Source organism: Tachyglossus aculeatus, chromosome 25, assembly GCF_015852505.1.
Source record: "Tachyglossus aculeatus isolate mTacAcu1 chromosome 25, mTacAcu1.pri, whole genome shotgun sequence".
Taxonomy (NCBI): Eukaryota; Metazoa; Chordata; class Mammalia; order Monotremata; family Tachyglossidae; genus Tachyglossus; species Tachyglossus aculeatus.
In genome coordinates, this window is record NC_052090.1 from 27,141,716 (window position 1) to 27,285,894 (window position 144,179).

Genomic DNA, 144,179 nt, shown 5'->3' on the forward strand with positions numbered 1-144,179 from the left:
GCCCAGAGGAGGTAAGCAGCCAGTCCAAGGTCACGCAGCAGACAAGTGGCGGAGCTGGGATTAGAACCCATGACCTCTGACTCCCAAGTCCGGGCCCTTTCCACTAAGCCACACCGCTACTCATGTTCGACCCCACCACCGACCTCTCCCACCCACTTCCACCTCTTCCCTGTTCATTCATTCCATCGTATTTATTGAGCGCTTACTGTGCCCAGAGCACTGTACTAAGCATTTGGAAAGTACAATATAGCAATAAAGAGAGACAATCCCTGCCCACAACGGGCTCACAGGCTAGAGCGGGGAGGGGGAGGCAGACATCAAAACAATAATAATAATAATAATAATGGTGGTGGTATTTGTTAAGCGCTTACTATGTGTCAAGCACTGTTCTAAGCGTTGGGGTAGGTACAAGGTAATCAGGTTGTCCCACATGGAGCTCACAGTCTTAATCCTCATTTTACAGATGAGGGAACTGAGGACCAGAGAAGTTAAATGACTTGCCCAAGGTCACACAGCTGACAAATGGCAGAGCCAGAATTAGAACCCATGACCTCTGACTCCCAAGCCCGGGCTCTTGCCACTGAGCCACGCTGCTTCTCTTAAACAGGCATCACTATAATAAGTGCTGTGGGGCAGGGAGGGGGGGAAGAGCAAAGGGAGCGAGTTGTGGTAACGAGAGCTGAGGAAAAGTGGGGTTTAGTCTGGGAAGGCCTCTTGGAGGAGGTGCGCCTTCGGTAGGGCCTTGAAGGGGAAAAGAGGGATTGTCTGGCCGATTTGAGGAGGGAGGGAGTTCCAGGCCAGAGACGTTCCCACCCCCACCTCTTTTTCCCACCTCTCCCTCTTCAAACCTCATCTTCCCTTCTTCCCTTCCCTTCCTTCAACCTCGTCAACCTCGTGGCCTAGTGAAATCAGTCAATCGATCTCAATTGGTGGTATTTATTGAGAGCTCACGGTGTGTGGGGCACTGTACTAAACGGTTGGGAGAGTACTACAGAGTCGATAGACGCGTTCCCTGTTCGCAAGGAGCTTAAGGTCTAGAGGTGCAGACAGACGTTAAAATAAATGGTGGATTATGTACCCAAGTACTGAGGGGCTGAGGGTGGGTTAACCAACAAGTGCCTAAAGAGGACAGAGTCAAGTGCATAGGTGCATAGGTGACAGAGAAGGTAGAGGGAGTAGGGAGATGAGGGCTTAGTCAGGGAAGGCCTCTTGGAGGAGGTGCGATTTTAATATGGCTTTGAATCAATCACATTTAGTGAGAACTTAGAGCTGCCCCTCTAGACTGTAAGCTCTTTGTGGGCAGGGAAATTGTCTGTTTATTGTTATAGTGTACTCTCCCAAGTGCTTAGTACAGTGCTTTGCACACAGTAAGTGCTCAATAAATAGGACTGACTGAATGAATGAATCAACTCTGTTGTTTTCTCCCAAGTGCTTAGTGCAGTGCACTCCACAGAGTAATCACTCAGTAAACAAACACCATGGATTGATGGGGAGGGGCTGGGGGACATGGACCAGCCATTGAGGTCCATGGGTTCCTTGAGGAAGTTGGACCCTTCGGTCCCTACACGCCCCTCCTCCCCCCAAGCTCTTGTTCACAAGCTGGGGGGGCTGGGGCAGCGCACTGTTGGAGGAGGTCCAGACGCCAGGCCAATCTCATCTATCTCCAAGCAATCAGTGGTACTTTTTGAGCACTCAGTGTGGGCCGAACACCATACTAAGCGCCTAGGAGAGTACAATACAATGGAGTTGATAACTCAGCTTCATCTGCTTAACTCTGCCCTCTTCTCTTCTTGGCAATAATACTTCTCCATTCCTATTGACTCCTGTGACTTTGGCCTGCACCAGTTGTTTCAGACTTTTTATCTCCCTTCTCCAATTCCCTGTCCCCCAACCCTACCAATCTCATGACCTTGCCAAGTACGTCATTGATAAAATTGAAAGCATTAGGCGTGACCTCCCTAAAATCTCCCCTGCTCTTCTCCGGCCCCTCCTTCTTCCTGCCCCCTCTTCGACTCTCCCTTCCTTCCCAGTTCTCAAGGGGAGATCTCCCGCCTCCTCTCCATATCTTCCCCCTTCCCCTGCACCCTTCCCATGGCACCGTATCAAAACACTTACCCCCTTCCTTCTTCCCTCCCTGACCCCCATCTTCAACTGTTCACTCTCCAGTGACTTCTTCCTCACTGCTTTCAAGAATGCTTATGTATCCTGCTATCCGATAAAACCCCTCCCTTGACCCCATGGCTCCCTTCAGTTATCACCCCATCTCCCTGCCACCATTTCTCTCTAATCCTTGTGTGAGTTGTCTACAGCCACTGCTTCCACTTCCTCTCCTCTAATTCTCTCCTTGACCCCCTCCAATCTGGTTTCTGCTCCCTCTCTCCGTGAAAACTGACCTTCTTCTTGCCAAATCCAACAATGGCCTCTACTCCATCCTACTCCTCCATGACCCCTCAGCTGCCTTCAACAATGTAAACTGCCCCCTTCTCTTGAAGGAAACATGATCAAACCTTGGCTTCACCGACATTGTCCTCTCCTGGTTCTCTGCCTATCTCCCTGCCACTCCCTCTCAGTGTCCTTTGAGGACGCCTACTCTGCCACCCACCCTCTAACTGTGGAAGTCCCTCAAGGCTCAGTTCTGGGTCCCCTTCTGTTCTCCATCTGCAATCATGCTCTTGGAGAACTCATTCACTCCCGTGGCTTCAGTTTCCAGCTCTAGGAGGAGGATTCCCAATCGACTTCTCCAGCCCTGACTACTCTCCTTCTCAGAAATCTCGGGTTTCCTCCTGCCTTCAGGACATCTCTACCTGGATGTCCCGCTGGTACCTTAAACTTAACATATCCAAAACAGAGCACCTTATCTTCCCACCCAAACCCTGTCCTCCCACTGTCTTTCCCATTACCACAGACAAAACCACTATCCTCCCTGCCTCACTAGCCTATGACCTCAGCGTCATCTGTGACTCTTCGCTCTCATTCAGCCCACATATTCAATCTGTCAATCAGACCCTTTTGGTTGTTCCTTCACATCTCTAAAATCCATCCTTTCGTCCTCATCCAAACTGCTGTTGCGCTGATCCAAGCACTTATCACATCGCGCCTTGACTACTGCATCGTCTCCTCACTGACCTCCTTGCCTTCTGTCTCTCCCCACTCTAATCCATATGTCACTGGGCTGCCTGGATCATCTTTTTTAAAAAAGTTCAGTCCACACCTCCCCACTCTTCAAGAATCTCCAGTGGTTGCCTATCTACCTCTGCATCAACCTACGCATCAGGCAAAAACTCCTCACTCTCAGCTTCAAGGCTGTCCATCACCTCGCCCCCTCCTACCTCACCGCCCTTCTCTCCTTCTCCAGCCCAGCCCGCACCCTCCGCTCCTCTGCCACTAATCTCCTCACCGTGCCTTGTTCTCGCCCGTCCCGCCGTCGACCCCCGGGCCCACGTCCACCCCCTGGCCTGGAATGCCCTCCCTCCTCACATCCGCCAAGCTCGCTCTCTTCCTCCCTTCAAAGCCCTACTGGGAGCTCACCTCCTCCAGGAGGCCTTACCAGACTGAGCCCCCTCCTTCCTCTCCCCCTCCTCCCCTTCCCCATCCCCCCGCCTTACCTCCTTCCCCTCCCCACAGCACCTGTATATATGTATATATGTTCGTACATATTTATTACTCCATTTTACTTGTACATATTTATTCTATTTATTTTATTTTGTTAATATGTTTTGTTTTGTTGTCTGTCTCCCCCTTCTAGACTGTGAGCCCGCTGTTGGGTAGGGACCGCCTCTATATGTTGCCAACTTGTATTTCCCAAGCACTTAGTACAGTGCTCTGCACACAGTAAGCGCTCAATAAATCCGATTGAATGAGTGAATGAGTGAAATGAATGCATCAGACAGGAACTCCTTACCATCGGCTTTAAAACACTCCTATCTTACCTCGTTGGCTTTCTACTTCAACCCGGCTCTGACGCTTCGCTCCTCTAACACCAACCTACTCACTGTACCTCGACCTCGTCTCTCTCGCCGCCAACAGTTTACCCTTGTCCTCACTCTGGCCTGGACCCTCCCTCCTCCTACCTATCCAACAGAAGATCACTCTCCCTACCTTCAAAGCTTATTAAAATCACATATCCAAGAGGCCTTCCCTGACTAAGCCCTGATTTCCCCTGCTCCTTCTCCTTTCTGCATCGCCCTTGCTCTTGGATTGTACCATTTAAGCACTTGGTATTCACCCCACCCTCAGCCCCTCCGCACCTAGATGTATGCCAGTAATTAATTTTATTGTCTGTCTTCCCCTCTAGACTGAAAGTTCCTGGTTGGCAGAGATTGTGTCCACCAACTCTGTTGTATTATACTCTTCCAAGTGCTTAGTACAGTGTTTTGCACACAGTAAGTGTTCAGTAAATGCCATTGATTGATTACAATAGAGTTTATAAAACAAGGAACTTACAATAATAATAATGATGGTATTTATTAAGTGCTTACTATGTGCCAAGCACTGTTCTAAGCACTAGGGTAGATATAAGGTAATCAGGTTGTCCCTTGTGGGGGTCACAGTCTTAATCTTCATTTTACAGATGAGGTAACTGCAGATAAATTAGGTGGCTTGATCAGGGTCACACAGCAAACAAGTGGCAGAGCTGGGATTAGAACCCATGTCCTCTGACACCCAAGTAGCCACGCTACTTCTCTAATCTCTTCTGCTAATTGAGAAACAACGTGGCTCAGTGGAAAGAGCCCGGGCTTTGGAGTCAGAGGTCAGGGGTTCAAATCCCGGCTCTGCCAGTTGTCAGCTGTGTGACTTTGGGCAAGTCACTTAACTTCTCTGTGCCTCAGTTACCTCATCTGTAAAATGGGGATTAAGACTGTGAGCCCCCTGTGGGACAACCTGATCACCTCGTGACCTCCCCAGCACTTAGAACAGTGCTTTGCACACAGTAAGCACTTAATAAATGCCATTATTATTATTATTATTAATCTAGTCAGTTAATTCACCAACACCCTAAGCCAACTCCAGTATTTATAAATATATTTATACCCAACTCCAGTACTAATGTATACTCAAATATTGATTTGGACTACTCTGGTTGTAAATAATTTTATGTTTGTCTCTCCTGTTACAGTATATGAACAGAATAAAGAAGCATCCTATTCAGAGCCCAGTACAGGGTGCTCCCACAAGCACTCTAGGAGGACCATTGAAGACTCTTCTTCCATGACTGCTCTAGGTGGAGCATTGGAGATCCGTCCTGTTAGCCACTGACTGTTTCAGCACAGTAAGCCTGGGCAGAAGCGTGATTACTTCCCCCTACCCCTCATCCCACCCTCCTAGGTTCTGCACACAGGGCTCAGTTCCCTCCCACCCTCCCACCCCACCCCCACCCCCAACCTGCTGTACCCCAGCTTTCTCATTCTCGATCAATCAATCAATCAATTGTATTTATTGAGCGCTTACTGTGTGCAGAGCACTGTACTAAGCACTTGGGAAGTACAAGTTGGCAACATAGGTCATCTTGGAACCAGTTGGCAAGCTCACCCTGCTATTGTTCCTATTGCTTTGTAAATTACAGAACTGGGGACGAAGACACTATAATTTCCTCCCACTGGCTGCCTTTTTCCTGGTCGTCCGGCTAGCTCACTGGCTCTGGACTAGGGCTAGCCCGGGGCTGGGACTGGGGCCTGGGCCGGGGCCGGGGCCGGGTCTGGGCCTGGGCAAGGTGTTGGGGTTTGTGCCCGCTAGACTGGCCCTATTTGGTGGCTTTTTTCTGGAATTTGGTGGGTCTTTATTGGATGAACAAAGGTCTGGGCTGCTGGGCTGCTGGGCTGCTGGCCCTGTCAGCACCAGTAGGATGGCGTAATGGATAGAGTCTGAGTCTGGCAGTCAGAAGGTCATGGGTTCTAATCTCGTCTCCTCCACTTGTCTGCTGTGTGACAAGTGGAGTCATTTCACTTCTCTGTGCCTCAGTTACCTCATCTGTAAATTGGGGACTACTACTACTAATAATAATAATTATGGTATTCGTTAAGCGCTTACTATGTGCCAGGCACTGTACTAAGCTCTGAGGTGGATGCAAGCAAAAATCGGGTACTAAGACTGTGAGCCCTATGCAGGACAGGGACCATGTCCAACCCGATTTACTTGTATCCACCCCAGAGTTTAGTAAAGTGCCTGGCATATAGCAAGCGCTTAACAAATACCATTATTGTTATTGTTATTATTATTTCCCTCTCCTGTTCTCTCAACCCTCCCGGCAAACCTTGGTCACCCCCTCTGCAGTCTGCAGCTTCTTGGTGCCCCTCTGAGGCTCTGGCTTGGCCTTTTGCGTGGGAAAAATTTCCTTTGCTTGCTTTCCTCCTCCCCACTGTCCGTGTGCCTACAGCGGGACTTATTATTATTATTGCTACTTTTATTATTGTTAATAATACTAATGGTATTTAAGTGCTTCCTCTGTGTCAAGCACTGTTCTAAGTGCTGGTGTGGATACAAACTAATCAGATTGGACGCAGTCCCTGTCCCACATAGGGCCCATAGTCTTAATCCCCGTTTTACAGATGAGGGAACTGAGGCCCAGAGAAGTGAAGTGGCTGGCCCAAGGTCACACTAGCAGACAAGTGGCAGAGCCGGGTTTAGAGCCCACATCCTTCCAACTCCCGGGCCCGGGCTCTGTCCACTAGGCCGCGCTGCTTCTCTAATGATGACTAACGACTTAATAATTTCATATGCACCCTTTTGCTTCCTAAATCTGTCCGTCCATTGATCTCTCCCCTTTCAATCAATCAATCGTATTTATTGAGCGCCTACTGTTTGCAGAGCACACAAAGCCCTTCTGAAATTCCACCTCCTCCGGTAAGCTTTCCCCAATTCCATACTTCCAACTACCATCTCCGCAGGTTTGTACTCATAGCTTCCCACTCCCGGATTGTTAGTGTCGATGAGCACACTTTACTAGTTAAGCCCCTCCTCCTCTTACCTGTAAATTGGTATATGGCTATCTCTCCTGCTAGACTGTAATCTTCTTGAGGGAAAAGATCCCCTCTAATAATTCTGTTGCATTCTCCTTAAGTGCACATTACCACACTCGGCACCCAGTAGACTGTAAGCTCCTTAAGGGACGGGCTCATGTCAACTGACGGTACTGTATTTTCCCAAGTGGTTAGTACGGGGCTTTGTAGACACGAGATGTAAGTTCCTTGAGGGTAGGGATTATGTCTACTGATGCTACTGACCTCTCCCAAGCACACATTTCAGTATGCTGCATGTAGTAGATTGTAAGCTCCCTGAGGGAAATAACAATAATAGTAATTGTGGTATTTGCTAAGCGTTTAGTATGTTCCAGGCACTGCTCTAAGTTCTCAGGTTGATACAACTCCTGGAGTTAGTTAGCTACACTAGCTACCTCGAATTCCTCTCCTCCAACTCTCTCCTGGACCCCCTCCAATCTGGCTTCCGCTCCCTCCACTCCACTGAAACCGCACTCTCAGTGGTCACCAATGACCTCCTTCTCGCCAAATCCAACAGCACCTACTCCACCGTAATCCTTCTCGACCTGTAAGCTGCCTTTGACACTGTGGGCTGTTCCCTTCTCCTCAACACATTATCTAACCTTGGCTTCACTGACTCTGTCTTCTCCTGGTTCTCCTCTTATCACTCTGGCCATTCATTCTCAGTCGTCTTGGTGGGCTCCTCCTCCCCCTCCCATCCCCTAACTGTGGGGGTCCCTTAAGGTTCAGTTCTTGGGCCCCTTCTATTCTCCATCTACACTCACTCCCTTGGAGAACTCATTCGCTTTCACAGCTTCAACTATCATCTCTATGCAAATGACACCAAAATCTATATCTCCTCCTCTTTTCTCTCTCCCTCCCTCCCTCCAGGCTCATATCTCTTCCTGCCTTCAGGACATCTCCCCCTGGATGTCCGCCCGCCACCCAAAACTCAACGTGTCCAAGACTGAGCTCTTTATCTTCTCTCCCAAACCCTGTCCTCTCCCTCACTTTCCCGTAACTGTGGACAGCACTACCATCCTTCCCGTCTCACAAGCCCACAACCTTGGTGTCATCCTTGACTCTGCTCTCTCATTCACCCCACACATCCAGTCCATCACCAAAACCTGCCGATCTCACCTTTACAACATCGCCAAGATCTGTCCTTTCCTCTCCATCCAAACCACTATGTTTCTGGTACAATCTCTCATCCTGTCCCGACTGGATTACTGCATCAACCTCCTTTCTGATCTCCCATCCTCCTGTCTCTTTCTGCTTCAGTCTGTACTTCACTTTGCTGCCCAGATTGTCTTTCTACAGAAACGTTCTGGGCATGTCACTCCCCTTCTCAAAAATCTCCAGTGGTTGCCTATCAACCTTCTCATGAAGCGAAAACTCCTCACTATTGGCTTCAAAGCTCTCCATCACCTTGCCCCCTCCTACCTCACCTCTATTCTCTCTTTTTACAGCCCAGTCACACACTCCACTCCTCAGGTGCTGCTAACCTCCTCATTGTGCCTCGTTCTCGCCTGTCCCACCTTCGACCCCTGGCCTGGAATGCCCTCCCTCCTCACATCTGCCAAACTGGTTCTCTTCCCCTCTTCAAAGCCCTACTGAGAGCTCACCTCCTCCAGGAGGCCTCCCCAGACTGAGCCCCCCTTTCCCTCTGCTCCTCCTCCCCTCCCCATCGCCCCTACTCCCTCCCTCTGCTCTACTCCCTTCCCCCACCACAGCACTTGTGTATATTTGTACATATTTATTACTCCACTTTATTAATGATGTGTATAGATCTATAATTCTATTTTTCTATATTGATGCTATTGATGCCTGTCTAGTTGTTTAGTTGTCCGTCTCCCCTTTCCGGACTGTGAGCCCATTGTTGGGTAGGGATTTTCTCTATCTGTGGCCAAATTATACTTTCCAAGCACTTAATACAGTGCTCTGCACATAGTAAACGCTCAATAAGTGCGATTGTATGAATGAATGAGTTGGACACAGTGACTTGTCCTACGTGGGGCTCACAGTCTCCATCCCCGTTTTGCAGATGAGGGAACTGAAGCACAGAGAAGTTAAGTGACTTGCCCAAGGTCACACAGCAGACAAGTGACAGTGCCCGGATTAGAACCCAGGTCCTTCTGACTCCTAGGACCATCATTTCCAGAAGACTATTCTGCAGGGCAGGGAGTCCCACCCTCCAGATGCCGGCCTGAGGGGAAGCCTGGAATCATTAATCTCTGGGAAAGACCAGTGCCCTGCCTGATTCCTCCAGACTCACCTGAAACTCACCAGAATCCAGCCCACAGGAGGAAGGAGTGAGACTCCCAAGGGCGAATATCCCAGGTGGAATGCTGAGCCTGGGTGTGTGACCAAGGGAGAGTGTGGGTAAAAGTCAGGAGGTTCTCCTCTTGCTCCCCCATTTCCCTAACCACTAGGGCAGCAGCTGGCAAATGCACCTCCCTGAAACCCATCTTTCAGTGCCATTCTGGGGACTGAACGGCACCGGTCGTGTTTTTCTCTCCCTCGTCAACCCCCATCATGCTTAGACCAGACTTTGTACAAAACTGGCTTTATTTCGGTTTACAAAACGGAGACAGATGCCATTTGGAAACAGGGTCTCCACTTACAACAGCCCGGCCATTTCCGCGTAACTACGTAGCTGTCCCAGAGACAAGCAGGAGGTGAGGAGGGGGAACACTAGAACTGGGAAGATGGGAAGACTGCAGCCATTCACAAAGTTTCACAATTGCAACGTTTTCATTAGAAACACAAGTGGAGACGGCTCCCGGTTCAGCTCACAAGGGGCGGTCCTTTATGGGCCACCGTCTGAAGGACTTACGATGGAATGATGGGAAAATAGTTAACAAGTTAAAAATCAACTGCATGAGCAACATCAGTAACGCTGCCGCTTGTAGAATTTAAGATGCCGTCACTAGTAACTACTTTGTTAAAAAATCGGATTTACATAGCACCTTTCTCCCACAGAGATCGAAACAAGTTCACCCCCTGTTACCTTGTGGTCTTCCCCTTGACTCTCTGGAGCAGGGAAGAGGAAGGTATCAATAACCCCGCTTCACAGAAGGGAAAGTTGAGGCACAGATGACCTCAGTGACCTCCCCAAAGTTACACCGCCAATAGGTGGGCCTCAATCCTCAGCTTCTGCTATGCAGCCTCTGCTGAGCAACCAATATAGGATTTTGCCGGGCGCTTGAAAGGAAGAAGAGTCTAATTTCTTCCATCGACACGGGTCAGCCGGAGCGGGTATCGACACAAACGTGGCTTACAGGTTCAGTTGCTACATCGGCTCTCTCCATGGCTGCCACAGAAAAGAATGCTCTTCCCGCTCTGTTAAAGGAGGGCAGGGCAAGGGGAACGGTCCTGTCTGTCTGCCTGTCCATCTGGAAGGCCCTTCCAGAGGGCGGGGCTCGTCCTCCACCAGCTATCTCCTTGGGGCTGTGACATCATTCAAGATTCCCTCCCCGGAGTGGCTGACCCCACCTCTATCTGTCCCAGGCTGGTACCTGGGCCTGATGCTGCCTCGCTGTCCAAGACACCAAGAGCCTTGGGGACTTGGATTTTAACCTTTCACACCATCCTGGGAGCAATCCCAGGAACAGTCCCGGAAGCCTCCCCATCCCCTTACAAGCCTGGATTCTCCTGGAGGAGGCAGGCACACAAACAAGCCGCACAATTAGACCCACACTCCCAAGCACATTTTCACGGTGGACTTGTCTTCATGTCGGAGGGCGACCTATAGAAATGTGCAGCATGGAGAACCAAAAGCCTGGAAACAGAAGGGAATCTCCAACATCTTCTTTCTGCTGCTCTGAAATGGCAAGGACATGGCTTGAGAAATCTCTGGGATAGGGCAATCACCGGCTTTTTGAACCCAGCCTGGAATGCCGTGGGATAGCTGGTTGTGGGCTCCGGTGCCCTGGAGACCAGGTGTGGCCGTGGCTATGGACCTGAGTGTGGATTTGGAGGGGCCCAGCTCCTTGGAAAAGCTCGTCCAAGCCCAGTGTGGCCAGGAGCCCCCAGCAGCATCCTGGTTCAAACACCAGAGGAAGCCAATGCTCACGACCCCCAGGCCTGCCAGGACCTGGGTCCCTGTAGGGGACATGGACTGTATCCAAACTGATTAGCTTGTATCTACCCCGGCGTTCAGTACAGCGCACATAGTAAGCACTTAACCAGTACCATGAACAACAACCTCAATAGCCTCTCATGAGACTGTGGTCAGCCGGTGCATGTCCCTGCAGTCGACTGGCTCCTTTCAGGGTGCTGGGTGGAGGACTCTCCCCAGCTCATCCCCCAGACTGAGATTCAAGCTTCAGTAGAATGTCTCAAAGAACAGATGCTGAGCCTTGAGCTAGGCCCAGGCCCAAGACTGAGGCTCGTCGACAGAGCCACATGGCCTAAGGAAGTCCCACTGGCCTGGGCTGGTCTTGGATACCATCATTCTAACTGCCCCCCTGCAGAGGCCTCGTCACCCCCACCTTCCACCACGTTCTCCTTTTTCCATTGTACTGAGCCGCTTCCAGCCCAGGGTCCCCTTGCGCCTGCCTCGGGGCTTTCAGATTGGCACCCCCGATACACTTCGGGGCAGGGTCAGAGGGGTCTGAGCCGGGGCCTGAGAGGTCACGGCCCAGCCCGAGGCATGGCAAGGGCCTGGGAAACTACCCAGTCTTTCTTTGCAGGGATCAGCCTCTTGATCCTTCCTGAATGGGAGAAATTCACATAAAGGAAAATGAGGATTCGATTGGATTGGTTCAAACTTGGAAACGCTCAGTCAGTCAGTAAATCATATTTATTGAGCGCTTACTATGTGCAGAGACTGTACTAAGTGCTTGGAAGAGTACAATAGAACAACAGAACAGTGCTTGGCACATAGTAAGTGCTTAACAAATACCATCATTATCATTATTATCATTATTAATAATAATAACAATAAACAGACACATTTCCTGCCACAACGAGCTTGCAATCTACAATCTCAGCTGAAGTCCTGACTGGTAGATCCTTCAGGGTCTGCTTGCTGCCCAGGTCACATTCCCAAGCCCCACCTCCCACCTCAGCCCTCCTGCTCCAACTAGATGCTTCTCACTCCTATCCCTCCCAGAATGCTCGGTTATGTTCCGACTTAGCCTTCCATTTAAGCACTTATTTATTTACCTACCCATTTTTCCTTCTCCTCATTTTAGTGTCTGTCTCCCCCACTAAATTGTAAGCTCCTTTAATGCAGGGATCAGGTCCGTAAGTATTTTGAGCTCCCCATAAGGCTTAGTACAATGCTCTGCACAAAGTTAGCGCTCAATAAATATGACTGAATGAACTCTCTTGTGCTTTCCCAAATGCTCAGAACAGTGCTCTGCACATGGGCTGTAAGCTCCTTGAGGGCAAGGATTGTGTCTAACTATTGGTACTCTCTCCAAGTGCTTTGCATACATTAAATAGTATGCTGCTTGAAGGCCGGGATTGTGCCTAGTAACTCTACCGTACTTTCCCATACACTTAGTACAGTGTTCTGCACAAAGAAGCTGATCACTCATTACTATCACTGGACTGATAATACTTGAAAAAATTTTACTTTGCCATAGATCAGAGGGATGTTTAGTAATCGTGGAATTTGTTAAGTACCTACTATGTGCCAAGAACTGTACTAATTGCTTGGGAAGATGCACTTTATGTCCCTGTCCCACATGGGGCACAGAGTCTAAGTAACATTTATCGAGTGCCAGAAGTATGCTGGGTGAGGGCAGCGGACTGCGTGTGGGGGGTGGGTTGGGGTGGATGGCAGGCAGGATGTGGTCAGTGGTCTTCATGTAGGCAACAGGCATGTGTGGGCATGGGCTGGGTGTGGACTGTGATCTGCATGTTGGTCTGTGGCCTGAGGGTGGGTGTCGAGCAGGGTGTGGGTGGCCAGTGGTCTGGATGTGGGTAGGGAACAGCAACGTCAGTGATCTGACGTGGGGCGGGGTGTGGGGACTGGCCCGACAGTGGGCATTGAACAGAGAGTGGGTGGGCTGGGTGTGGGCAATGAGGTGGGCCTGGGCAGTGTGGACAGTGGGCTTGGTGGGGGCAGTGAGCGGGGTGTGGTCAGTGAACTGGATGTGGGAGTGGGTGCTGGACTATTTATTTCTTTACCAAACCTGGACTGAGTAAAGCAAAATCCACTGACTACCAGGATCTTAGCTCAGAGCCCAGGGGCCTTCGTTGATAACGTCTTCTTAACGACCTGACGGTACAGATTTCCCCACTGGAACTCCTGGGGCCCTGGGTCCTCAAGTGGCCACACATTCTCCTGCAGAGGGACCACCAGAATTCCCGATCCTCCCACTGGGTGAAAAGGCCACCGGCTCGGAGAAGACACTTGGAAAGGGTGAGGTTGGAAGCAGCTCTCCTTAGCTGCGATGAACCGTTCTAGGGCCTAAATTGTGCTGTTGGGTTCTTGCAGGGGATGAGATCGGCAGATTTCCATTGCTGTTCGCACAAAACAAGGCTGAAAACTCCTTTTGAGACACCAAAGGTGGCGGCTGACCAAGAATGAAGGTAACTTCACCCTAGGTGTCATGATAAGTCAGGAAGCCACGCAATGGGCCTTAGGAAGGAAGGGATTCAAGCACGAGGCAGACCATTTTTTCCAGGCCAGAAGACAATGCTGTTCCTTGGTGCCGCCTTCCTTTCACGTAAGCCATCTGCGTCTCGGTAAGGCAGCGGCGGTCGTTTCTGCTTGGTGGCCAGGCCCGAGCCTCACCCCCAGCCTGCCCGAGAGTGGCTCTCTGTCCGTGTCTCGGCCGGAATACTATCGGAGAGTCAGGGGGTCCTCGTCAGGCAGGCAGAGCTGTTGGACGGGGTTGTGGTGTCGGGAGAGACGGTTGTGTGCACGTGCTAGAGTGCTACAAATGCTACAACGCTACAGTGCTATGGCGCAAGCTCCCCCTATGCAGGTCTGCCCTGGGGCCCCGGGGGACCTGATTTCAACTTTTCAATTGTATAAAGCACAGAGGGACAAACCTCTGGGGGACACCAGTTTTAAAGTCAGTAGAGTCCAGGAGGAACAGATGGCAGCCCAGAACAGTGCCCTGCCCTCCACCCTTTCTACGGATGGGGCTGTATGTTTCCACAGACTCATTTGGGCAACAAGAGATTGTCTCGCATGATTGTTTCTGAGGGGGCCACCCAACAGATGGAAGCAGCATGGCTTAATGGAAAGATCACGGGCTTGGGAGTCCGAAGTCGTGGGTTCTAATCCCTACTCCTCCACTTGTCAGCTGTGTGACTTTGGGCAAGTCACAACTTCTCTGTGCCTCAGTTATGTCATCTGTAAAATGAGGATTAATACTGTGAGCCCCACATGGGACAACCTAATTAACTTGTATCTACCCCAGGGCTTAGAACAGTGCTTGGCACATAGTAAGCGCTTAACAAATACCATCATTTTTAAATTTTTTTTAATAAACCTCCTCTTGATTAAAATGTCCCACCAGCCCCACTTGTCAGAGTCCACCATCCCGGCATAATCCAGGAGGTGCATATCTGGGTACCTAAGACTTGTGCCCCCTTATCCTACAAAGCCTCCTATCCAAGTTTACCAAGCCCCCTACTCATTCACTCATTAAATCATATTTATTGAGCACTTACTGTGTGCAAAGCACTGTTCTAAATGCTTGGGAGAGTACAATATAACAACAAACAGACCCATTCCCTGCCCATAATGAGCTCATAGTCTAGAGGGGGAGACAACTCAGTTTCTAGTTTATCAGAGAGCCCGGAGGGATGGGCAAGTTGCTCCTTTGTTTTGATGACGGTTTGCAGGAACCCTGGAAAAGAAATTCTACCTTTTGATGATGCCGAGTCAGTTTCTGGGGTGCCCCTCCTACCCACCTTCCTCTCCCAGGAATGAGTAGTTTCATTAGGGATGATTAAAGAATCTGCCCAGGACTGTTGCAGGCGCCCGGGGCCTATCACGCTGCTGTTACTGTCCTAGACCAATGCAGGTGCCCTGGCCTAGCTCACCACTGCTACTGTCCTGGATGGATGCAGGAGCCTGGGACCTATCTTGTCACTATTACTGCCCTAGATGAACACAGGCACCCGGGGCCTATCTCATCACTGTTACTGTCCTGGACCGACAGGGGTGCCGGGGCCCATCTCGCTGCTGCTACTGTCCTGGATGGATGCAGATTCCTGGGCTAACTCGTAGTTATTATTAATTCTCCTCTTGGCCTGCCAGGTGCTAACACTACCACTGGTTCTTTCCAGGTTCACCTTGCCCAACCCATTTTGTCCTCTGGCTAAATGATCTCACCGTTAAAAGCCCACCTGCATGAGGCTCCTCCTGGGGGCAGGCTTGGGGTTGAGGGGCATTCCTCCCCACCCCTGTCCTTGTTCATTGGGTCAGCTGCACACCCCATGGCTGCCCCTGCCACCCTCGCCTCTGGGCAGAGGAAGGGAATCCAAATTGCACTGTCGGCCCTAACCATCCCTCAGAACTGAGGCTCTCCTTCCTCCCTTCTTCATGGATGGGGGCCTCCCAAAGACTCCCTCCTTCTGCAGGGAAGTTCGGCTCATCGCTAGTCAGGAGTCCCTTCCCGTTCCTGTTTCCAGCAGCATGGCTCAGTGCTTTGGAGTGGGAGGTCATGGGTTCAAATCCCAACTCTGCCAACTGTCGGCTGTGTGACTTTGGGCAAGTCACTTAACTTCTCTGTGCCTCAGTTACCTCATCTGTAAAATGGGGATTAAGACTGGGAGCCCCCCCGGGACAACCTGATCACCTTGTAACCTCTCCAGCACTTAGAACAGTGCTTTGCACATAGTAAGCGCTTAATACATGCCATCATTATTATTATTATTTGCTCTTTCTGAATGGCCAGTGCTTATCATCTGCAATCCCACTCAGCCCCAGGGGCCGCAAGACAGGAGCTCGTCTACCCCGACTCAGGCAAAGTCCCAGGTGGTGTTTGCCCTCCTCAGTCTCTTTCCCCTGCAGATTCTTCTCCCACACCTCTCTACCCACCACCCAGTGTAAATGGAGCCCAGAAATGGCACAGTTTCCATGACCCCCTTGGCCTATAACCCAACGTAGACAGAACCCAGGACCAGCGAAGGTTCCACTGCCTCCCACCGCCTCGTGTAGGTGGAGTACAAAGAGTTACTATGACCCACCCTGCAACCTGTCTCCCAGTGTAGACAGAGCCCAGAAATGGTAGTTTCCTCAGACCTCCTCCCACCCGCCATCTGAAGTAAGTAGAGCCCAGAAAAGATGCAGTTTCCATGACCACCCCTCACTTCCTGCCCAGTGTAGACTGGGCCCAGAAAGAGCAGTTTCCACCCCCTCCTCCCAACGCCAGTGTAGCCAGCCCAGAAATGGCACATGCTCCATGGTCCCTCCCCGACCCACCGCCAAGGGTAGACTTTATTGGGGGGTGCCATTCTTGTCACCCCCTTTAGTCCAATCAGTTTGTTTTTCACTCAGAAAAGGCCATAGGCTCCAAGTGGCCCTTTCTGGGTGGATGTGAGGGCTCCCCAGCCCAGACTTGTGCTTTCTTGGGCTCGGAGGAAAATTAATCCCAGCCGGCAATTAATGCAGAATCATCATCTCCGCTTGTGTGTTTCTGAGGAGTTCGGCAGTCTCAGTTGAAGGCGCTCACGATACTGGTGAATACATGGGTCCGCAAGAGCAACCCCCCACTTCCTGTCCCTCTCCCTCCCTCCCAATCCCCCATCACCCGCCCCCACCCCCACCCCCTGCCCCACTGTGCCGATTTTCCCTGAATGATTCTCAACTATCTCCCTAGATGTTTGTGAGAGACCCGGTGCTTTCTGTACCTCTGGGACCACTTGGTCCCTGATCAATCACTAAGGCGTGCCCACCGGCACATAGTTGGTTAGAAAAGGGAGCCAAGCTAGCCCAGGCGAGTCAGCCTGTGGGCCCCTCAGGCTTGTAAAGTTCTTAAAAATGAGGTTTAAGATGATTGTACATATAATGAAGACAGTTCCTATACATTCCTTCGGATATCGGGACTTATTGGAAATGAGGCAGAAAACCTGAAATGCCTTCTTGATTTCTCTCATCAAAAACAAACATCTGCGCTGTGGCCCAGCTAGATTCTGCAGACGAGTGGATGGAGCAGAGCGTTCTGGGCGCCCTCCCAGCTGGGCGCTCTCGTGGCTGGGCAGCAGGGCTGGCAGCGGCTGAGCCCTGAGCCCCACTGCCGGGTAGCTTCAGGCTCTTTGTGTGAAACAGGCCCCTCCCAGACAGTCATAAAGAATTCTTTGTCTACATAGGCATGTATACCAGTACCACGAGGTTCTTAAAATACTGAAAAATCCCGAAGAACTTCGATTAGAAAAATAAATCAAAGAATCGAGAAGAGAATTCAAGTGCTTTGGACACCAGTACCAGAAGGCACTGGGGGTGGCCTGGCTTGGTGGAAGAAGCGGCTGCCCGAGTCCTGGGGAGGCCACCAGTACTGACAGCCCGCAGGGTCCCCCCAGCCACAGCCGGCACTCGGGGCCCCTCCACCATGGGTGGCCCACGGGCTCTCCAGGGGCCCAAGAGTCTGGTTCGAGGCAAGAGGTGATGGTTTCAGGGGAGAAATCTCCTAGAGTGATCGGTGAAAGTTGTTCGCTCCAGGCAGAGGGCAGGGGGTATGGGGCAGGACTAGACTACTTTGCAAGAGGCTGGTGGATTTCTGGCAGGTGAATAGTTCGCTTTGCTAGAGAGTGGTCATCGTACCTGGCTGTGACCCCACTAACTGTCTTCCCTGCGCTGCCATAGATATGATCAATCTCCCAGGCCAGAGCTGTGCCTGCATGTGTGTGTGTGCATGTGTGCCCACACATGTGGGCCTGTGTGAGCATGTGTATGGATGCCTGTATGTATGAGCACAACTTTCCTCTTGCAAGGCCTGGAAAATGGTCACTGACCCCCACCCCCACCATGTTCTCCAGCCTCCAAGCATCCCCTGACAGACCCTTTCCTCCGCCTCCCCCACACCCAGCTCCTTCCAGCGGCGGACTGGCGGTTGCGGGCCAGGATCACGGCCGCTAGAGTCGGGTGAAATCCTTGCCGTGGTGCAGATCCCCGATGCTCTCGTAGTCACTCTCGGGCTGGGCGGGGAGGGGACGTCCGCGCTCTGGGCCCGGCCCAGCCCGGCCCTCGTCCCGGCCCAGGGACTGGATCGCAGCATAGTCCGGCTCTGGCTCGTCGTCCCGCCGGGGCGGGGGCAGCCCCTGTCCGTCGGTGAGGTTTTCAAAGTCTGTCACTGTGGCGTACAGGTCGTTGGAGGACGATGGGGATCTCGGGGGCCCCACTTCCTGGACGGCCACGGAGGGGGCGGGGGCCAGGCGGTTGGCCAGGCCTGGCTTGCTCACTGAAGAGTACATGGCCGAAATCTAGAAGGAGCAAGCGAAGGGTGAGTCTTTAAGGTCAGAAGAAGTTTCCTCCCCTCACCCTAAGTCTTCCTGCAGTTACGGGCAGGAAAGAAGGGCGGGGGCAGGGACATTTGGGAAGTGGGGGTGGAATGACTGAGGAAAGGAGGCTGTCATGGGTGGTGGGCGGAAGGGATGAGCAGGAGAAGTAACATGGCCTAGTGGAAAGAGATCCAGCCTGAGAGTCAGAGGACCTGGCTTCTGATCTTGGGTCCGCCAAATGTCTGCTGGGTGATCTTGGGCAGCTCACGTTAACTTCTTTGTGCCTCAGTTTTCTCATCTGTAAAATGGGGATTAAAACTGTAAAGCCCCATGGGGGACGTGGACTGTGTCCAATCAGTTTATCCTGTTATCTACCTCAGCACTTAGTAATAATGATGTCATTTGTTAAGCGCTTACTATATGCCAAGCTCTGTCCTAAGCGCTGGGGTAGATACAAGGTTATCAGGTTGTCCCACGTGGGGCTCACAGTCTTAATCCCCATTTTACAGAGGAGGTAACTGAGGCACAGAGAAGTTAAGTGTCTTGCCTAAAGTCACATAGCTGACAAGTGGCAAAGTTGAGATTAGAACCTACGACCTCTGACTCCCAAGTCTGGCCTCTTTCCACTAAGCCAGGCTGCTTCTTTGTGCTTGGCACGCAGTAAGTGCTAAATAAATACTATTATAAAAAAAATGGTCCACCCAGCTAGTTCTCCCTTTGAGAGACCTGTGGGAGTCCCTGACTTTCAAGATTCCTGCCCCCCTGCTTCATGGAAGCCTGACCCATCGATCAATTTTTGTATCCCTTGATCCCAGTGAGTGACGGTCACGTGTCAGAAGAGTTGGTCGTTTGGTTCCTTGGCAACAAAGCTTGCACTGCTGGGCTCCAACTGAGGCTGCCACCCTCAGTCCCCAGCCATACCACAGAGCCAGGATAGTCAACCAGCCACCAGTGGAACTTGCTGAGCGTTCACTCTGTGTAGAGCACTGTGCTCAGTGCTTGGAGACACGGAGGGCGAGCAGAACCTCGCAGATCATTTTTCTTAAATAACACTGCATTTTACGGCCATGAGAACCAAGCGAACCCAGTTGGTTCTCACCAGCACACGTCTCAGGCCGTGCTGTGGCCGTATCGTTGCCGGGGGGTGCAGGACATGGTTCTGACAGCACGGGTCTGTCGCCTACCTTTCCCGACCAAATGCTGCCAGCCAAGCATTCTGCTGCTCTGAGTCCACCAGTGTCCAGGGAGAACTGGCCGTTTCTGACCTCAGCCCCGCCCCGTCATCTCAGGAAAATGCTCAAGGAGGACAAGACCCCAGCCTGACTCTGCTCCAGCTCAACGGTCTCTCCTCTCCTGGTGGTTTTGGAGTGTCGAGTGTGCATTCCGTGGAGCTGACCTAAGAAATGCTAGCCCTCCTGGGCCTGGCTGAAAATTCCAGATGAGAAACCTACCTCCTCCTCTGTAAGGGCTGGATCATCTTCCCGGGACTTGTAAGACAGCGAGCTGAGCCTCTACGAAGGAAAAACAGCCACGTCAAGGCCTGGAAACATCCCGCGGTGCATCATGGACCCTTTGCTCACACAACCGATCCCTACCACGGCAGCTCGACACATCCTGCTTCTCCACCGAAGCCAGAGATGTTGCCCTCGGACAGTGCTAGATCCCAAAAGTGAAACGCTGACCGGCAGTCAAATCAACATCCGAACGAGGTCTGATGACCCAATCAAATTGGGATTTTTTTGTTTTGTTTTTTTAATGGGAACTTGTTAAGCATTTCTGAGGTGTCAAACAGTCCTCTAAGAACTGGGGTAGGTACAAATTAATTAGGTCAGACACAGTCCCTGTCCTGGATGGGGCTCGAAGTCTTAGTAGGAGGGAGGACAGGTATTGAATCCCCATTTTACAGTTGAGGAAACTGAGGCACAGAGAAGTTAGGTGACTTGCCCAAGCAATCAGCAGAGCAATTGGCAGAGCCAGGATGAGAACTCAGGTCCTCTGACCCCCAGGCTTGTGCTCTTTCCACTTGACCGTGCTGCTTCTCCTAGGCAGAGCAATTGGTAGAGCTGGGATTAGAAACCAGTCCTGGGCTCTTTCCAGTAGGCCACACTGTTTCTTGCTGCTTGGGTTGCTTCATCCAATTAGTTATCAGGACCCCACGCTCAGAGCAGACTTGGAGAGACCTGGCCTGGCCTAAGTCAGAGACCAAGGGAAAGTGTGTTTAGTCAAAGTCAAAGTCAATTTGGCAAACACTCTCTCTGGTCCCCTGGGGGAGGGATCTTTCATCTTTCTTCTTAGAAGCAGTGTGGCCTAGTGGAAAGAGCACATGTCTGGGAGTCAGGAGACCTGGGTTCTAATCCCAGCTTCTCCATTGCCTGCTGTGTGACTGTGGGCAGGTCATTCAACTTCTCTTGGCTGTTTCCTCTTCTGTAAAATGGGAATTCAACACCTTTACTCCCTCCCACTTGGACCGTGAATCCCAGGTGGAATTGTATTCGACCCGATTATCTTGCATGCACCCCAGTGCTCAGAACAGTGCTTGATACATAATAAGTGCTTTATAAATGCCACAGTGATTATCCCCTGATAATTATTAGAAGCCATGTCATCTTCAGTTAATCGCAGGCCCCGGAAGGCTATGAGCATATCTTGGTCTGGAGGACTGCCCTTCAGGAATACACTTCTTGGTTCCAGGGGAGACACACTCATAACTTTTTTACCATTGGCTAGAACAAAGAGGTTCATCTCTCTTAGGGAATGAAGGTTGTCTCTCAAAGGGTTACTGTCCTGATTGGTTAAGAAAGGAGAATGACAGGAGTGTTTTCTTCCTCTAGTGAACTGAGCAAAACTGCATCTAAAAGCAGTAAAGAGGCATTTGGAGAGAAAATGACTTCAAGCACAAAAGCTGGGTAAATGACAAAGCGCAACTTGCATATGTTTGCGGAGGTTTCTCTGCTGAGCTCCTGAAGGGAGACGTTTCTCACTACCTAGATAGTGACTCTAAAATGCTGCATATAATTTGGCCTTGGGACCATTTCTAGTCTCTGCTTGGGGGTGAAAGTTTACTCTCAGATAAGAAGCGATGGGCGTCTGACCGAGGGCAAACTCCTGAAGGGTCCGGAACCAGGGCTGCCAGGGCTCTGAACAGATCCTGGGCACGTGCAAGCAACTTCACTGGTTAGACAGACCACCGGGATACTTAAAACCTTAGCACAGAACATGGGCCTGGGAATCAGTTCTTATCCCGGCTCCGCCACTTGTTTGCTCTGTGACCTTGAGCAAGTCACTTCACTTCTCTGTGCTTCAGTTACCTCATCTGTAAAATGGGGATTAAGACTGTGAGCCTGTTCATTCATTTAATTGTATTTATTGAGCACTTACTGTGTGTAAAGCACTGTACTAAGCGCGTGGGAGAGTAAAATGGTACAGTATAACATTCCCTGGCCACAAAGAGCTCACAGCTCACAGTGTGGGGCAGAGACTGTGTCCAACCAGATTTGCTTGTATTCCCCCTCCACCCTGCCCCCACGAGTGCTTAGTACAGTGCCTGGCACACAGTAAGCACTTAAATACCACAATTATTATTACTATTATTATTACCTTGCTGGTGTCAATGGGACTCTTTGAGGCCTCTCCCTCCTCCTCCTTCCCAGCCACCGATCTCTCATCTTCCTTCTCCCAGACATTTTCGTTCTCGTCGAGGAGTTTGACAGGAACCGGGGGCGGGGCCTCTTCCTCCAGATCTGCCAGCACCCCAAGGACGCTCTCTGTACTCAGACTCTGTCGGCCCTTCTTATTCCGGTCCACTGAGGCGTACTCGGCCGACCCCGTCTGGCTTTCTGAGAGAGAGCCCAGGAGGCCCCGGCCAGCGGGCGCTGACCCTTCCTGGCGGCCGACGCCGTGGCTTGGGTCTGCGTCGGCCGAGGCTCCCGCCTCCTTGATTTCCTTCACGGTCTCATACAAGCAGTCTTCCACCATGTTTTCCTGGGAGCAGCTGACTTTCAGGACCTCGTATGGCCCTTCCGTTCCAAGGCCCCGCTCCCTGGCCTCCGTCCTGGGCGGGAGAATGGGCTCCAGCGTGCCGTTAGGAGGTATTCTGGGTAATTCTCGGCTCTGATGGCACTTGATGGATTTTCCCACGCTTTCCTGCGAGTCCAACAGGTCAGAAACGGAAGTTTGGACTTCTTCGTAAGGCAGCGTGTAGGCCTTGGTGCTGTCTTCTGAGAGGACTACAGCCAGGGTAGGGAAGAGAAAATTCAAGAGATTCTTTCCCTGCCAAGAGGGAGATTACTTGACCAGACAGTGATGCTATTTCTCTCGCTTCCTCGAAGCAGCGAGCTGCAGAGCGGCAAATGAAGACTTAAAGACTCTTATTTTACTTTCAATTTAGAATAGATGGAACTGCTACGTCTTTCAAATGCAATCTGCAGCACCTTACTTTTCCTGCTTGGTGTCCAAGACTTAATATGAAATCAAACCCCTAAACTGCTTTGCCCCAGGGTCTTGAGTTGAGAGGTAATGAACAATCCACCAGAGGAAGTTGATCCTACACCCTCTGTTCCTCCTGGAGAAGTGGGTGCCTGGAACCCTGAAAAGGGATGGACTAGAAGCCACCGACCAAAAAGGGTGACTAACAATGGGTCCGTTGTGGCCGACACTGGGAAGCGATCGGAAGTGGCCGGGAGTGATTGGAAGTGACAGGGATCCTTGGAGCAACCTGCCGCTGCTACTGGAGGCCAAGCCTCAGGCTGCTGGGCCCTGTGGGCCAACCCAGAAATGACACCGCTCACAGAGAATCAGCGTGGCCTAGTGGAAAGAGCCCAAGTCTGGGAGTCAGAAGGGATCTCGGTTCTAATCCCGGCTCTGCCACTTGTCTGCTGTGTGATCTAGGGCAAGTCACTTAACTTCTCTGTGCTTCAGTTACCTTATCTGTAAAATGGGGATGAAGACAGTGAACCCCATGTGGGACAGGGACTGCGTCCAACCCAGTTTGCTTGTATCCACCCCAGCACTTAGTACGGTGCCTGGCACAGAGTAAGTGCTTACCAGATATCACAGTTATTATAGGTTCCATCCGCCTGCCTCCCAATTGTCTAAAAATCCAAGCAGTATGCCCTGAAAGGAGAAGCCGGGGGAGGGAAGTTGCCCCAGTCCCCCAGGGCACTGCTGAGGGACACCCTAGTGCTCCCAGGACACCAGCCAGCTGTCCAAAGTGGGTACAACCCTTGGGGAAGGTCAGGTGGATGACACAGGGGGCCCTTTGAAGGATGCTGTGTGGCCCAATGGAAAGAGCAAGGGCTTGGGACTCATGGGTCTGGGAAACTTGCTTCTAATTCTGGTTCCACAGTTTGCCTGATGGGTGACCTTGGACAAGACACTTGACTTCCCTGTGCCTCAGTTTCCTCTTCTGTAAAATGGGGATTAAATCCCTGCTCTCCCTCCCTCTAAAAATGCGAGCCCCTTATAGGACAGGGACTGTGTCCAATCTGATAATCTTGTACTCACTCCAGTACTTAGCCAAGTGCTTTGCATATAGTAAGTGCTTAACAAAGACCACTGTGATGATTGCCATTAGACTCGGTTTCTCCTCAATCACTGCGCTGATAAATTCTGCCAGAATGGGAGGGAGATGGGTCTATTTTTTCCAGCGTGCATGTCTATACCTTCTCATATCCTCATTACCTGCCCAGCGCTCTGGTCTTCCTTTTTGTTTTGAGGTGTTCAGCTTGGGGAGAGACCTATTTTCATCATCTGGCTAACCTCTCTTGTCAATTTCCACATCTGCTTATCCTCCCCTTCTGACAGGCAGTCTGACTTGCCAGTCTTATTGACCTCAACTGTCCCACCGGCCTCCCCTTGGCTGCACCCCCTCCCCCGTCCCGCCGAGCTCATCCCAGCTCCTCTTGTCCCTGGATTTTTGGAAGTTGACTTGGGGAATGGGAAGGCAAGGCGAGTGCCTGCAGCTCAGCACCGGGATCCCGGGGTTGGCCTGGGGTCAAGCCGAGGCCTGGGGCGGAATTGGGAATCAGGGCCTGAACTGAGGTGTTCTGTTGGAGATGGTAAATGGTCTTGGTGCAGGTGAGGCCCGATAAGGCCCCATTCAAAGCCTCAGCCTCTGCCCCCTCCCACCATCCATCATGCCTGGAGGATGGGGATCTGGGCAGTAAAGGGACCCAGCCCTGCCCTGGGGCAACAGCCTGGAGTCCTGCTCGTTCAGTGAGAAGCAGAATGGCTCAATGGAAAGAGCATGGGCTTGGGAGTCAGAGGTCATGGGTTCAAATCCCGGGTTCAAAGATTGCCCAAGTGACCTAGGGCAAGTCACTTAACTTCTCTGTGCCTCAGTTACCTCATCTGTAAAATGGGGATTAAGACTGTGAGCCCCATGTGGGGCAACCTGATCACCTTGTATCCCCCTCCAGCGCTTAGAACGGTACTTTGCACATAGTAAGTGCTTAACAAATGCCATTATTATTATTATTATTATTATTATTATTATTGTTATTATTCAGTGCTCTTTCAGAGGGAAGGGGGTGGAGGGACAGGCAGGGAAAGAGACTGGAAGTTCCCTCTTCCCTCTCTCCCCGAGACCTTCCCCAACTAACTCCCCTACTGGGCCTTGTCCCAGATAGCCCCACCATCCCATGCCACCCCCCGATACCACCCCCAAGGCATTCCCAGCTCTAGGCATCCCCAACCCCAACACCCAAGGGCTCTCAGAGTTGGCAATGGAGCATCTCCTGATGTCGCTGGCTATGGGCGACTTAAGTCCGAAAAGACACTGGGTGGGACTGCTCTCAATCTCAGGCCTCGGCAGCGCACACTCACCGTCGCCATTACTGAGGCCCCCATTGGGCTCACTGCTGGCTGCTGCGTCCGTCGCCAGGCTGGTCACTGAGTGGCTCAACAGACCCTTGTCAGAAGGCTGAAAGAAATGAACACAGCCCGGATGAGGGCCGCTGCAGCCTGGCCGAGGACAGATGTAGCCCAGCCGAGGGCTGCCATGGCTCACTCTACCTTGGTCTCATCTATCTCTCAGAACGAGACTCTGGCATGCTAACTAGTTATGTGACCTCCCGAGCAGCTAGCTCTCTTCCTCCCTTCAAGGCCCTACTGAGAGCTCACCTCCTCCAGGAGGCCTTCCCAGACTGAGCCCCTTCCTTCCTCTCCCCCTTGTCCCCCTCTCCATCCCCCTCATCTTACCTCCTTCCCTTCCCCACAGCACATGTATATATGTTTGTACATATTTATTACTCTATTTATTTATTTATTTATTTTACTTGTACATATCTATTCTATTTATTTTATCTTGTTAGTATGTTTGGTTTTGTTCTCTGTCTCCCCCTTTTAGACTGTGAGCCCACTGTTGGGTAGGGACTGTCTCTATATGTTGCCAACTTGTATTTCCCAAGCACTTAGTACAGTGCTCTGCACACAGTAAACGCTCAATAAATACAATTGATTGATTGATTGATTGATTGATCTGGCTGCCTATTCCTGGCCCCGTCCTGCCTCTGGCCTGGAACGCCCTCCCTCCTCAAATCTGACAGATAGTGACTCTCTCCCCTTTCAAAGATATTTTGAAGGCCCATTTCCTCCAAGAGGCCTTCCCTAACTGAGCCCTCCTTTCCTCTTCTCCCACTCCCTCTTTGTCATCCTTACTTGATCCCTTTATTCATCCCCCCTCCCAGCCCCAAAGCACTTATTTCCATACCTGTAATTTATTTATTTATATTAACATCTGTCTCCCTGTCTACCTTGTGTCCCACCTGATTACCTTGTATCTACCCTAGCACTTAGAACAGTGCTTGTCACATAGTAAGGGCTTAACAAATACCAGAGGTCGGGGGTTCTAATTCCGGCTCTGCCACTGATCAGCTGTGTGACTCTGGGCAAGTCACTTGACTTCTCTGTGCCTCAGTTATCTCATCTGTAAAATGGGGATTAAGACTGTGAGCCCTAGGTGGGACAACCTTATTACCTTGTATCTTCCCCAGCGCTTAGAAGAGTGCTCGGCACATAGTAAGCGCTTAACAAATGCCGTCATTAAATACTACAATTATTATTCTTACTGTAAGCTGTTTTTGGGAAGGGAATGTGTCTGTTTATTGTTATATTGTACTCTCCCAAGCACTTAGTTCAGTACTTTACCTGAACTAAGTGCTCAGTAAATACAATTGAATGAATGAATGAATCAATGAAAGTTGTAGCACGGCTAAGTACCAAGAGAGCACCCAGCCGCAGTCTACTGCAGCAGCGGCGGAGGGAACCTGCCTGTCCTTTTTTCAGATGGAAGATCTGAGACTGAATATAGAACAGAGACAATCTAGGGTCACGGGACTGACGGGACTTGAGGTGGTCTTTTAATGCAAACCATTGTGTGTGAGGCAGGGCCAACACAAACACCGGGGCTGATGGAGATGCAGATGGATTTTTCCTTTGTTTTGTGTATTAATGGTATTTGTACAGTGCTTTCCATTGGCAAAGTACTGTAATTAGTGTTGGGAAAGATACGATACAATCGAATGAAATGTAGTCCCTGTCTCACTTGGACCTCACCATCGAAGTAGGAGGGAGAACAGGTATTTAATCCCCATTTGATAGATAAGGAATCTAATACCCAGAGAAATAATGTGATTTTCCTGAAGTCACATAGCTAAGAAGTGGTGGGCCAAGGATTAGAGTGCAGGTCCGTGGATTCCCTGGCTTTACTGTCTACTTTACCAGTCAGCACAGCTAAGGTTTTGCTTAAGGTTCAGAAACCTCTGTGCTCTAGCGCCAGGTAGGCAGGCTGCTGAGAGGGAGGTGTGTTTCACTGCAACTGGGAGCTAGCTGGCCACAAAACAGGCTTGAAATCTGTGAAATGACTACTTTCTCTCTCTCTCTCTCCCTCTCTCTCTCTTGCCCCCTAAACACTTCCCCAAAGCAAACTCAACCGATTTTCAAGTCCCAACCAGCTTCCACCCCAAGGCTCAGTTGGTCTTTTGGCATTCACGGCGCCTACCATCGGCTCTTCGTTACAAAGACTACCAACTGACAAAACCAGGACAGAGGCCACTGAAGACAGAGTAGTGGCAGGAGAAGTAAGAGGTGTGTTTTCTGAGCACCAATGGGGTGGGGGGAAATGCACCATACTAAGTGCTTGCCAGTACCAAACCACCAAATGACACATTCTCCACCCACAGGGAGCTTCCAATCAAATTGGGGAGACAGACTTGAAAATATCAACAGAGCAATTAATGCAAATAATTGGGAATAGTGGGCTGAGGGTAAGTAAACATATGAAGGGACAGAAAAGGGGGATGGGATTATAGGGCATGGGGAAGCAGATTGGAGGGGGATCTGCACTTGGATCCATGACCTTTTGGCACTTGATATTCACCTCCCCCCAACCCACAGCATTTAGGTACATATTTTTAAATTAGCTATTATAAATTATTTATATATATTAACGTCTGTCTCCCCCTCTGGATTGTAAGCTCTCTGTGGGCAGAGAATGTGCCTACCCACTGTGTTGTACTCTCCCAAAGGCTTAGTACAGTGCTCTGCATGTAGTAAACACACAATAAATACCATTGATTGATTGATTGACTCAGGTGGGATTTGACTGCTGGGAGGGCTGTGATCTGCCGGATTTGGGCAGGGGGCGTTTACCAGTTGTTTCCAGGGTTAACTGTATGTGATTTCTACCTCTCCTCTCCACTTCCTGCAGGGTCCGGGAAACCCTGGTCTGACCCAGCACCAAATCTCTTCCCAAATGGTCTCTTGCTGGCTTGGAAAACGCATGGATGGTTCCTCAAGGGGGCACCCCTATTGGACTGGAAGCTTCTTAACGGTAGGGATCATGTCTTCTAACTCTGTTGTACTCTCCTAGTAGTTAGTACCATGCTCTGCCCACAGCAGGCACTCAGTCAATATTATCGATTATGAGGACAAAGATCATGTCTACTAATTCTATTAAAACTCTCCCAAAAGCTCAGTTCAGTGCTCTGCCCACAGTAAATTGTAAGTCTCTTGAGCCCATCTTGAAATGAGAGACCACGGATCATCACCCTTCCCATCTTCAAAGTCCAACTAAAATTATGTCTCCTCCAAGAGGCCTTCCATGACTAAGCTCTCATTTCTCCTACTCCCACTCCCTCTGCATCACCAGTGTACTTGGGTCTGTACCCCTTAAGCAGTGAGATACTCACCCCCCACCTCTAGCTCCACAGCACTTTGGTCCTTATATTCTGCTCTTTCTCCTATTCTGTATTTAATTACAAAAGCAGCATAGCCTAGTGGATAGAGTACAGCCCTGGGAGTCAGAAGGACCTGGGTTCTATTCCTGGCTCTGCCACTTGTCTGCTGTGTGACCTTGGGCAAGTCACTTAACTTCTCTGTGCCGCAGTTACCTCATCTGTAAAATGGGGATTAAGTCTGTGAGCCCCACAGGGTGCACGGACTATGATCAATCCGATTAGCTTGTATCTACTCCAGCGATTAGTACAGTGCCTGGAAAACAGTAAACACTTAACAAATACCATTAAAAAAATAGATCAGGCTTCATTAGACTGTAAGCTCTTTCGGGGCAGAGATCATGTCTGCCAACTCTATTGTATTGTACTCTTTCAAATGCTTACTACAGTTCTCTGCACACGCTCAATACATGCTATTGTTTGACTGAGTGCTTAGGCTGGGAGCCTCATGTTGGTCAGGAACTGTGTCTGATCTAACTGTATTATATCTAACCCAGACATAGTAAGTGCTTAACAAATACCAAAGTTGACTGAGGTTACGGTTTATGTCTACTGCCTCTATTTTTCTCTCCTGAATGCTCAATACAGTGCTCTACACACCGTAGGCATTCAATACTATTGACTGATAGACTCCAGGCTCTTTGAGAGCAGGAATCATGTCTCCTAACTCTGTTTGCACTCTTTCCAGAGTTCAGAACAGTGCTCTCCACATAGTAGACTGAGAGCTCCTTGAGGGCAGGGATCATGCCTCCTAACTATCTTGTCCTCTTCCCAGCACCCAGCACAGTGTTCTGCATAGTGCAGACTGTGAGTTTGGCTTCTGTAAGTACTGCACATGCTTCACCGGTCGACATCATAACAGCCTTACCACATTCATCAGATTTTCATGATCTCCGCTCTGTTTGGGCTTCTTCTCTCTGGGATTTAAAGATAGGAATGTTGTTATCACCCACTGTTCTGGAAAGGCCCCGGATAGTAAAGTCCAAGCAGGAGGCAGCCTGGTCATTGGAGCGGCCCCCGGCACTGACCCGGCTTTGGTTCGAAACGAATATCTGTGGGTCTGCTTTCACTTCCCTTTGAACAAATCTTTGGCCTCAGGGAGAAGCCACTGGCTGAAACCAGCCCCGATGGCTGCTCTGACCTGCCTTTCTTGGGGAGAGGCTGCCCACCAATGCTGGCCTTGCTAGCCACTCCGATCCACCAGTCTGGGGAGAGGCTGCCCACCGACACTGGCCCTGCTGGCAGCTCTGACCCACCGGAGTGGAGGTCAGGCTGCTCGCGGACACCGGCCCTGCCAGTTGCTCTGAACCACTGGCCTGGGTGAGAGGCTGCCCACTGACCCCGGGCCCAATGGCTGCTATGATCTGCTGGCCTGGGAGAGAAGCTGCCCACTGACACTGGCCCGGCTGGCGCTCTGACCCGCCAGCCTTGGGGAAGAGGCTGTCCACTGACATCAGCCCAACTGGCCACTTTGACCCACCAGCCTGGAAGTAAGGCTGACCCTCAGACACTCTGACCCTTCATTTGAGGAACCAAGTCTCCTCTCAGTTGCTGTCCCAAGGCCTCAAGCCCTCCGACAGCCAGATTCTCCTTGGGGGGAAGCATATGGGGACCTGATTATCCAGGTACTTCATCTGAATAATTCGGGAATGCATGACTCTGGTCTGGAATGTCTGGGTAATTCTGGGTACATCATGGAGATGGTATTGGGGGTCTTATTTGCCCTGAGAATTGTCTTGATCATCAGTAAGATTGATGGATTGGTGGCTGACCCGGTCCATGCCCCACATGGGGCTCCCAGTCTTAATCCCCATATTACAAATGAGGTAACCGAGGCACAGAGAAGTTAAGCAACTTGCCCAAGGGTCACTTAATTTTGCTGGAGAATTACTGGGAATTCTAGACTAAGCACAACTTTAGACTGTAAGCTCATTGTGGTTAGGGAACATGTATATCAGTCAATCTATTGATTTATTGTACTTATTGAGTGCTTACTGGGTGCAGAGCACTGTACTAAGCACTTGGGAAAGTATAAAAGAAGAGAGTTGGCAGACACGTTCCCTGCCCTTAATGAGCTTAAAATCCAGAGGAGAGACAGGCATTAATATAAATAAATTAAATTACAGATACGTACTTAAACGCTAAGGGGCCGAGGGAGGAGGGAAATAAAGGGTGCAGATCCTAGTCTCCCAAGCACTCAGTACAGTGCTCTGCCCACTGTTCTGCATACAGTTAATGCTCAATAAAGACCATTGATTAAAGGTAGTAGCTAAGGAAACTTATAGCTTTCTCCCATGGGAAGGTTGAGTTAGCCTGGCCTGTGTTATCTCTGGCACCGGACAGGTACAGGGCGTATCTGTTCAGCGCCAGCCAGCCAGTCTTCAAGAGACACCTCCAGAGGACTGGGAGGATCTGGGCCTTCCCCCTAGCCCAAGCTGCCCATGGAAACGGGCTGGCTCCAGACTCCCCTTAGCATGCAATCACTGCCATCATGGGTCCTCCTTTGCTTTCCTTCCACCACCACCGGGGACCACGTCGTCCTCCGCCCTCCCTACCTGGTGACTGCGCAGGTGGAGAAGGGGGAGCAGGGTAGAGTTGGAGTCCCCCAGCATTCAGGACTCTGCTCCCCAAATCCAGCTTTCTGGGGCTTCGGATTGATGAAGAAATTCACACTCCAAGAATGAAGGAGGGTTACCGGGGACCAGCTTAGCTATGGTTCTACAATTGCCCGGGACCACCCTGGCTCACCTTGGACCCCAGCTCACCCTGGGACCATCTCGGCTCACCCTGTGACCACCCTGGTTCACCCTGGATCACCCCAGCTCTTCCTGGGATCACCTCATCTCACCCGGGATGACCCTGACTAAGCCGGGACACTCCCGGGTCATGCTGGGACCACCCTGGCTCACTTTGGGACCACGACGGCTCACCCCAGGACCACCCTGGCTCACCCAAGAAGGTTGTTCACCCTGCACACTACCCTCAGGTCTCAAACAAGTCCACTGGCCGAGACCAGGGACCAGATGGAAAAACAGTAAGCAGTTTTGGCTCACAGTCATCCCCAGCTTCTTCCCAGCATAGTGGCTTGGTGGGAGTCAAGGCTGCCACAGGGCTTTGGGTGGCTGCTTCCAAGAGACACAGGAGGAGTAGCAACAGCGGCTGTGCCTTCTTCTCCAGATGCTTTTGACCAGGCCCATGAGCCGGGATCCTGTGGAATTTCCCCTGGCACCTTGAGCTGTGCAATGTCCTCAGCACAATAAATGCCCATTCCCTGGCTCCCACAGAGGCCCAGACAAGTCACCACCTTTCCTTGGAGGAATGTGAAAATGCATTTCCTGAAGCCTCTCTCACCTGTCACAGCTGGAGCAGAGGAAGAGCAGGAAGGTGAGGAGGAGGAGGAAAGTGCCCACAGTGGCCAAGCTCCCCCAGAGCACAACGGGCACTTGTCCATTGCTCAGCAAGCTGCCGGCAGGCCCCATGGCACCGTCTGGGCGAGTGGGTCACCTCTTCACAGGAGCGGACATCGGGCAGAATCACCACAGCCACCTGCAGAGGAAACAACACTCTCTGAAAGTCCCGCTGGAAACTTTCTCCCCTCCCCGCATGGGACAGGACAGTCTGCCAGCAAAAATTCAGGGCTCCGGAAAGAGCCTGCTAATTGTCAGCTTCTCTACAAAAACGGACAAAGTCAATGAGCTAACTTAGCTTCCAAACAAAGCACACCTCAACTTTCGGCATTCTCAGTTTGGTCCATTTTTACCAGGCCCAACTCCTCCCCCCGGAAACGGCTAAGTAGGAGACGGAAGGAGCCGAGGACTCTTCCAAAAACATGACTGGTGTGTGGAGTGACTCTCGGCCAGCCTGCATCCAGGTCCCCCACTGACCTTCTCCTTCCCTGACTCAGAAGTTTACACCTCAGTATTTTTAACAGCTATTAAAACGAATGTTAAAGAGCAAAGTTTCTGTTCAGGCTCTCATTTACAAATACTTGAACATTAAAGAGCTGTTAACTTTCCAGGAAATCACAACTCCGAAAAATGCAGGCTTATGGGTATTGTGATATGTGACACATTGTAACCACAGAAGATGATTCTCCGATTAACGCCTGCTAAACAGCGGGTACTGCTTTGGCCAATCACACAGAACCAGCTTCTTCAAAGGAATGATGTGTTTTGAACCAAATGAAGTTATGGTTTAATCAACAAGACCACCACAAGGGACTTAGTTGGGTTATATTTTTATGGGAGGATAACCACCAAAATCAGTCAGCCTCCGAGAGCCATTATTAATGGTATGGGGGTGATTGCTAAGTTAACAAGAAAATAGGCCAGTTGGCTCTTTAAATAAGAGAAAATAAAGCACTTTCCTGCCAAGGGATTTTAATTGGAAACAATTTCTCTAGGGGAATGCTGTCGATTTTATTTGAGCACTAGAACCGGAGAATAAAACTGAATGGAGGATGACTTTCAACCTTCAAAGAGTGAGAGAGAAAAGTCACCATCAGAGAAAGTGGTGAAGGCTCTTAGCTCCTAGAATCAATACAATCATCCTTTTTTTTTTAAAAAAAAAAAGGCATTTGTAAAGTACTTATATTTCTGTCACTGTTCTAAGCACTAGGGTAAATAGGAGATAATCAGGTTGGACACCATCCCTGTCCCACAAACAGCTCATGTCTTAACCCCCATTTTACAGATTAGGTAATTTAGGTCCAGAGAAGTGAAGTGACATTCTCAAGATCACACAGCAGACAGGTGGAGAAACTGGGATGAGAACCCAAGTCCTCTGACTCCCAGGCTTGTGATCTTTCCAGTAGGCCATAGTTTTTCTTCTCCCTTTCACCTAATTCATTCATTCATTCAATTGTATTTATTGAGCACTTACTGTTCATTCATTCATTCAATTGTATTTATTGAGCGCTTACTGTGTGCAGAGCACTGTACTAAGCGCTTGGCAAGTACAAGTTGGCAACATATAGAGACGGTCCCTACCCAAAAGCGGGTTCACAGTCTAGAAGGGGGAGACAGACAACAAAAAAAACCATGTAGACAGGTGTCAAAGTCATCAGAACAAATGGTCTCTGGATGCTGAAGTGGGACAGCTTCCTAGGTCAGAGGGGATTCTGCTTTCCTAATGTTGGGGACACCAAACAGGGCTTCCAACTTCAAAGGGGCCTATGAAAAGGAATCCATGGCAACCTTGTCCAATCCTTAAGCATTGCAAATACCATTATGTCTGGCTCCTTCGTTAGAGCAGAAGCTTCTGGTGGGCAGGGGATGCGTCACTTGCTCATTTTGTATTTCCCAAGGGCTTAGTAGAGTGCACTACTCCCATTGAATGAATGAATGAATGAGGCCCTAAAGACTAGGCCTAGAACTACCTGTATATATGTTTGTACATATTTATGACTCTATTTTACTTGTACTCTATGTTTATATATTGTATTCTATTTATTCTATTCTATAGAATTCCTGTATTCTATTTATTTTGTTAATATGTTTTGTTTTGTTGTCTGTCTCCCCCTTCCAGACTGTGAGCCCGCTGTTGGGTAGGGACCGTCTCTATATGTTGCCAACTTGGACTTCCCAAGTGCTTAGTACAGTGCTCTGCGCACAGTAAGCGCTCAATAAGTTCGATTGAATGAATGAATGAGGCCCTAAAGACTAGGCCTAGGACTACCTATATATATATGTATTTAGGTACATATATATTACTCTATTTTACTTGTACATATTTATTCCATTTATTTGATTATGTTAGTATGTTATGTTTTGTTGTCTGTCTCCCCCTTCTAGACTGTGAACCTGCTGCTGGGTAGGGACCATCTCTATATGTTGCCAACTTGTACTTCCCAAGCGCTTAGTACAGTGCTCTGCACACAGTAAGAGCTCAATAAATATGATTAAATGAATGAATGAATGAATTGGATCCTCAGTAGATGCTACTATTACCACCGAGGTGTTTTTCCCAGGGAAATATATTTCCTTTCTACTTTACGTGAATACTTGAAGACTGACCCTGTGTCTTTTAACTCTCGTGTACTCTCCTGAGCGCTAGGTCCAGTGCGCTGCACCCAGTACGTGCTCAATAAGGACTAGTTGCTTAGTACAGTGCTCTGCACACAGTAAGCGCTCAATAAATACGATTGATTGATTGACTACGGGCTGATTGATGATTCTGTTTTCGGGTTCACGGATGCCGCTCCACAAATGGCAGAAAATTGGTGGGCCTCAAAAAATGCCTGTGCTGGCCACATGGGGGCAGCATAATCCACAATTTCCCCCACGCGGGGAAACCAGCCCAATTTCATTGCATTCAATTCCCCGGAGAAATAGCCCACAGCAAGGAGGAGGAGAAAACAGAAAGGAGAAGCAATCATTTGCTTTGTAAGAAAGTGTAGCAGCCGATCACTGTCATCTACTCAACAGTGGGCTCGGAACGGATCATCTCCCATCACTGCCATAACCTACTCGGCGCTGGGCCTCCTTTCATCTCTCTCAAGTGCATCTTATTTATTGAGCATTTGCTGTGTGCAGAGCAACGTACTAAGTGCTCGGAAGAATACAGTTTAACAGAGTTAGTAGACACATTCCCTGCCCACATGGAGTGTACAGTCTCGGGGGAAGACATTAATATAAATTATGGATAAATGCTGTGGGGCTGAGGGTAAGGTGACTAAGGGGTACAAATGTAAGTGCAAGGGCAATGCGGAAGGGAGAGGGAGTAGGGGAAAGGAGGGCTTAGTCAGGGAAGGCCTCTTGGAAGAGAAGTATATTTTAATTAATGCTTTGAAGGTGGGGGGAGTGATCGTCTGTCAGATTCACTAATTCAGTTATATTTATTGAGTGCTTACTATGTACAGAGCATCGTACTGAGTACTTGGGAAAGTACAATACAACAATAAACTGACACATTCCCTGCCCACAACAAGCTTAGTCTAGAGATACGAAGGGGGAGGAAGTTCCAGGCCAAAGGCAGGATGTGGACAAGAGGTCAGTGGTGAGATAGACAGGATCAAGGTACAGTGAGTAGGTTGACATCAGAGGAACTAAGTGAACATGCTGAGTTGTTGTAGAAAATTACCGAGGTAAGATAGGAGGGGGCAAGGTAATTGAATGCTTTAAATCCTACTCAAGGAGTTTCTGTTTGCAGCAAAAGTGGATGGGCAACCACTGGAGGTTCTTGAGGAGTGGGAAAACCTGGACTGAATGGTTTTGCAGAAAAATGATCAGGCAGCAGAGCGAAGTAAGGACTGTAGAGGTGAGGGATAGGAGGCAAGGAGGTCAGTGAAGAGGCTGATAGTCAACACAGGATATGGTAAGTGCTTGCATCAGCAGGGTAGCAGTTTGGATAGAAAGAAAAGGGTGGATTTTTGTGATGTTGTGAGGGTAGAACTGACAGATTTTGGTAACAGATTAAATATGTGGGTTGAAGAGAAGCATTTTGGCCTAGTGGATAGACTGTGGGCCTGGACTTCAAAGAATCTGGGTTCTACTCCTAGCTCTGCCACTTGTCTGCTGTATGAACTTGGGCAAGTCACTTCACTTCTATGTGCCTCAGTTACCTCATCCAACCTCATTAGCTTGTATCTGTATAAGCTTGTATCTGTGCTTAGTACAATGCTCTGCACATAGTAAGCACTCAATAAATATACTTGAATGACTGGATGAATCTGACAGACGATCACTCTCCCCACCTTCAAAGCTTTATTAAAAACACTTATCCTCCAAGAGGCCTTACTATGTGCTAAGCACTGTTCTAAGCCTTGGGGAAGATAAGAGGTAGACAGGTTGGACATTATTATTATTATTATTATTAAGGTGAGCGTAGCTCTGATGCTTGGAGACTAGCTAATAATAATAACAACAATTATGGTATTTGTTAAGCGCATACTATGTGCCAAGCACTGTTCTAAGCTCTGGGGTAGATATGAGGTAATCAGATTGTCCCACATGGGGCTCGCAGCCTTATCCCAAATTTTACAGATGAGGTAACTGAGGCACAGAAAAGTTAAGTGCCTTGCCCAAGGTGACACAGCAGACAAGTGGCAGAGCCGGGATTGGAACCCACATCCTCTGACTCCCAAGCCTGTGCTCTTTCCACTAAGCCACGCTGCTTCTCTGTGTTGTAGAACTTCACTGTTGGCAGGAGTGATAGTATAAAATAGTAGTAGTATAAAGTAGCTGGCCATTTTGTTTTGCCATTTGCTGTTGAGTCTGGGCTGAAATGACATGGACGGGACAGCTCGAGGAGCCAGACTTGGCCCCTCTCATCTCCATAGACAGGGTTGGACAACAACACAGCTCTGTAGGCCTTGAGTTGGCTTTACAGCCTGACTCCAAGTTGCTGTCACACTCGGGTTGAAAAATGATCCGGGCGGCGAGTGAAGTATGGACTGGAGTGGAGAGAGACAGGAGGCAGGGAGATCAGCGTGGGAGGCTGATGCAATAGTCACGGTTCTTTCATGGTTGAATTGAACCTGAGCAGCATTTCGGCATTTCCCCAGAGTCCGGCTGAACCTGGGCACCGATTCAGTGATTCTGGAGGGCAGAGGGTGAGACCAGCAATCCATCGCCCCGACTCTGGAACCATCAGTGGTTCCCCGGCAGGATTGCAACGGGCCATTGGCCACAACTGGGTTTCGGTGGCTGTTCCGGGCCGCCATTACCACATGGCTGGGAGGTTGCAGCTGGAAATCCGGATCTGCGGCAGCTGCTCTGAGAAAATGCAGGACTGGAGGTGACATCTATGGGCCTGCCCAAAGCACGAACTTTCTCTCCTCCCTAAACTGGGGGCCCAGATTCATTCATTCACTCATTCAATTGTATTTATTAAGAGCTTACTGTGTGCAGAGCATTGCACTAAGCGCTTGGAAGAGTACACTGTAACAATAAGCAGACACATTCTCTGCCCACATTGAGCTTATGGTCCAGAAGGGGAGACTGACATTAACATAATTAAATGAATTACGGATATGTTCATAAGTGCTGTGGGGCTGGGAGGAGGATGAATAAAAGGGAGCAAGTCAGGGGGACGCAGAAGAGAGTGGGAGAAGAGGAAAGGAGGGCTTAATCAGGGAAGGCCTCTTGGAGGAGATGTGCTTTCAATAAGGCTTTGAATGGGGGAGAGTAATTACCTGTCAGATTTGAGGAAGGAGGGTGTTTCAGGTCAGAGGCAGGACACAGGCGAGGGGTCGGTGGCAAGATAGATGAGATCGAGGTACGGCGAGAAGGTTGGCATTAGAGGAGTGAAGTGTGCGAGCTGGGTTCTAATAGGAAATCAGCAAGGTGAGGTAAGAAGGGGCAAGGTGATTGAGTGCACTAAAGCCAGTGGTGAGAAGTTTGATGCAGAGGTGGATGGGTGACGATTGGCGTTTCTTGAGGAGCGGGGAGACCTGTCCTTAATGTTTTCTAGAAAAATGATCCGGGCAGCAGAGCCAAGTATGGACTGGAGTGGGGACAGTCAGGAGGCTGGGAGGTCAGCAAGGTTTGGAAGCCACCCTCCTAGACCAGTAGAGAGAGATGGAACATCTCCTCTGGAAACCCCTAATTGTCCAGGGTCACAGGGGGCTGCAGGGCTCTGTATCCCCTGGCCTGGAGGAGCACTTATCCTGCTTGGCCCCTGGGGCTGGAGGAAAGCACAGGGTCTGATACGTTCTAGACAGGCTTTTGGCTTTTCAGTCTTCCTCGTTCTGCTTTATCTAACTTCCTTCCCAGCTTCATCTCCGGCCTGCCAGACCACTCCAGGCAGCCACTCTAAACCCAAATGCCAACTTTGTTGTACTCTTCCATGCACTTGGTACAGTGTTGTGCACACAGTAAGTGCTCAATAAATATGGCTGATTATTATTATTATTAATAATAATAATAGTAATTGTGGAATTTTTAAGCACTTACTATATGTCAAGCACTTTACTAAGCAGTGGAGTAGATATAAGCAAATCAGGTTGGACACAGCCTCTGTCCCATGTGGGGCTCACAGTTTTGATCCCCATTTTACAGATGAGGTAACTGAGGCACAGAGAAGTGAAATGACTTGCCCAAAGTCACACAACGGACAAATGGTGGACCCAAGATTAGGACCCATGATCTTCTGCCACCCAGCCCCGTGCTCTATCCACTACATCAGGCTGCTTCTTGACTGATTGATTGTCAGCCAACAAAGACTGAGTGTTGAGCCCCAACCACCTATAACAAGAGTAAGCTTTCCAACTCATGTCTTCAGGACTGGGCATCATCTTGGTCACCCACCCATGCCCAGTGTAGCTAAGTCTACTGACATTAAAATCGCCGCTGGGCCCAATCACCAGCGTTCAGTGCCGGCCCCGGTGCAAAATGGCATTTGGGAGGGGGACCTTCTGGGAGTGGGCCAGGAACAGTGACAATGCACAGTGGAAACTGCACCCAATATCGTCACCAAATTTAATCTCCTCTCACTCTCTTCGACTTCTCTTACACAAAATTTCTCTTTATTTGATCTTGGGGGTCTACCTGCTAAGCCTTCTTTTCACCCTTCTTATTTTTCTCGGGCACAATAAGCGGCCACTAGGTTACCCTGCTCCCCAGAGGGCGGTTCCACAGATGGAACAGTTCTCTTTGCCCACGCTCCGAGCTGACAGCGGAATTGTTGGTCCAATAGCATTCTGGGAATTTGTTTCCTTCCCGGGGCCTCGGTCTGAACCCAGCCTTGCTTTTTACAGCTGGGGAAAGGGAAATCAAATTCCCTATTTCATCCCGGTGGAGAGGGAGAGGAAAAGGGCCTGCGGCCCTAGGGACTGATTTGCCAGCCCCATTTCTTCCTTATGATACCACCCAGAAAATGTGATTATAACAGCTAATGAACTGAAACTAATGCAACGTTGGTACCCTTGGCAGCTAATGAAAATCAGGCCTTCTCCCTCAAGACGGAGTCTGGATTGCCTGTTCCTCAAGAAAACGACGGAGGTTGTGGAAAAAGGTAATTTTACAAAGAGTCTAATAGTCTGCTAAATGCCATTTCATCCCAGGAGTCTCCCAAACCTGAGGCCTGAATCTGGCACCCACTCTGCATGGGGAAGACGTTACAACCTGCAAAAACGAGACGCCCACCGAGACTCCACCTACGGAATTCCAAGCAGGGGTAGGACCTGGGACCCTCTCTGGGAAACCAGGAATTTCCATGGCAAGTTCTTGGTGGGAAGGGGGAGGGCCAGCTAATGTGAAGACAATTTCCGACAGAAAATGAAAAGGACCCCACTTTCAGTCAAGTTGTGCTGCCTCCTGATTGGCCTGGGAGCCTGCATGATTGACAGAGTCTGTTGTCAATAAAGAGCCCGGACCTGGGAATCAGAAAATCTGGATTCTAACCCTTGCCACTTACCTGCTGTGTGACCAAGGTCAAGTCACCTAACTTTTCTAGGCCCCAGTTTCCTCCTCTATCAAATGGGGATTCAATTCCTGTTATCCCTCCTTTTTAGGCTATGAGCCTCATGTGGGATAGGGACTGTGTTCGACTTGGTTATTTTAAACCTACCCCAGAGCTTAATGCAGTGCCTGGCACATAGTAACTGCTTAACATATACCACAGTTGTTATCATTATAATTACTTTTCAGTGGTATTTCATAAGAGCTTACTATATGCCAGACACTGTACTAAGTGCTGGGGTAGATTCAAGCTAATCAGGTTGGACACAGTCCACACCCGACTTGGGGCTCATAGAATTAGTCCATAGATGAGGTAACTGAGGCCCAGAGCAGTGAAGTGACTGTCCCAAGATCACACAGCAGACAGGGTTAGAACCCCGGTCCTTCTACCTCCCAGGTCTGTGTGCTATCCACTAGGCCTTGCTGCTTCTCATTATTATTATTATTACTATTATCATTATTTTTATTAATATTGTTGTTGTTATGCTGCCTCACTTACCCTCTCATTTTGGAGATTGTCCCAAGGCCCCCTGCCCGGAAACAGGGAGAGGGCTGGACAGGTCTGAAACGGTCTGGGTCCATCAGCGGGCCACGGGCACCAGGATTACTGGGTATTCATTCATTCATTCAATCATATTTATTGAGCACTTACTGTGTGCAAAGCTCTGTACTAAGCGCTTGGGAAGTACAAGTTGGCAACATATAGAGACGGTCCCTACCCAACAACGGGCTCACAGTCTAGAAGGGGGGTTATTGTCCTCTCCCAAGTGCTTAGTACAGTGCTCTGCACACAGTAAGCTCTCAATAAATACCACTGATTGATCGATTGAGCTGGGCCGCTGGGCCGGAGCCAGGGTGCGAGGCTGGAACAGGGGTGCGAGGCTCCAGGCAGGCCCCCCGGGGGCACGACTCACCCACCACTATGCCAGCCACCTTTTGGCGATGGGCTTGCCCTGTGCCAACTTGGCAGAAAAATGGTATTTTTCACGAAAAACCATCTCCCGGTGCCTGGGTGACCCAGGCCTCCGGGCTGGCATCTGAGTCCACACGGATGCTCAGGTTCCCTAATCCCTGCCTCTGCCTCCAACCCTGCCCCTGCCCCGCAACTGGGAAATGCCTTCCCAGCCCCTTCTGAAAAGGAGCTCAGTCGGTTTTGTGGCTGCCATGTGGGGAAAGGAAATGACATTCTATAACATTACTCATTCAGTCAGATTTGGATATTTAATCGTCGGCAAATGAATCCATTTCTTTAATAAAACATAATAGGAAAATCTTCCTGCAGATGGCTTGCTAGTTAAAATGCTGCATTTGAAAGCATTTGCTCAACTGATTAAAATGAAAAGAGATAAATGTAACAGTTTCTCTGAATTGGAACAGCTGCAATGCTTTAAGAAAAGTCAGGTTGCGTGAAATTTTCGATAAATTTTCACTCCAGAATTGGGTGAAGCCTCCAAAAATGTAAACATTACCGTACTCACATAAACTTATTTAGGAAAAGGAAATTTAAATGATTCAGTCACACCCTCAAAATGTTAATTTTCCATCAAAATATATGGCTTGTTTATTTAAGACGCTCATCGCTAACAGCACAGAACACAGGCGTTGACTACCTAGACTTACTACCTCTCTAGATAAGGTGGGGCACGACACCAACACTACATTCCAGGGGAAGTTCACTATGGGCAGGGAACTTGCTCTGTATTTTTGTTTTGTTTTTCAAGCACTCAGTACAGTGCTCAGCCCCCAGGGGCACCACTCAGTAAATGCCCTCAGTCTCACAGGCGGTTTAAGCCCAATTCTTGATTTAATGGAGTTAGAGTGACATGGCTATAGATTATGAGCAGGAATGAATCTTCATTCATTCACTCAATTCTATTTATTAAGTGCTTAATGTATGGAGAGCACTGTATTAAGCGCTTAGGAGAGTACACTATAACAATAAACAGACACATTCCCTGCCCACAATGAGCTTACAGCCTGGAGGATGAGTTTACCGTCTAGAGGACTGTAATCTGCAAACTCTCCTCTCCTGGTGACTGAGCTGGGCAAGTTGGCTGCAATTCTATGCCCCCTGCCTACCCACGGTGGGGGGTGAGGGGGGGGCTTTTCTGACTCTGTACTGAACCCAATCTGAGACCCAGCTACCCCTTGCTTTTTGATGCAGGAAAGAGAAGCTCCTCATCAAAAAAAAAAAAATACTCCTTACCATCGGCTTTAATGCATTCAATCACCTTGCCTCCTCCTCCCTCACCTCACTGATCCGCTACAGTCCTGTCTGCAAGCTTCACTCCTCTAATGCCAAACTACTCTTTGTACCTCTATCTCATCTATCCCACCATGGACCCCTTGCTCATGTCTTCCCTCTGGCCTGGAAGGCCCTCCCCCGTCATATCTGACAGTCCATCACTCTCTCCACCTTCAAAACCCTCTTAAGATCATATCTCCTCCAAGAGGCTTACCTGACTAAGCCTCATTTCCTCTATCCACCCTCCTATCTGTGTCGCCTATGCACTTTGCAGTCTACCCCTTACAAGCACTTATACTCACCTCAGCCCCTCAGCACTTAGGTAAATATCCTTATACCCTCCTATTTCCCCCTTATTTTAATGTCTTTCTCCCCTGTAGACTGTAAATTCCTTATCAAGCAATCATATTTACTGAGCTCTTATTGTGTGCAGCACACTGTATTAAGCGCTTGGGAGAGTAATAATAATAATAATAATTATGGTATTTGTTAAGTGCTTACTACATGCAAAGCACTGTTCTAAGCGCTGGGGGGATACAAGGTGATCAGGTTGTCTCACGTGGGGCTCACAATCTTAATCCCCATTTTACAGATGAGGTAACTGAGGCACAGAGAAGTTAAGTGACTTGCCCAAAGTCACACGGCCGATAAGTGGCGGAGCCGGGATTAGACCCCTCGACCCCTGACTCCCAAGCCTGGGCTCTTTCCACTGAGCCACGCTGCTTCTCTAGAGTACAATACAACAGAGTTGGTGAACCCGTTCCCTGCTGACAGGGAGCTTACAGTCTAGAGGGAAAGACAGACATTAATGTATAGGAATAAATTACTATGGAGATAAATGCTGTGGGAATGAGGGAGGGATGAATAAAGGGCACAAATCCAAATAAAAGGGCAACACAGGAGTGAGTAGGAGAAGATGAAATGAGGACTTGGTGAAGGCCTCTTGGAGGAGATGTGCTAGAGCCCGGGCCTGGGCGTCAGAAGGTCATGGGTTCTAATTCTGGCTCTGCCATTTGTCTGCTGTGTGGCCTTGGGCAAGTCACTTCACTTCTCTGTGCCTCAGTTATCTCACGTGTAAAATGGGGATTAAGACTGTTAGCATCATGCAGGTCAGGGACTGCGTCCAACCCAATTTCCTTGTATCCACTCCTGTGCTTAGTATAGTGACTGGCACATAGTAAGCACTTAACAAATATCAGAATTATTATTATTATTGTTATTAAAGCTCCTGGTGGACAGGGATCATGTCAGCCAACTGTATTATATTATACTTTCCCAAGCCCTTAGGACAGTGCTCGGCATATGATAAGCGCTCAGTAAGTGCCTTTAATTGACTGATTAAAACTGATCATTTTTACTTCAATTTTGGAAGACCAAAAGAAGAGTGAGAGTTGAAAAGGTTGAATTTTCAAATCTGAAATAATCAAGACCATTAAGTAAATCAAAATTCTTCCCCACAGGCAACAATGATTGAAGCGCAAGATGACTTTCCCCCACATTACAATAACATTTCCTACCACTTTCAAAGAGTAAAATCCATATTTTATTCTCCTAACAAAGATGAAAATTCAGTTCCATTAAAGGGACTAGACAATAATTTGCCTAAAACGCTATTAAGACGCTGTCTAGACATCCATTAAGCATCCATAATGAATGATCTGGGAAATGGAAAAGTGGAACTGGATTTTGCAAAGGATCACTATTTAAATATTTCCAATACAACAAACCTGAGGCCTTGAGCATAAACTGACAATAGGTTTCCTTATAACTACCCGAGAGGGACGATTTTCCCAAATCCTAGAAATCGAGGAAGATCCTGCAAATGGTCCTGACAACAGTAAAGCCAATTCTCTAATTTAATTGCCACCAGGAAGGGGAAGACTGTAGCCCTCATTGTCTCAGCTCACTGGTTTAAATAATAAACACCCTTGAGCTTCTTTCCAATTCTTTGTTAGCAATTATATGCAGAGGTTTCATGCTGGTTTTCTCTAATCCATCTAATTATCTGACAATAAATTCTCAAGCATAGAAAAAAATGGGAATGATGAGCTCTTCTGCCACTATTTTTAAAGTTTTTCTTCCGAATTGCAGGGTTTTTTTCTCATGGTATTTGTTAAGCACTTACTATTTGCCAGGCACTGTACTAAGCACTGGGATAGATACAAGCTAATCAGGTGGGACACAATTCACGTCTCACATGGGGTCACAGCCTTAATCCCCATTTTACAGATGAGGTAACTGAGGCACAGAGAAGTTGTGACCTACCCGGGGTCACTCAGCAGAGAAGTGGCAGAGCTGGCATTAGAACCCAGGTCCTTCTGATTCCCAGGCCTGTGCTCTATCCATTAGGCCATGTTCATCTACAAGCATCAGGACTGATTTTGGGATTTTATTGGTCACAATTGGCTGAGAAAAGGACTCCAATCTGGCCGGTAACTGTTCCCAAGGTCTTGGCTTTGGGCCGGGAGAGCTTGGCTGATCTCGGCGTAGCATCCTGGGGAGACATGGTTTCTGGAGGCTGTACATGTGGTCAGACAGCTCCCTTGACAGTGGAGATTGTGTCCACTAATTCTATGGGATTCTCCCAAATGCTCAGTACAATGCTCTGCACCCAGTAGACTGTGAGTTCCTTGAGGGCAGGGATTGGTCTACTAACTCTACCAGACTCTTGCAAGTGTTTAGTGCAGTGCTCTGCACTCAGTAGACTGTAGGCTCCTTGAGGGAAGGGATTGTATCTAGCAACTCTACCGGACTGTTCCAAATGTTGAGTATAATGCACTGCACCCAGGGGAGCAAGGTAGAGCACAGTAGAGTGTGTAGAAAGAGGACCGGCTCAAGGTCAGGGGACCTGGATTCTAATCCTGACTCTGCCACCTACCAGCTGTGTGACCTTAGTCAAGTCACTTAGGTTCTCTGGGCCTCTCTCCCAAGTGCCCAGAACACAGTAGGTGTTTGGTAAAGATTATTGATTGATTAAGGCTGGGGAGGCGGACAACTGAATTGGAACTCAGAGTCCGGGCTTTTGATCCTGACTCCACTGCCCAGGAGCCGTGAAGGAAGCTGTGGCCACCAACTGTCTGAGGTCTGATCTCCGGCCACCTCTGAAGTCCACACTAAGTGGAATTCCAGACTGTTTCTAGAAATGGGGTTCTTTTAAGGGACAGAAGCTGTGCTTTCTACCAAGTCAATTAATCAATCAATCAATCATATTTATGGGCGTTTACTATGTGCAGAGCACTGTACTGAGCACTTGGGAGAATATAACAATATAACAGACACCTTCCCTTCCCACAACAAGTTTACAGTCTAGAGGGGGAGACAGACATTAATATAAATTATGGATATGGACATAAGTGCTATGGGGCTTGGAGGGGGTGAATAAAGGGAGCAAGAACAGAGCGGGAAAAAGGAAATGAGGACTTAGGGAAGGCCTCTTGGAGGAGATGTGCCTTCAATAAGAGGCATTTTAAGGTGGGGAGAGTAATTGTTGGTCAGATACAAAGAGGGAGGGTGTTCCAGGCCAGAGGCAGGATGTGGGTGAGAATTCAGAGGTGAGATAGGCGAGATTGAGGTACAGTGAGTAGGTTGGCATTAGAAGAGCGAAGTGTGCTGCCTGGGTTGTAGTAGGAGAGTAGTGAGTGAGAATAGAGTATGTCAAAACTCACAAAACTCACCCAAAATAATTCAAAGGCCTTTCCAGCAATGGAGGTGGGTAGTGGTGGGGGAGAGGGGAGGAGTACCTCACCCCAAGAGCTGCAGCCTTTTATTAGCTGCCAGCCAGAATGGGCACCCTTACAATAGTCTGTCTCAATTTTCTTCAGTAGGATCGATTTTCCTGAGTGGAACTCAAAATTTCCTATGTGTCTTTTTGTAAGTCAGGCTGTTCGAAATGTTGAACTCAAAAGCTGACACCTTCCACCCAGCCACCTGGACTAATTGGAATGGTGCCACTTACCCTCTCAAACTTCACTTCCTCATGAAACCAGCAAAGCTTAAAGCCCTGGGGTCTGGATGCCAGGGGCACCCTATCTGAAAACCCACAGAGAGGTGCTGAAATGCCAATGACTGCTGTTACAATATCGATTTTTTTTCCTAGACTCTTTCAGCTAAGTGGTACTCAAGGCAACGCCAAGTGGACAGACTGATATTGTTTTTTTCAGGTGTCCTGTCACCGAGAAAGGGTCTGTTCCCAATCTGATTATTTGTGTCTACCCTAGCGCTCAGCACGAAGTAAGTCCTTAAGCGCTTAGTACGCAGTAAGCCTGGGCATGGGATGGAGCACAAGATTGGGGGTGGGGTGGAATTGTCCATCAAGCACCCCCCTTTCTCAGGCCCCGGTCAGGATCAGCAGTCACAGCATGGATTGAGAGGAAGGAGGTTCTGGGAAATGTCAGAAGTGGGATTTCTACCCTTCAGGACTCTGCAATCTGGGCCAAAGGTCACTTTCATTCATTCATTCAGTGGTATTTAGTGACCATTTACTCTGTGCAGAGCACTGTACGAAGCACTTGGGAGAGGGCAATTCAAGAATAAACACACGTTCCCTGCCCACTGCAAGCTCACAGTCTAGAGGGGGAGACAGACATTAATATATGTATAAATGAATTACAGATATGGACAGATAAGTCCTGTGGGGCTGGGATGAGGGATGAATGAAGAGGGCAAGTCAGGGTGATGCAGAAGGGGGTGGGGGAAGAGGAAAGGAGGGCTTAGTCAGGGAAGACCTCTTGGAGGAGATGGAACAAGAACACTTGGGAACAAGAATCTCACATTGCACACGAAGAACACACACACTCACTCACTTACTCACAGGGATAATGTTTAACCCCTAAGGCAAGGTTACCTCCTCCGTGGTCCCCGCCCCCTCCCCTATTTAATCTTCCCCTGTAGTCCCTATCCTTAAAGTCAGGAACAACAGCCTGTGGAGCCTCCAGGAGGGTGGGAAGACTCCAGCTGGTAAGAGAGGATTAGCCACATGGAAACCTTGTCTGGGTTCTCCATTTGTGGTGATGAAAGCAGGACAAATCACATTCCTGACTGACCCTGGCACTTGTCCAACCCTAGTGCTCATCTTTCCAACCTTGGCTTTGTCTGTCCGACCCTCGCATCCATCTCACATCAATATGGGAAGCAGCATGGCCCAGTGGATAGAGCACAAGCCTGAGAGTCAGAGGACGTGAGTTCTAATCCCTGCTCGGCCACTTGTCTGCTGTGTGACCTTGGGTAAGTCACTTCACTTCTCTGTGCCTCAGTTACCTCACCTGTAACATGGGGATTGAGACTGTGAACCCCTTGCGGGACAGGAACCGTATCCAACTCAATTTGCTTATATCCACCCCAGTGCTTAGTACAGTGCCTGGCACATAGTAAGTGCTTAACAAATGCCATTATTATTATTATTATTAGATCGTGGGCAAGGGTTTGGCGGTGAGATAGATGAGATTGAGGTCCAGTGACAAGGTTAGCATTAGAGGAATGAAGTGTGCAGCCTGGGTTGGAGTAGGAAAGTAGCGAGGTGAGATAGGAGGGGTGAGGTAGGAGGGGTCAAGGTGCCCATCCATCTGTCCAAATCTCACGTCTGTCCATCTATCTGACCCTGGTGCCCTCACCAAGCCGATCTCCGCCTTCAAAGTCCCGGTTTCCCCACTGCCTCCCCAGACCCGGGCCATTCGGGTGGTCTGCAGACCCTTGGAATCACTGCTTCTGTTGGGGATGATGGAGTCCCTGAGATCCCTCCGGCAAGTTCTTCTGCTCCAGGCAGCAGGCCAGTTGGGGCCCACGCCCCAGATCTGGAATCGATAGTTTTTGGATGAAATCAGGAGGAGATTGCTTTCCGATTCCAAAGGCCCTGACGGCTGAGGCCTGTGACTGCAGCCCAAGTTGCACCATTACCCAAGCAGCAAAATGGCCACCAAACCCCTGAAACCACAGGTGACAGAATCCCCACCCCACTGCTCCCCTGGTGCAGCCATTCCTACCCCCAAAGCCTCCACCAGGGAACCCTAGTTCTGGGCACCCAAACCCCCGGGAAGAGCTTGTCCGTGATCAGACACGGGCGGGAGCAGGCTCTTTTCACGACCCAACATGTGTAATCTGTGTTTCCCTGAAGAAGGTGTTTTTCCTCTCTGGAGCCTGGGGGCGGGCAAAGCAGGATTGAATGTTTTTTAACATTCTCAGATCTGCGGGGGAGCAGAATCTTCTGAAATGAAGTGTGAATTTTCTGCTTCTCACCCACGTCCCACCCTGGTGCGAGAGCCCGGCCCTAGAGCGGCGTAGATGGCGGACATTGTTTACGTGCGGGGTTGGTTTCTTTGAGGGACGAGGGTGGGGGAGGGGCTTTCTGGCCAGCTCTGGTGGCCTGGAAGATGTCTTCCCTCACTCTTGACGGCTTTTCCCCTTGTGATTTCACAGACGTTGGCACTGCCCCCTCTAACTGCATGTGTGTGTGTGTGTGTGTGTGTGTGTGTGTTTGCTGGGGTCGGGGTTGGGGGGCAGCCATACAGAGACTGTTTCTCCGGGCTCTTCCACAAAGGGCTTCTTCTCCAGGGCACAGCTGATATTCGATTTCATTTAGAAAGCCGGCTTACAGAAGCCCCCCCGTTTCTGCTCTGCCTCCAATCCAAGCCAAGCAATGACGCCATCTGGGCAGCAAATCATCTTTTAGAACGGACAGTGATGAACTGAGAGAAATGGCTGAATGAGCTTGCTGTCAGTTTGATGCCACAGGCACCACGCACCGTTGCCTTTTCTTCCGGGCCCTTTAAATACTGTTGACTGTTTCACTGCTGAAACAGAAGCCCCATCCCTCCGGACAGCCCAGGGCATTACCTGACATTAGAAGTGCATCAACAGGGAATATTTGGTTTCCACAGCTGCACCATCTCAAAAACGATAAGGCTGTGAAAGAAGCTAAGGTATCCCTGAGCTGCTGGTACTTTTAAATAGCATCCATCTAGTCAGATTCATATGAATTGCATCACGTTAGAAAATTGGATGAAAAAAAACTAATGTCTTTCTCCAGCGGGGGGAAGCTGACTTGTTTGACAGCAAAATGGTTCTGTCTGCCTGGGAATTCTTCGTGCCGAAGGGCCGGCAGGACCTCGAACAGGGAGGGTCTTCTGTGGGATGGTAAAATGGGTGCCCATCTGGGATCCTCCATCAGCATCGATCCTTGTTTCTTTGGACTTGGCTCTCCTGCCCGTGCCCACCCAGGGCTCTGCCTCTGAAGTCACCAAGCCTGAGCTACCAAGGCACAGAGCAGCGGCCCTGGGCTGGACTTGGCTCCTGCAATGGTGTCTTAGGCATGCTCAAATAGCACTCACGTATCCACTGGGATAACCACCATGGATCGATCACTCCAGCAGCCCACAGTGATGCCGTTCTGAGATCCCTAGAAGGCACTAGCTCTCCTCCCTTCGATAAGGTTTCTAAGGGCTCGGTTTATTGGTCACTGTAATAACTGAGGGTCCTGGAAGCCACAAGAAGTCGGGAAATTGGATTCTGATAGACAGCCGAGGACCAAGGTTACCGGTAGCCCTGGGCTGCCCCCGATCCCTCCCCCGAGGGGTCAAGGCTGGAAACTCTCTGGCTGCCCTGGGACGGCAGGGGAGCAGGGGCTGGGCCCAGGACAGCAGCAGCAGCAACAGAGTTATTCTCAGGCCAGAGAGGCCAGGGGGCCTGGCATGTTGGCACCACTCCTGGGGACTGGTCTGAGTGTATTTAGTAGCTATGCAAGTGTTTCTGGGATAGCAGGCCGGGGCACAGCGCGGCTGGCAAGGATGCTCACACTACCCACCCCTGCTCTCATGGCTGCAGGCCCAGCCGGCTCTGCTTACAGAATGGTCTGGTCCCAGTTCTGCCGCTCATCAAGCCATCAATGCCAGGAGGGCAGAAGAGGCTTCCGGGCCCTCTGCCCAATGGAACGGGCTCTGAGGAAGGCCAAGCGAGGAGGAAGTTGACAATGAGGTCAAGATATGTACTGAGTCCTTAAAGCCAAATCCAAGAAAGCTGTGAATTGCTTTTTAAACAAAAAGAAATTGAACGAGATTTTTTCCACATGACTCGGTTTGGGTCTTCTCACAAGGTGCCATCGCAGCCTAGAAATATTTGTTGATAACGTAATTCATGTGAGCAGACCATTTAAAACAGCACTCACCCACATAAAAGGATGCTTGTATTGTCTGCAACATAGAAATGATAAAAGCTTTAAAGAAGCAATACTTGAAGCAAAGCTACTTTGCTATGTGACCTGATGTGGTATTGTGAGTTTCCTAATATGGGGACTGTATTTAGTTTGCCCATTTGTCATGGTACCGATTAGGTACTTTCTATGTGCAAAGCACAAGAAGCAGCATTGCTGAGTGGATAGAGCATGAGCCTCAGAGTCAGAAAGACTTGGGTTCTAGTTCCTCCACCACCACTTGTCTGCTGTGTGATCTTGGGCAAGTCAGTTCACTTCATTCAGTCATATTTATTGAGTGCTTACTGTGTGCAGAGCACTGTACCAAGGGCTTGGGAGAGTATGATATAACAATAAACAGACACATTCCCTGCCCACAGTGAGCTTACAGTATAGAGGGGTGGCACTACTCTGTGCCTCAGTTACCTCATTTGAACAATGGGGATTAAGACTGTGAGTGCCATGTGGGATGTGTACTTTGTCCCAACCTGATTACCTTGTGTCTACCCCAGCACTTAGAACAGGGTCTGGCATGTATCTACCTCAGCACTTAGAACAGGGCCTGGCACCTAGTAAGAGCTCAGTAAATACCATTGAAATAAAAAAGCACTTTACTAAGCACTGGGATGGATACAAAATAATCAGGTTGGGCTCAAATTTCAGTCCTTTCTGGTGCTTTGATTTCCAAAGTCTTCAGTCTGGATAATTACATTCCTGTTTGTTCATGGATAGATGTAACTGCCCATTTTGGGAAGGAAACTTCATTCATGCTACTAGGCAGATCATCAAAGGGAGAAGGGGGGAAGTTTTTATGCATTTTTTTCTAACTGGCATGTGTTAAGTGCTTAGAGAAGCAGCTTGGCTCATTGGAAAGAGCGTGGGCTTGGGAGTCAGAGGTCATGGGCTCTAATCCCAGCTTCGCCACTTATCAGCTGTGTGACTTTGGGCAAGTCACTTAACTTCTCTGTGCCTGTTACCTCATCTGGAAAATGGGGATTAAGACTGTAAGCCCCGTGTGGGACAACCTGATTATCTTGTATCTTCCCTCAGTGCTTAGAACAGTGCTTGGCACATAGTAAGTGCTTAACAAATACCAAAATTATTACTACTAATTATTATTATTATTACTATTTGCCGGACATTGTACTAAGCACTGGAGTAGACACAAGATAGTCAGGTTGGACACAGTCCATGTCCCACATGGGACTCAAGCCTTAATCGCCATTTTACAGATCAGGGAAGTGAGGCACAGAGATGTGAAGTGACTTGCCCAAGGTTACACAGTAGACAAGTGAAGGAACTGGAATTAGAACCCAGGTCCTTCTGACTCCCAGGCCTGTGCTGTTTCCACTAGGCCACGCTGCATTTCAAATAAAAATAAATTGCTAATTTTAATGGACTCAATGTTACAAATATTGGGGTTGCAGTATTCCCAGTGGGAGTCCCCTATCTGGTTACCACAGTTTCTTTAGCTGTTGCACAACTGCTTTAGGAACACATCGCTCCCGATACGTTTAATTTGGCCTGAGGGAAATATTACCTAAGTGCAAACAGATTCTCACTCTAATAAGGACGGTCATCTTCAAAAAACAAAAAGTTGTTTCAAATGCATTTTAGGAACGCGGACTTGCAATTTTGAGATTTTTCTTCCTTCTGCCAATTCCCAGCTCTGCATGCAGAGCACAGATGGCTGCCTTATTTGGGGGCCCGGCCTGTTAACCGGGCACGAACAATGTCTTCTCTGTCAAAGCAGAGAATGAATAGCATCATGGAGCCCTCTTCCAACGTCCGACCCTGCCCTGGTCCCTGGGAATAACCCAATCAGGATGGGAGCCAACGGTGGGAAAACAGAACACTTCAGTTTCCTCTCAAATCAGTGGACTAATCATGGGTATCCAATTCTAAATATAAATTGAAAGGAGCTAATTATCCCCAAAACACAAATATTTTCTTCCCCAAGTTGGTTCATGTATTTTTCTGATGTGTGTGTGTGTGTGTCTGTGTCTGTGTGGTGGTAGTGTACAGTGTCTGTGTGTGAGCACAAACATCCGCCTGAGAGAGTTGTCTCAGCTAGAGTATCACACTAACCCCCGAGGAGCCATCGTGGAGTCGACACAACGACTGTGCACTGCACCACCACTGGCTGCTAGCTCAGGCGCCGGATGGCATGCCAGTCTCCTGTTTTTGCTCCATCTCAATTCCTACAAAGTACGTGATTCATGCGGAAAGCGCCTGAAGTCACCCATCTGGAGCCTCAGAGAACGCAATATCTCGGGGGGAGGCCCGCTGCTTGCCGGAGGACAGAGTACTTTCCGGAAAAGCCTATATCAAAGCCGATGACCTTCCACCACAAGTATTTCACGGGGGGTTTTGGGGAAACAAAGGGGGCTTTCTTAGCAGATGTTGGCTCGGAGAAGGGTCTGGCATTATTTCGCTTCAATACCTCCCTGACTTGGGAATCTTGCTTTTTCCTGAGCAAGCCTGTCAAAGGCCCTGCCCAGTGACTCTTGGTCACCTGCAGACAATTCGTTGATGGCTTTTCTTTATTTTGGACACCATATAGTACTCTTCCTTATTTGAATCACCTGTCTTCCTAAGAAAGCATAAATGGCAAGAGTCTGCCTGGGCCACCTAAAATAGGTTTCTTTTAAAGTGTTGCAAGATTCCCTTTTACCCAGCTTTGAGAATTCCCTAGCCAGTTACCATTATTTCTTTTACTACAGCATTACTGTTTCATAAACACATCGTACCCAATGGGTCTTATCCAGCATAAGTGAAATATTGCCAGAGTATAAACAGGTTCTCAGTCAAATGACAGTCATTAATACCATCTTCCTCCTCCTCCTTCTTCTCATTATTGTTATCGATCGATTGATCGATTGACTCTGGTTCCAAGGATGATATTGTGGGCAGTGAGACTTTCACCGGTGGGTATGGGAATGATGAAAGGGGAGACCAGCGATCCCTCCAAATACTCCTGCAGTCCACCTTGCCCGGTCCTGATGATGTGCTCACTTTTCTCTCTTGGTGCGGGATTTTTCGGAATCTTCTGTTCTTGGAGACTCACCCTGTCACGTTGGCTCCCACAACTGTCACCTGGGATGCCACAATCATGTGAGGTTTGGCTTCCCTGTGCCTTCCAAGGAATCCTTCCATCCTTCCTTGCATTTCTACATCTGGATCCTTTCAAAGTTACTGCAAATTAACATGTCTCTGATGCAGGACACCCGGCAACCTCTGTGTCAACCCCAAGCTGCTCCTCCCTGTTATCTGACTTCTCATGTGTGACCAGAATTGAGCTTATTGCCTGGGGTGTGGATGGGGGGCTCTGCAGGCCGGCCCTCACTTTATCTCCCCTCCCCCTTTCCATGAGTGACCACCAGAGGATGGAGTCATGGCGGTCATTTCCCTTTCCACCCAAGCTGTCTACTGCGCAGATTTAGTGTGCACTTAAACATCATGTATGCTATGCACGATCATTCAAATGACTCTCTAGTGACAAAATGTTTGGTCACCATGGTGCAGCCACAGGTCAGCTTTTAGGTGGTTTGTTTTGGCCTCATGTTGAGGCGGGGTTCCTTGACAATATCTCTCTTAGCACTTTGGACACAATCTGCTTTTCTGGCCTTATTTTAGGGAACCGTAAGCTTCCCCACCAGGGGCCCTTTGACATTAACACTTTTGTGGTGGTGGAGGGGGGGTTAGAGGGAGAGGAGGGGCTGTGTGTGTGTGTGTGTGTGTGTGTGTGTGTTTTACAGTATTTGTTAAGCACTTTCTATGTGCCAGGCACTGCACTAAACACTGAGGTAGACACAGGATAATCAGGTTAGACATAGTCCATGTCTCACATGGGGCTCACAGTCTTAAGCCCCATTTTACAGAAGAGGGAACTGAAGCCCAGAAAAATGAAGTGGCTTGCCCAAGGTCTCATAGCAATGAGGGGCGGGGCCAGGATTAGAGAGGTCCTTCAGACACCCAGGCACGAGCTCTATCCATTAGGCCACCGGCTTCTTGCCACGCATTTGTATGTAAGTAATGAATTTCACTCACCATCAGAGAGGCTGTTGAAACGAAATGATTTTCTGGGTTACCATAGCAGGTCAATAACAGAACCAAGTTTACAACTAGGGATGGTCCAGTCTTGGGCTTGGAACGCTTTGTCCCATTGGTTCTGGGACGAGAGGAAGAGAAGCCTGTTATTGTAAATGAATTCCCATTTACCCAATGAGTGGGAAGAGAAAAGCTTAAGGAAATATTAGCTGTCCTTCTCAGGGTTGAGTTCCTGAATGTCACACGAGCTCGCTAATTTGAGCGTAATGGATAAGGAGATACCTTTTAAGGGGAAGTAATCCAGTTCTCAGAGTGCGTGCTAGGAAATATCAGATCGTGGCCAAGGGAAGCCTGTTCTAATCGTCAGCCACCTGCAAGCAGTGCCAGACTCATGTTTCTTAGCTTGAAGAGAAGACAGAAAACACCCAGCAGCCCATCCAGCCTCTTCTCACTCCTATCCCGGTCTGGTCAAACCTGCTCTCCAACGGCTGCCTTTGTGACTGGGAGAGGCTCCAGCCCCAGACTGTGTCTCCAAGGCTCTTACAGACCACTCGATCGCAGTCCTGGTGGCCGGGGAGGAGGGGGAGCAGTGGAGTGGTCCCACGGAGATATAGGATATATGTCTGACAGAGGGAGCAGCTAAAGGAAAATTACCTTTGGTTCCTTTGGGAAAGAAGCACTGATGCCCTTAATGGTAGGAGGGAGAAGCTGGCAGGCTCATTTGTTACCGTGCACATACCAAGTCCTGTGAATAGCCAGCACGGTGAGCCCGCCAGGCGGGTGTGGGGGAGAGCACATTCCATTTACAGAATGAGACGGAACACTGCATTTCCAATCCACAGCCGTGAAAAAGGCTGGGGGGTGAAAAAGGGGGTGAGCTGGTCCCCAGTTCCAGCCGGATAGTGGGCTCTACAGCGCGTTCCCCCATGCTGGCCTGCACTGGGTAGTTCGGGGTCGGTTCTGGTTTCGGTTCATGTCTGGATGCACAGTGACAGAATGTGTCATGCGTTTCCTGTCCATGTGCCACTCAGCTCCCAGACAGGCTGGAGGCAGCAGGGAGGGTGAGGGCAGGAGAGGGAAGTGGGCCAGAAAGTTGTCTTCTCTTTTTTTTTAAATGATATTTGTTTAGCCCTTACTATGTGCCAGGCATTTTACTAAGCACTGAGGTAGATACAAGTTACTCAGGCTGGACACAGTCCATGTCCCACATGGGGCTTGCAGTCTTCATCCCCGTTTTACAGACGAGGTAATTGAGGCACAGATAAGTGAAGTGACTTGTCCAAGTTTACACAGTGGGCTTGTGTCAGAGTCAGGATTAGAACCCAGGTCCTTCTGTCAGCTCAACATGCCAGCTCAACATGTCGAAGACTGAGCTCCTTGTCTTCCCTCCCAAACCTTGTCCTCTCCCTGACTTTCCCATCTCTGTTGACGGCACTACCATCCTTCCCGTCTCACAAGCCCGCAACCTTGGTGTCATCCTCGACTCCGCTCTCTCATTCACCCCTCACATCCAAGCCGTCACCAAAACCTGCCGGTCTCAGCTCCGCAACATTGCCAAGATCCGCCCTTTCCTCTCCATCCCAACCGCTACCCTGCTCATTCAAGCTCTCATCCTATCCCGTCTGGACTACTGCACCAGTCTTCTCTCTGATCTCCCATCCTCGTGTCTCTCTCCACTTCAATCCATACTTCATGCTGCTGCCCGGATTATCTTTGTCCAGAAATGCTCTGGGCATATTACTCCCCTCCTCAAAAATCTCCAGTGGCTACCAATCAATCTGCGCATCAGGCAGAAACTCCTCACCCTGGGCTTCAAGGCTGTCCATCACCTCGCCCCCTCCTACCTCACCTCCCTTCTCTCCTTCTACTGCCCAGCCCGCACCCTCCGCTCCTCCACCGCTAATCTCCTCACTGTACCTCGTTCTTGCCTGTCCCGCCGTCGACCCCCGGCCCACGTCATCCCCCGGGCCTGGAATGCCCTCCCTCTGCCCCTCCGCCAAGCTAGCTCTCTTCCTCCCTTCAAGGCCCTGCTGAGAGCTCACCTCCTCCAGGAGGCCTTCCCAGACTGAGCCCCTTCCCTCCTCTCCCCCTCGTCCCCCTCTCCACCCCCCCATCTTACCTCCTTCCCTTCCCCACAGCACCTGTATATATGTATATATGGTTGTACATATTTATTACTCTATTTATTTATTTATTTATTTATTTTACTTGTACATTTCTATCCTATTGATTTTATTTTGTTGGTATGTTTGGTTCTGTTCTCTGTCTCCCCCTTTTAGACTGTGAGCCCACTGTTGGGTAGGGACTGTCTCTATTTGTTGCTAATTTGTACTTCCCAAGCGCTTAGTACAGTGCTCTGCACATAGTAAGCGCTCAATAAATACGATTGATTGATTGATTGATTCTGTCTTACAGGTCCATGCTCTTTGCACTAGACATTGCTGCTTCTTCCCAGGTAGAAGCTTTCGGTGGCTTCTAGAGCTACACTCATTTAGTCCTGGAGAATGCATTTCTTTCTGCTTTGTCAGTAAGTCTTCTAATCACCAAGTGAATTAGTGATTGGGTTGTAATTTAGCAAATCAGACCCTATTCCTGCCCTGGAGAGTTTCCTATAGAAAGGGAAGAGACTGATGGATAAACCTTTATATTTTGGTATTTATTCAGTGCTTACTATATGTTAGGCACTGTGCTAAGCACTATGTCCCCAAGACTCTTACAGACCACTCAATCCCAGCCCTGGTAGCTGGGGAGGAGGGGAAAGGGCGGTGGGGGAGTGGGGGGAAGGGGAATAGGTCCCACAGGGATACAGGCTATACGTCTGACAGAGGAAGCAGCTAAAGGAAAATTACCCATGATGCCTTTGGGAAAGAAGCACTGATGCCCTGAATGGTGGGAGGGAGAAGCTGAGGCTCCCAGTCTACGAGGGAGAAAGAACAGATATCTTCTCCCCATTTTATAGATGAGGAAACTGAGGCCCAGAGAAGTAAAGTTACTTGCCCAAGGTTGGCCAGCTGGCCAGTGGCAGAATTGGGACTGGAATCCAGGTCCATTGACACCAGGGCCACTTGCACCCAGGTCTGGGCTCTTTCCAATAGGCCACATCTAACTTTATTACTATTGTTATGATTGATACTACAACTACTATTCATATTAATGTCTGTCTTCCCCTCTAGACTGTAAACTCACTGTGGGCAGGGAATGTGTCTGTTAATTCTGTTGTATTGTGCTCTCCCAAGTACGTAATACAATGCTCTGCTGGTAGTAAGCATTCAATTAGTATGATTGATTCCGCTAATCTCCTCACTGTACCTCGTTCTCGCCTCTCCCGCCGTCGACCCCCGGCCCACGTCATCCCCCGGGCCTGGAATGCCCTCCCTCTGCCCCTCCGCCAAGCTAGCTCTCTTCCTCCCTTCAAGGCCCTGCTGAGAGCTCACCTCCTCCAGGAGGCCTTCCCAGACTGAGCCCCTTCCTTCCTCTCCCCCTCGTCCCCCTCTCCATCCCCCCATCTTACCTCCTTCCCTTCCCCACAGCACCTGTATATATGTATATATGGTTGTACATATTTATTACTCTATTTATTTATTTATTTATTTATCTTACTTGTACATTTCTATCCTATTTATTTTATTTTGTTGGTATGTTTGGTTCTGTTCTCTGTCTCCCCCTTTTAGACTGTGAGCCCACTGTTGGGTAGGGACTGTCTCTATGTGTTGCCAATTTGTACTTTCCAAGCGCTTAGTACAGTGCTCTGCACATAGTAAGCGCTCAATAAATACGATTGATTGATTGATTGATTGATTGACTCCAGTCAGAGTTGTGGGGACCTCCAGCCCACTGCCATTCATGCCTGGGAGCAGACACAGGCCAATCAGTGTCTGGCAGTTTTCCTTTCCATCTTGCATGAAGCCTGTGTTTGCTCTGCAGCTGCAGCAGCTATTTACAAAGCTGTGCTGTTTCAAAGTTCTCCTCTTCCTCCTCTTTCTCCTCCTCCCCCTCTTTCTCCTTGTCCTTCATCACCGTGGATCAATTCCCTGTTCTCGGGTGACCCAGCCACATATTTCCAGCATTTTCACAAGCAGGTTGGTGTGCTAGTCCAGGGGTCAAAGATTAGTTTGTGTTTGTCTGGCAACGTTAGAAATGGATCCTGATTCTCTCAGATTTCTACCCTGGCCAACAGTGAGATTTTCTAAATCAAGGGATCAGAGGTCCCTAGAGGTCTCCTTTTTGCCAAATCCAACAGCCTCTACTCCAACCTAATCCTCCTCCACCTCTCAGTGGTGGAGCCAGGGTGTTAGTAGAGGCGGTGAGGTAGCAGTAGCAGTATGGTGTTAGTGACGGAGAGGTAGCATTGGTGCTGTGGTGGTTACAGAGTGGTAGTGGAGGTGGTGAGGTAGCAATGGCAGTGCGGGAACCGGGACAGTGAGGTAGCAGTGGCAGTGTGGTGGTGGCCACAGTGTGGCAGCCACAGGATTGGTTTGGGCACGGATTCCCATCTGATCTCTGGCCAGGATATTGCTGCAGAAGGTTTCCCGGCGGTCAGGAAGCAATGACCCTGCCATCCCTGTCTCTTTCCCTCAGCAGCATGGGTGGCTCTCCATATCTGCTCTCTGAAGCATGTTTGTTAAGGGAGACTGTAAGCTCCTGGAGGGTAGGGATCATGTTTACCTACTCGAATGTACCTTCCCAACAACTCAGTACAATGCTCTACACACAGTACATTGTAAACTCTTGGAGAGATCATGTCTACTAACTATTGTATCTTTACAACCACTCAGTTCAGGGCTCGGGACACAGTAGACTGTAAGCTCCTGGAGAACAGGGATTATGTCTACTAACTGTACTGTACTCTTACAGGTGCTCAGTACAGTGCTCTGCACACAGGAGGCTGGAAGTTCCTCGAGAGCAGGGATCATGTCTACTAATTCTATTGTATTCTATGATGCGCTCGGTACAGTATTCTGCACACAGTACATTGTAAGTTCCTGGAGGGAAGGGATCATGTTTACTAACTCTCCTCTACCATCCGAAGTGCTCAATACAGTGGTAGACTGACAGTTTCTGGAGGCGGGGATTGTGTCTACTAACACTCTGTACTCTCCAAGTGCTTAGTACAGTGCTTGGCACAAGTAGACTATAATCTCCTCGACAGCAGGGATCATGTCTACTAACTATCGTACTCACCCAAAGGCTCAGTACAGTGCCCTGCATAGAGGTGGAACTCAATAAATTCTACACGTTGATCAGTCGATAGTCGCTCCTTACAGTTACATAGTTACCACCACAGTAGAGATGTAACTCTTCAAGTCTGGGCTCCCATCAGTCAGTGGTATTTACTGAACACATACTATGTGCAGAGTGCTGGACTAAGTGCTTGGCAAAAAGTACGATACAACAGAGTTGGCAGATGTGATCCCGGCCCAGAGGGAGCTTTCAGTCTACGGGGGGAGACAGATACTAAAAGAGATATGGACAGGGGAAACAGTAATGTATAAGAATATTTACTTAAGTGCTGTGGGGCTGGGGTGAGTTTAAAAGTGGGTAAGGGGTACCCAGCCAAGTGGATAGTCAACACAGAGGGGAGGGTTGATACTGAAAATAAAGGACTTAGGCGGGAAAGACCTCTTGGAGGAGGTGTGATTTTTAGGAGGTTTTTGGGCAGAGAGAGCGGTAGACTTTCGGGTAAGTAGGGGGAGGGAGTTCCAGGCCCAAGGGAGAATGTGGGCAAGGGATCAGTAGCAGGATAGAAAAGACTGTGGTACAGAGAGTAGGTTGGTGTTAGAGGAGTAAAATATGCAGGTTAGGTTGCAGGAGGAAATGAGCAAGGTAGGGTAGGAGGGGGCAAGCTGATTGAGAGCTTAAGAGCCGATGGTAAGAAGTTTCTGTCTGATGTAGAGGTGGAAGGGCAACCATCGGAGGTTTTTGAGGAGTGGGAAAATGTGGACATAACGGTTTTTCAGAAAAATGGTCTGGGCAGCAGAGCGAAGTAAGGACTGGAGATGAAGAGACAGGAGGCAGGGAGGCCAGTGAGGAAGCGGCTGATGCAGTAGTCAGTATGGGAAATGATATGTGCTTGGATCAGAGTGGTAGCAGTTTGGATGGAGAGGAAAGAATGTATTCTAGAGATGTTGCAAGGGTAGAACTGAGAGGATTTGGTGACAGATTGAATGTGTGGGTTGAGAATGGCTATGGGCTGAGGGTATCATTTCCCTACTTGGTCCACAATTTATCACAAGCTGACAGGATACAACAGTTTGCTCCCAAATGACTGAAGTTTTTGTTTTTCTAGAAGGGCAACATATAAAAGCTAACAAAAGCAACAGACTGCTGGGTTCAAAAGAACCGAATAAGGTTGCAAAAGTCAATACACATTTTTGCTTATAACAGCATCTGTGCGTGACTCAAAGAAGCAAAATTCAGTTTACTCTCCAGAACTTTTAACAGCTTTTAACCCTGTGAAAAATGGTTTCTTTTATTATCTTTTATTATCGAGTGGCTGGGGAGGTTTTAGGGAGCTAGAGATACAACAGCCAACATGACTTCTGTATGGTTTGGCTGTTTCATTTCTCAGTGACACACTATAAACATATACCAGACGTGTTTTTAAAGTCCCAGTCTCCTTGCTATCGAAATGTGATTACTGGGATTAGGCTGTGAAGTTCCAATAAATTACAAGGCTGCGAAGCCTGGAGCTAAATTTACCTAACCAAGTCAAAAGCAGGGATAGCTCTCCAATTGTAAGAGGAATTGGTGTATGGAGATGCAGTTTGAAAACAAGCTCTCCGTCTTTCTGTCTCTCACACCCAAGGCCTTACCCACACACAGAAAAATAAAACCTAGCTGAGAGGAAGGAAAGGAGAGAGCAGAGCACCAGTGAATATTCAGTTCAGGTTGTGGTTACCAACTGCTCGTTTTGGGGGCTGGGGGGTTCCCAAAGAGGGGCAGTACAAGTTTAGGGTCCCCACCCAGCAGCTTTACAGACTTAATTTAACTGGGGAGAGGGTGAACCATGCAGGGCCATGCAGACTGAGCTTCCTGCTCACAGACCACAAGGAGTCATTTCAGCAGAAGCCTGTCATTATATTTATCGCTCACCTGGGCAGGATTCTCTCGGGACTAACCCCTAATCTAATTTCGGAAGCAGTTTGTATCAGAGATGTCCTAGTCCAAGCCTTGAGATTCTCCTTTCCCGATCTTGTATAACTCAGTTGCCCATGTCGACTGAGCCGTTGAAAGCCCTTCTTCTCTGAGATGTGAGCATTGTGTCATCACAAGGAGGGTTTCTGGGAATTAAAGTCACCCTCTAATGTCCTCTTTTCACCACGCTTTTCTCAACAGAAAAGAACAATATATTAATGTGTAAAAATGAAAATTAAAACATTCCTAAGGCTTTTAGGGACCATCGATCAATCAATCAACCAATGGTATTTATTGAGCACTTACTGTGTGCGGAGCACTATGATAAGTGCCTGGGAGAGTACAATGCAACAGAATGGGAGACAGACATTAAAATACATTACAGATAAGCACATAAGGGCTGTAGGGCTGAGGCTGGGGTGAATATCAAGTGCTTAAAGGGGACAGATCCATGTGATAGGTGACACAGAAGGGAGAGACAGTAGGGGAAATGAGGGCTTAGTTTGGGAAGGCATTTGGGAGGTGGGATTTTAATAGGCTTTGAAGGTGGGGAAAATGAATATGAATGGGGAGGGAGTTCCAGGCCAGAGGAAGGACATGCATTAAGGGGTTGGATGCAAGATACAAGAGATCTAGGTGCAGTGAGTGGGTTGGGATGTAGTAAGAAATAAGTGAGGTAAGGTAGGAGGGGGTGAGACGACTGAGTGCTTTAAAGCCCGTGGTAAGGAGTTTCTGTCTGATGCAGGGATGGATGAGTATTCCACTAGAAATTCTCGAGGAGCGGGGAGATGTGGACTGAGATGTTACTTATAAAAATGAACCGGGCAGCAGAACGAAGTAAGGACTGTAGTGGGGAGAGACAAAAGGCAGGGAGGTCAGAGAGGAGGCTGATGCAGTAGTAAAGACGGGAATGGTAAGTGCTTGGATCATTGTAGTAGCAATTTGGATGGATAAGAAAGGGCAGGCTTTAGTTAGGTTGTGAATGAAGAATCAATAGAATTTGGTGACAGACTGAATATGTGGGTTGAGTGAGAGAGACAAGTCAAGGATAATGTCAAAGTTACGGGCTTTGCGATAGGGAGGATAGTGGTGTTGCCTACAGTGAAGGGAAAGACTAATCCCTATTAACTAAGAATTTGGATATGCAGGATTCACAGGTTTCAAAAACATTAGCTTCCACAGGTAATAAGACCAGTCTAATGGAGTAAAGTTAGTTGTCTGGTGTTGGTGGTGGTAGTGATGGTGGTGGGTCATCCCCTTTTGAGCACCAAGGGGGAGCCCCGAGCTTCAGGCATCAAGCCCCGTTGGCTATGAAAGCAAAACAAAGAACTAACCAGAGTTACCTGAAAGATGGAAGGCTACAAATCTTTGTCTGAGCCTAGCACTGTAGCCTAATGGAAAGTGCCCGGAGCTGGGAGTCAGAGGACCTGGGTTCTTATCTCGGCTCTGCCATTTGCCTGCTGGGTGACCTTGGATAAGTTACTTAATTTCTCTCTGCCTCAATTTCCTCATCTGTAAAATGGAAATTCAAGACCTGTTTTTGCTCCTACTTAGATTATGAGCCTGGTAGGGGACAGGAACAGGGTCCAACCTGATTCTTTTCTAGCTATCCCAGTGTATAGAACAATGTCTGCCATATAGTAAGCATTTAATAGGTATTACTATTATTTTGGTATGATCATGCTTTAGAAATTAAACAAATACGCCCAAACTCCAAAGACTAAAGTTAAAGCTACTCAAATCAACCCTGTGAGGTGCTTTCCTTCCCCCAAGTCCAATTTATCTCTCTCTCTCTCCCCCCCGCCACTACATATAGCTATAACTACACATATTGCTATCTTCTAATACCATGCTCAGCATGCACGATCATGCTATTGACAATGATATATACAATGTACAATATTGATACTTTTCATTCAATATTTTACAAACTCATACATTTACTCAGTGCCAGGCTTAGTCTGGTGGGACTGCAAAGGATAAACGGTGAATGTGTCCCATAGGTTCTGAACACCGCCCTCCCCCCCCACCCAATATGTCCAGTTTGGTGCCACCAACAGAACTGTCTGCTGACCTACCCCAGCCTCCGGTGTTATAGCCAATCACTGCAGCAAACTCCTTTGTACCCCCACGCCTTGCTGCTCACCCCTATCTGGAGCATCTTTCTGGCTCACTGCACCCTAAATCCAGCCCTGCCCTCCTCTCTCTTTGCCCAATCTCAGCCTGTCTGCTTCCTGGTACCTTTCCCTGGTGTTACATGTAGCGGGTTGAGCACGTTACCCCATGACAGGCACTGAATTTAGGACTGACCCTCTCTCCTTGTGATAATGCCCTGCCCAGGCTTGCACTCCAGCAGCCCCTTAAAGCCCTGGAGCCAGCAGTGGGCATGGGGGTAGAGATCCACCAGGGTAAATTGGGGTCACAGCTGTAACTGTGGGAGTGGCTGCCTGTGCCATCATCCTGCTCCTCTCCTTCCCTCCCCTCCCTTCCCTTCCCCTCACCCTAGCTCCTCCTGGCTGGGGCTGCCAAGTGCAAAGGGGTGGGGAGGAACGGGTGGGAAGGGGAGGGTTAGGGAGGGACAGAGTCTAGACTGTAAGCTCACTGTGGGCAGAACACATCTACCAACTCTATTATAGTGTACTCTCCCAAACCTTAGTACAGTGCTCTGTGCACAGTAAGTGCTCAATAAAAACCTTTGATTGACTGGGTGAGGTGACTTCCCAGCAATAAAAGCTTTTGTTATAATAATAATAATAATAATTGTGATATTTGTTAAATACTTACTATATACCAAGCTCTGAGGTGGAGACAAAGCAATCAGGTCAGACACAATCTCTGCCCATATGGGGCTCACAGTCTACGTAAGATGGAGAACAGGTATTTAATCCTCACTTTACAGACGAGGAAACTGAATCATGGTTTGCTTGCTATGTGATGCTGGCCAAGTCACCTAACTTCTCTGGGCTTCACTGTGACTTAAGTATTATTGTATTCGTTAGGTGCTTACTAATGTGTCAAGCACTATTCTAAGCACTGGGAAACATACACAAGTTAATCAGGTCAGAAACAGTTCCTGATTGGGCTCAGAGTCTAATTTGGATAGAGAACAGGCACTGAATCCCCATTTTACAGATGAGGAAACAGAGGCACAGAGAAATGAAGTGACTTGCCCAAAGTCATGTGGTAAACCCAGATCCCCTGACTCCTGTACTCTTTCTACTACTACTACTAATAATAATTATGGTACTTGTTAAATGCTTACTATATGTCAAGTACTGTTCTAAGCACTGGGGTAGATACAAGTTAATCAGTTTAGCCAGAGTCTCTGCCCCACATGAGGCTCACACTCTTAATCCCCATTTTACAGATGAGGTAACTGAGGCCAAGAGAAGGTTGGTGACTTGCCTAAGGTCACACAGCGGACATATGGTGGAGCCAGGATTAGAACCCAGGTCGTTCTGATTCCTAGGCCCGTGCTCTAATTACTAAGCCATGCTACTAGGCCATGCTGCTTCTCTTTGCTGTGAACAAAGTCCCCCCAAAATCTGAGGGGGTGAGGAGAAAACAGAGGGGCAAAATTTGGGGCACAGGGGTCAGGGGAAGGTGGGGAGGAAAGCACCTTGGAGCAGAGGAGGGGAGTGAATGAGGGGATAGGAGTCTGGAGAGGGATATTAGGTAGAATTTCTACTTACCTATAGGGCCTGGTTAACAAGTTGGAGCTGGTTCTGGAACAGATCCAAACTAACTGCATATAAGTCTATGGGATAACGAGCCCATGATACCACTACTCATGATTAGTACAGTGCCAAGCACTTAGTACAGTGCTCTGCACAAAGTAAGCGCTCAATAAATACGATTGAATGAATGAATGATGCACCCACATTTTCAAGGAAAACAGCATGGTTATATCACTGGGGATCCCTGTACCCCCTTCACGGGTTTCATGTTAGCATAGTCGTATAATCTGATAACTACTGCCTAGAAATACCACACTGCACAAATGTTTCAACTTACACCTAACTAAAAATGTAATGTAAAAATTCAGAAATATTTTGACATTGAAATTTTAATGGGAAAAATTGACAATGATAAAAAAGATTCATAGAGACAAGATTGCTGCTAGGGATTCACTTTGGGATGCTGTTACTTCTGGCAATCAACCAATCAATGGCATTTACCGAGTACTTACTCTGTGCAGAGCACTGTAGTAAACCCTTGGGAGAGTATAATACAGTTGGTAGACCTGATCCCCGCTCTCGAGGATCTTATGGGGAAGAGAGACATTAAAATAAATTGCAGATAGGGGAAGCAACAGAGTAGAAGAATATAGACTTAAGTACTGTGGAGCTGGAGTGCGTATTAAAGTGCTTAGTGGGTACAGACCTAAGTGAATAGGTGATCCAGAAGGGAGGGACAATATGGTGGGAAGATGAAAGATTAATAAGGGAATCCTTTCTGGAGGAGCTATGATTTTTAAGAAGGGCTTTGAAGATGGGGAGATGGATAGTCTGGCTATCTTCCCCTCTATCTTCCTCCCCACCTCCATGGGGGCTGAGCCTCCATTTGTGTAATTATTGAGGTTGCGGCCTCTGCCCCAGCCCCAGTCCTGAGACGTGGAGGCCCCGGACTGATGATGACTCGAGGACCGGTCTGATGACTGATGGCTGACAGAAGGTGCTGGAAACCCTTCCCTCCAGCTCAAGGCCTCAGCCAGACCACACATGGCTGGGGTTGCCAGCCCCGCACTGAGAAGGAGCAGAAGGCCCACGGAGATGTTTGCTAGGCCACACCTGGACTGGAGACACCAGCGCCACATTGGGAAGGGGCAGAAGGCCCATGGAGAACAAGTCTATAGATGATGTAGCAGGGAGAGTAAGCCGAGGAAAAGAGGCTTAATCAGGGAAGGCCTTTTGGAGGAGATGTGACCTTAAAAATGCTTTGAAGATGAAGAGAGTGGTGATCTGGAGTATATGGAAGGGAAAGGAGTTCCAGACTAGGGTGAGGACATGGGAAAGGGGTCGGCAGAGAGCTAGAGATACATGAGATCGGTACAGTGAGTAAGCTTACGCTAGAGGATTGGAGTGTGTGGGCTGGGCTGTAGTAGGAGATCACTGAGGTGAAGTAGGATGGGGCAAACTGATTGAGAGCTCTAAAGCCAATGGTAAGGAGTTTCTGTTTGATGAGCAGCCACTGGAGGTTCTTGAGGAGTGGGGAGACGTGGACTGAATGTTTTTGTTGAAAAACGACCTGTGCCACAGAATGAAGTATGGACTGGAGTGAGGAAAGACAGGTGGCAGGGAGGCCAGTGAGGAGGCAGATGCAGTAGTAGAAGTGGGATAGGATAAATGCTGGGATTAACATGGTAGCAGTTTGGATGGAGGGGAAAGGGTGGATTTTAGCAATGTTGTGAAGGGAGAATCAACAGGATTTGGTGACAGCTTGAATCTGTGGGTGGAATGAGAAAGATAAGTTGAAGGTAATGCCAAATTCAGGAGATCCTTGAATTTGTTTGAATTTTAGTTAAGGGGAAACTCCCCACCCCCAGATTTTATATTAGACCTGGGTTCATCCGAGCCCCTCATGGGAAATCTCTTCATTACTACATGGATACTGAGCACCTTCTGCACCTTACTACTTTGTGCAGAGCACTGTACTAAGTACTTGAGAGAGCATGAAAGAGTGAGTAGGCATGGTCCCAGACTATAAGCTCACTGTGGGCAGGGAACGTGTCTATCGACTCTTGTATTGTACTCTCCCAGGCACTTAATACAGTGTTCTGCATACAGTAAATACTTAAATACCACTGATTGATTGTTTACAGCCCACTGTGTGCAGAGCACTGTACTGAGAGCTTGGGAGAATACAATAGAGTTAGGAGACATGATACCGATCCTCAGGAGCGTATGGTCTACTGTATGGAGAGCACTGTACTGAGTTCTTGGGAAAGTAGAATAGACACCACCCCTGTTTTCTAAGAGCTTTCAGTTTAATAAGGAAGAACAGACACAAAAATCAGTTACGGGTAGGGGGAAGGAAGAGAGTGCAAAGATATGTGCACAAGTGGAACAGGTTGGGGGAAAGCTGCATGTGCATGTGTGTGGACCAGTTGTAGTAGTAGTAATAATAGTAGTAATTGTACTTAAGTACTTACTGTGTGCAGAGCACTGTACTAAACACTGGGAAAGAGAATGCAAGTGGAAATTAGACACAGACCCCATCCCTTGAGGGAGGTCACAGTCTTGTGATGATCCTAGATCCCCAGGCTGAGTGGGTCTGCAGCCTGGCAGGACGGGGTAAACTGGGCCAAGTTTCTGGCCACAGTGGGGCTGAAGATAAGTCCAGGGCAAATCTGGCCCTGAAAGAAGCAGCGTGGCCTGGTGAATAGAGAACAGACCTGGAAGTCAGAAGGACCTGGGTTCTAATCCCGGCTCTGCCACTTGTCTGCCATGTGACCTGGGCAAGTCAATTCACTTTTCTGGGCCTCAATTACCTCATCTGTGAAATGAGGATTAAGACTGTGAGCCCTGTGTGGGACAGGGACTGTGTCCAACCTGATTAATTTGTAACTACCTCAGTACCTGGCACACAGTAAGCACTTAACAAAAACCACTGGAAAAAAAAGGGGGGGCAAGTGGAAAAAAGGGCTTTAATTGTTGAAGCAGTTTGGCCTAATGGATAGACTATGGGCCTGGGAGTCAGAGGTCCTGGGTTCTAATCCGGTCTCTGCCACTTGCCCCTTTTGTGACCTTGGGCAAGTCACTTCACTTCTCTGAGCCTCAGTTTCCTCATCTGTAAATTGGGGATTCAATGCATGTTCTCCCCCAACTTAGACTGTAAGCCCCATGTAGTACAGGGGACTGTATCCGACCTGATTAACTGGTATCTACCCCAGTGCTTAGAACAGTGCTTGGCACAAAGTAAGTGCTCAATAAACACCATAATTCAGTTTTAAAAACAGAATTGTTTTTAAAGGGATTCAGAAGGGATTCTGTTGGGAACAGAATTGAGTAAAACTGTCCCTCTGACCTTTCTGCCTTATCCCTCGAAGGGTCACCGGGCAGATGCTCGTGGAGCCTCTGCCTTCTCCTGTGCTTCCTTCGGCTGCCCCTGTGGGGTCCACACAGTGCCAGCGGCAATGGCAGTGGCAGCCGCAGAGGCCACAGCAGCAGGGCAGGATGTTCTCCTGGTGCCTGAGCCGGGATCTTGGGGAAGCAGCTCTGGTTGCCGAGAGCAGCCCAGCCCAGAGGTCCGATCGACAGCCCCTTTGCTCCACCCCAGTGACTCACAGCCGGACTTTCCTGAGGTTGGAATTCCCCTCCACCCAGCCTCCCACCCCCCTCCACTCCGGTCCCCCTAGTAGGGGCTGAGTGAGATTTAAGCAGCTCCAAAGGTCAGGAATCCCATAACTGCCATCTCCCCAGATCCAGAACCCCTTCTGTCCCTTCTTCCCTTCCACTCTGGATTGTGTGGCCACCCAACCCCGGGGGCTTCCTCAGGCCGTTAAAACCGGAAAGCCTCCAGCACAGCACGGACACAGGGCTCTGGGCTCCGGAAAGAAGGCAGCAGCAAGTATGCCCTGGGCAACTTGGACTGGTGACTAGTTGGCTAGTTGGGCCCCTGACACTCGCCCTTCCTTCCACCCATTATGGGAGAGAGGGTGGGCACATTTCCACTTTAGATACAGATTGAAAATCTCCTTCTCATTTTGCTCTGCAGAGCCACTTTCCCAGGATCACTGTTAGCTATCTTGTCTCAACTACTGCATCAGCCTTGTTGATCTTCCTGCCTCCAGCTTCTCTCCTCTCCAGGCCATACCTCACTCTACTGCCCAGATCATTTTCCCCCAAAATGACTTTTTGTGATTGCTCGTCCCACTCCTCAGAAACCTCCAATGGTTGCCTAGCAAAATGAGCATCCAACAGAAACTCTTCTCCTCGGCTTTAAACCTCTCGACCAGCTCTCTCTCCTATAGTTATTTTAACTCCTCTTCCACTACGCCCTAATTCACATTTATTCCTCTCAAGGCAACCTACTCAATGTGCTGTGTTCTCATATCTCGAGCCACTGGCCTCTTGCTCACCCTTTATCCCTTCACACACGACAGACCACCACTCTCCCCATCTTCAAACCCTACTAAAATTACATCTCCTCCAGGAAGCCTTCTCTGACTAGCCTCTCATCTCCCCACCCTATTTTCCCTCCTTCCTTTTTGTATCACCTATGCATTTGGGTCCATACCCCCAAACACTTTAATAGACTCACCCCTGCCCTACCTCTTATACAGCACTTATGTACGTAATCTTATCCTCTGTTGTTTCCTCTACTGTTAATTTATTGTAAGGTCTGTCGCCTCCGCTAGATTGTAAACTCTTTGAGAGCAGGGGTCAGATCTATCAACAGTATTGTACTCTCCTAAGTGCTTAGTACAGTATTCCGTGCACAGTAATAATAATAATAATAATTGTGGTATTTGTTAAGCATTTACTATGTGCCAAGCACTGAACTAAGCACTGGGGTGGATGCAAGAAAATTGGGTTGGACACAGTTCCCGTCCCATGTGAGGCTCATAGCCTCAATCCCGATTTTACATATGAGATAACTGAGGCCCAGAGAAGTAAAATGACTTGTCCAAGGTCATGCGGCAGACAATTGGCAGAGCTGGGATTAGAACCCATGACCTTCTGACTCCCATGCCCGTGCTCTATCCACTATGCCATGCTCCTTAGATTGTAAACTCCCTGAGAGCAGGGATGTTCTCTATTGTACTCTCCCAACCACCAACTACAGTGCTCTGTACACAGTTAGCACTCAATAAATACTATTAATCGATTGACTGAATTTTGGATTATTAATGATAGATTAATGCAGTTTAGTAAGAAACAAAACCTGAAATCAGGCACACTTGCTGTAGAAAACAACTGTATCCTCACAAACTGAATTCTAATTTTTAATGAAAGATTTGGACCTACAGAACAGCATATATAATCCTCTCAATTCTTGGAGGACTTTAATCCTTTCAATCCATCCATTAATCAATCAATGGTATTTACTGAATGCCTACTACATGTGGAGCTCTGAGCCCCCTGAAGGCTGTGTATTCTTTTCCAGCATTCAGTACAGTATTCTGCACACTGTAAGTACTTACTGAGTACTATAAGCACGTGGGAGAGTACAAAAGGATAGAGTTGGTAGACACACCTTTAGCAACTCTACTATTTAAGCTGTAACATAAAAATAACTCCTTTTCCTTCTCCCTACATGTAACTTATTGTAGTGTCTGTCTCCCCCACTAAATTGCAAACTCCTTGAGGGCTGGGATTGTGTCTGCTAACTCTATTGTACTCTCCCAAGCATTTAGCACAGTGTTCTTTTCACAATCACTCTGCACAGAAAATGCCATAGATCAATTGACTAAAAACATCATTAACCAGTGACGACAGATAGATCAGTGGTAATTATGGCATGCTTACGGTATGCAGAGCACTGTACAAAGTGCTTGGGAGAGTTGGGAGACATGTTCCCTGCCCACAATACCCTTACAGTCTAGAGGGGGAGACAAACATTAATATAAATATACAATTTATAGAGATGTACATGAGTGCTGTGGGGCTGAGGGTGAGGTGCATACCAAATGCCATAGGTCACAGAACCAAGTGCATAGATGATGCAGAGGGAGGAGGAGTTGGGGAAAAGAAGGCTTATTTGGGAAAGGCCTTTTGGAGGTGATTCATTCATTCATTCATCATATTTATTGAGCACTTACTGTGTGCAGAGACTGTACCGAGTGCTTGGGAGAGTGCAATATAACAATAAGCAGAAACATTGCCTGCCCATAATGAGCTTACAATCTAGAGGGGAGAGAGATATTAATATATATATAAGTAAATTACAGATGTGTACACAAGTTCTGTGGGGCTGGGAGGGGGGATGAATAAAGGGACAAAGTCACGGCAATGCAGAAGGGAATGGGAGAAGAGGAAAGGAGGGCTTAGTCAGGGAAGGCCTCTTGGAGAAGATGTGCCTTCAATGAAACTTTGAAGGAGGGGAGAGTCATTTTCTGTTGGATATGAAGAGGGAGGGCTTTCCAGGCCAGGGGTAGGATGTGGGCAAGAGATTGGTGGCGAGAGAGAAAACATAGAAGTACAGTGAGAAGGTTAGCATTAGAGGGGTGAAGTATGTGGGCTGAATTGTAATAGGAGAGTAGTGAGGTGAGGTAGGAGGGGACAGGGTGATTGAGAGCTTCGAAGCCCATAGTGAGGAGTTTCTGTTTCATGTGGAGGTGGACGGGCAACCACTGGAGTTTCTTGAGGAGTAGGGAAACATGGCCTGAAATTTTCTGTAGGAAAATGACCTGGGCAGTACAGTGAAGTGTGGACTGGAATGGGGAGAGATGGGATACATGGAGGTCAACAAGGAGGCTGATGCAGTAATCAAGGTGGGATAAGATAAGTGCTTGGATTAATGTGGTACCAATTTGGATGGAGAGGAAAGGGTGGATTTTAACAATGTTGTGAAGGTATAACTGACAGGATTTTACTGATGGGTTGAATGAGAGAGAGAAGACAAGGATAACGCCAAGGTTTTGGGCTTGTGAGGCAGGAAGGGTGGAGGTGCCATTTACAGTGATGGGGAAGTGCAGGGGGTGTTTAGGGTTTGGGTGGGAAGATAAGAAGTTCTGTTTTAGAAATTCTGTTTTTGAAGTTCCGTTAAGCTTGAGGTGTTGGGAGGACATCGAAGTAGAGATGTCTTGAAGGCAAGAGGAAATGCTTCAATGTTAATAAGGCTTTGAAGGTGGGGTGAGTTGTGGTCTGGCATATGTGGAGTGGGAGGGAGTTCTAGGGTAGAGGCAGGACATGGGAAAGGAGCTGGTGGTGAGATAGATAAGATGGGTTCAGTGAGCAAGCTGGTGCTACAGGAGTGAAGTAGGAGATCAGTGAGGTAAAGTAGGAGGGGAAGAGCTGATTGAGGGCTTTAAGCCGGTGGGAAGGAGTTCCTTGAATGTGGAAGTGGATGGGCAACCCCTGGAGGTTCTTGAGGAGTGGGGAGACATGGACTGAACTTTTATAGAAAAATGATCTGGGCAGCAGAGTGAAGTACGGACCGGAGTGAGGAGAGACAGGAGGAAGGGTGGTCAGCAAGGAGACAGATGCAGTAATCAAGGTGGGTAGGATGAGTGATTGGATCAGCATGGTAGCAGTTTGGATGGACAGGATTATAGCGATGTTGCGAAGGTAGAACCAACAGGATTTGGTGACAGATTGAATGGGCTGAATGAAAGTGCGTATCCCATCCCACTTCTGGACCAGCTTGCAATCAAGTTCACATACTGGATAGTCACCTTCACTCTCCCCTCTCTTTTGCTCCCCACAATATATCTCCCAACAGAGGACATTCCTGGGCTGACTGGTATTTGCCCACTTAGTTTTGAAGTTCAGAACAGTATTCATTTGAAGTTTTATTTTCAAGTCTTGGGTGGGAATAACTACAGAAGAAGGTAAGAATAAACCTTATCTTGGAAATAGAACTGTATAGGTAGAATTAAGCCTTTACCCTAGCATCTTAGTGTCTTATCTTTCTTTTTTTTAACGATACATGGGATTTCACTCCATTGCCTGAAATGACTAAATAGAACCTTCCTTCTCCTCAAAGGTCATTCATTATTCATCTTTTCAAATCAGGAGCAGAAGTTACACTCACATCCTTTAAGTTAATTCATTACCCTTTACATCCCATAAAACGACTTATGTCTGTTTGTACCAGATACTCTCAAGGCCAGTGTTGGCCTCCTTATCACCGTGATTCTGGGAATGGATAATTGGGTCTGGAGATGCATTAGCAGAGCAGGAGCAACAGATGAACGGAACTGGTTTGAACCAGACGAGCCCAGGAGCTACGCAGCTCCATTACTGTCAAGGAAAAAAAACGATCGTGCAAGAGTCCCCCAACCTCTAAGGGTTTTAGAGACAGATGAAAGCCGTAAATTCAGGATGGAGAAGTTTACCCCATTTCGGTCGCTTAGCAACATCCTTCACATCAGCAGACTTTGGTGGACACAGTTCATTAACTGGTTCGACGGATGGCTGCCCCCTGGCCGGCGGAGAGGAAAGATCTGGACTGACCCCTCAGGAGAGGTAGGGAAGGGACACTCAGCTGACTGGAAAGCTGTGCCCAAGACGACTCAGCCCTGGGTTCTCAGGCGGTCAGCTTTTCGCCATCAGTGATGTCACCATGGAACCCGAAGGGCTGCTCTGGATCACATTCCCAGTTCTGGGAGTCCAGGAAAAAGGACCCAGAAGCTTTTTCAGTCAGTGCTGCTGACTGAAGCAGGCCCCTCTGAGAGCCACCAGCCACGACATCATTTGTTCTTATGGAAGTGGGGTAAAGCTACTGCTTGGGATGGAGCAATGACTCCTGGCTTCTTCACAAAGTTCTTGTGAGCGCAGGACCCTCAGCCAACCCTCTTATCCCGAACTGTGGGGCCCTGTCATGAGGGAGACAGTTCCCTCTTCCCCTGCCCCCCCCCAACCCCATCTCTCTCTCTCACACACACACATACCCCACGGGTCCCACTGGCTCCTCTTTCTCTAGTGGGTTGAGGAGCTGTGGCCTTCTCAGGTTCCAGTCTTCCAGAGGGTGAAAGACTGGGTTGGGGCAGCTGCCACGACTGTGATGGTTGAACTCTGAGCCATGAGGAGCTTGAAACTCTGTTCCCCCACTCCAGTGACCCAGCCCTCCCCTTGTCGAGATCGCTGCGCTTGTCTTTCATCTGTTGCTCTCTTTTTATTGTTTCATCCTTCCTCATAAGTCTGTCTCCCATCCCCTCTCCCCTCCCTTATAGTCTCAGGTCAGGATACCCCTGAGGGCCAGGGACCATGTCCAATTTTCACCTGTGTATTTGTTTAAAGTGTTTAGTACTGTGCTTGGTCCACAGAAATCTCTTCATAAATACCATTACCCCTACTCTTCTCGAAATATCAGACAAAACCACAGGTTTGCACTGGTAGCTCCTTTTAGATATCAGCTTGGCTTAATGAATAAATAACATGACCCTCTGGGGAACCATTGATCTGAAAGCAAAAATCAATACAATCCAGCATGTGTAAGACTCTGGTTGAATGATTACTCAACTCCAAAATGAAATGTGGTCTTAAGGGCAAAACAGAATTCTCTGCTTCCCAAAGAAAGCTAGGTGGAATTATTTGAAAGAGGCTTCCCGGAATGAAGATTTGGAACTTGTTAGCCTCTCTTTACATAGAAGCCACTCCATCCCTTGATCATCTGGGTTGCCCTTCTGTGCACCAGTTCCATGCATTCTTCTGGGAATAGTAATAATAATAATCCTTGTATTTGTTAAGCACTTAGTATGTTACAAGCGTTGTACTAAGTACTGTGGTGGATACAAGATAATCAGGTCAGATAGAATCCTTGTCCCCAAAACTCAAGCTCAAAACAGGAGCCTCAAAACACCCCTGAAATAGCGTGCTGAGCCCCAAGAGGAAAGAGTCCAGTGTCTCAAAGGAAAGGTTACATCTGGGAAGATTTCCTAGGGCCTTAAGATCCTTTCAGTGAAAAGAATGTGAACGATTGTTCACTACTTGACTATGAGCCCCGTGTGGGACAGGGACTGTGTTCTACCTGATTAACTTGTATCTACCCCAGTGGTTAAAACAGTGCTTGATACATAAAAAGCACTTACCAAATATCATATTTTCCTATCTTTCCTCTCAAATAAGGGGAGCACTTTCATAGTTACTTTTAGTGGAAAAAGACCACCTAGGTCTTGATCATTGAGGTTTGCAAACCTAGATGGTGCAGGGAGAGGGAGGAAGGTTCCATGGCCTCTCCCAGAAGCTTCAAGCTTCATTCCAAGGTTCCTTTTCACTAGTTGGCATTTTCCTTGGATTCTAGCTCGTTTCCAGGTTGGTAGTGGGAAGGGGCTTTTGGACTCAGTTCTGCTCATGATGCCGACACTGGGAGGAGTGAGACTGAGTTAAGAGACAAATGGTGAAACCAGAGAAGGCCCAGACCACCAGGGAGCTCCGTATTTGGGTCTGAACACACCGTAAAGGAGTCAAAGTCAGCCCAATTGTGGGTTTGGGTTAGCGTTGACTTGACATTCAATCAATCCGTCAGTCAACTGATCAATGGCATTTATTGAGCACTTACTGTGTGCAGAGCACTGTACTAAGTGTTTGGGAGAGTATAATACCATAGAGTAGGTTTTGACAAGGAGCATACAGGCTAGTGGGGGAAGCAGACATTAACATAAATTACAGAAGGGTATGTATATGTGTTGTGGGGCTTAGGGAGGGCTGAATATCAAAGGGTAGAGTTCACCCACTTTGCTCTACAGCCTGTAAAACCCCTCCCCTAAACAGCAGAATCAATAAAATATGCCGAGGGAAACAGAACTCAGTCCATAGTAGTATTTATGGAGAAACAGTGTAGTTTAGTGAACAGAGCAAGGGGCTAGGAGTCAGGAGACTCAGGTTCTAGTCCTGGCCCCTCCTCTGGCTTGCTGTGTGACCTTTTGAAAGTCATTGAACTGTTCTCTCTAGACTTTAAGCTCGTTGTGGGCAGGGAATGTGTCTGTTATTTTGTACTCTCCAAGGGCTTAGTATGGTGCCCTACACATAGTAAGTGCTCAATAAATACGATTGACACTCGGTACCTCAGTTTCCTCATCTAAAAAATGGGGATAAAATAAATGCCCTTTCTCCATCCCTTCTGTGTGGGACAGGGACTCGGGGACCGATCTAGTTATTTCGAATAGTCCCGAACGCTTGCCACCCTGCTCAGCACACAGTCAGCGCTTAATAAATACCAACATCCTCATGATGATTATTATTATTGTTATTACTCAGTGCCTGCTGTGCTGAACACTGTTCATTATGCACTTGGGAGAATCCAGTAGAGGGGGAAGCCACGATCCTTGTCCCCAAGGCCAGCTCTGCTAGCATGGCTCAGCTCCATCAAAACTGAAACTCTTTGAGGACAGGACTGGCTTCTCTATGTCCCACTGAGCCTATATTAGTGGGGACATGGGCCAACCTTAATCTTTTCGCCAAAGTAAAATCAACTTTGAATGATTTATGGGTCCATTGGTTTAGCACAATCCCATTCCCAGCTGAAACCAAGAAATTCATCCACGAAAACCTTCTTGGTCTTTCAGGGAAAGGCAAGCTAAGTCATTTCTTCAGTTCCAGAATTATGATCCTTTTCTCCAAAGCAGGTCCAGAAAGAGGGTTCTCTCACCAGTAGTGTTGCTCTGAGCGCCCCCATCAGGGGTGAAAGGGAAAATGTCACCTGGCTGGTGATCCACCTTCGCATCAAACAGAAGCTCCTCCTCCAGGAGGCCTTCCCAGACTGAGCCCCTTCCTTCCTCTCCCCCTCATCCCCCTCTCCACCCCCCCCATCTTACCTCCTTCCCTTCCCCACAGCACCTGTATATATGTATATATGGTTGTACATATTTATTACTCTATTTATTTATTTATTTATTTTACTTGTACATATCTATCCTATTTATTTTATTTTGTTAGTATGTTTGGTTTTGTTCTCTGTCTCCCCCTTTTAGACTGTGAGCCCACTGTTGGGTAGGGACTGTCTCTATATGTTGCCAATTTGTACTTCCCAAGCGCTTAGTACAGTGTTCTGCACATAGTAAGCGCTCAATAAATACGATTGATGATGATGATGAAGAAGCTCCTTACCATTGGCTTTAAAGCACTCAATTGGCTCTCCCCATTCCACTTCATCTCACTGATCTCCTACTACAGCCCAGCCTGCACACTCCACTCCTCTAGCTCCGGCTTACTCACTGTGCCTTGATCTCTTCTATCTCGACGCCGATCCCTTTCCCACATGCTCTCCTCTCCTTGGCCAGGAACTCCCTCCCCCTCTATATACACCAGACCACCTCTCTCTCCCCTCTCTCACCCCTCACCTTCAATGCATCATTAAGATCACATCTTCTCCAAAGGGTCTTTCCCATTTTCCCTGGCTTGCTCTCCCTTCTGCAGTATCTATGCACTTTGACCTTTGGGCATTTGATATTCGCCCCCCCTCCCTGCCCCCCCCCCCACCAGCCCCACAGCACTTATGAACATATCTTTGAATTATATATTATAAATTACTTCTTTATTTACTTTAATATTTGTCTCCTCCTCTAGACTGTAAGCTCTTTATGGGCAGGGAAAGTGTCTGCCAATTCTGTTGCACTGTACTCTCCCAAGTGCTTAGTACAGTGCTCTGCACGTAGTAATCACTCAATAGATACGATTGATTGATTGACAGTTTGGAAAGGGGAAGACGTGTGAGAAGTAGTGTGGTCTAGTGGAAAGAACACAGGCCTGGGAGTCAGAGGACCTGGGTTCTAATTCTGGCTCTGCCACTTGTCTGCTGTGTGACATTGGGCAAGGCACCTCGCTTCTCTGTGCCTCAGTTCCCTCACCCCTAAAATGGCGATTAAGGCTTGAGTCCCACGTGGGACATGGACTGCGTCCAACATGATTACCTTATGCTACTCCAGTGCTTAGTACAATGCCTGGCCCATGGTAAGCACTGAACAAATACCATTTAAAAAAAATATGGGCTTCAGAAGCTCTCAAGAGGACTTTGGCTTCCCAGAAAGTCCCGACAAATCCCTACAGCTTTTCCTTAGATTAAAGGCTTTCTTCCACACCTCTTCCATAAAGCTGGCTCATTCCAAGTTGCTCTGCCTTCACCGCCAAAGGATGTTCCAGGAGAACTACTGAGCTCCAATGACATGTTTAAGCTCCTAAGCTTTGCTCAACCAACCAACCACCCAACCAATCAATCAGTCAGACCCACAGGCCACGGCCCTGTCCTGGACACAAACAGTGCACCCGGCTCAGCCCAACCTGGAGCTCACGGCAGCATCCTCTCCCAGGAGCGACAGAGGGGGAGCCGAAAGGAGGCCCGGGGATGGAGGGAACATGTGGACAGCGCGCTAGAAATAATTACCTGGAGGTCACTCTTTGAGGCGGACTGGCCAGTTGGATCCCTCTGTCGGTCCTTTCCCCTAGGCAGAAAACAGAGGAAAAAGCAGTTAACCCCGAGATCCACCAGGACTGGGATAATTCTGCAGGAGGTCAGCAGATGGAAGGGGTGGCCTGGTGTGTTTACTGACCTTCTGCTCCACCGGGCAGGTGAGAGCATAGGGAAGGCTTTGGGAATTGGGTCTTTTCAGGTTGGCCACTTTATTGGCTCGGACATTAAAAACAGCCCAAGTGTCTTAGTCCCCTTCTTCATTTCAGAATTTCCATTTGAAGGAAAACAGCCAACAGGTCAGAATTACTTGTGAAACTGACATTTCTCAACCTCACACACCGATTACCATGACATATGGTTCCCCTTTAGGCCCTGGGATTGGGGCAACATCACTCTGCTCCAGTAAAATCAAGGCCATTTTCATTCAGAAGATTTTTTTTTCCTCCAAGAACAACTCAGATTCAGCTTTTGGAAAGCCTAGTCCTAAATATATGATTCTGCGACGAACCGGTTGTAGAGGAACTGAGACAAAGAGATGCATTTAGAAATCTGTTTTAAGAAAAGGCAGAAGCCCCTAACAGTCGAAGCATCTGTGATGAAAAGCTGACAAACCAAGAGTGTGGATTTTGCCAGGCCCAGTGTTCTGAATCAGCAGTGTTTTTTTCTTGTCATTTTCCTGCTCAAAAGGCTAAAACATAACCAGGCATGGGAGATGCTGAGGAAAAGGAAGGACCAGGGGGAAAGGGAGAACCTTGTATGCCAGGAAAATGTATGCTAGGTTCCTAAGGAAAAGCAAGGGTTTTTTTTGTTTTGTTTTGTGTTTTTAATAGCAACTGTTAGCTCACTATGTGTCAGACACCTTACTAAGCGCTGGGGTACATACACGCTAATCAGGTTGGACACAGTCCATGTCCCACATGGGGCTCACAGTCTCAGATGAGGGAACTGAGGCCCAGAGAAGTGAAGTGACTTGCCCAAGGTCACCCAGCAGACAAGTGGTGGAACTGGGATTAGAACAAAGGTCCTTCCAATTCCCAGGCTGCTTCAGATGGAAAACTCCCGCTGACTGGGGGAAGCCAGGGAGCCCCCCGATCTGCCTCACAATGTCTCCCACCTTCCTCCCGACATCTACTCAGACAGTTATTCAGCTTGTTTCTGATCCGTTCTCTGAGCCTAAGAGCGGGCTGTCTGCTATTGACCGTAAGAAATGGGTCGAGGAATTTATTCTGTAAACAGAGGGCTGTTCCAGCAATTTGGCTCTCCCTGGGAGCAGAAAGAATGTGCAGAGGGCCTTCTGAAAGGAAAATATTATTTTGAAAATTAAACAGGCAACACTGGGAGGTCAACTTTGCTGCCTTCTATATTTTTTAAGCTTGCTCTTCTTCAGAAAGGCTATTTCTTTTTGTCCTTAGGGTTTTTTTTTAATGGTATTCATTATTTACTGTTCTAAGCGCTGGAGTAGGTACAAGTTAATCCAGGCCAAGTACAGTCTCTGTCCCACAGTTGGCTCATAAGTCTAAGTAGGAGGGAAAACAGGTATTTTATCCCCATTCTACATTTGAAGAAACTGAGGCATAGAGAAGTTAAGTGCCCAAGGTCACACAGCAAGCAGTTGGCAGAGCCGGGATTAGAACCCAGATCCTCTGGCTTCCAAGCCCATGCTCTTTCCACTAGGCCACTCTGCTTCTCAGCATGAACATGTGCCAATCTGTGCAAGATCTGGCAATTTGCTTAAGATAAATTTGGTTCGCAGCTGGAATTTTATTGCAGTGAAGCTTAGATACAATAATCAGTTATGGGACCCTGGCTGTGTTTAGCCACAGGAACGAGGCATTCCAAGTCAATGACTTTTCTTAACTTTTCTCTCTACAGAAGGTCTTAAGAGTCTAGATACCCATCCCCCACTGAATCCCAGCGTGAGGCCTCGTCCCTGTCTTTGCAAAGCCAGACACATCTTCCCCACTGGTTTTTCAATCCTGTCGGCTTTCCTTCACCCAGCAAACCAACAGCACTAACCGGGCCCGTTTCAGGCAGCTTCGAAGAATTGGCCTCATTGGTGGATACAGAGGCAGCCCAGAGCCACGACCCGGGTTTGTATAATAATAATAATAACGATAACAATTATGGTACTTGCTAACTGTTTACTACATGTCTACCACTGTACTAAGTGGTGGGGTAGATACAAGTTAATCAGACCAGACACAGTCCCTGTTGCCCACTGGACTCACAATCTAATGAGGGGGGAGTAGGACTGAATCCCCATTTTACATATGACATAACTGAGGCACAGAGAAGTTAACCAACTTGCCCAAGGTGACACGGCAGGCCAGCGGCAGAGCTGGGATTAGAACACAACTCCAACTCCCAAACCCAGGCTCTTTCCTCTAGGCCCTGCTGCTTCTCTTTCCCAGAATAGCCATTTACTAACTCTGTATGTTGGGACCACCCTTTGGCTGCGCCTGGGAAGTCTGGCCCCACTGACCTACCAGGAATGCTGGAAGGGGAAGAGGTGAACTCCTTGACCCCGATGGAGCCGAGGTCCGGGGGTTGGCTGTGCCACCGGAGGTTCAGGTAACGTCAGTTTTTCCCGCCCCACCTTAATCAATCAATCCATGGTATGTTTTGAGTGTTTATTGTGTGCAGAGCATTGTACCTAGCGCTTGGGAGAGGACAGTATAGCAGAGTCAGTAGACATGTTCCCTGCCCATAGCAAGCTTACACGGAGCAGAGTGCAAGTAAGGAAGAAGCCCACGGAGCCCAAGAATCCCCCTTCCTGAGGTCTACTATGCCACTAGGAAGATCACCACCTTGCTTGTGTCCTGAGAGTCATCATATTTATTTAGGGCTTACTTTGTGTGGAGAACTGTACTAAGTGCTTGGGAGAGTATAGTATAACAAAAAAAACAGACACATTCCCTGCCTACGAGGTTATAGTCTAGAGGGGGATAAATAAAATTAGAGATATGGACATAAGTTCTGTGGGGCTGGGAGGGACGATGAATAAAGAGGGAAAGTTGGGGCGACGCGGAAGGGAGTGGGAGAAGAGGAAAGGAGGGCTTAGTAAGGGAAGGCCTCTTGGAGGAGATGTGCCTTCAAAAAGTCTTTGAAGGAGGACAGAGTAATTGTTCGGGTCCCTTCGGACCACATGACTGAAGACCCCGCGGGGTCCACTCCTTCACTCAGCAGGATGGAGGGGAAGTCCTTGTGGGAGCCTGGAGATGCTGACTTGGGGCAGTGTCCTTCAGGGCCTCTTAGGCCACGGGACTGGCCCAGGGGCCTGGCACTGAATTCTGTTCAAATATTTGCTTTTAGAGATAATCTGTCTTAGTGAATAGCATCAAAAGAAAGTTTAAGGCCGACATCCCAAGCCAAGAAAACTTGGAGCCAGCGAAAAGGCTGGCTGAGACTTTTCACTTTGATCCTGGGGTCCACTGGGAGTAAAAGGAGAGGGGAACTGGATGAACCCTAACTGCTTGTGGTGCTGACAGGATCTTTGAATTGTTTAGTGCAGGGCTATGATCCAAAGGAATAGTCTCTGTTCTCTGGGCCCACACTGGACAAGGTATCCCATAACCACGTGGGTAGTCTAATAGTGTTTACTGAGCACTTAATGTGTGCTAAGCTCTGGGCTAAGCACGGGCTGGATCGATGCTGCATAAAATTACTATCCAGAGTCACACAGCGAGGCTAGTGGCACAGGCCTGGGAGTCAGAAGGACTTGGGTTCTGATCTCGAGTCTGCTGCTTGTCTGCTGTGTGACTTTGGGCAAGTTACTTCACTTCCCTGTGCCTCAGTTACTTCATCTGTAAAATGTGCAGTAAGACGACGAGCCCCATGTGGAACATGGACTGGGCCCAACCAGTGCTTTGTACAGTGCCTGGCACATAGTGTGTACTTAAGAAATATCAATCGATCGATCGATCTGGGAAATTGCCCCCATGATCACTAGGCACCCTATTCTTTATCTGGTTGCCAGTGACTTCAGTATGCTCTGCCCCCTCCCAGAGGAGTTCCCTGGGGGTTCTCCACTAAAAATTCTTGGGATTCCCATAGGTCCTTCCTCCAGCATGGCTGCCATGCACACATCTGATCTCCCTTTACTCTCACAGAAGGAGGCGGGGGCAGGTAAGATGATCCCAACTGGAACCAGACCAGGCGACAGCAACTCCAATCTGCCTATGCAGCCTCCAAACCTAAAACTGGGGTCTCCTGCCTCTTAGCCCCATACTCTGTCCACTGGGCCATAGTGCCTCCATTCTCATATAGAAGCAGTGGCGCAGACCCCAGGCAAACAAGGCCTTGTCTCCACTGCGTAGAAGTGATGGGGGAACAGGTGAGTGCTTCCTCTCACCCAACTGCTCCTCTTCTCATTTCCCCTTGTCTCCTCTTTCCCCTTCTCTCTCTTTCTTCCCCTCTCTTCCTTTCCTTTCATATCCCTGGCTCTGGACCTATCCCACCCACCCCATTTAAGGTAACCGGGGTTCTCTAGGGCTAAAATTTGGCTTCCAGTTCACGATTCATCCAACTACTTGTAAGTAAATGGATTCAATTGTGATCCAGTGGAACCAAATAATGTGAATCTCTTTATTTGGTTTAAATCGTCCAAGCCTGAAAATGCAAGGATCATCATCATCATTACCATAAAAAATGGTATTTATTGAGTGCTTATTGGGTGCAAAGCACTGTAATAAGCCCTTGGGAGAGCACAATACAACAGGGCCAGTAGACACATTCCCAGCCCACAGTGATGGCTGTTGAGTTCAGCTATTTTGGCAACCATTCTCTGGGCCTCCGGGCCCGACGTATTTATAGCTTCTGCTCTCCATTAGCATTCCTCTCCAGGAATCATGCCCACATCCCCATGAAGCTTCAGCATTTGAAATGCAAAGCAAACCTAATTCTCTCACTGACTGGCTTACTACAACACTTCTTCGTGATGTGCTTTACGGTGAATGCTTAGCTTAAACAAGTCTTATTCCTTCAGCACTCTGCATGCCGTGTGTGCTCAATGAATACTATCGCCTGCTTGCTCACTTCTCTTAATTGACCAGATTCCCCTCTTTCGCTGGAAAGGGAATCGGAGGAAAATCCGAAGGCCTCCCAGAGCTGACATCGATGTTCCATTTCCACCAGACCCATTCCCCTATTTACAGAGGATTGGGAAATGTGCCTCTCTGGGGTCCAGACCAGGAAAATTGAGGCAGAAAAAAAGAGCAAAAAGCCCAGACCATCTGCTGGCAGCTTGCTGGGATCTCCCATGCACCACCAGGCCCCAGGCAGACACCGACATGGCAGCTGCTGACAGAAAGCAGACGCCGACATATCTGACAGCAAATATGGCGGGGAAAAGGCAGAGATGTTCGAGGCGGCTGTGCTGGGGTAAGCTTCCAAAGGACGAGATGCTTCACAACAGGCCGAGAAACACTCCAAGTACTGACCAGCAGGGAGAATATAAAGTATAATGAATCTGATTTTGTTTGTGTGTTTCAAGTGTAAGAAAAAGCTGGGATTCTAGGCTGGTTTGTTGGTCTTTTTACATGGTATTTATTCTTCATCAATGGAATTTATTGAGCACTTACTGTGTGCAGACCACAGAACTAAGCACTTGGGAGAGTTGGTAGACGCATTTCAGGCCCACACAAACTTAGACTCTATTCAGCACTAACTAAGGGTCAAGCACTACTCTACCTGCTGAGATGGATACGAAATAATTGGGTCCAACAAAGTCCTTGTCTCACACTGGGCACCCAGGGTAAAAGGGAGAACAGAGATCTTATCCCCATTGTTCAGAGAGAGATCCCTAGGTCCGGAAAAGTGAAGTTACTTGTCCAAGGTCACAAGGCAGGTGAGTGACGGAGCCTGGACTAGAACCCAGGTCTCTTGACTCCCAGCCCAGTGCTCTGTCCAACAGAATACATTGTTCCCACAGTAGTCGCATCTTATCACTTTGGGTACCAGTATCCCAATGCTCTTACCCTCTCCCCGGTACCAAAGGGCACATGACACCCAGAAAAGTGAAAAACTAAAGAGTACTACACCCTTCTGGAGACTTGGCAGAATTTAGTTTAGCAAAGTAGCTTGATTCTCCCCTCCCCGCACCCTTTAGCAAACCCACCAACAGCCAACAAAGTCATTATCAGCTAAACTGGAGCTCACACTACATGAAAACCGGCAGCATCTTGAGGCCCCCTAAAACCATCACTAGACAGCAGGGGGCTTGATTCTGTACCCTGACCCAAGCCAACCACCAAAAGAACAAACCCACTAGGCTGCTGCCATAGAATTTGCTGAAAACCACAATTCCTTACCGTCACGGGGCTTGCTGAAAACGAGCTTGAGAAACCGCTGGCAGACGAAAGGATTGCACAAGGAGCCCCAGGCCTTCCTTGCTACGCCAAAGCCTCATGAAGCGGCAGCGGCGCCCCCCCCACCCAACCCCAGCTCCTCCCCCCCAGCCCCCTGTGGTTTCCTTCCCCACCCTGCCCTGGTCTATGGCGGAGCTTGGGCTGCCTCATGGTGCAGAGAGTTGCAGAGTTCCTCTCGAGCCAGCTGAGAACGGATGGGCAGAGGTCAACCTGGCCTCACTCTGATCCTGTTGGGCAGCGACAAACACCCTTGTGGCCATACACATCCACATCCACATCCAGCAGTTCCTGGTGCTCGGAGAAGTCACCTTGCCCCCTCCTACCTCACCTTGCTACTCTCCTACAACAACGCAACCTGCCCACTTTGCTCCTGTAATGCCAACCTTCTCAGTGTACCTCGATCTTGTCTATCTTGCCACCAACCTCTCACCCACATCCTGCCTCTAGGCTGGGATGCCCTCCCTTCTCAAATACAACAGGCAGTTAATTGCCTCACCTTCAAAGCCTTATTGAGGGTACACCTCCTCCAAGAGGCCTTCCCTAACTAAGGCTTTGTTTCCTCTTCTTCCACTCCCTTCTGCATCACCCTGACTTGGTCCTTTTATTCACCTCCACTCCCAGCTCCATAGCACTTATGTACATATCTGGAATTTATTTATTTATATTAATGCTATCTCCCTCTCTAGAGTGTAAGCTTGTTGTGGGCAGGGAATGTATCTTTATTGTTATATTGTGTTCTCCCAAGCACACAGTACAGTGCTCTGCACACAGTAAACGCTCAATAAATATGATTGAATGAATGAATTCATTCATTCAATCATATTTATTGAGCGTTTACTGTGTGCAGAGCACTGTACTAAGGGCTTGGGAAGTACAAGTTGGCAACATATAGAGATGGTCCCTACCCAACAGCGGGCTCACAGTCTAGAAGGGGGAGACAGACAACAAAAAAAAAATATTAACAAAATAAAATAAATAGAATAAATATGTACAAGTAAAATAAATAGAGTGATAAATACGTACATATATACATATATACAGGTGCTGTGGGGAGGGGAAGGTGCTGTGGGGAGGGGGATGAATGAATGATGGTGAAATAGGCTCCCGGCTGCAAGTGGGTCAGGGTGGGAAGGCCAATGTGGGACCCAAGATCCCGGCCAAACTACACACTCAAACTCTCTCTCTCTCTCTCGCATGCACGTGAGCTCACGCACACACACACACACACAGAGGCCCTTCCTTGCTATGCTGGCGTATTTGCCATTTGTGGTGCATGGGACCATTTGTGCTTTGGCTTCCTCGTCTCCCAACCCTGATGGAGCTACGGCTCCAGCACGGCAGCCTCAGTCTGGATCACCACTTGCTAGCCTCAACTCCAGGTTTTCAGCTACTTTGTGGCATTGCCGGAGGTTTTGTTTTAGCTAAGCAATCAATCAGTAGTGTTTACTGAGTGCTCACAGTGTGCAGAGTACTCTGTTAAGCTCTTGGTAGAATACAATGAAACAAGATTGGTAGAAATGTTCCCTGGTCACAAGAAGCATTAAGTGCTAACTCACGCCCATATCCCCTTCTCCATCTTTCTTCTCTCTGAAATGTATTTTAGTGTCCATCTCCCCGGCTCGATTGTAAGGTCCTCAAGGACAGGAGCTGTGTCTATTTACTCTATTGTACTGTCCCAAGAGGACTTAGTACAGTGAGTACAGTGGGTGCTCACTCCATACAATTGACTCGTTGATTGACGGATGGTATCCTTAAAACATTTTTTCTATCTTCCTGGCTTTCAGTTTCAGCTCTCCATGGAGCAGCTGAGTATCCTGATGCCAATCATTCTCACGAGCCCCACCCAGGGCTCACCGCCGGGTAGCCAGCGGTGAGCAGAGAGCTTCAGTGCCAGGGGACTGACGTCAGTCTACGACCTGGTCATTTGGGATCCAGTCCCACCATCTGATGTTGAGCTCTGCCCCTCAGGGACACCGCTGGAATTTAAGAGCCGGGAGCAGTGTCTGTGGAGATGGACCAGGTGCCCCGTGACTACCAGCTCTCTAGTTGGGTTTGGAGCTTGATACCCCCCTGCCCCCACACTCTGTTTGAACATCAACCATGGGATGTCCTGGCTTTCTTGACCTGATTTTTGACTTCTTCATCTGTCAATGCAATCATTGTTGGTGAGTGAGTTGCCTATGGAAACAGAAGTCTGAGGCAGTATTTATAGCCCTGTGTTGCTGCAGGACTCCATCAATCAATCAGTGTTGTATGCATTCAGCCCTTACTGTGTGCAGGGCATTGTATTAAGTGCTTCGGAAAGTATGATACACTAGAGTTGGTAGACCCGATGCCTGCTCTCATTGAGCCGACAGTCTAGTGGGGGAGACAGACATGAAAGAAATTACAGATATGGGAAGTGGCAGAGAATAGTAATTTGGACATGAGTGCTGTGTCATATTGTACTCTCCAAAGTGCCTAGTACAGTGCTCTCCATAAAGTAAGTGCTTAATAAATGCGATTGATTGACTGACTTGACTGGCTGTGGGGGTGGGGTGTTGGAGTATCAAAGTGCCGGAGGGGTACAGACCTAAGTGCAGAGGTCATGCAGAAGGGAGGGCAAACAGGGTGGGGAAATGAGACATTAATCAATCAATCAATTGTATTTAGTGAGCACTTACTGTGTGCACAGCACAGTTCTAAGCACTTAGTAGAGAAGCAGTGTGGAGTGGAGCACCCACTGTACTCACTGTACTAGGTCCTCTTGGGAGAGTACAATAGAGAAGCAGTGTGGCTTAGTGGAAAGAGCATGGGCTTGGGAGTCAGAGGTTCCAATTCCGGCACTGCCACTTATCAGCTGTATGACTTTATGCAAGTCACTTCACTTCTGTGCCTCACTTACCTCATCTGTAAAATGTAAAATGACTGTGAGCCCACGTGGGACAATCTGATTACCTTTTATCTACCCCAGCACTTAGAACAGTGCTTGGCATATAGTAAGCACTTAACAAATATTATTATTATTATTATTATACTATTATATATTATTATATTTAATACTTAATAATAACTGTATAACAGAGTTGGTAGACACGTTCCCTGCCCACGACGAGCTTTCAGTCAAGAGGGAAGCTAGTCATTAGTCAAGGAAGGTTTCCTGGAGGAGGTATGATTTTAGTAGGGTTCTGAAGGGAAAGCAGTGGTGCATTCACTTTCTGGGTAATAACAGAGAGCCTTGATTTTTCCAGCCATGCCATCGGGCCCTTTGCAGCTTGGGAAACTGACGCTGGAATGTGGCTGATCCCAGAATTTAGATTCTTCAAATTCCAGCATCCAGCCTGGCCCCAACCGAGGTAGCGAATGAGGCAGGGGTCCAGCAGGGGTCCAAGCAGTGAGATCTGGGCTTCTCCCTCCAACCTCAGCCAGGACCTCCCGGGTTTCCACCACGAGCCCTCGCATTTGGGTTTTTCTTCTCGATGCGGCTCAGCGTCTGGCCACAGGAGACCCTGCTCAGGATGGACAACATTTCCCTCAGCATTGTTTGGTGAAAAGGTCTATTGCTGAAGAAGTCACTTTTGAACCTGGTTGTTTTTCTGACAATTATCAGATGCACTGCTCTCCATACATTTCATGTGATAAAACAGAGAACTTTCAAATAAACTGACAGTAAAATCACTGAATAGACCATTCAGTGAACATTCACAATTCAGGACTTTGCTGATTCTTACGTCTGACCCATCTTTTGTCAGAGGATCCAAGCTATTGCAGACCTTAGAAGCTGAAGTTCCATTACTGGCCCAGAGTTCTCGTGGTCCCTTGGAAGGCCGGTGATTTGGAGGCCTCACGTCTCAGAGTTGAACAAGCATTCTGACAGACAGATGGGGATTCATCCGTTGAACTAGCAGAAGAAGTAATTTATAATATATAATTTAAAGATAAGTCCTGTGGGGTTGGTGTTGGGCAATTATCAGAGCCCGTTGTGGGCAGGGATTGCCTCTTTTTATTGCTGTGTTGTACTTTCCAAACATTTTGTACAGTGCTCTGCATACAGTAAGCGCTCAATAAATATGACCGAATGAATGAACAGATTGAAGTACAGAGATGACACAGAAGAGAGAGCAAGCCAGGGAAAAGAGGGCTTAATTGGAGAAGGCTTCTTGGAGGAGATGTGACCTTTGTAATGTTTTGAAGGTGGAGGGAGTGGTGGTCTGGCATATATGGAGTGGAAGGGAGTTCCAGGTCAGGGGGAGGATGTGGGAAAGGGGTCGGCAGTGAGATAGACGAGATCGGAGCTCAGTGAGAGTAAGGTGACACTAGAGGTATGGAGTGTTCAGGTTAGGCTGTAGAAGATAAGTGAGATGAGGTAGGGTGTGGTGAGCTAATTGAATGTTTTAAAGCCATTGGTAAGGAGTTTCTGTTTGATGTGGAGGTGGATGGACAGCCAGTGGAGGTTATTGAGGAGTGGGGAGACATGTACTGTATGTTTTTGTTGATAAAATGATTCATATAGCAGAAGGAAGTCTGGATTGGAATGGGGAGAGATAGGAGGCTGGGAAGTCAGTCAGGAGACAGATGCAGTAGTTGAAGCAGGATAGGATAATGGCTTGATTAATGTGGTAGCATTTTGGATGGAGAGGTTTGGTAACAGATTGAATATGTAGGTGGAATAAGAGAGATAAGTTGAGGACAATGCCAAGGTTACAGGCTTGTGAGGAAGGGAGGATAGTGGTGTTGTTGTCAATGATGGGAAAGACGGGTTGAGTGAGAAGATAAGGAGTTCAGTTTTGGACATGTTTAAGGTGTTGGCGGGACATACAAGTAGATATGTCTAGAAGGCAGGAGGAAATGAGAGATTGCATGGAAAGAGAGAGGTCAGGGCTGGAGATGTAGATCACTAGGGAATTCTGCTTCAAAAGCACAACAGCAAGGGTAGGGATGGCCCAGGAGGCTAGTGGTATTACAGGCGAAACCTCGGTATTCTGAGTTGACTAAAGTCCCCCAAAATACTTATCATCGTGTGGTCCCACCATCACAACAATGCCTTTGTCTCCCTGTTAACACTGGTTCCCACCACATTTTCTGGGAAGAATACGTGCAAAACTGATGTCAAACCATACCAGTACCTCATGAAGCAGCCAAAATATTTTGCCTGCTATTTCTGCTAAATGATTCAAAAAGAAAAACTATAAGAGAGTAATGGTAATTATTTGTGAGTCAGTGTCAAACACAGACATTTTGCAGTTGCAAATGGGACTGAAACAACATCTGCCTAGATGGAGACTGAAACAACGTCGGCCTGGATGAAGGAAGAAACCATGTCTGTCTGGTTGGAGACCAAAATGATGCCTGCTTGGAGGGAGAATGAAACAGTATTGGCTTGGTTAGAGACCCAAACATTGTCTTCCTGGTTGGAGACCAAAACAATATCTGCCTGGATGGAGACTGAAACAGTCAACCTGGATGGAGACTGAAACCCTGTCAGCCTTGGTTGGAGACCAAAATAATGTCTGCCTGGATAGAGACTGAAACCATGTTAGTTGGTTGGAGACCAAAATAACGCCTGTCTGGGTGGAAATTGAAACCATGTTGGCCTGGATGGAGACTGAAACATCGTTGGCCTGATTGGGACACCCAGCATTTAGGAAAGACTCCAGGCTCAGGGGAGGCGGAACTGTCTGGGAGATGGTAGGGCGGGAGGGATTTCCGGTGTTATTTTCAACTTACATGAAATGACTCAGCATCACGGGGGACCGGTTCTGATATGCAACCCGAATTACTGCATGTATGTCTGTGGGAAAATGCACTCTTTGGATCAGATCATAGAGTTTTCCTGTGCTGAATACTGTGAGACTCCAAGGATGCAGTCAACAATTTTGGGCAGGGGTGAAGGGGAAGGAAGACAGAAAGAGGGAAGGAGAGAAAGAGAGAGAGACAGAGACAGAGACAGAGACAGAGGCAGAGACTGCAAATCCTCTCAATTCTGTGCACCATTTCAATGTGTGTGCAAAAAGATTGATTCCACTAATCTTTGGCTGACAGTTTCCAGGATTTGTGGTGGCATAAAAATACCTACAAATGGAATCGAACTGCCATGTGGCCTGTGGCTATGGGGAGGTGAGAAAGCAGCGTCCTGCTGTCAGCTTTGAGCTGCTCGTTTTGATTGCCCTTTGCGAGAACTGGTTTGAAATATATTGCTCATTTATTAAAAGTTAAGTTATTACTCTTATAATTCAAATCCTGACATGTCACTATGAACAAATAAATCAACCGGTCTCGAAGGTTAAGAGCTCTCATGGACAGAAAACCTTCAAGAGAATGCAAATTTGATGCTAGAGTCTGCTTTCCTCCTTTGATACCTGTGGGGTGCCCTGTCCCTCCCCCAGCCCCACCCAGCACTGAAAACTTTTCTTTTATGGTATTTGTTAAGCATTTACTTTGTGCCAGGCACTGTACTAAGCGCTGGGGTAGAAACAAGGTAATCAGGCTGCACACAGTCCATGTCCAACACGGGGCTCACAGTCTGAATCACCATTTTGCAGATGAGGGAACTGAGGCAAAGAGATGTGAAGTGACTTGCTCAAGGCCACACAGCAGACAAGTGGCTGAGTCGGAATTAGAACCCACGTACTTCTGATTCCCAGGTCCGTGCTCTAGCCACTAGGCCACACGGCTTCTCGACCCTTTTTGGGAAGCCATTAGGGTCAGCTCTCCATGTCTAACACTGTAAGCAGGACTCCATAAACTTCTCATTCCAGGTGAACTTTGGACAGCTGATGACTTGGGCTGACATCAGGATAAGAGGGATGATGACATTTTCCAATTCAAGCAAAAGAAAAATCTTTCAAGAAGTGGACAGCAATCGGGTCTGAAACCAGTTTGTCGATCAATCAATCGTATTTAATAGCATTTACTGTATGCAAAACACTGTACTAAGTGACTGGGAGAGTACACTATCACAGAGTTGGGCGAGCTGTTGTTGCTCCCTGCCCACAACAAGCTTAGTGATGTACAATGCACTGTCTTTGTGGCCCAGTGTCTGGGTTTAATCTTGGTGGAATTCTCCCCAGGCCTTCTACCCTAAGAAAGCCTTTCACTGCACAACATATCCATAAATCATGAAAATTGTTCTGAACATCCTCTAGACTGTAAACTCGTTATGGTCAGGGAATGTATCTGCTGACTCTGTTGTACACTCCCAAGTGCTTAGTTCAGTGCTCTGCACATAGTAAGCGCTCAATAAATACCATTGATTGATCTTGGGATCTGGTGAGGCTCTGGACTCTCACAGACCTCAGTTTTTTATAAACAGTGGAAAATGGGGACCCCACTGTAATCAGTGAGTTCAGAACTATCTGAATTATCTGAAAATCAATCAAGCAATGGTATTTTCAGAGCACTTACTGTGTGCAGAGCACTGTACTGAGAACTTGAAAAAGACACAATACAACAGAGTTAATGGATACGTTCCCTGCTTCCAAGCAGTTTATAGTCTAGAGGACCAGGACCAAGCGAGGGCTGGACATAGCACTGGGGGTGGGGTTTGTGGACATTTGGGGTCAGTTGAGAGAGCAGGTTACATCTCAGGGTTGCACGTGTGGCTGAGACCCAGGGCCCACCCACACAAGGCAGGGTGGCCCAGTGGGATAGAGCAAGGGCCAGGGACTCTGAAGGACATGGGTTCTCATCCCGGCTCCGCCACTTGTCTGCTGTGTGGCCTTGGGCAAGGCATTTAACTTCCCTGTGCCGCAGTTCCCTCATCTTCAAATGGGGATTAAAACTGTGAGGTCATGTGGGACTTGGATGATGTCCAACTGATTATCTTGTATCTACTCCAGCATTTAGAACAGTGTCTGGTAAAGAGTAAGTGCTTAATAAACACCATTATTATTATTATTATTATTATTACAAGGCAGGCAAAATGAGAACAATCGATCTAGCCCCAACTGCCCTCCCCAAATTTGATAATCAAATAGGAGAACCAATTCAGACCTGCCGTAACATGTACGGCCTTTCAGTCAGGATGGTGTATTTCAAAATCGTTCACTCTCTGTGGTAAAATGGATAAAGGTGGAGAAATCTGGCTACTTGCATTTTCACTTAAGGGAGATACTGAATGAATGATAATGAAATCTCTTATTGTGTAAAGATTAGAGGAAAATGGAGTTTAATTATTCACCTTGGTCGCTGAGTGATAGTGTCAAATGATGCCAGCAGAATACTAATTAGGGGCCCTATGTGAGCATAGTTATATTTGGCTAATACCCAAATCAGGCAGCAGTTGCCAGCATACCCTTCTGCTTCTTGGGCTAAAACTGGGGCTTCTGTTCTTTAGTTGGGGACACGGAACCTACCTCGGGAGGAAACGTGTTTTATGATCACAGTTCCACAAGTCATATCCGTCAAATTGGCGCCTTGAGCCCCGAAGTGAAATTTTCAGATCTGGAATGGGTATGTTTAGGCTATTTGTTTGAAATACCTGTTTGACCTGACACTTTCCACCTTTCTGAGAAATAAAATGGAACATTTACAGCTGCACTTTCAAAAAGTCAAAAGAATCGTTTAGCTCCTTGTCATTTCATGATTTTAACATTTACTGTATATTTGTCATTTTATTTTTATGGCATTTGGTAAGTGCTGACCACGTGCAAGGCACTGTACTAAGTGCAAGGGTAGATAGGAGGTAATCAGGTTGGACACAGTCCCTGTCCCACATGGGACTCACAGTCTTAATTCCCATTTTATGATGGAATTGAGATGAGGGAACTGAGGCCCAGGGAAGTGAAGTGACATGCCCAGCAGACAAGTGGCGGAGCCGAGTTTAGAACCCACGCACTCCTGACTCCAAGGCCTGAGCTCTAGCCACTTGGCCGTGCTGTTCACCATGAACATAACAGTTGAATTAGCCACCAAATGATCCTTCTTGAGACTTTTTTGGTGACCTAAAAATAACTGAGCAGATCCACTTCCCCGTTGACCACGTTTTGGTTTCCCTGCCTATTCAGGAAGGGGCGGCAAACATTTTGGTTAAGTCGTAGGCAGGCAGATTTCTGATGAGAAAAAGGGGATTTCATTATAGATCTTCTAGGGAAGATAAATAGTAACATAATTTTAGGAGCTTTAGAATCACAGATCTGACTGCTACATTGCATGCTTCTTGAGGGTGGGGATCATGACTACTACTACTGCTACTACTAATAATAATGATGGCATTTATTAAGCGCTTACTATGTGCAAAGCACTGTTCTAAGCGCTGGGGAGGTTACAAAGTGATCAGGTTGTTCCTCGGGGGGCTCACAGTCTTAATCCCCATTTTACAGATGAGGTAACTGAGGCACAGAGAAGTTAAGTGACTTGCCCAAAGCCACACAGCTGACAATTGGCAGAGCCGGGATTTGAACCATGACCTCTGACTCCAAAGCCCGTGCTCTTTCCACTGAGCCACGCTGCTTTTCGTGCTTCTGCTACTAAGGCTATTGTGGTCTCCCAAGCACTCAGTACAGTGTACTGCATACAACAGACTGTAAGCGCTTTGAGGGGAGGGATCGTGTCTATTTACTGTTGTGCTCTCTCAACTGCTTAGCACATTTCTGTACACACAGTAGACTGAAAATTCCTTGGTAGGGACTGAGTCTGCTAACTTTAATGGACTCACTCAACTGCTCAGCACATTGCTCTGTATGCAGTAGACTGTAAACTCCTGCAAGGCAGGGATTGAGTCTGCTAACACTATTGTATTCTTCCAAGCACTTAGGACAGTGCTCTGCAAAGTAGACAGTAAGCTCCTTAAGATCAGGGATCGTGTCTACTAATCTACCGCACTCTCCCAACCTCTTTGCACAGGGCTCTGCACGTGGTAGGCATTCAGTGAATAGTACTGAATGGTGCTCACTTCGCTGCTGCAGACTCACCATCTCGTTGCTAGCAGTTCATCCCAAGAACTCGGAGTCCTGCTCCAAATCACAACAGCCAGAGCAAATGGGACTGCATGGTGTTGCAACGACAGAATTTTTACATCCAAAGGTACAGAAAAGGTTCTGCCATCACGTGGCTTTAAATGGTGGTGATTATAGATCAGTGTTGGGATGGTATTTTTCTAGGTGAGGGCAAAGGGGGATTGCTTCTGAAGATGGGATTTTCCCATCAGCCATCAGTGATGGTTTAGGAGTAACTGTGGAAAAATGCTGGGTAAACAGAATGACTGACATGGGTATAATTAATCTATGCTGCAATCTGGAGTCAAGATAGTGAGCCTTTCCTATGTTGATTGATTATGGCTAATAATAATTATTATCATTAATGATAACAGTAATGATAATTGTGGTATTTGTTAAGTGCTTACTATGTACCAGGCACTGTATTAAGCACTGGGGTGGATACAAGCAAATGAGGTTGCACAGAGTCTTTGTCCTATATGAGGCTCACAGTCTTAATCCCCATTTTACAGAAGAGGTAACTGAGGCACGGTGAAGTGAAGTGACTTGCCCAGGGTCACAAAGCAAACAAGTGGATTAGAATCTGGATCCTTCTGATTCCCAGGCCCATGCTCTATGCCATGCTTCTTCTCATAAACACTAGAAATGACTCTAAGCTCACCTGTCTTCTGATTCTATGAACATTGAAGAATGCACAGCTATTACAGGATTCCCTTTCTCCAGAGAGAGGCCACTGCCCCTCTGAGCCCATTCCTACAACTTGCTCCTGTCTGCTACTCCAGGACAGGCACTCCCAAACCCTCCCTGCAGTCAGGGGAGAAATCAGAACGACTGTGAGCCTGTTAAGCCATCACTTGACATTCCTCTTTGGAAGCGGGACACAGGGATGTCTCAGGGGTGCTTGATCTGGAGGTAATACAGGGAAATTGGATTTTTCTGCAACTCTGCCTAGCCCACTTGGCAAAGATCACTAATGCCACAGTTCAGGATGATCTAATCTTGTTTCAGCAAATCATTCCTAATATAATCAAATCACATGGCATCGATCAGTCCATCAATCAATCAGTGGTATTTATTGAGAGCTTATTGTGTGCAGAGCACTGTACTGTACTAAGTGCTTGGGAGAGTAAAATACAACAAAGTTGGTGGAAACCCTCCCTGCCCACCAGGAGCTTACAGTTAAGAGAGTTAGACAGGCACTAAAATAAATTCTGGCTCTGTACATAGGTACTGTGGAGATGAGGGTGGGGTGGCTATCAAGTGCTTCAAGGATACAGACCCAAGTGCTTAGGCGATGTGGAAGGGAAGATAGTTTTTACCAGCAACCAGGAGAAGGGGGCGCAAAGCCGTGGCTCAGCGAAAAGAGCATGGGCTTTGGAGTCAGAGGTCATGGGTTTGAATCCCAGCTCCACCACAAGTCTGCTGTGTGACCTTGGGCAAGTCACTTAACTTCTCTGAGCCTCAGTTACCTCATCTGTAAAAATGGGGATTAAGACTGTGAGCCCCACGTGGGACAACTTGATTACATTGTATCCCCCCAGCGCTTAGAACAGTGCTTTGCACATAGTAAGTGCTTAACAAATGCCATCATTATTATTATTATTATTGTTATTATCTATCTCTGGGGAGGTGCTAGCCCCAGCAGACCACAGAGCCCAACACAAGTGCCACAAATTCTAAGAATATTTGTGTTTCCAGAGGGCCAGTGAACATCCGGCAGGCCAGCTGCACAATGAGCACTGATGGTGGTGAGATGGGCCCCGGGAGCCTGCACCCGTCCAGGACAGTAACAGCGGCGAGCTAGGCCCCGGGCACTCCCCTTGGTCTGGGACACTAACAGCAGCATGGCTCAGTGGAAAGAGCCCGGGTTTGAGAGTCAGAGGTCATGGGTTCTAATCCCGGCTCCGCCACTTGTCAGCTGTGTGACTTTGGGCAAGTCACTTCACTTCTCTGAGCCGCGGTTCCCTCATCTGTAAAATGGGGATTAAGACTGTGAGCCCCACGTGGGACAACCTGATCACCTTGTATCCTCCCCAGTGCTTAGAACAGTGCTTTGCACATAGTAAGCGCTTAACAAATGCCATCATTATTCTTATTATTTACAGTGATGAGAGAGACTCCAGGCACCTGCAGGGTGGCCAAGTAGATAGAGCACAGAACTGGGAGTCAGAAGGACCTGAAGCAACATGGTCTAGTGGATAGAGTCAGAGGTCATGGGTTCTAATCCCAGCTCTGCCACATCTGGTGTGTGGCCTTGGGCAAATCACTTAACTTCTCTGGGCCTCAGTTCCCTTATCTATAAAACGGAGATTAAAACTGTGAGCCCCATGTGGGACAGGGACTATGTCCAACCCGGCTATCTCGTATCTACCCCAGTGCTTAGAACAGTGCCCGGTACATAGTAAGCACTTAACAACTATCATAATTATAATTATTATTCTAATGCCGGCTCTGTCACTTGTCTGCTGCATGACCTTGGGCAAGTCACTTCACTTCTCTGGGCCTCAGGTCCCTTATCTGTAAAATGGGGATTAAGACTGGGAGCCCCATGTGGGACCGGGATTGTGTCCAATCCGATTTGCTTGTAACCACCACAGCTCTTAGTACAGTGCCTGGCACATAGTAAGCTCTTAACAAATACCACAGTTATTGTTATTATTGCTATTAGTGAGCAGTGTGGTGATGCTGTGACAACCAGTTCCCCTGGCTCCGGTACTTAAGAGAGGGAAGAAGATGCCAGGAGAGACTCCTCGGTGATCCTCTCTGAAGTATATGCTGAACCATTCAGAGAGAGGGATTAGGGAGGCAATAGCAGGCCAGGCTGGGGGAAGTTGAGGCTCTCAGCCATCTTGAAACTAGGGAAAGCAAGTTGTGGGCCTGGGAGAGCAGGACACCATGGGGAGAGCTTGTGCTGTGGACTCTGGACAGACACAGGGCCCAGGGAGGGATCAGAGAAAATTCCCTGGAGGTTCAGAGTCCAAAGGCCCGGACTCTGGAGGAGAGAGGCTCCTGACCCTGAGAGGGGGGAAGAAGGTGAGCCCTGGGATGCCTACAGGGAAGTACAGAGTATCCTGGAGGGGGAAGTACTAGATCCAGGAAAAGAGAGTTTGAGCTGAATTTGTTTTAGTTATTTTATTAATTGGAGATTAAATATTGTAGCGATCTCAGATCTTGGAGTCTGTCAGCGGAAAGGGCCAGAGGAAGAAGCTGAGTACCAGGGAGACACTAGGATCTGGGGAGCTGTGGGAGCAGGCGAGAAGGCTTTATCTACAGGCTTCCTGCAGCCAGGCCCGGGTGGAGGATAGTAGGCTAGTCCCCGTTGACCTCTGTGCCTTTGGAGAAGTGCCAGGGCTTCAGCCCTAGAGTGGTGGCAACAAGAGGGGTTGAAGGACTTGGGGGGAAGTGATTCGGATGCCCCAAAACCTGCGGTAGAAGAGCGAGAAATTTGGAGAGATTTAGAGCTCAGGGGAAGCTGACTGGGTTCCCAGCCCTCCTCAAGTGACTGGGTGGGGGTGGGAGGGGATAGTGGGGGAGGCGGTCTTCCAGCCTGATTTAGGGCTGATAGCCACAAGTAACGTCAAAGTTGGTCAATGGGGTAGTGACCGTTAGTGACCGGTGTGATGTGGCACACTTGGCTCAGTGACTGGTGGCAGTTGCCATCCAGGGAAGGGCTGGTAACAGCATGGCCTAGTGGACAGAGTCTGGGCCTGGGGCAGTCAGTAGGACCTGGGTTCTAATCCCCACTTTGCCACCTGTCTGCTGTGTGACCTTGGGCAAGTCACTTCACTTCTCTGTGCCTCAGTTCCCTCATTTGTAAAATGGGGATTAAGACAGTGAACCCCATGTGGGATATGGACTGTGTCCAACCTGATTAGATTGTATCTAACCCAGCCTTTAGTACAGTGCCTGGCACATAGTAAGAGCTTAACAAATACCATTTAAAAAAAATTGGGACTCAAAGCTGTGCTGTCTGCCTAATTTATGAGCAGTGGTTTAAATTCCTGACTCTGATAGGAGGTAGAAGAAAAGACATCAAATGCATATTTCAATTTTGTTTCACTTGCTGTGGATTAATTCTCAGAATGAGATAAATGTAGCTGATTGACACCTGCTACTTGTGGTTTTAATATTCCTGTTTGCAAGAGCTTAACCCAACCACCCATACGTCTCTTCGACAAGGACGTAGGGCTCGTCCTCAGTACTGGTACCGTTACTCTCACACAGGAAGTAGCATTGGCAGTGTCATCCTCAGACAGAAAACAGCATTGGTAGCATCTCCTTCATGTAGGAAACAGCACTGGCAAGTGCCATCCTCCGTCAGAACACAGTACTGGCAGTGTTTTTCTCAGACAGGAAGAAGCACTGGCAGGTGCCATCCTCAGTCAGAACACAGAACTGGCAGTGTTACTCTCAGACAGGAAATGGCACTGGCAGGTGCCATCTTCCATTAGAACACAGTGCTGGCAGTGTTACTCTCAGACAGGAAGAAGCATTGGCAGGTGCCATCCTCAGTCAGAACACAGAACTGGCAGTATTACTCTCAGACAGGAAATGACACTGGCAGGTGCCATCTTCAGTCAGAACACAGTGCTGGCATGCGACAGGAAACACCACTGGCAGGTGCCATCCTCAGTCAGAACACAATACTGGTAGCATAACCCTCAGACAGGAAACAGCACTAGCAGTGTCACCCACAGACAGGAAACAGCACTGACAGTGTCCTCCTCAGCCAGAGAAGCTGTTTCACAATATAGATCTTTGTTCTCCGTTAATCTGAACAACATTAGCATCTACCAACAACAATGGTTACAGTTCCTTTAATTGCTTCCAATTAACCACCCAGATTGTCTAGAACCCTGGTAACTTACTTTCATTTCAGATACAAATAGAATCCTGTCCACGAGAATGAATGGCCCATCTCTGCTCCCGATCAACAGGCATGTTTGAGAAACGGTGACAAGTGAGTACAAGCGCACATCCTGAAAACATTTCTCATTTATTACCTCTGACCCACTCTCCAGTTCACATCTCAACCCTGTTTGAATTGAGGGCTAAGCATCCCTTTGCCTGCCCTAAACAAAGTGCGTTTTGCCACTCTCCGTTCACTTCCCCAAGAGCCCGCTAACAAGAAAATGACTCATTTCGGGAATGTAAGTGAAGAAAAATGCATTCTAAATTGGATCCATTTGGCTTACGGTTGGTATGGACTTGAAACAAAACACATCTGGAAGAGGTTTCTCTGCCTTTCCCTCCCCAGACTTATCGCTTCAAGGTGGCACACACCCGCACTGTTTTCCATTGGCTTTAAAGCACTCTATCACCTTGCCCCCTCCTACCTCACCTCACTACTCTCCTACTACACCCCCGCCTGCATACTTCACTCCTGTAATGCTAACCTTCTCACTGGACCTCAGTCTCGTCAATCTTGCCACTGACCACTCCCGCACATCCTGCGTCTGGACTGAAACACCGTCTCTCCTCATATCCGACAGACACTTGCTCTCCCCACCTTCAAAGCCTTATTGAAGGCATATCTCCTCCAAGTGGCCTTCCCTCACTAAACTCTCTTTCCCTCTTCTCCCACTCCCTTCTGTGTCATCCTGCTATGCTTGGCACATAGTAAGCGCTTAACAAATACCATCATCATTCTAAGCACTGGGGTAGATACAAAGTAATCATTTGTCCCACATGGGGCTCACATTCTTAATCCCCATTTTACAAATGCGGTAACTCAGGCATGGAGAAGTTAAGTGGCTAGCCCAAGGTCACACAGCAGACAAGTGGTGGAGTAAGGATTAGAACCCATGTCCTCTGACTCCCAAGCCCATACTCTTTCCACTAAGCCACACTGCTTCTCTTTAATCAAACCCGCTCCCAGCTCCACAGTACTTAGCTCCATATCTGTAATTTATTTATTTCTATTCAGTGTCTGTCTCCCCTTCTAGACTGTAAGCTCTCTGTGGACAGAAAATGTGTCTGTTATATTGTACTCTCCCAAGTGCTTAGTACTGTGCGCTGCATACGGTAAGCGTTCAATAAATACAATTGGCCGACAGACTGACTATTAGTTCAAAGTCGATTCCGTCTCCAAATTTAATCAACCCAAGCACTAAACTGCCCCGGTGGCAAAGAGTTCTGCATACATGGGAAAAGCTCTGAGAGGTTTGCCCTGCTCACAGCAAGCACTCAAATACCATTGGTTAGGGGGAGATGAGGAAGAAGGGTTAAGGAGTTCCATCACTCCAAGCGACTCAGCTCAGCCACCTAGAAATCCTTTTCTTTGTTTACTCAGATAATTACGCTCATCATTGGGCAGAACGTTCATCCTCCATAAACACTCCCACTGCCGTGACTGCGAGGCCGACGACAACAGCTCCAACTTTTTCTAGGACAGAAGGGTGCCCTGCTCTTCTGACCCCGGAGCAGCTTCGTAATTCATATTGGGAATTCCTAGAGCACTTGAAGAAAATTATCAAACTCTTCTGAAATGCCCCCCAGTTCTTCAGATAATTTACAGGTTTGCAATTTACAGTACACTTCTATGCTGTAGCCCAGCCATAATTCACATGAAACTAGTGTTCCCACAGCCTTGAAACCTCCAGAATGAGCTGTGTGGCAGGGCTGCATTGGAGCTGTGGAAGGTCAGAGACTCATTCCCGTGAGGTGGAGATGGGGGTCATTCCCGTGGAGTGGGTACAGGGAGTCACTCCAGTGGAGAGGGGGCGGGGGGCACTACTGTTGAGTGGGTACAGGAGGTCACTTCCATGGAGAGGGTACAGGGCATCAGTCTTGTGGAGGGGATACAAGGGGTCACCCCTGTGGAGAGAGGGCAGGGGTCATTCCCATGGAGTGGATACCGGGGGGTCACTTCCATGGAGAAGGTACAAGGGGTTAATCCTGTGGTGAGGGCCAGGGGTCACTCCCGTGGAATGAGTACACGGGGTCACTCCGGTGCAGTGAGTACAGGGAGTTATTTCCACGAAGAGAGGTCAGGAGGTCACTCCTAACCACCGCAGTTAGGCATGCATTTAATGACAGCGCCTTTGCTTGAATCCTCTGACTTGGCACATTTCTCAGACCTTGTATTATACAGCTGGCAGGTTCTTGGTCCCAGAGTCTCAGGATCTCAGCTAGATGGAGGTTCCCGGCGGGAGACTCCACCCCGAACTTGGGCAAAAACACACCTTGTTTTAGTGTGCCTGCTGAGCTCGCCGGGATGCGGTCGGCAAGGGACTGGACTGGACACTTCCCCTCAGGCTCCCGCAGGACCAGGACTGGCCAGGACCAGGACCAGGACAAGGACCAGGATGAGGACCAGGACCAGGACCAGGACCAGGACCGGCCAGGACCAGGACCAGGACCAGGACTGGCCAGGACCAGGACTGGCCAGGACCAGGACTGGGACCAGGGCAGGTACCAGGACCAGACCGGCCAGGACCAGGACCAGGACCATTCATTCATTCAATCATATTTATTGAGCGCTTACTGTGTGCGGATCACTGTACTAAGGACTTGGTAAGTACACATTTGCAACATATAGAGACGGTCCCTACCCAACAGCAGGCTCACGGTCTAGAAGGACCAGGACTGGTCAGGACCAGGATGAGGACGAGGACCAGGACTGGCCAGGACCGGCCAGGACCAGGAGTTGGACCAGGACCAGGACCAGGACCGGCAAGGACCAGGACCGGGAAGAGGACCAGGAGCAGGAGGAGGAGGAGGACAGGACGAGGATGAGGACCAGGGCCAGGACCGTCCAGGCCCAGGACCGACCATAGACCGCTCCCGGATCGCTCGCCCGCGAACGGGCCAGAGGAAAGATCCAACACCAGCTCTGGGCACGGACACGCACAGGCTGGCTCACGGACCCTCCCCTAGGGGACACACACACACACACAGACACACACACACACACACACACACACACACACACACACACACACACACACACACACACACACACCCTCTTCCTCCCACAGACCCTCCCCCGACTCCCCCGCCAAACACACAGAGCCACAAACCATCATCCCCGACTCGAACCCCCAAGCCCAGACATCCGCCCGCTCGTACCCGCGCCCCTTCTCAGACAGACAGACAGACAGACAGACACACAAACACACACACACCCGCAAACCACCATCCCCAACTCGAGCCCCCAAGCACAGGCATCCGCACGCACGCACCCGCGCTCCTTTCAGTTGCGCGCACACACACACACACACACACACACACACACACTCAGCTTCCTCCCCCAGACCCCCCCCCCAGACCGCGCACAAACTACCTCCCCCCCGACACACACACACACAGAGCCGCAAACCACCATCCCCGACTCGAGCCCCCGAGCACAGGCATCCGCGCCCCTATTCAGTTACACCCCCACCCCCACCCCATCTCCGAATCGGTCCCCGGAGCCCAGACATCCGCATCCCCACTCGGACCACACACACACACACACACACACACACACTACACACACACAGGTCGCCCCTTAGGCTCCGCCCGGCCCCGGGTCCACCTGTCCGCGAGTCCCCCCCCCCGCTCCATCCACACTCTCCATCCCCCCGACCCCTGCGGCCGCCATTCCGGGCATGCTCCTGCCTCCGTCCCGCGCGGGGGGCCTCCTGGATGGGAACCCGAACCCTCCCGCCCCCCCCTCCGAAAAAAGAGAAAAAATCCGTGTCCCCGATCGGTCGCACTCACCCGTCCCGGGTCCCGGAGCCCCCCGCCCGGCGGCTCCTTGCGGGGCCGGTCCGTCGGCACTAGCTGGCCGCAGAGCCGGTCCCGGCTCCTGCCGGGGGGGTTGCCCGGCCCATACCGGGAGGCCGCGGCCCCGCGGCCCCGAGGCCCCGGGGATGACAGAGACGGTCCGGGAGGGAGGAGAGAGGGAGGGAGGGAGAGAGGGAGCCTCGGCAGCCCGGTGCCCGCAGCGCGCATGCGCGCCCGCAGCCCAGCCACCCCCCCCAGCCCAGCCCCAGCCCACCCCCACCCCCAGCCCCAGCCCACCCCCACCCCCAGCCCCAACCCCAACCCCAACCCCAGCCCGGCGAGGCGGGAGGAGGGGAAGGAGGGGGAAGGAGGAAGGAGGTGGGAGGAAGGGGAGAAGGAGGAATGAAGGAAGGAAAGAAAGGGGAAGAGATGGGAGGGGGGGAAAGAGGGGGCCAAGGAAAGAAGTGGGAGGGGGAAAGAGCGGAGCAGGCAGGGGGCCCAAAAGGGGGCCCAAAAGGGGGCCCAAAAGGGGGCCAGGCACGGAGCCAGGCAGGGGGCTGCAGGATGGGCAGAGCTGGAGGCTGCAGGGAGGCAGGACCGGGGGCTTTGCTGCAGTCCAGGAGCCCACCCCGAGGAGATAAAGAGCCCACCTGCCCCGGGGTCGTCGCGGCCCTATTATGACCCCCGCTAGGTGGTCGCCCATCAGCCGGTGCCCGTAGCGTCGGCGACCAACTCCGGAGCCAGTCTGAAAAGCCGCCACCTCCCTCCCCCCCTCCTGCCTGCCTCCGTTGCCTCCCTCCCCATTCCCTCCCTCCCCATTCCCATCCCCATCCACACCCCTGCCCAGGCCCCCTGAACACACAGCGTCCTTTCCTTCTGCGGTCGGTGTCCTCGGGCCCAGTAAGGCGCTCTGTCCCCGTTAGTGGGAGAGGTCAAGCAGACCAGATTCTGTTCCCTCTGCCCCGGCTTCTCCAGCCAGGCCCCTGGCCCCTTCACCCCTCCGAGCCTGCTCTCCCCAGGGGTCAGGCGACCTCCTCCTGGCTTCCATTGACCCCGAGAACTACCCCTTCTTCATGAAAGCCTTCCAGTCCTCAGTTTTGCTGAGCCAGTCAAAGCTGGCTAAGCTGGCTCTTCCACCTCTCTTTCAGTTCCTTCTCAGTTTTGCTCTCCAGCTCCTTCTCCGCCTCTCATCCTGCTGTCACTGAGGGCATTCCACAGGTCTCTACCCCAGTTCCCCTTCTCTTCTCTCTTTAGACTCATTTCTTTGGGGCACTCCTCCGCTCTGGTGGCTTCTTCTCCCACCCCTGTGCAGATGTCTCTTCCCTCTAGCCCTGACATTTCATCTAGCCTACAATCTCACATCTCCTCCAGTCTCTAGGACCTCCCCATCTGTGCCTCCATCAAGCCCAAACTCCAATTCACTCTCTTCTTTCTTCCCACACCCGCTTCCTGACTATCTCTCACTGTCAACTCTCCCACCCACGGCCCTATAACTCATGTCATCCCCTGGCCTGGAACTCCCTCCCTTGAGGGGGTCCCATCAAAGCAGACCCCAGCTCTCCACATAGTTGAAGCCCTCCTAAACTCCCACCACCACCATTGAGTTTTCCCCAGTTAATTCTCCACCAGCCATTTCTAGCTCTTATGCATTGTATTTACTGCCATCTTTAGAACTTAATAATAATAATTGTAATAATTATAGGATTTGTTAAGCGCTTATTGTGTGCCAGGCACTGTACCAAGCACTGGAGTAGATATAAGGTAATTGGGTTTTGTATTTTATTTAGTTGTCCAGTTCATCATTTAGTTTGATTACTCTAATTGTAAATATTTTTATGAGTGTTCCCCCTGTAAAGAATAAGCTTCCACTAGGCAGGAAACAGGTCGCTTCTCAGTATTTGTACTTTCCCCAAGCACAGAGTAGAGTGCCTTGCCCCCAGTGAGTGGGTGCTCAATAAATAATAATTCTACTCCTATCGTGACACCCAGGATAAGCCCTCCATGCTCAGCAGGCCTGGAGGACAGCATTCTGCACTTAGTGGCACCCAGGACAGCGCACTACCCTTAATAGGTATGCAATATAGTGCTCTGTTCTCAGGTACTCAGTACAGTGCTCTGCTGTCAGTGGATTCCCAGGTCACTGCACAAAAGCATGCATTCCTTCACACTGGTCTTCCAGCCCCCAGTCTCTCTCCCCTTCAATCAGTCAGTCGTATTTTTTGAGCACTCAGTGTGTGCGGAGCACCATAGTAAATGATTGGGAGAATACAATATATAGCAGACACATTTCCTGCCTACAGTCAGCTACAGTCTACAGGACGAGTTTACGGTTTTGAAGACAAGTTTACGGAGGTGGTAAACAGAGGTGGTAGACTCATTCCCTGACTACAACGAGCTTCCAGTCTAGTGGATTCCAAACCTTCTGAGTGGGGCCACCCCAAGGGACCTGGGCTGAGTGTGCACTGGGTAAGATGCAGTGAGGTAAGTCCTTGGGAAAGCATGAGACACATGACACATGTTCTCTGCCCACAGGGAATTTACACCCTGTCAGGGAAGATGAACTTGAGAATATTTACCAATAGGATAATCAGAATATATAAATTGACTGTACAGTTGATTTTGCATACATGTGTAATTGTTGAGGGGATATGAATGAGCAAACAGTAATGTGTAAGTATTCATGGTAAAGGGTGGGTTGATGTAATCAGGGAAGGATTCCTGGAGGAGGTGTGATGAGGGCTTTGAAGGTGGAGAGACCTAAGGTCTGTTGGTTAGCCAGACTGGGGGAACAGTACAGCCTAGTGGGTAAAGTACTGGCCTGGGAGCCAGAAGACCTACTCCTGGCTCTGCTACCTACCTGCTGTGTGACCTCGGGAAATTCACTTAGCTCCTCTGTGCCTCAGTTTCCTCAAATGCAAAGTGAGGATTCAATACCTGTTCTCTCTCCGACTTGGACTGTGAGCACCAGGTGGAACAGGAACTGTGTGCAACCTGATTAACTTGTATCTACCCCAGCACTAAGAACAATGCTTGAAACACAGTAAGTGCTGAACAAATACCATACCCCTGCCCCCCTAAAATAAAACAGCAAGGGTTAGGGGAGGGAGGTGAGAGAGGAGAGAACAAGGGACAGTTAGATGGCTGGTTTGAAAGGACTGAAGAGAGCGAGCTGGGGAGAAATGGGTGAAGACAGCACTCCAGGGGAGTTGGTGGAGAGTTTTGAAGCCATGGCTATGAGGAGTTCTTGTTTGATGCAGAGGGAAAAGGGAAGTTGATGTCAGGATTTGAAGAGAGGGGAGGTGAGATGAGCAGATGATCCATTCAGCAGCATGCAGTGTGGATTAGGGCTCTCTCCCCCTTCTCTTCCTTATCCCTCTCTCACTACACCCCAGCCTGCACACTTCTCTTCTCTCAAGCCATCCTAGACATTGGTCCTCATCCTTGTCCCTCTCTCCTCCGATCACTTGCTCACACCCTCCCTCCTGCTTTCACGTCTGGCAGACCACTGTTCTCCTCATCTTCACAGCCCTTCTGAAATCACACCTCCACTAGGAGGCTTCCCTGAATAAACTCACATATCCTCACCCTATATCCTCTCCAACTGCCACTTGAGCACTTCAACCTCTCTTAAGCACTCGGTTGCTCCATTTCCTTCCTAGTGCATAGCGCTTACTTATGGAAATTTAAACTCTTTTGCTTTCCCCTTCCTGTACTTCCCTGCTAGATCAGAAGCTCCTTGAGGGAGGGGACCATGTCTGCCAATTCTATTGAATTGTACTTTCCCAAACATTTAGTACCGTGTGTTGCACATAGTGGGTGTTGAATACATGTCATTACTATTACTACTACTGCTTCTGCTGGTGCTGCTCCTGCAGTGTATTATAATGGGTACTTCAGCGTATTATAACGGGCACATGTTGTGTGTAGAGTAGGGTACAGACTGCCTGCTGATGCCTGGTGTAGTACTGAGAGTCTACTGTGTGTATAAAATTCTCTGCCAGGTGCTCAGGAATTTATAATCCTCAAGGAGTTCATGATCTAATGTGGGAGGCAAGCAGACATTAATCATCCATCATAAAATCCATAAAAGGGTAAGAGCAAAGATAAAGATTTAAAAAAGGAGTAAGGTGACAAATGAAACAGTAATAGGTAAACTGATATGTAAATACATGTCTAGGGAGCCGCTGGCATATAATAATAATGGTGGTATTTGTTAAGCACTTACTATGTGCCAAGCACTTTAATAAGCACTGGGGCAAAATAATCAGGTCGGACACAGTCCCTGTCCCACATGGGGCTCACAGACTTAATAGGAGGGAGTACAGGTATTAAATAGCCATTTGACAGATGAGGAAACTGAGGCACAGAGAACTTGAGTGACTTGCCCAAGGCCAGAAGGCATGGTGGAGCTAAGATTAGAATCCACATTCTCTGACTCCCAGATCCACGCTCTTTCCACTGGGCCACACGTGGGGACATGTGACAGGGAAGGGCAGATTCATCAGGGGAGCCTTCCTGGAAGAGGCAGCCGTTTTTGGGAGAGGCCGTTTTTGGAAGAGGAGCTATCCCGGCTCCGTCAATTGTCAGCTGTGTGACTTCGGGCAAGTCACTTAACTTCTCTGGGCCTCAGTTCCCTCATCTGTAAAATGGGGATGAAGACTGTGAGCCCCACGTGGGACAACCTGATTACCGTGTATCCCCTTAGCGCTTAGAACAGTGCTTTGCACATAGTAAGTGCTTAATAAATGCCATCGTTATTATAATTATTTTGGAGGCTCTGAAGGAGAGCGGGACTATGGAGGGTGTTCCATACCAGGGCCAGCCTCTGAGCTGTGGGAAAGGTTTGGGAAAGCAGAGAGAGCAGTGTTGGAACTGAGCTCTAGAGGAAAGTGACTGGATCGTGCAGACTCCCGGTCCCCCCTGCCCCCAGAAACTGAGTGTCCATGTCCTTCCCTCGGCCCCCTAGTTCGGGGGCTGCAGAACTCCCAGGGTCCTTCAGAATGGGCCACTCGAAGCCACGGGAGCTGTGTTTCCGTCCTTCCCCACCTCTGCCCCATCAGCCGGGAAGGTTTGGGCTCCTCCAGTGGCGGATGATCCAGCCTTTTCTTTTCTCCTGCTGACACCCCTCCCGCCGTCTTGTCTTTTCACAAGCAGTCCGACCACTGCCCGGTGGTCTTCTTGATGAAGTCCATTTAGGGCCTTGGCCTGTCGACCCGGTGAAACCAGGGACCGCGGGCTGAGGCCAAGCCAGTAGCTTGGAGGAAGCTGTAGGATTGAGATTACTGGTTGATCCGATGGATGGAGAGGGAGGAGGAGAAAGAGGAGACAGAGAAAGAGGAGAAGTAGAAGGAGGAGGAGGAGGAAGAGGAGGAGAAAGAGGAGAAGGAGAAAGAGGAAGAGGAGCAGGAGAAGGAGAAAGAGAAGGAGGAGGAGGAGGAGAAAAAGAAGGGAGGAAGAGGAGGAAGACAAGGAGGAGGAGGAGAAAGGAGAAGAAGGAGAAGCAGAAGGAGGAAGGACCTACTGGAGAACAGACCCCAAATAAATCATCCCTTCAGATCAGTCTGTATTTCACAGACAACAGCCGCCTTCAGATACATCTAATCCCCATTTCTTCCCAAGCACTAAAGGAATTTCCTGTTCCAGGGGCTCTGAGGGCCAAGGGGCTCGGTTTGGAAGTCGGCAAGCCCCAACCAGATGTTCGGTCCCTCACAGTCTGCAGGAACCCCCCCGCCCCCTTTCTCTCTCTCTCTCTCTCTCTCTCTCTCTCTCTTTCTCTCTCTCTCTCTCTCTCTCTCTCTCTCTCTCTCTCTCTCTTTCCCTCACTTGCTCACTGCAGGAGCTGTGGAAGGCGGAGCAGCCTGCCAAAGCAGTGGGAACTGGAGGTCCCCGCTGGAAAACAAGCCTGTGGCAAGACTGTCTTGACTTTGGGTCAATGGGTCTGGGGCCAGGGGTGTCTGGAGGCCCAGTGTCAGATCAGAGGTCATGGGTTCTAATCCCGCTCTGCCAGATGTCTGCTGTGTGACCTTGGACAAGTCACATAACTTCTCTGAGCCTCAGTTCCCTCATCTGTAAAATGGGGATTAAGACTGTGAACCCCACATGGGACAACCTGATCACCTTGTATCCCCCCAGTGCTTACAACAATGCTTCGCACATAGTAAATGCTTAAAAAATGGCATTATTATTATCAAGAGTGTCAGACACAGAGACAGATAGTGACGAACATGGAGACAGAGACAGAGAGAAGCAATGACAGAGATAGAGAGCAGGGGAGACAGAGCAGCGGAGACAGAGAGTGACAGAGATAGAGACAGAGAGTGGCAGAGACAGAGAACAGCAGAGAAAAATTACTCATTTTATCATATTAATGTCTGTCTTGCCCTCTAGATTGTAAGCTTGTTACGGACAGGAACATGTCTGCTAATTATGTCATCTTGTACTCTCCCAAGCACTTAAATATGATTGATTGATTGAGACAGAAATAGCAGTGGAGACAGAGGGTGGTGGAGACAGAGAGTGGCGGAGACAGAAAGCAGCACAGACAGATATAGGGTGGTCAAGGAATGTGTCTGCTAACTGTTGTATTGCACTCTTCCAGTGCTTAGCATAGTGTTCTGCACATGGTAAATGCTTGATAAGTACCATTGGTTGATAGGCAACAGTGGAGACAGAAAGTGGCATAAACAGGCAGAGAGCAATGGAGACAGATGTGGTGGAGACGGAAAGCCACAGAGACAGGGCAAAGGAGACAGAGAGCAGTGGAGACAGGGCAGAGGAGACAGAGACAGAGAATGGTAGAGATGAAGAGTGGTGGAGATGTGTAGAGACGGAGACAGAGATGGAGCCTCTCTTCCCCCATGCTTTCATCCTGCTCCCTCAATCAATTGATTAATCAATCTATGATGTGCTGGGGAGTATCTATGGAGTGCTTACTCTGCAAAATAGAACACTTACCTCAGTGCTTCCTCACTGCTTTATTCCCCCTCACCTCTCCCCTCTACTCCCTGTTACTCTCCCCTGCTCTCCCCGCCGACCCTGACCTTGGCACCATTGTGGCTGGCCCCTTGAGCCCGCAGTGGAGCCGGTCTCTTCCCCGGTACTCCCAAGGGGCTGCCGAGGGAGGGCCTGACTGGGCCGGGCTACTGGGAAGCTCTTAATCTAGACCCCAGTCCTGGCCGTGAATTCTCCTGGGCGGAATCATTCACAGGCTTCATGTGGCTTCAGGCCCGCCTGCCTGCCTCCCTTCCCTCAGTCCATCCTGCTACCACCTTCCCTGTGGTTCTAAGGGCCAGAAAGGAGGCCACCCGGTCCCTTCGTTCAGTGTCTGGGGGAAGTTTGCTGTTCTCATGCCCTTTGTCCTCCTCTGAGGATGGCGCTCTGGCCTGCCCCGAGCTTCTCCCAGATCTGCCCTCTTCTCTCAACCAGACAGCCAGTGTCCAAGGGAGGTTCGCTGTTCTCAGGCATTCTCTCTCCTCTTCTGAGGGTCACACTTCATCAATCAATCAATCAATCAATCAATCGCATTTATTGAGCACTTACTGTGTGCAGAGCACTGTACTAAGCGCTTGGGAAGTACAAGTTGGCAACATATAGAGACAGTCCCTACCCAACAGTGGGCTCACAGTCTAGAAGAACACCCAGTCTTCATGAAGAAAACCCCACACCGGCCACCCGAAGCAGCGTGGCCTAGTGGATAGAGTATGTTTGGTTTTGTTCTCTGTCTCCCCCTTTTAGACTGTGAGCCCACTGTTGGGTAGGGACTGTCTCTATATGTTGCCAACTTGTACTTCCCAAGCGCTTAGTACAGTGCTCTGCACACAGTAAGCGCTCAATAAATACGATTGATTGATTGATTGATTGATAGAGCCTTGGAGTCAGAAGAACCTGGGTTCTAATTCTGACTCCACCACTTGTCTGCTGTATGACCTTGGGCAAGTCACTTCACTTCTCTGGGCCTTAGTTCCCTCACCGGCAAAATGAGGATTGATTGTGAGCCCCATGTGGGACAGGGACTTTGTCCAACCTAAATAGTTTATATCTACTCCAACACTTAGTACAGTGCCTGGCACTGAGTAAGCACTTACCAAATACCATTTTTTTTTAAAAAACCTCTGACTCCTACTCAGTAGGAGCCTTTACCTGGAATTTATCAGATTAATTTAATTTAATCTAATTGAATAGATTAATTTATCAGATTAATTTAATTTAATCCTGTCTTCACCACCTTTCCACCTTAACTAGCCAAGTAGGAAGGCATATATTATCCCTCTAGACTGTAAGCTCATTGTGGACAGGGAATATGTCTATTATATTGTTCTATTGTACTCTCCCAAGTGCTTAGCACAGTGCTCTGCACAAAGTAAATGCTCAATAAATGCATTTGACTGACTGACTGACTGACTGACCTGGCTTTTCTTCCATTTTGCCCCAGCATCTCAATGAACCTCCCCTTCCTCTCAATTAGACAGCCACCTGCCTGGTTCTTGGCTTGCCTAGGGTCAGCTGGCTATGGGGCTCTGGTGTCGGCCTCCTCCCCAGTCTCCCTGCCATCCGGTCACCCCGTCGCTGCCTAGGTCATCTTCCTGACAATTCACCCCTCAGAGCCCATCTGTCTCCTCCTCACAATCTTCCATCGATGCCCATCTCCCTCTATTAAAACAAAAACTGGCCACAGGCTTTAAGGCTCTCCACCAGCTAACTCCATCTTCCACAGTTCCATTCTCTTCTCCCACTGCACCCCAGATTGCACCCTTCACTTCCCCTCAGCTCACCTTCCAATTATACTCACTTTTTTGACTCTCCCGCCTCCAGCCCCTGGCTCATGCTACTCCCCCCAGCCTGGAACTCCTTTTCCCATCAATCAGTCATTCATATTTATTTGAGTGCCTACTGTGTGCAGAGCACTGTACTAAGTTCTTAGGAGAGTACAATATAACAGAGTTGGTAGGTGCGTTCCCTGCCCACAAGGAACTTACAGTCTACAAGCCGCGGCTGTCCCCATCTCCAGAGCCCTCCTATGAGCCCATCCCCTCTAGGAAGCCTTCCCTGATTCACTCCCAGCACCCCAAATTGCCTTAACTTAACGGTCACCCTTAGGACTTGTGTACTCCTTCCCATTTTCGGCACTTATGCGTATATCCAATTGTCTATTCAGCTGTTTCATATCCTGACATGTTTGTGCTGCTGCTGCTTCTGTTTATGTTCTTGTTCTTCCTACTTTGTAAATAGACTGTGTCTGCCTGTCTCCCCCATGGCAGGGTAGGGGATGTTTGGGGGTGGGGGTGGGGTGTTGCGTTTTTTAAAATGGTATTTGTCAAGCGCTTACTCGGTGCCAAACACTGTACTAAGCACCGAACTAGGTACTACAAGATAATCAGGTTGGACAAGGCTCATGCCCCACATAGGCTTACAGTCTGAATCTCCATTTTACAGATGAGGTAACTGAGGCCCACAGAAGTGAAGTGACTTACCCAAGGTCACACAGCAGACAAGTGGCAGAGACAAGATTAGAACCCAGGTCCTTCTGACTCCCAGGCCTGTGCTCTTTCCACTAGGCCACGCTGCTTCTCTGTGTGTCTTAATTTTGTTTTATATGCTCTCTCCATGCTCAGTACCGAGTTCTGCTGAGAATCCCCACGCTCAGTACAGTGTTCTGCTCGGGGTCCTCATGCTGAGTCTTCGCCACTGTCCGTCTGCTTTCAGCATGCCAATGTCCAGTTTTTCTACCTAGGAGGATTCTGGGCCCTTGATCCATCCAAATCGGCCCACAAACCTCCTCCCGTAAGTCACTGAGTTAATATCTTTTGAGAGAAGTAGTGTGACCTAGTGGATAGAGCATATCCCTGGAAGTCAGAGGGATCTGTGTTTCAATCCTGCCTTTGGCACTTGTCTGCTGTGTCACCTTTGTCAGTTCACTTCTCTGTGCCTCAACTACCTTATCTGCAAAATGAGGATTAAAAATAGGAGCTCCATGTGGCATATATCCAGTGCAAACCGCCACCCAAACCTGCCAGTCTCACCTTCACAACATCGCCAAGGTCTTCCCTTTCCTCTCCATCCAAACCGCTACCTTGTTCATACCATCACTCATCATATCCCAACTGGATTACTGCATCAGCATCCTTTCTGATCTCCCAACCTCCTGTCTCTCCCCAGTTCAGTCTATTCTTCATTCTGCCTCTCAGATTATCTTTCTACAGAAATGCTCTGGGCATGTCACGCCCCTCCTCAAAAATCTCCAGTGGTTGCCTATCAACCTTCATATGAAGCAAAAACTCCTCACTATTGGCTTCAAAGCTTTCCATTTCCTTGCCCCCTCCTACCTCACCTCCCTTCTCTCCTTCTCCAGCCCAGCCCACACACTCCGCTCCTCTGCCACTAACCTCCTCACTGTGCCTAGTTCTCCTCTATCCCACTGTTGACCCTTGGCCCATGTCCTACCTCTGGCCTGGAATGCCCTCCCTCCACACATCCGCCAAACTAGCTCACTTCCCCCCTTCAAAGGCCTACTGAAAGCTCTCCCCCTCCAGGAGGCCCTCCCAGACTGAGCCCCCCTTTTCCTCTGCTCCTCCTCCCCTCCCCATCACCCCTACTCCCTCCCTCTGCTCTACCTCCCTCCCCGCCCTACAGCACTTATGTATATTTGTACCTATTTATTATTCTATTTATTTTATTAATGATGTATATATATCTATAATTTTATTTATCTATTTTGATGCTATTGATGCCTGTCTAGTTGTTTTGTTGGCTGTCTCCCCACTTCTAGACTGTGAGCCCGTTGTTGGGTAGGGATTGTCTCTGTTGCCGAATTGTACTTTCCAAGCGCTTAGTACAGTGCTCTACACACAGTAAGCGCTCAATAAATGTCATTGAATGAATGAATGAATGAATGACATGGACTATGTTGAACCGGAGTCACTTGTATCTACTCCTGGGCTTAGTACAGTGCTTGGCATTTAGTAAGTGCTTAACAAATATGATTTTTTTTTAAAAAGAGGTGACTTTGTTTAATGTGCATCTTAAAATGTAAATACCGAAGTGCGAACTGATATCAATGACTCCTATGCCCAGGGAACCTTGCACATTTTTTATGGTATTTGTTAAATCCTTACTATTTGCCAGGCACTGTACTAAGTGCTGGGGTAGGTATAATATAATCGGGCCAGACACAGTCCGTGTCCCAAATGGGGTTCACAGTTTTAATCCCCATTTTACAGATGAGGTAACTGAGGAAAAGAGAAGTTAAGTGACTTGCCCAAAATTAAAACCCAAGTCCTCTGACTCCTAGCTCAGACTCTTTCTACTAGACCACACTGCTTCCTTGCACATATTATGCCTCTCCTTTCCCCTGCCCCTTCCTTCCTCTTCTTCCCCCCTCCCCCCAGTTCTCTCTTGCCCCTCCCATCCCTCCTCACCCCGTCCTACCCTCTAGCTCTCTCTTCCCCCTACCCACCCTCTTTCCCCTTCTCTCCCTCCTTCCTCTCCCTGAAACAAGTCTAAAATGTCAGCGGTCTGTCGGGTGGGCTCTTGGATGTGTGACTGCATCCCATTACATCTCTGCTGCCCACCCGGACCTTTCCCCCAGAGCCTCTCTTCTAGGCCCGATTCTGAAGCTAAGCTTGGTTCGGCACATGTCCGGGGGTGGGAGGGGCCCAACATGGACCCACTCAGGTCAGATGGGTCAGCAGCCGGGCTTGTCTAGACCGCGGGCCCGGGGTCTAGGGGTCTGGTGGGCCTGGGGGCCTGGGGCTCAGGGGGAGGGGCAGAAGGTCCCTCTGGGTTCTGCACTGTGGCTGCTGGGCCAGGGGCTGGCTAGGGCTGGGGACGGCTGAGGCTGGGGATGCCTGGAGGAGGAAGCTGCAGACCTCAGAGCGGATGAGAAACTTTACCGAATCTGAGAAAAGACAGTTGTGCACCTGTGCCTCGCTCCTCCACAGCACCTGAAACTGTGTGCCCAGTTTCCTGTCTGCAATGGGCTTTACCCAGCTCGCATCCTTCCTTCAGGGCAGAGCACTGAACTGGGAGCAGCCACAGTGCATTGCACAGTGCCTTGGCTCATTTATTCATTCATTCATTCAATCGTATTTACTGAGCGCTTACTGTGTGCAGAGCAGTGTACTAAGTGCTTGGGAAGTACAAGTTGGCAACATATAGAGACGGTCCCTACCCAACAACGGGCTCACAGTCTAGAAGAAGGAGACAGACAACAAAACAAAACGCATTGACAAGTGTCAAAACCATCAGAATAAATAGAATTATAGCTATATGCACATCATTAATAAAATAGAGTAGTAAATATGTACAGGTAAAATAGAGTAATAAATCTGTACAAATATATACAAGTGCTGTGGGGAGGGGAAGGATGTAGGACGGGGGGATGGGGAGGAGGAGAGGAAAAAGGGGGCTCAGTCTGGGAAGGCCTCCTGGAGGAGGTGAGCTCTCAGTAGGGCTTTGAAGGGAGGAATAGAGCTAGTTTGGCAGATGTGTGGAGGGAGGGCATTCCGGGCCAGGGGAAGGATGTGGGCCAGGGGTCGATGGCGGGACAGGCGAGAATGAGGCACAGTGAGGAGGCTAGTGGCAAAGGAGCAGAGGGTGCGGGCTGGGCTGTAGAAGAAGAGAAGGGAGATGAGGTAGGAGGGGGCGAGGGGATGGACAGCCTTGAAGCCGAGAATGAGGAGTTTTGCTTGATTCGTAGGTTGACAGGCAACCACTGGAGATTTTTGAGGAGGGGAGTGACATGCCCAGAACGTTTCTATACAAAGATAATCTGGGCAGCAGAGTGAAGTATAGTGAGACAGGCTTGTGAGACAAGAAGGATGGTGGTGCCATCTACAGTGCTGGGAAATTGATGGGGAGGACTGGGTTTGGGTGGGAAGATTTGGACATGTCCTGATTTGGACATGTTAAGCTTGAGGTGACAGGAGGACATTCAAGCAGAGATGCCTTGAAGGCAGGAGGAAATGCGAGACTACAGAGAGGGAGAGAGATCAGGGCTGGAGATGTAGATTTGGGTATCCTCTGCATCGAGGTGGTAGTTGAAGACATGAGAATGAATGAGGTCTCCAAGTGAGTGGGTGTAGGTGGAGAATAGAAGGGGAGTTTAGCATCTCAGCCCCCCACCTTCTCCGGGAACATGGCACCAGAGGACTACTAACATCGTGGGTGGGTGGTAGAGGGGGTTCTCACTTTTCAAGGGAGCCCTGGCTCCCTCCCACATCCGTATGAATAGTCAGATCACCTTTGCGCCAGGAAACTCGGCCAAGGGAGCTGCGACAGAGCACAGGCCTGGCAGTCGGAAGGTCATGGTTCCAATCCTGGCCCCGCCACCCGTCTGCTGTTTGACCTTAGGCAAGTCACTTCTCTTGACTTGCCTAGAAGTCAAGAAGAGAAGCAGTGTAGCTCAGTGGAAAGAGCACGGGCTTTGGAGTCAGAGGTCATGGGTTCAAATCCTGGCTCTGCCAATTGTCAGCTGTGTGACTTTGGGCAAGTCACTTAACTTCTCTGTGCCTCAGTTCCCTCATCTGTAAAATGGGGATTAAGACTGTGAGCCTCACGTGGGACAACCTGATCACCGTGTTTCCTCCCCAGCGCTTAGAACAGTGCTTTGCACATAGTAAGCACTTAACAAATGCCATTATTATTATTATTACTATTCTCTTCTCTGTGACTCAGTTACCTCATCTGTAATATGGGGATTGAGACTGTGAGCACCACATGGAACAAGGATTGTGTCCAAATCGATTTGCTTGTATCCACTCCAGAGGTTAGTACAGTGCCTGGTACATAGTAAGCATTTAGCAAATACCATTATTACTATTATTACTAAGGCCGAGACTTAAAAATTCGACACCTGGTGACTAACCAGGATGAATAGGGGCAGGCCTCCTGAAAACTGGCCATTCCCCAAGCCCCTCCTCAGACCCCTCCCCAGGCCTCCCCCAGGATGGTAGGCCTAAATTCATGCTGAACCCAGGACATCCCCTTCCCTTCAATCTGGAACAGCCAGGCACAAGCAGGGGGAATTTTCATACAGAAGGAAAGAGGGGAGGGCGCCTCAGCTGCAGGCAACCCATCATCGGGGTCCTGAGAATGAAATCCGAGAGATGCTTAAATGAAAACAATTCATCAGGCTCCGCCAACCAGGATGCACTTTTAAGAGACAGAGTCGGAGTCGTTAAAAAGAAAGATCTTCAGAGGCTTGAGAAAGCTCCTTGGAGAAAAAGTCCCTCTGTCCTGTGGAGCCATTCCTGTCTCTGCATTATGGCTCTTGTTGTTGCTGTTTTAGGTGGGAGTTGGGGTCACTTTGCACATCCAGTAGGAGCTCTGGTCCTTGTCACTGCCTGACGGGTTTGAACTTTGTCCCGGGGATATACCACATTTCCAGTGATAATCATAACAATAACTGTGGTACTTGTTAAGCGCTTACTTTGTGCCAGGCACTGTACAAAGCAATGGGGTGGATACAAGCAAATTGGGTTGGGCATAGTCACTGTCCCACATGGAGCTCACAGTCTCAATCCCCATTTTACAGATGAGGGAACTGAGGCCCAGAGGAATGATGTGACTTGCCCAAGGTCACAAAGCAGACAAGTGGTTGAGCCAGATTAGAACCTCTGACCTTCTGATTCCCAGGCCCATGCTCTATCCACTAGATCACGAATGGCCCAACCCAGTGCCTTGTGGAAACCCATTTTATGGCTATGGAGAGTGAGTCACAGAGTGGCTATGAGTTTGCCCAAACTGCCCCCTCAAGCCCAGCATTGGACAGAGAGTGTTATGACACTTAGCCTCTGTTCCATCTGTCCTCTGGGTCTTGGGAGTCCTCGGGCCCCGGGCAGTACTGGACGCGTCAGGGGCCACTCCATGTGTGTTGGGGTGCGGTCAATCAGGAGGTCCGTTGGGACATTCATTCATTCAATCATATTTATTGAGTGCATACTATGTGCAGAGCACTGTACTAAGCGCTTGGGAGAATACAATGAAACAATAAGCAGACACAATCCCTGCCCACCACAAGCTTACGGCTTAGAGGGAGAGACAGACATTAACTTAAATGAATTACAGATATATACATAAATGTCATGGGACTGGGAAGGGGGATGAATAAAGGGAGTAAGTCAGGGCGAGGTAGAAGAGAGTGGGAGAAGAGAAAAGGAGGGCTTAGGGAAGACCTTTTGGAGGAAATGTGCCTTCTATTGTGGACTGTCATCACTCACTCTCATTTCCTTTTGTCCCCCCACCACCTCCCAGCTCAAGAGCGGCACCTGACTTTGCCTTTCTAGAGACTTGGGACCCTCTCACCCAGTGATCTCCCTCAGGAAGCCAAAGCTGACACCCAAAGCACGAAGAATGACTTTCTCAGATCTCTGACCATCACCAGGGGCTGGAATGAACACTTGGCTTTTGTAGACTTCAATGCCTGCTGCTATCATTTCTCCCAGTTTATCTTAGGAACTCAGTTTACATAGTAAGCCCCAGAATTTCCTAACCAAATGAATAAATATGCAGACTCTGATTATCTTCATAACTTTACTGCCATTGTTGGCTGAGTATATTTTTAAATAGCTTGAGAGTGCTAATGTGGTTGTTAATCAGTCATTCACTCATTCATTCATTCAATTGTATGTATTGAGTGCTTATTGTGTGCAGAGCACTGTACTAAGCACTTAGGAGAGTAAGTTAGAACAATAAACAGACACATAACCTGCCCACACAAGCTTACAGTCTAGAGGGGGAGTAATGACATGAGAGTAAAAAAATTTGAACTCTTTGTTGTGACTGGGCTCTGAGGAGAAGCAGCAGATTAGATAGTTTAGGTTACTACCCAGCCCTAGCCCCTCCTCTTTTTATGGTACTTATTAAACACTTTCTATGAACCAGGCACTGTACTAAGCACTGGGGTAGATACAGACTAATCAGGTTGGACACAGTCCCTGCCCCACATCAATCAGCCAATCAATCATATTTATTGAGCACTTACTATGTACAGAGCACTGTACTAAGCACTTGGGAGAGACCAGTACAACAGAATTAGCAGACACGTTCCCTGTCCGTAACGAGTTTACAGTCTAGAGGATGAGTTTAGTCTAGAATCTCATAGTCTTAACCCCCATTTTACAGATGAGGTAACTGAGACCCAGAGAAGTTAAGTGACTTGCCCAAGATCACTCAGCAGACAGAGCAGGGATTAGAATCCAGGTCCTTCTGACTTCCAGGTTCATGCTCTGTCCATTAGGCCACGCTGCTTCTCTTGATTCTCACTTGCCTTTCCCTACCCTCCCTTGCCCTTCCTCCCTCCCGTGACCCTTCGTCCCATTATCTCTCTCTTCTGTCCTCCCTCTCTTTCCCCTTCCAAGCCCAAAGCCATCTCACAACCTCCCCTACACCCCAACTAATTCTCAGTTCCCCAAATGGATGACACTGCCAACCCTTCCCTTGTGCCGTGTGGAAATTCAATCCCAAGCTAGCCAATCTCTGTGCTGGAGGAGACGTCAGAGACCTCAAAGTTTTCCTGCAGGAGCGAGTGTAGCTGCCAGGGTCAATAAGGACCTGGCAGTCCTAATGCAAAGACGACCTCCTGCTGGGCACCTGCACCCGTGCCTTTTTTAAAAATGTTATTTGTTAAGCGCTTACTCTGTGCCAGACACTGTACTAAGCACAAGGATAGATACAAGATAATCAGGTTGGACAAAGTTCATGTCCCACACAGGGTTCATAGTCAGTCTCCATTTTAAAGATGAGGTAAATGAGGTATAGAGAAGTTAAGTGACTTGCCAAGGTCATACAACAGACAAGTGGCGGAGCTGGGATTAGAACCTAGGTCCTTCTGACTCCCAAGTCCGTGTTCTATTCATTAGGCCACACTGCTTGCTGTGGCTGTGTGCTGGGCAGATCTGTCAGCAGCAGTTGCCTCCCAGTTTTCAGCTGCGATGTTGCATCGTTTTGAGTCTGCTCTGAACTTCGTCTTTAAAATGTTTTCTCTGACCTCCTGACTTTCAGTTTCCCAGTTTCAGCTCTCCATACAGTAGCTCTCTAGGGCTCCTCTAGACTGGAAGTTCTCTGTGGGCAGAGAACGTGTCTACCAACTCTGTTGTATAGTTCTCTCCAAAGCACTTAGAACAGTGCTCTGCACACAGTAAGCGCTTAATAAAAACCACTGACTGCCAACGCTCATCCTCCTCGGGTGTGGAGGAGCATTAAGGAGAGCAGAACATCAGTGCTCGGAGCCCGGCTGAGTTCTAGAACTTCATGGCCGATGGCCTTGTCTTGCCTTTTCCTGTCGAGTCTGTCCTGCACATGATGCAGATGGGACCGCTCGAGGAGTCGCTCCAGGCGCCTGTGGAGGAGTCGGAGGCTGACCGCCGGGGACCAGAATGTCTACAACTCCAGCTCTGTAGATTTTCAGTTTGGTCTGGACTCTGATCCCTCACTGCCGCTACATTCCGCCTGACCGTGGCCTTTCTTGAGCTAATCCTTATCTTTCTGCTCTGCTGATTCTGCAGACACGCCCTGCCTTGTGGGTCATTCATTCATTCATTCAATCGTATTTATTGAGCGCTTACTGTGTGCAGAGCACTGTATTAGCGCTTGGGAAGTACAAGTTGGCAACATATAGAGACGGTCCCTACCCAACAGTGGGCTCACAGTCTAGAAGGGGGAGACAGAAAACAAAACAAAACATACTAACAAAATAAAATAAATAAAATAAATATGTACAAATAAGAAATAGAGTAATAAATACATACAAACATATATACAGGTGCTGTGGGGAGGGGAAGGAGGTAAAGTGGGGGGATGGAGGGGGAAGGGAGGGGGAGAGGAAGGAGGGAGCTCAGTCTGGGAAGGCCTCCTAATATCCTTATCATTATCATGCTTGCACTGTACCTCCATCTCATCTATCTGGCCACTAGCCTCTCACCAACGTTCTGCTCTGGCCTTGAACGCCCTCCTCCTTCATATGTGACAGACTATCACTCTCCCCACTTTCAAAGCCTTATTGAAGGTACGCCTCCTCCAAGAGGCCTTCCCCGACTTATGCCCTCATTTCCTCTTCTCCCACTCCCTTCTGCGTTACGCTTGCACTTGGATTTGCTTCCTCTATTCGCCCCTCCCTCAGCCCCACAGCACTTATGTACCTATCTGTAATCACCTGTATATATGTACATATGTTTGTACATATTTATTACTCTATTTTACTTGTACATATCTATTCTATTCATTTTATTTTGTTAGTATGTTTGGTTTTGTCTCCCCCTTTTAGACTGTGAGCCCACTGTTGGGTAGGGACTGTCTCTATACGTTGCCAATTTGTACTTCCCAAGCGCTTAGTACAGTGCTCTGCACACAGTAAGCGCTCAATAAATACGATTGATGATGATGATGATGATGATGTAATTTACTTATTTATATTAATGTCTCTCTCCCCTTCTAGACTGTAAGCTTGTTTTGGGCAGGGAATGTGCCTGCCACCTCTGTTATATTGTTATAATGTACTCTCCCAAGCACTTAGTTCAGTGCTTTGCACTCAGTAAGTGCTCAGTAAATATGATTGATTGGTTGGTATTTATTGAGTGCTTCCCATGTGCAGAGTAGGAGGGAGAATAGCTATCCCATTTTAAAAATGAGGAAACTGAGGCACAGAGAAGTGAAGTGACTTGAGAAGCAGTGTTGCCTAGTGGATAAAGCATGGGCCTAGGAGTCAGAAGATCCTGGGTTCTAATTCCAGCTTCATCACTTGTCTGCTGTGTGACTTTGGGCAAGTCACTAAGCTTCTCTGTGCCTGTTACCTCATCAGTAAAATGGCTATTAAGACCGGGAGCCTCCTGTGGGACGTGGACTGTGCCCAATCTGATTGTCTTGTATCTATCCATGTGCTCAGTACAGTGCCTGGCACATAGTAATCGCTTAACAAATACCATTAAGAAAAAAAAAAAGAGTGACTTGCCCACGGTAACCCAGCAGGCAGGAGCTGGAGTTAGAACCCAGGTCCCTTGACTCCCAGGCTTTGGCTTTGGCTCTTTTCACCAGATCATGCTACTTCTGCTCTTCACTGACGTGGACTATTTCGGCGGTTTGGACCTCAGTGATGTGCAGAAACTGTTGGTTTAACCTCTGGGCTCTGTGGATCAGTGGTTATTTACTGAATGCTTCCTATGTGCATTCAGGAAGCATTCAGTGCCACAAGCACTGTGACAAGGGCTTGGGAGAGTACAACAGAGTTGGTAGGGATGATCCCTGCCCTCGAGGAACTCACATTGTTCCGCACAGGGGAAGGGCTCGGTATGCCTCACCGGTCGGTGGGGCCATACTTCACGCTGCTGCCCAGATCATCTTTGTGCAGAAACGCTCTGGGCATGTTACTCCCCTCCTCAAAAATCTCCAGTGGCTACCAATCAACCTACGCATCAGGCAAAAAGTCCTCACTCTCAGCTTCAAGGCTCTCCATCACCTCGCCCCCTCCTTTCTTTCCTTCTCCAGCCCAGCCCACACCCTCAGCTCCTCTGCCGCTAACCTCCTCACTGGGCCTCGTTCTCACCTGTCCCGCCGTCGACCCCCTTCCCACGTCCTCCCCCTGGCCCGGAATGCCCTCCCTCCGCACATCCGCCAAGCTGGCTCTCTTCCTCCCTTCAAAGCCCTACTGAGAGCTCACCTCCTCCAGGAGGCCTTCCTAGACTGAGCCTCCTCCTTTCTCTCCCCCTCCTCTCCCTCCCCCCCGCCCTACCTCCTTCCCCTCCCCACAGCACCTGGATGTATGTTTGTACAGATTTATTACTCTATTTTACTTGTACGTATTTACTATTCTATTTATTTCATTTTGTTAATATGTGTTGTTTTGTTGTCTGTCTCCCCCTTCTAGACTGTGAGCCCGCTATTGGGTAGGGACCGTCTCTGTATGTTACCAACCTGTACTTCCCAAGCGCTTAGTACAGTGCTCTGCACACAGGAAGCATCCGTCTCTCTCTGTTGCCAACTTGTCCTTCCCAAGCGCTTAGTGTTTGTACAGATTAATTACTCTATTTTACTTGTACATATTTATTCTATTTATTTTATTTTGTTAATATGTTTTGTTTTGCCATCTGTCTCCCCCTTCTAGACTATGAGCCCACTGTTGGGTAGGGACCATCTCTGTATGTTGCCAACTTGTCCTTCCCAAGCGCTTAGTGTTCGTACAGATTAATTACTCTATTTTACTTGTACATATTTATTCTATTTATTTTATTTTGTTAATATGTTTTGTTTTGCTGTCTGTCTCCCCCTTCTAGACGATGAGCCCACTGTTGGGTAGGGACCATCTCTGTATGTTGCCGACTTGTCCTTCCCAAGAGCTTAGTGTTTGTACATATTTATTACTCTATTTTACTTGTACATATTTATTCTATTTATTTTATTTTGTTAATATGTTTTCTTTTGTCGTCTCTCTCCCCCTTCTACACTGCGAGCCCACTGTTGGGTAGGGACCGTCTCTATATGTTGCTGACTTGTCCTTCCCAAGCGCTTAGTACAGTGCTCTGCACAGAGTAAGCGCTCAATAAATACGATTGAATGAATGAAGGATAAATACATTCTGCCCATCCGCCAAGCTAGCTCTCTTCCTACCTTCAAGGCCCTACTGAGAGCTCACCTCCTCCAGGAGGCCTTTCCAGACTGAGCCCCTTCCTTCCTCTCCCCCTCGTCCCCCTCTCCATCTCCCCCATCTTTCCTCCTTCCCTTCCCCACAACACCTGTATATATGTATATATGTTTGTACATATTTATTACTCTATTTATTTATTTATTTATTTATCTTACTTGTACACAAGAGAAGCAGCGTGGCTCGGTGGGAAGAGCCCGGGCTTGGGAGCCAGAGGTCATGGGTTCGAATCCTGGCTCCGCCACTTGTCAGCTGTGTGACCTTGGGTAAGTCACTTAACTTCTCTGAGCCTCAGTTCCCTCATCTGTAAAATGGGGATTAAGACTGTGAGCCCCGCGTGGGACAACCTGATCACCTTGTCTCCCCCCCCCCAGCGCTTAGAACAGTGCTTTGCACATAGTAAGCGCTTAACAAATGCCATTATTATTATTATCATCATCAATCGTATTTATTGAGCACTTACTGTGTGCAGAGCACTGTACTAAGCGCTTGGGAAGTACAAATTGGCAACATATAGAGACAGTCCCTACCCAACAGTGGGCTCACAGTCTAAAAGGGGGATAATAATAATAATTATTATTATCTATTCTATTCATTTTATTTTGTTAGTATGTTTGGTTTTGTTCTCTGTCTCCCCCTTCCAGACCGTGAGCCCGCTTGCTCTTGTCCTTCCCAAGCGCTTAGTATAGTGCTCTGCACACAGTAAGCGCTCAATAAATACGATTGATTGATTGATTGAAATACGATTGAATGAATGAATGAATGATAAATACGAATGAATGAATGATAAATACGAATGAATGAATGAATGAATGAACGATGAATGAACGAATGAACGAACGAACGAATGAATGAATGAATGAATGAATGAATGAATGAATGAATGAATGAATGATGGACGCTCGGCGGTCCGGAGGCGGGCTGTGTCGCCCTCTGCCGGTCACTTGGAGCCGAGCCCAGTTTCCCCGGAAGGCCTTTCCCAGGCCAGACCACGGGCCCGTGCTGCCACCTAGCGGCCGCTAGGAGTCACCACGTGGAGTGGGCGGGGAGGGGGGCCGGGCGGGGGGCGAGGCCTCGGCTTGGCTCTGCAGCCTTTTTTCGTGCCGCGCAGTCGCTCAATGCGGCGACCGAAATGGACCCCCCCTGCTACCACGGGAGACTCAGCTCTCGTCCTCAAGGAGCCCGTTGTTGGGTAGGGACCGTCTCTATACGTTGCCAGCTTGTCCTTCCCAAGCGCTTAGTACAGTGCTCTGCACACAATAAATACGATTGAATGAGTGACTGAATGAATCGTTTGAGTGTGTAAGCTTGTTGCGGGCAGGGAACGTGTTTGCTAATTCTCTTGTTCTGTACCCTCCCAAGTGCTTAGTACAGTGCTCCGCCCATACCACGGATTGATCATTCAACAGTATTGAAACAGTGTTCGTCACAATACAGTCGTGTATGGGATTTAACCTTATGAGGCATCCGCCAAGCTGGCTTTTTTCCTCCCTTCAAAGCCCTACTGAGAGCTCACCTCCTCCAAGAGGCCTTCCCAAACTGAGCCCCCTTTTTTCTCTCCTCCTCCCCATCCCCCTGCCCTACCTCCTTCCCCTCCCCACAGCACTTGTACATATATTTGTACAGATTTATTACTGTAGGCCCTATTATTCAAGGCCCTACTGAGAGCTCACCTCCTCCAGGGGGCCTTCCCAGACTGAGCCCCTCCCTTCCTCTCCCCCTCGTCTCCCTCTCCATCCCCCCATCTTACCTCCTTCCCTTCCCCACAGCACCTGTATATATGTATATATGTTTGTACATATTTATTACTCTATTTATTTATTTATTTATTTTACTTGTACATATCTATTCTATTTATTTTATTTTGTTAGTATGTTTGGCTTTGTTCTCCGTCGCCCCCTTTTAGACTGTGAGCCCACTGTTGGGTAGGGACTGTCTCTATATGTTGCCAACTTGTACTTCCCAAGCGCTTAGTACAGTGCTCAGCACACAGTAAGCGCTCAATAAATACGATTGATTGATTGTATTTTACTTGTACATATTTACTATTCTATTTGTTTTGTTAATGATGTGCATATAGCTTTAATTCTGTTTGCTCTGATGACTGACACCTGTCTACATTCATTCATTCATTCAATCATATTTATTGAGTGCTTACTGTCTGCAGAGCACTGTACTAAGCGCTTGGGAAGTACAAGTTGGCAACATATAGAGACGGTCCCTACCCAACAGCGGGCTCACAGGCTAGTTTTGTTTTGTTGTCTGTCTCCCGCTTCTAGACTGTGAGCCTGTTGTTGGGTAGGCACCGTCTCTATATGTTGCCAACTTGTACTTCCCAAGCACTTAGTACAGTGCTCAGCACACAGTAAGCGCTCAATAAATACGATTGATTGATTGATTGTATTTTACTTGTACATATTTACTATTCTATTTGTTTTGTGAATGATGTGCATATAGCTTTAATTCTATTTGCTCTGATGACTGACACCTGTCTACATTCATTCATTCATTCAATCATGTTTATTGAGCGCTTACTGTGTGCAGAGCACTGTACTAAGCGCTTGGGAAGTACAAGTTGGCAACATATAGAGACAGTCCCTACCCAACAGCGGGCTCACAGTCTAGTTTTGTTGTCTGTCTTCCACTTCTAGACTGTGAGCCTGTTGTTGGGTAGGTACCGTCTCTATATGTTGCCAACTTGTACTAACCAAGCGCTTAGTACAGTGCTCTGCACACAGTAAGCTCTCAATAAATACGATTGAATGAATGAATTAATGAATGAATAAATGGAGTAGACATAGTAACTTAGAGGTGGGAAGAAGAGCTTAAATATTGTATGTAAATTGTTGTGCATGTTGCGAGTTCAAGAGGGCCGAGATAAGAGTTGGGAGGCTCTGACCTGGGGAGAAGAAACATCAATCTAGGAAAGCCTCTTGGAGGAGGAGAGGCTTGAGGTCTGGTGGATTGGAAGGGGAGGGAGTTTCAGGTGGGAGGGAGAACCAGGGACTAGAAGGTCAAGAATCAGGGAGAGTGAGATGGGGTGTTTGGGAGCAACGGAAAGTTGGAGCCTGCGTGTAATGGGAGAAGAGAGTGAAGAGGTAAGAGGGAATGAGTTTACTGAGTTAGCTGATTCACCGTGGGAGATTTTTGAGGAGTGGGGCATTGTGTGCAGAATTATTTTTCTAGCACTAGAATCCAAGCTGCACGGAAGTATGGACAAGAGCGAGGAGAGACTGGAGGCAGGGAGGTCTGCAAGGAGGCTGATACAGTAGCAGAGTTGGAATGGGACAAGTGTTTGGACCCAGCGGCAGTCTGGGTGGAGAATCAATCAATCAATCAATCGTATTTATTGAGTGCTTACTATGTGCAGAGCACTGTACTAAGCGCTTGGGAAGTACAAATTGGCAACATATAGAGACAGTCCCTACCCAACAGTGGGCTCACAGTCTAAAAGAGAAGTCTAAAGGAGAAGAAGAGGAGGTTGGTGAAAATGTGGTGGAGGAAAAACTAAAAGGATCTGGGGAGAGGCAGAATATGGGAGTTGAAAGAGAGTCACAGTTAAGCCACGTTCTGGGTTTGGGAGATGGGGAGGGAGGTGGTGATGGGAGGGAGAGGGTTTGGGGAGGAGAGGGTCTGGGAGGGAAGATGAGGAGTTTGATTTTAGACATGCTGAGCTTTGAGGTGCCAGTGGGACATTTTTGTTCTCCCACTGTGTCATTCATTCATTCATCCTTTCAACTGTATTTACTGAGTGCTTACTAAGTGCAGAGCACTGTACTAAGCAGTTGGGAGAGTACAGTGCCACAATAGCAGAAACGTTCCCTGTTCACAACAAGCTTGTAGTCGAAGGGGAGACAGACATTAATAGAAATAAATAAATTACAGGTACAGGCATAAGTGCTGTGGGGCTGGGAGGGGGGATGAATAAAGGGAGCAAGTCAGAGCGATGCAGAAGGGAGTGGGGGAAGAGGAAAGGGAGGTTTAGTCAGAAAAGGCCCCTTGGAGAATATGTGCCTTCGACAAGGCTTTGAAGGGGGAGAGAGTAATTGTCTGTTGGATTTGAGGAAGGAGAGTTTTCCAGGCCAGAGGCAAGACATGGGTGAGGGGTCGATGGCGAGATAGACGAGATCAAGGTACAGTGAGAAGGAGTGTCCTTCCAGGGCTAACAGTGATTCTCCCTCAATCAGTTCTCCCTCAATCAATCAATCAATCAATCACATTTATCGAATGCTTACTGTGTACACAGGACTGTACTAAGCCCTTGGGAGAGTGTAATACAGTAGAGTTGGCAGTCACATTCCCTGATGACCAGGAGCTTACAGTCTAGAGGGAGAGACAGACATTGAAATAAATTACGGACATGGACATAAGTGCTGTGGGGCTAAAAGTGGGGTGAATATCAAGTGCTTATCCATGCAGCAGAGTGAAGTAGGGACCTGAGTGGGGAGAGACAGGAGGCAGGGAAGTCATCAAGGAGGCTGATGCAGTAGTCAAGGTGGGATAGGATAAGCTCTTGGATCAGTTTAGAGGCAGTTTAGATGGAGAGGAACGGGGATTTTATCAATGTTGTAAAGGTTGAACCAGTAGGATTTGGTGACACTGAATATGTGAGTTGAATGAGAGAGATGAGGCGAAGATAATGCCAAGGTAATGGGCTTGAGAGACACAGAGGAGAGTGGTGTTTTCTCCAGCAATGGAAAAGACAGGAAGAGGATAGGGTATGGGTGGGAAGATGAGGAATTCTGTCTTGGGCATGTTAAGTTTGAGATGTTGGTGGGACATCCAAGTAGAGATGTCCTGAAAGCAGGGGGGAATTTGGGACTGCAGAGAAGCAGCGTGGCCTACTGGAGGGTGCATAGGTCTGGGATTCGGAAGGACCTAGGTTCTGAAGCCGACTCTGCCAAATGCTTGCTTTGTGACCTTGGGCAAGTCACTTAACTTCTCTGTGCCTCATCCTCCTCAACTATAAAATGGGGATAACTGTTCTCCCTGCTACTTGGACTGTGAGCTCCATGTGAGACAGGGGCTATGTCGAACCTAATTAAATTGTACTAACCCCAGCACTTAGAACAGGGTTTGATACATAGTAAGTGCTTAAGAAATTGCATAAAAAAGGAGAGAGATCATTGCTGGAGAGGTAGATTTGGGAATCATCCATTTAGAGATGGTACTTGAAGCCGTGGAAGCCAATGAGTTCTTCAAGGGAGTGGAAGTAGATGAACCCAAGACTGAGCTTTGAGGACTCTCATAGTTTGTTGGGGGTTTTTTTGGTATTTGTTAAGCACTTACTATGTGCCAGGCACTGTTCTAAGCGCTGGGGTAGATAGAAAGTAATCAGCTTGGACCCAGCCCATGTCCCATGTGGGGCTCACGATCTTAATCCCCATTTTACAGATGAGGTAACCAAAACCCAGAGAAGTTAACTGACTTGCCCAAGGTCACACAGCAGACAAGTGGCGGAGCTGGGATTAGAACCCAGGTCCTCCTGGCCCCCAGGCCCATGCTCTACCCACTAGGCCACACTCCTTCTCTAGAAGCAGTTAGAGGCTGGGAGGCAGAGGAAGAGCCCGAGAAAAAGACAGAGAATGAGTGGCCAGAGAGCTTAGAGCAGAACTGGGAGCAGACAGTGTCAGTGTCAGGTTGGATAATGTTTCCAGGAGAAGGGGATGGTCGGCAGTGTGGAAGGCAGCTGAGAGGTCGAGGAGGATTAGGATAGGGGACAGGCCTTTGGATTAGGCAGGAAGAAGACTGTACCCCCGGCTCCCCCTGCCCCCAGCCCCACCACCACCACACACACGTCTCTGCTATGCCCCTTGTTGACTCTGCCTTAGTTTCTTGGACTGTTATTGGCTCTGCTCTCCATTAAGTTATACCAGTTCTTCTGAGCAGGGATTTTGCTTTCAGGGCCTGGTGGTTGGCTCATTTGGCAAGGGGATTTGTTGAGTGCTTACACTGTGCTGAGTGCTGGGTGGATGGCAAAGCTTCAGAGTTCCATGAAAGGGGGCAGCTCTGTCCCTGGGGTAGGGCGATTCCTGTCCCTCCCCATCTCACCCTGCTTCACCTCATGACACAGCCCTCTATCTTGGGCAATAGTAATAATAATAATTGTGGTATCTGTTATGAGCTTACTATGTGCCAGGCACTGTACTAAGCACTGCGGTGGGTAGAGGGGACATGAGGTAGATGGAATAGATAGTAGATGGGGAGGCAGTGTGGAGAAGTGGAAGAGATGCATACCTGGAAGTCAAGGTCCCAGGTTCTAGTCTTGACTCTACCACTAGTCTACTGAGTGACCTTGGGTGAGTCACTTAACCTCCCCATGCCTCAGTTTCTTCATCTGTAAAATATGGATAATAACCTCTGACCCTACCTCATGGAGGTGTTGGGAAGGCTAAATAACAATAAGTCATGTAAGGTGCTTTGGTAATGAAAGCACTAAATAGAACCCCCCTCTCCCCCTGCCCCACACACGCAGGGTACATGTCTACCACATGTATTTTCCAACTATGTTATCTTGTACTCTCCCAAGTGTCTAGTACAATGCTCTGCACACAGTGAGCACTCAGTGAATATGAATGATTGATTCATTTCCCTGTGGACGATAGGACATGTATAGTCAGTGTGATGGACACCAACCTGAGCCACGAGAGGATTTTCAGGGAAACCGTAGCGAAGGCCTCCTCACAGACAGGTCAGGGCTGGGTGGGCAGGCTGCTGGGCTCCTGAACTCAGAGGACACCAATCTGCAGAGTTGGTTTCTTTATCCACTTTATCTCCCCACTTCTGCTTTGGAGAGTCCCTGGAGCGTGTCCATCTACCAGGATGCCCTGGTCTGGCCTGCTCTCTGGGTGTCCGGGAATGCTGGGGTTGATGGGCAGGGTCTGGGGCACGATAGCACATTTCCAAGCTCTCATTTCGGGGCTGAGCCCCTGGGTGACTGGATGGTGGAGATGATGATGATGGTGGTGGTGTGGAGGTTGGGGTTTGGGGAGGGGGCAACTATACTATTCACACAGCTGGCTTTGGGGGTTTTCTCAACTGGCCCTTTTCCGTGGTCTCTCCCCAGTCACACTGAGGGAGACCTCAGCCTCCCAGCTGCATCCCTGCTCCTGGCCCTGGCCCTGGGAGAGGTGCAGCAGCAGCCTGAAATCAGACTCACTCTGTTGGGTGGCTCAGACCAGCCTCACCTCCGGGCCTGGGCATATTCTGGGTGTCTGTCACGCTGTGTGTGTCACGCTGTGTGTGTGTCATACTGTGTGTGTGTCACGCTGTGTGTGTGTGTGTGGCGGGGGTTGGGGGGGAGGGAGAGGGTCACGCTGTATGTGTTAACGGAAGGCATTTCTGCTGACTGGCAGCATTCACGCACACGGCAGGCAGTGGGGGTGGGCATGCGGGCACCCAGCTGGATTAGAACAGCATCCCAGATCGTGCCCACTGGTGGTGGTGGTGGGGTGTGGGGGGAGGTAGGGGGTGGGACACAGACCTGATGATCCTCTGCTCAAAAGGCGAGCATCCCTTCCCAAAACCCCAGCTTCCAGCCTCTCCTGGCTAGCCCCACAGCCCTGGGGGTCGTCTGTCCCCACTGGCAGGGTCCACCACCCCTCCTCCCCATCCATTCCTTCGATAGTATTTGTTGAGCACTTACTGTGTGCAGAGCACTGTACTAAGTGCTTGGAAAGTACAATACAACGATAAAGAGAGACGATCCCAGCCCACAACGGGCTTACGCAAGGGGCTTACACAAGGGGCTTCCTCTCCCATCTCCCCAACTCCAGTCCTCTTCCCCATCCCTATTCCTGGCTGTGGCCCTCTCCCCTTTCCCAGCCTGCTCGCCATCCTCCTTCCCCCTCCCCACTTCCCCTCGTCCTGGACACCAGAGATTGGGGGTCGCTCCCTGTCTAGCCCTTCTCCCCTTCCTCTTCCCATAACCCAAACCCACCGGACCCCACACCCCCTAGAGCTCCTGCATGCCTGCAGTCCTCCAAACCTGCAGCCTGCACCTCTAAACCCCTGCCTGACTGTGCCCAGCCCTGCCCCAACTCCTTTAAAAAAAAATATTTGTTAAGCACTTACTATGTGCCAGGCACTGATCTAAGCTCTGGGGTCGATCTAAGATAATCAGGTTGGACACAGTCCTTGTCCCATGTGGGGCTTACAGCCTTAATGCCCATTTTCCAGTCGAGGGAACAGAGGACCAGAAAAGTGAAACGACTTGCCCAAGGTCACACAGCAGACAAGTGGTAGAGCCGGCATTAGAACCCAGGTCCTCCTGACTTCCAAGTCTGTGCTCTATCCGGTTTGGGAGTCAGAAGATGTGGGTTCTAATCCCGGCTCCACCACTTGTCTGCTGTGTGACCTTGGGCAAGCCACTTAACTTCTCTGTGCCTCAGTTACCTCAGTTGTAAATTGCAAATTAAGACTGTGAGCCCCATGTGGGACAACTTGATTACCTTGTATCTACCCCAGCACTTAGAATAGGGCTTGGCACATAGTAAGCGCTTAACAAATACCATCATTATTATTATCATTATTATTGTTATTATTACCTCCTGCAGGGGATCAGTTCACTGACTGCTTAACCCCTGCAGGTCTGGTCTGCTCCTCATCTGGAAACGGCCGCCTCTCCCCGCAGCCCCCGAATCTGGGGAGAGACACTGAAGTTCTCCCATGAAAAAGCACTTTAGCTAGTGGAAGCGCTGTCCAAGCCCAGGTGGGAAAATCCCTGCTTTCTGCGATGAAAGCGTCGTTGCTGTTGCTAAATTTCCAGCGCGTCAGGAAGCTGAAGCCGGAGGGTCGCCCCCCACCCCCGAGACCCTCACAGCCCCTGGCCCTGCTCGTCTTTGAGCCAGAAAACTCTGCTGGTCCAAGCGAGAGGAGGGAGAGGAGGTCCCAGAGCCTGGAGCCGGCCTCCTTCCCTGTCATCTCTGAGCCCAGGGGTACCCCGGATCTCTGGCACCAAAGACCGCGGCACTGCCACTCGAAGGGCACTGCCCCATCCCTCGGGGGGACCAGCGTGCCACCCTGCACTCTGCCCTGTGGGCACCACCCTGTGTGTCTCCCTGTGCATCACCCTAAGTATTGCCATGCGCACCGCACTATGTCCTGCCCTGTATACCGACCGCCCTCTGTGTGCCACCCTCTGCACTTCCCTGTGCAGTACCTTGGGTGCCGTGGTCTGGGCCCAGCCCTGCTCTGTGCCCTGCCCTGCGCGCTGCCCTATGGACCACCCTCCTCACCAACCTGCTCACAGTGTCCTGTTTCGCACCCCGCACACTGCTCCACATACCACGTTGTGCACTGTGCAGCATTCCATCCCGTCGGCACTGCCCTAAGCACTGCATGGCCTTCCACCCTGGATGCACTTTCCCGTGCACTGCACTGCCCTGTGCCCCCGCTACACACAGCCTGTCATCACAAATGGTTGAAAGAGCATGGACCTGGGTGTCAGAAGGTCATGGGTTCTAATCCTGGCTCCCCCACTTGTCTGCTGTCTGACCTTGGGGAAGTCACTTCACTTTTCTGGGCCTCATCTGTGAAATGGAGATGAAGACTGTGAGCCCCATGTGGGACAGGGACTGTGTCCAATCTGATTTGCTTGTATCCACCCCAGCACTGAGAATAGCACCTAGCACATAGTAAGTGCTTAACAAATACCACAATTATTATTATCATTATTAGGAGTCACTCAATCATATTTATTGAGCACTTACTATGTGCAGAGCACTGTAGTGAGTCTGGGGCAGTTTGGATCCAGCAGGTCCTTGTGAGGGAATTGAACTTTGGATTCACCAGAGGGCAGGTTTTCCCACTCCAAGTGGGGCGATGGGAGAGTCCAAGGTCGGGTGGTGGCAGCTGCCATGGCCAGGGAGAGCAGGCTTGCCCTATCTTGTGAGCTGACTAGCTTCATTGCACAAGGCACAGCATCCTGCCCTGCCCTGGTCTGCTCTTCTTTGCCCTGCCCTGCCCTGCCCTGCCTTTCTCTGCCCTGTCCTCCTCTTGTCTGCCCTGCCATGCCCTGGCTTGCCTTTTTCTGCCCTGCTCTGCCCTGTGCTGCCCTGACCTCCTTTGGTCTGCCCTGCCCTCCCCTGCTCTGCCCTATCTTCCTCTGGTCTGCCCTGCCCTGCCCTGCTATGGTCTGCTCTGCTCTACCCTACCCTGCTCTGCTCTCCTCTGCTCTTCGTTGCCCTGCCCTGCTTTGCTCCGCCCTGTTCTGCTCTGCCCTATTCTGCTCAGTTCTTCCCTGCCCCTCTCTGCCCTACTCTGCTCTGCCCTGCTTTGCCCTACCCTGCCATGCCTCGTTCTGGCTGCAGCCCTGCCAGGCTGCCAGCTGCTTCCAGGGACCGGGTGAACAGAGGAAAGGTGATGCAAGGGAGAGAATCAGGGGCAGGAGGCAGAGACGGGCAGGGAGCCACAGCTGAGATGGGGTGAGATATGCATTGCCTCAATAGTCTTAGTCAAGTGCCTAGAGGCCTGGGCCAGGTCTGTCCATGAAGCTCAATTACCCGAGGCTCGATCCCTAACTGGGGAATCAGGCGCCACACAACCGGACCCCAGCATCTGGAGAGGGAGGTAGGGCCTGTCTGACTGCCCACTGAGAAACAGCATGGTTTAGTGGATAGAACACGGGACTGGGAGTCAAAAGGACCTGGATTTGAATCCTGACTCCGCCACATGTCTGCTATGTGACCTCGGGCAAGTCACTTCACTTCTCTAGGCCTCAGTGACCTGAACTGGAAAATGGGGATTAAAACTGTGAGCCCTATGTGGGACAGGGATTATGTCAGCCCAACTACCTTGTATCTACCCCAGCACTTAATACAGTGCCTGGCATATAGTAATCGCTTAACAAATACCACAATTATTATTATAATTATTATTATCATTAGGCTGAGCGTCCCCCAGTCTCTGTGCCAGTGGGGTCACTGGGCACACTCCCGAGGGCTCCCCAGCCCTTTATGCCCACCAGTACTTTTAGAAGATAGGACTGTAGGACCCAAAATGAGCTTGTCAACTGCCCTGCCAACCCCTGGCCCAGCCCCCTGGCAGCTCAGGGATCATGGCTACTAACTTTGGGCCTCTCCCAAGTACTCACTGCAGTGCTCTGCACACACTAATTGTAAGCTTCTTGAGGGCAGGGATTGTATCCTCTAATTCTGTTAGCCTAAAATCTGCTCCTCTCGCTACAGTTCCCAAAAGTTTTCTGTTTACATTTTGTGTATCTGTCCTCCTCTTTTATGTTGTTTTAGTGTTTTATTGTTTCATCTCTCCTTATGTGTCCCTTGCTAGCCCCCTCTCTCTACCTTACATTCTTAGACTGCCCATTAAGGGCCAGGAGTTGTGTTTTATTTCCCCTGGTGTATTCTTTCACAGTGCTTACATAGTATGGTGCTCTGTACACAGTAAGCATTTAATCCATACTACTACTACTACTATGGTACTCTCTCAAATGTTTAGTACAGAGCTCTGTGCACAGTAAGCATTTAATTAACGCTATTACTATTTCTGTACTCTCAAACGCTTAGTACAGTGCATTGCACACCAAGTAAGCATTTAATTAATACTGTTACTGCTATTGCACTCCCTCAAGCACTTAATACAGTGCTCTGCACACAGTAGGCACTCAGAAAATACTATTGATCGATTGAAGGCACAAAATCTGGGATCCAGGAGGACTTTAACCTCAGACCCAAGTAAGGAGAGCTTTAATTTGGAGCTGGTGGCAATTCCCAGGAGGAATCTCAGAAATCCTAGGTGAAAATCGTTGGGGAGGCAGTGAGATCTAATGGAAAGGGCACAGGACTGGGTGTCAGGAGACCCAGATTTGAGTCCCACCTCCCCCACTGGCTGGCTGTGTGACCTAAGTTTCCCCTAGGCCTCAGTCTCCTCTTCTGCAAAGTGGGGATTAAAGTAAATAGCGTCTGTGGGTCAAGGACTGTATCCTATCTCGTAACCTCATAACTAGCCCAAGGCAGAGCATACGTCATTATCATTCTTGTTGGGCCGGGAGAGGCCGGGAACCACGGATTACCTGAGCTCTGCGGTTCGGATTGGGGAGGGAGCCGCAGACAGCGCTTGAGAAACTCTGATGATATGTTGCTGCTCCTGACTCCAGGGACATGGATATTAAAAACGGGATTACCTTGTGCAACAGAAAGCAGCAGTGTAAGAAAGACAGAAAAGGCAGTAAACAGAACGATTTGAGAGCATTTACACTCAATTAGAGTATTTCTGAGCAGTTCTCAAAGATTAATACCCCAGGAGCCAGGGCAATTGCTTTTCCTCTCTGTATGGGATTAGGGTTCCCAATTCTGCGGGTGAACTAGGGGAGTTCACCTCAGTGGAGCAGGGGCAGAGGAATGATTCTCACGGTACCGACCCAGAACAGCTCCTGGACTTGGAGAGAAGGACTGGACAACCCTCCCAGGTCCAAAGGGAAGATTCAGGTTCCTGCATTTCTACAGTGTGGCCTAGTGGGTAGAGCCCAGGCTTGGGAGTCAGAAGGTCACAAGTTCTAATTCATTCAATCGTATTTATTGAGCGCTTACTGTGTGCAGAGCACTGTACTAAACGCTTGGAAAGTACAAGTTGGCAACAATCTAATCCCAGCTCCTCCACTTGTCTGCTCTGTGACCTTGGGTAAGTCACTTCACTTCTGTGTGCCTCAGTTACCGCACCTGTAAAATGGGGATTAAAACCGTAAGCCCCGAGTGGGACAGGGACTGTGTCCAACCTGATTACCTTGTATCTACCCCAGTGCTTAGAATGGTCCTTGGCACATAGAAAGCCCTTAACAAATATGATTATTATTATAACTAGACTCTCCCAAGTGCCCATTACAGTGCTCTGTTCACATTAGGTGCCTAGTAGTGTTCCTTTTAAAATTTTTCTTTTTCAATGGTATTGGTTAGGTGTTTACTTTGTACTAAGTGCTGGGTTAGATACAGGCTAATCAATTTGGACACAGTCCATATCCCACATGAGGCTCATACTCTTAATCTTGTTCTGCCCAGTAGGCTCCCAGTGTAGAGCTTTGCCCAAAGCAGGCACCCAGTACAGCATTTTACACACCACAAGCACTCAGAACAAGAACTCGGCACCCAGTAGGTATCCAGTACAGTGTTCTGCCCACAAGAGGCTCCAGTATGGGGATTGGCACACAATGGGGCTTTATGCACAGTAAGTGTCTAGTGCAGCTCTTGGCCCACAGTAGGTGTCCAGTACAGTGTTCTGCATACGGTAGCCACTTCATTCAGTATTCTGCACACAGTAGGCATCTAGTACAGCATTCTGCACTCAGGAGATTCTCAGTACTGTGCTCTGGAACTCTGACCTTTGGCAACTCACTTCTCTACTCTGGGCCTCCGTTGCCCCATCTATAAAATGGGGATTAAGATTGCGAGCCCTATAATAATAATAAAACTAATAATAATAATAATTGTGGTATTTGCTAAGTGCTTACTCTTTGCCAGGCACTATACTAAGTGCTGGGGTGGCTACAAGCAAATCGGGTTGGACTCAGTCCCTGTCCCTCGTGGGGCTCATAGTCTCACTCCCCATTCTACAGATGTGGTTACTGAGGCCTAGAGAAGTGAAGTGACTTGCCTAAGATCACTCAGCAGACAAATGGCAGAGCCGGGATTAGAACCCAATACCTTCTGACTCTATCTATGCCATGCTGCTTCCTCTGTGTGGGAAAGGGATTGGGTCCAACTTAATTAGCTTGTGTCTAATGCAGAGGTTAGTATAGTGCCTGGCACGTAATAGACACCATAATAATAATAATAATAATAATGATGGCATTTGTTAAGCGCTTACTATGTGCAAAGCACTGTTCTAAGCACTGGGGGGTGGAATACAAGGTGATCAGGTTGTCCCGCGTGGGGCTCACAGTTATCATCCCCATTTTACAGATGATGTAACTGAGGCACAGAGAAGTGACATGACTTGCCCAAGGTCACACAGCAGACATGTGGCAGAGCCGTGATTCGAACCCATGATCTCTGATTCCAAAGCCCGGGCTCTTTCCACTGAGCCAACAAAAAAAAAAAGTTGTTGAGTGATTGACTGACTGATTGACTCAAAGCGTTGACTAAACTAGGTTTCCCAGGCTTGGAGACGACCGTAGGACCGAAAGCAGAGGAAAATCCCAAAGGGAAGAACTGCCATCAGCTGGATTCTTGCACTGGTGAGGTGAGGGTGTCCGTGAGTGGGGGTGGAGCGGGATTTGAAAGAGGCAGGGGGCTGGTGGCGGGGGAGCCCTTTCCTTCAGCCTCTCCCCCTGGCAAGAAGACCCCACCCAGAACGAGACGACGGGACCAGAGTGCCACTTCCAACAGCGCAATGCTCCTGCCTCCGGGCTGCCCCCGGAAGCCTTCGTTGGTGCTCTCCCTGCTCAGCCCGGGGTCATCCGGCCGAGGGGGCTGGGGGTCATGCCGAGGGTCAATCAATCAATCAATCAATCAATCGTATTTATTGAGCGCTTACTGTGTGCAGAGCACTGTACTAAGCGCTTGGGAAGTCCAAGTTGGCAACATATAGAGACAGTCCCTACCCAACAGTGGGCTCACAGTCTAAAAGGGTCAGCGCGACCCCGGGGGCGGGCAGGTCCGCAGGCAGGCAGAGGGGAGGGGGCGGGGAGAGTGGCCCCACTGTTGGGTAGGGACCGTCTCTATATGTTGCCAACTTGGACTTCCCAAGCGCTTAGTACAGTGCTCTGCACACAGTAAGCGCTCAATAAATACGATTGATGATGATGATGATGATATGTTGCCCGCTTGTACTTCCCAAGCGCTTAGTACAGTGCTCTGTACAGTGAGATGCCCCCCTCCCCTAAGTGAGACCCCCCCCCATATCCATCCCCCCATCTCTGCCCCTTTTATTTTGTTAGTATGTTTGGTTTTGTTCTCTGTCTCCCCCTTCTAGACTGTGAGCCTGCTGTTGGGTAGGGACTGTCTCTATATGTTGCCAACTTGGACTTCCCAAGTGCTTAGTACAGTGCTCTGCACACAGGAAGCACTCAATAAATACGATTGCTCTGCACACAGTAGGCGCTCAATAAATACGATTGATTGATTGATTGATGGATTGAGCCCACTGTTGGGTAGGGACTGTCGCTATATGTTGCCAACTTGTACTTCCCAAGCGCTTAGTACAGTGCTCTGCACACAGGAAGCACTCAATAAATACGATTGATGGATTGATTGCTCTGCACACAGTAAGCGCTCAATAAATACGATTGATTGATTGATTGATTGAGCCCACTGTTGGGTAGGGACTGTCTCTATATGTTGCCATCTTGTACTTCCCAAGCGCTTAGTACAGTGCTCTGCACACAGTAAGCGCTCAGTAAATACGATTGATTGATTTATTGATTGAGCCCACTGTTGGGTAGGGACTGTCTCTATATGTTGCTAACTTGTACTTCCCAAGCACTTAGTACAGTGCTCTGCACACAGTAAGCGCTCAGTAAATACGATTGATTGATTGATTGCTCTGCACACAGTAAGTGCTCAATAAATACGATTGATTGATTGATTGAGCCCACTGTTGGGTAGGGACTGTCTCTATATGTTGCCATCTTGTACTTCCCAAGCAATTAGTACGGTGCTCTGCACACAGTAAGCGCTCAGTAAATACGATTGATTGATTTATTGATTGAGCCCACTGTTGGGTAGGGACTGTCTCTATATGTTGCCAACTTGGACTTCCCAAGCGCTTAGTACAGTGCTCTGCACACAGTAAGCGCTCAATAAATACGATTGATTGATTTATTGATTGAGCACACTGTTGGGTAGGGACTGTCTCTGTATGTTGCCAACTTGTACTTCCCAAGCGCTTAGTCCAGTGCTCTGCACACAGTAAGCGCTCAATAAATACGATTGATTGATTGATTGATTGATTGATTGGCCCTCCCCCGTGGTGCCGCGCGGCCCCGGCAGGGGGCGCCGGCCGAAGGAGAGACGCCCGCTCCCACCGCCCGCCCCTCCCATCGTTAAACGCTTACTCTGTGCCAAGCACTGGTCTGAGCGCTGGGGAGGATACAAGGTGATCAGGTTGTCCCACGGGGGGCTCACAGCCTTCATCACCTTGAAGCAGCGTGACTTAGTGGAAAGAGCCCGGGCTTTGGAGGCAGAGTTCGCGAGTTCAGATCCCGGCTCTGCCAATCTTCAGCTGGGTGACTTTGGGCAAGTCACTTCACTTCTCTGGGCCCCAGTTCCCTCATCTGGAAATTGGGTTGAAGACTGTGAGCCCCCCGTGCGACAACCTGATCACCTTGTAACCTCCCCAGCGCTTAGAACAGTGCTTTGCAATCAGTCAATCAATCAATCAGGTGTATTTATTGAGTGCCTACTGTGTGCAGAGCACTGTACTAAGCGCTTGGGAAGTACAAGTTGGCAACATATAGAGACAGTCCCTACCCAACAGTGGGCTCACAGTCTAGTGACGCAGTAGAATTAAGCACTTGCACACGGTAAGTGCTTAATAAATGCCATTATTATTATTATTGTCCCCATTTTACAGATGCGGTAACTAAGGCACAGAGAAGTAGAGTGACTTGCCCAAAGTCACACAGCTGACAAGCGGCGGAGTCGGGATTTGAACCCGTGACCTCTGACTCCCAAGCCCGGGCTCTTTCCACTGAGCCACGCTGCTTCTCACCATCATCATTGGTATTCATTGGGCGCTTACTGTGTTCAGAGGCTGTACTAAGAGTTAGGGCGAGGGCGTTACAACAGAGCCGGTAAAAACGATCCCTGCCCACAACGAGCTCCCATCCGCGGTCGGGACCCCAACCCCCATCCCCACTCCCTACTAACACCCCGGCACCCCCGAACAGGGTAGTGTCCCCCCACCCCACCACCAAAACCCAGGACATGGCACCCCTGGACAGGGCAGCCCCCTCACACCAGGACATGGCACCCCTGGATAGGGCAGACCCCCACCCAGGGCATGATACCTGTGTGACCCTGGGCAAGGCACTTAACTTCTCTGTGCCTCAGTGATAATGATAATAATAATAATAATGATGGCACTTGTTAAGCACTTACTATGTGCAAAGCACTGTTCTAAGCGCTGGGGAGGATACACGGTGATCAGGTTGTCCTACTTGGGGCTCACAGTCTTAATCCCCATTTTATAGATGAGGTAACTGAGGCCCAGAGAAGTGAAGGGACTTGCCCAAAGTCCCACAGCTGACAATTGGCGGAGCTGGGATTTGAACCCATGACCTCTGACTCCAAAGCCCGGGCTCTTTCCAGTCAGCCACGTTGCTTCTCTATCCCATCAGTAAAATGGGGATGAGGACTGTGAGCCCCATGTGGGGTAGGGAAGCAGCGTGGCTTAGTGGTAAGAGCACAGGTTTTGGAGTCAGAGGTCATGGGTTCGAATCCCGACTCCGCCACATCTGCTGTGTTACATTGGGCAAGTCACTTAATTTCTCTGAGCCTCAGTTACCTCATCTGTAAAATGGGGATTAAGACTGTGAGTCCCACGTGGGACAACCCGATCACCTTATATTCCCCCCCAGCGCTTAGAACAGTGCCTTGCACATAGTAAGTGCTCAACAAATGCCATCATTATTATTATTACTATTATAGGGACTGTGCTCAACCCAATTACCTTGTATCGACCCCAGCATTTAGTTCAGCGCCTGACACATAGTAAATGCTTAAGGAATACCACTATTATTATTAATAATAATAAAAAAGATGGCATTTGTTAAGCGCTTACTATGTGCCAAGCACTGTTTTAAACGCAGGGGGAGATACAAGGTAATCAGGTTGTCTCACGTGGGGCTCACAGTCTTAACCCTCATTTTACAGATGAGGTCATTATTATTATTAGGCACCATACAAAGTCCTGGAGGTAGATACAAGCTAATCAGGTTGTACACTGTCCCTGTCCCACATGGGGCTCAGTCTTAATCCCCATTTTCCAGATGAGGGAACTGAGGCCCAGAGAAGTGAAATGACTTGCCCAAGGTCACACAGCAGACATGTGGCGGAACCAATTTAGTACCCAGGTCCTTCTGACTTTCTCGAACCCGTACCCTATCCACTAGGCCACACTGCTTCCTGGCAAACGCCTGTGGTGTATTTAGTAAAAGATCTTTTAGGTTGAATTTTACTCAGGCATCCTAATTTATGCTAGTTTCTTTTAATAATAATAATGATGGCATTTATTAAGCGCTTACTATGTGCAAAGCACCGTTCTAAGCGCTGGGGAGGTTACAAGGTGATCAGGTTGTCCCACGGGGGGCGCACAGTCTTAATCCCCATTTTACAGTTGAGGTAACTGAGGCACAGAGAAGTTAAGTGACTCGCTCAAGGTCACACAGCTGACAATTGGCGGAGCCAGGATTTAGTGGCGGAGTCGAGATTAGAACCCACGACCTCTGATTCCCAAGCCCGGGCTGTTGCCACTAAGCCTGGCTGCTTCTCTCATAATAATAATAACAATAATGTTGGCATTTGTTAAGCGTTTACTATGTGCAAGGCACTGTACTAAGAGCTGGGGAATTTACAAGGTGATCAGGTTGTCCCACGTGGGGCTCACAGTCTTAATCCCCATTTTACAGTTGAGGTAACTGAGGCACAGAGAAGTTAAGTGACTCGCTCAAGGTCACACAGCTGACAACTGGTGGAGCCAGGATTTAGTGGCGGAGTTGAGATTAGAACCCGCGACCTCTGACTCCCAAGCCCGGGCTGTTGCCACTAAGCCTGGCTGCTTCTCTCATAATTAATAATAATAATAATGTTGGCATTTGTTAAGCGCTTACTATGTGCAAGGCACTGTACTGAGAGCTGGGGAATTTACAAGGTGATCAGGTTGTCCCACGTGGGGCTCACAGTCTTAATCCCCATTTTACAGATGAGGTAACAGGCTCAGAGAAGTGAAGTGACTCGCCCAAGGTCACACAGCAGATATGTGGCAGAGCCGGGATTCGAACCCATGACCTCTGACTCCAAAGCCCGGGCTCTTTCCACCGAGCCACGCTGCTTCTCATAATGAGAATTATGATTATTACCCAGGACGTGGTGCCCCCAGGTAGGACAGTCCCCTGGTCGGGGGCAGCGGTTGGGGGGGGGGGGGGCGGAGTTAACCCGTTCCTCTCCGATGGGCCCCAGGGAAGTTAAGGGAGGAGGGCCGGTGGTGGGGCGGGCCTGCAGAGCGTGTCCCCGCTTGCCTGCTGCGGTGGGCGCTGCCCCTGTCCCCGCCCCGTGGGGCCGGGGAGGGGGCCGGGGAAGGGACCTTGGCTGCCGCTTTCTCCTCCCACTGGCCCTCCCAGCCCGCCGCTGCCTTATAAAGGAGCGGCGGGGGGCCCGCAGACCGCACCGCACCTCGCCTTCCCGCCGCCGTTCAACCCGCCCGGCCAGTCCCCTGCCTCCGCGCTCCCGCCATGGCCTCTCTGCAGCAGTTCGTGGGGAAGTGGTGTCTAGTGGACAGCAAGCTCTTCGAGGAGTACATGAAGGAGCTGGGTGAGCGGGACCGGGTGGGGGGTGGCTGGAGCACGGGCCTGGGGGTCAGAAGGTCGTGGGTTCTAATCCCCACCCTGCCACTTTTCTGCGCTGGGACCTTGGGGAAGTCACTTCAGTTCTCTGAGACTCAGTCACCTCATCTGTAAAATGGGAATTGAGACTGGGAGCCCCGTAGGGACAGGGACTGTGTCCAACCCAATTTGCATTTACCCACCTTAGCCCTTAACAAATGCTGTGGGGGGCAGGTAGTGGGGGAGCCCCCCCCCCGAAACAGAGCTGCTGGAGGGGGGTAACGCCACCCCCCTTCCTCTTCAGGACCCTTTTAGACTGTGAGCCCACTGTTGGGTAGGGACTGTCTCTATATGTTGCCATCTTGTACTTCCCAAGCGCTTAGTCCAGTGCTCTGCACACAGTAAGCGCTCAATGAATACGATTGATTGATTGAT

The 144,179-nt window shown here is 49.0% G+C and overlaps 2 protein-coding genes across 2 annotated transcripts in view; one reads left to right on the forward strand and one right to left on the reverse strand.

Annotated features, from left to right (window-relative positions):
- Positions 1-16,920: 16,920 nt before the first annotated feature.
- On the reverse strand, positions 16,921-103,763 carry PAG1 (phosphoprotein membrane anchor with glycosphingolipid microdomains 1). The gene is made up of 8 exons (XM_038766574.1): positions 103,621-103,763; positions 78,612-78,669; positions 31,970-32,164; positions 29,487-29,535; positions 25,209-25,305; positions 21,984-22,612; positions 19,838-19,897; positions 16,921-18,368 (listed from the first exon to the last, which is right to left on the reverse strand). The coding sequence occupies exons 3-8, from the start codon at positions 32,095-32,097 to the stop codon at positions 18,021-18,023; spliced, it is 1,311 nt and encodes a 436-aa protein (XP_038622502.1). The 5' UTR covers positions 32,098-32,164; positions 78,612-78,669; positions 103,621-103,763; the 3' UTR covers positions 16,921-18,020.
- Positions 103,764-143,572: 39,809 nt separating this feature from the next.
- FABP5 (fatty acid binding protein 5) overlaps positions 143,573-144,179 on the forward strand; it is a 2,535-nt gene continuing 1,928 nt past the window's right edge. The window contains exon 1 of the mRNA XM_038766677.1: positions 143,573-143,733. Coding sequence (XP_038622605.1) covers positions 143,655-143,733 — 79 coding nt within the window. The 5' untranslated portion in view covers positions 143,573-143,654. The remainder of the gene's footprint in view (positions 143,734-144,179) is intronic.

Coding starts and splice junctions, on each gene's coding strand:
- PAG1 (XM_038766574.1), bottom strand. CDS start 32,097: ATGGGGCCTGCCGGCAGCTTGCTGAGCAATGGACAAGTGCCCGTTGTG. Junction 22,613..25,208: donor GGGCCTCAGTAATGGCGACG/GTGAGTGTGCGC, acceptor CCCTGGCTGTAG/TCCTCTCAGAAGACAGCACC. Junction 19,898..21,983: donor GTCCCATTGACACCAGCAAG/GTAATAATAATA, acceptor TTTCCTTCGTAG/AGGCTCAGCTCGCTGTCTTA.